We start from the raw sequence: 144,179 nt of genomic DNA, 5'->3' as shown, positions 1-144,179 counted from the left end.
CTAAGCAAAACACTCTTTATTGGAGCACAAAAAGGGTAATCCTAAATATCCATCAAGTCCTTTAATGACACATCCACATGGTTATTTTCCTTTCCCTAATTCTACACTAGTTGTTTCTATCTAACAAAATTTTTAGTCATTCTAGGAGATTGGCTCTGAGATTCCTTTGATTTTATTTAGTCATTTACAAAAGAGCAGACTTCTTGCTATTATTCAGTTATTGGAATACTCACTGTAATAAACTAATGAGAGAAAAGTTCCGTTTATCTTTAGTCTTTTGACTGAATGTCTCCTTCCCACCTAAACCCCGGCAGAGCATAGCTGTTACAATCCCATATGCCCATATAACTCCCCCACCAACAGGGCCTCCATGGTATCCAGCACTTGGATATCATTGAATCTTTCCTTTTAAATCAACAAGAGTTGGAAAGTATTTTCTTTTATAACTTACATTAAAATAAGTTCTCCACAGAAATATTTATTACTGGGGCGTCTGGGTGGCTCAGTCAGTTGGGCATCCAACTTTGGGTCAGGTCATGATCTGACAGTCTGTGAGTTTGAACCCCGCATCGGACTCTCTGCTGACAGCTCAGAGCTTGGAGCCTGCTTCAGATTCTGTGTCTCCCTCTCTCTCTGCACCTCTTCCCCTCATACTCTGTCTCTTTCTCGCTCTCAAAAATAAACAAACATTAAAAAAATTTTAAAAAAAGAAATATTACTGAGCAAATTCTCTTTGGGATATATTGAAATTTATCTTTGTTTAGAGAGTGAAACTTTTTTTTTAAATTACTATTAAGAAATCTTTTGCAGAAAATCTCTTGCATCTTATTTATCTATATATCTTTTTATTTATCTGAAATATACTCTCGTTTCTGTCTTTCCTAAGAACCCTTACTCTAGGTGCTAGAGCATAGGAAAATGTGTATTTTTCCTAATATTCTTCTTTAGTTATTTACCCCTGAGATTTTCAGTAAAGAAGACTTGTAAATAAAGAGAAAACAATAGTAATGAAATAAAAATACTCAGAGATCCCACAGCTGGGAGGAATACAAATGTTCTTTTTGACATTTGGTAACAAAATACACTGCTTTCCCTCTTGTAATTACTTTGAGATTCCTTGTGATTTTTAAAGGTCATATTTTATATTTGGATGTTGCTGTTAATTAGTTCTTGGTCAAACGTTAAGCCAAATAATTATTCTTTTTATATAATGAATTGTTTCTTTCAGCCTGGATTTTTTAACTTGCTAAAGATGTATCTGGATTCTGGGGTATGTAGGGACAGAAACTGATAGACTTCATTTCAAAGAGAAGAGGCGAAGATGGAAATATTTACTTAATGCTGTGTAGATAGTTGACAGGACAGCCAAGGCCAGATCCCTGATTCTTATACTTGAAATGTTCTCTGAAGTTTATTAAGATTTGAAGTCTAAAAACAAAAAATAATTGCTTTCTTTCATTTTCATTCCTATAACAAATATCAGTTGAGTATTTTATGTATTCTGGACACTCTTTCAGGCAAGAGAAATAAGAGAGAACTTCTTCCTATTCTGAATATATTACGTGGTTAAAAAATCTGATACTCAGTAATGGTTAACTAATAATAACCAGCACTAACCGGTGATGTCACTGCCACAGAAGTTTCAAAGTACAACTAGAGTATTTTCGTTTGAACTGATCAAGAAAGCTTAATGGAAGAGAAGAAATGAAAATTGTGTACACAAGAATGAGAAGAATCTGGATAGGCAGAGCAGAGAGTGTATTCCAGAGAAATAGAATGAGTAAGGATATATTAGTTATGTGTGTTTAGGGAAATAACCTTGCTCCAGGGATATTACTGAAAGACTAACATTATGGAATCAGAGTGGGGCCAAGTTATGGACAAGGTGAAATGTCAGATGAAGTTTTATAAAATGTTCTGCAGGGAATTGAGAGCCATGTAAGGATTATGAGAAAAGTTGGGGCACAAAGAGTATTGCTATTTTTATGCCTTTTATGATGAAGATTATTACAGGGACTACAGCAGGCATTATAATTTAACAACTTGAGATTTAATACTTTTTAAATATTAGTTGTGTTGTTACTTTTTTTTCTTTTTCTTTTTTCTTCTTTTTTTGTGAAGCAAGTGAGGTAAATGCTCTGAAACATTCAGTTATTAAAAAGGTACAGGGGCGCCTGGGTGTCTCAGTCGGTTAAGGGTCTGACTACTCAGGTCATGATCTTACAGATCGTGAGTTTGAGCCCCACATCAGGCTTTGTGCTGACAGCTCAGAGCCTGGAGCCTGCTTCAGATACTGTGTCTCCCTCTCTGCCCCTCCCCTGCTCTCACTCTGTCTTTCTCTCAAAAATAATAAATAAACATTAAAAAAATTTAAAAAGGAACAATTACAATACTTAAGCACCATTGATAGGAAGGACATGGTTATAAAAATCATCACCACTTGAGAGGATTGTGATGGAAGGATATCCTTATGGTAGAAATAGTTTTCATGTAGGTCGACAAGGGGAAGGGGACTTCAAAAGCTAATGAATTTTTCTATTGTGGGAGGAATAAGCATAGGGAATTTTTTCTATTGTGGGACCAAGTATTCCAGGAGGGTCAGGAGGAAGATTTGGAAAGAGAGGAAGACATAGAAGATGGTTGATATTAGAGGATGCAGAATACAATATTTTACATATATGTAAACATATAAGCAACTTGATCTATACCATTTGTGTTCTGAAAGTCTGTCGGAGAATGGACTGTCTTTTAATAAATAGTGCTGTAACTTTATACCATAGAATCACTTTGTTATAAAATAGAAAGGTAAAACACTAAAAGTTAGGAAAACATTCTCATGACCTTGAGACAGGCAACTAATTCTTAGAATAAGATATAAAAAACTATAGCCTTAAAGAAAAAAAATGATGAAAGGAATTTTACTAAAAATAAAAACCTCTATTCAATGAAAGGTATTATTAAATGAATCAAAAAGTGAGCCGCAAATGAGAAGACAACGAAAATATTTGCAGCCAGAAAACAAAAATGACTACAAGTAGGTAAAAATATGAACAACACATTTAAACAAAATGACAAAATTCTTAAGTATTTCATAATTAAGAAGGTAACTAAGCCCAAACATAGATATTTAGCATTATCAGTTACCAGATGCAAATTACCGCCCTGGTGAGGAGTGCCACGTCCTACATGACAGCAAGCAGGGCTCTGCAGACCCTCTCCCCACTGAAGATTATTTTTTAAAAAATATTTTAGAAATCATTTTTAAAAGTACAATCATCTTGCTTCCCTCCAATGCACATAATCCTTCACGTTCCTTATAAGGAATTATCTGTGAATTAGAGGAATGGGTGTAGAGACCAGAGGAGAGATATGAATAGACCTTTTAAAACAGTGTGGAATTGAATGCAGTAATACATATATATTCCTCAATTTCATTAATTACCATTTTATTATGTTTTTTTTTCTCATTACTCCTTAACATCTGTGTCTTTCATTCCCGCATGTATTTGAAGCTGCTTCTCAAAACTTACAAAGAAAAGTCTCATTTCTGAAAAACGTCTTTTCCCTGTACACTCCCCTCATTGCATTGCTCATGACTGGTTTAGTGGAAAGAACGGTCATTTGTTATATATTGTGATGTAACAAATTACTCCCATGCTTTCCAGCTTCAAACAACATACATTTATTATTTCACTTTTTCTCGTGGTTAGAAGTCCAGCTATGGCTTAGCTGGGTCTTGTACTGCAAAAATTCCTACAAGGCTGTACTCAGGATGTTGACTGGGGTTGCAGACATCTCAAGGCTCTACTAGGGAAGAATCTGTTGTAGGTTCACTTAGTGTGGTTGGCAGGAGTCAGTTCTTCATGGGCTACTGGACTGATGGCCTTGGTTTTTACTGGCTGTTGACCAGAAGCTGTCCTCATTTTTTTTTATCCTCTCCAGCACGGCAGCTTCATCGAAGTCAACAAGTGGGAGAGAGGTTCTGCTAGCAAGGTTAAAGTCACAGTCTTTTGTAACCAAATTTCACAATTACAATACTGCACTGGTTTGGGTTCTCCATCCTGACAATGAAGGGGAAATTGGATTGTGAATACACCATGGGAGTAGGGGGCAGCAAGTCTGGAAGACAAAGCATCCCCTGGAAAACCTCCCAGTTGTTGCTGAGGTTGGAATTGATGAGTAACGGATGCAAGTTCTTGTTGGTACTTATGGATTCCAGTTTGTCTTCAGTGCCCTGCTTTGCTTCTATCTATTCTTCCTGTTAGCTCTATTGATTTATACTGACTTCTGGAACACCAACACTAACGTTCTATGAATACCTTCTCTAGCTTCTGTGATTATATAGTCTCTAATCCCCATAGTGAATTCCTTATTCATGAAACAGATTCTAGTTTTTTTTTCTTTCTTTCTTGATCATATATTAATGGATAGAGAATTAGCAAAAGAAAGATGGTAGGGCAGAAGAAAGAAAAGGAAGGAATGGAGGGAGGGAAGGAGTCATGAAGAGAGAGGCAAGGAGAGAAAGACACAGGAAGAGAGGGAAGAGAAAGGAAAGTAGGAAGGAAGGAGAGAAGAAAGTAAAAAAAAAAAAAATTCCAGTTGCTAAATATGAGAAACAATTAGTAATAGTAAAAGTTGTAACACATATACTGAACCTCTGCTGTATGACTTAAAGTTTTCAATGAAACATCAAATTTAGTCATAAAAATCGCTTTTTAATGTGTGCTCATTGTAATGTTCTGTAGTGTTCTACCTGTGCTTACACACTTGAAACTTATACCTATGAGGTTGGTACTACTATCAGCTCGATTTTACAGATAAGCAAACTGTAGGATAGAGCAGTTACATAGATTGCCCTGGGTCACAGAACTAGAAACTGAAAAGTGTCAGATTCAGACGCTGACAGTCTGGTTCTAGAGTTCACACTTTTAAATAGCTTCCTTCTCCATGTCTACCATCAAGATTGCAACATTGAAGATGATGTTATTAAGGTTCCATATTAAAGTGATCCTCTAAAGAACAAATTGGAAGTAATGGCTGAGCTGGGATTCAGTCCACGTCTGTCTGCCACCAAATCTTGCATTCTTAACCAATATTACATTATAAGCTGTAAGACAATTAGGAGTGCCTAGGTGGCTCATTCGGTTAAGCATCTGACTCTTGGTTTCAGCTCAGTCTTGATCTCATGGTTTGTGAGAAGCCTGTTTGGAATTCTCTCACTCCCACTCTCTCTCTGCCTCTCCCCTGCTTTGTCTGTCTGTCTGTCTCTCTCTCTCTCTCTCAAAATAAAGTAAAAAAGTAAAAGATAAGCTGTAAGACAATTAGATTACTGTATCTCTAAGTGTAAGAAATGTGGCTAAAGCTACATTCAGAGTTTCATCATAATTTGATATTCAGTATATTATCATGTAAGAATGTATGAAAGTTAGTGGGGTATATATTCAACACTATTTTGAAAAAGGACTATAAAACTTGTAAAGTTAGAAGAAATATACAAATAAAACAAAAAAAATAGCTAATTAAAATACAGAAGAGCCACAGATTTAATAAACTCACCCAAAATTATTGTTTTGAAAAGACTAAAATCATGGATTAGCTTTTGTAGTCTGGTCATAAAAAAAAGAGAAAACAAATACATATAAAAATGAATACATAAAGACAAGTACGTATTAAAATAAGTCACAGGAATATAGAGCACAGCATTGGGAATATAGTGAAAAAAATAAATACATGATTGCTAGATTGATAGATAAAGGAGATGTAAAGAAGTCTTCAAAAATCTGTAAGAAATATATAACATTCTGTTAATTGAATTAGCAAGTCTCAATAAAATGTAGATTTAATAGGAAAATGTAAGAGTTTTAAAAGAGAGCTATAGAAATAAGTAGAATGAATTTTCACAAGATGAAATTCAAATACCAGGATTCCAGGAAAAAAAAAAGTGTCATCTGGATGGAGAATAATTTGAGGGATAGTTATATATTGCTAAATTGTATATATTACTCAGGAAAGGGCTTAATATATTTGTCCTGACCTATTGTATCTGGAACCTGATAGTGATTAAGCTTTGGCTGGAAAAGAGGGTACAGAACATTAGAAACAGCATGGGCTAGACAGCATAGAATCTGTGTTCTCATCTCCATGACCTTCAATGATCATCTCAGCTAATTTCAGTTTATCATCTGTGAAATAAAGAGGCGGAACCTCATGATGTCTAAGATTCCTAGTTCTAGTTGTATGATTATGTGGAGTGTCCACTTTCTCTTTTGTAGGATGATAATTTAAATTTTATTGCTAACAAGACATGTTCCTTTGAAGTGTAATTTCACTTTATTATTGTCCTTTACATGAAGAAGACATTTATTTTTCACTGTAAATGCTTCCTTTATATGCAATTAAGTCTTTCAAAAACATGGAGGAAATGGGGCGAGGAAATCACTGTAATATTTTATTTTTTTATTTTTGCCATTTCTTTTTTTATTATTTTTTATTAAATATAATTTTTTGTCAAGTTGGCTTCCATACAATACCCACTGCTCATCCCAACAGGTGCCTTCCTCAGTGCCCATCACCTGCTTTCCCCTCTCCCCCACCCCCCATCAACCCTTAGTTTGTTCTCAGTATTTTAGAATCTATAATGGTTTGCCTCCCTCCCTCTCTGTAACTTTTTTTTTCTCCCCTTCGCCTCCCCCATGGTGTTCTGTTAAGTTTCTCAGGATCCACATATGAGTAAAAACATATGGTATCTGTCTTTCTCTGCCTGACTTACTTCACTTAGCATAATAAGCTCCAGTTCCATCCACATTGCTGCAAATAGCCAGATTTCATTCTTTCTCGTTGACAAGTAGTATTCCATTTTATATATAAACCACAGTTTCTTTATCCATTCATCAGTTGATGGACATTTAAGTTCTTTCCATAATTTGGCTATTGTTGAAAGCACTTATATAAACATTAGGGTATATGTGCCCTATGCATCAGGACTCCTGTATCCCTTGGGTAAATTCCTAGTTATAGGAATAGGTCATAGGGTAGGTCTATTTTTAATTTTTTGAGGAACCTCCACACTGTTTTCCAGAGTGGCTGCACCAGTTTGCATTCCCCCCAACAGTGCAAGAGGTTTCCTATTTCTGCACATCCTCGCCAGCATCTGTAGTCTCTTGATTTGTTCATTTTAGCCACTCTGACTGGTGTGAGGTGCTCAGTGTGATTTTGATTTCACTGTAATATTTAAAATTTTTGTTTTAATGTTTTTATTTTTGAGACAGAGAGAGACAGAGAATGAGCAGGGGAGAGGCAGAGAGAGAGGGAGACATAGAATCTGAAGCAGGCTCCAGGCTCTGAGCTGTCAGCACAGAGGCCGACGCGGGGCTTAAACCCACAGACTGTGAGATCATGACCTGGGCTGAAGTCGCATGCTTAACCAACTGAGCCACCCAGGTGCCCCGATTTCACTGTAATATTTTAAAACAAATATTTAAATGTTCACATTGCCCCTGTCTCCATATTACTGTTTTGGCTCTGGTACAAAAGGTGCAATTTGATCAATTGTCATAAAAATTATACCGTGCCCTAGTTACCCAGAATTACATTCCTTTGTGCATAATGCTATGTTGAGAAGTCATGGCCACTGAAGCAAATGAAGAGCCAAATTGCCTCCATCTTTGTTCATCCAAAGCTCTTAAATTTGAGCTACTTTTCCAGTGCAAGAATTCCTAGAAATGAAGCAATTCCAACAGATCTCATAGAATCATAATTCTGAATCGTGCCTTTACAGTAATTAGCCTTATTTTGGCAGGCATGAAACAAAGGCACAGGAAGATGAAGAGATGTACTGGAAGTCACCCTGTTAGAGCCAAGGATTGATCCAAGGCTTGGGTTTGACAATCACTACTTTGCTTGGTCCTAAACCCAGTTAATCCTCAGTATCCTCCAAAATATGTTATACTACTTATTGCTGTTATTTTCTTTATTAAACATTGTTAAAAATTTAAAAATCTACATTAGGACACCAATCAATAAATGTAGAAGACATAAATGTAGAGGAAATGGTTGAGTTGGAAGGTCAACATTTTGCAATTATTATGGTAACAAAGAATCACCAATGGATTTTAAACTAGTAGGTGAGCATTTAATGAGGAACAGAATGCTTACAAAACATTAAAATATCTCTCCACCCCACTATTAGCTATGAATAAAGGAGAAAATAGTAAGTTTATAGTAGAGAAATCTGTCAGACAGCTGTTTAACCAGGTGATCAGAGCACTCCATATGTGTCACACTGTCATGTTCCTGACAAAAAAGCACACAGCCTGTATTTGTCATGAGAAAACACCAGACAAACCAAAAATTCTAGAAGTTTCTACAAAAATGACCTGTACTCTTCAAAAATACAAGTGTCTTGAAAGACAAAGAGAAACTAGAACTGTTCTATATCATCAGAGACTGTAGAGATAATGACATTTGATGTAAATTTGAGATCCTGGGTCAGATTGTGGATAGAGAAGCATTCTGTGAAAGAGAAGGTTGGAGAAATTGGTGAATTTTGACTATGAACCATGTGTTGATAATCACATTGTCTCAATGTTAAATATTCTGATTTTGATCATTGTAGTTCTATAAGGAAACAAAGTATTCCTAGGAAATACATGTGTGTGCATGCACATGTGCATTTATGTGTATCGACAAAGCATACATACTCTCAAAATATTAATAATTGTTTAATCATCATAAAAGGAGTGATCTGTGCTTTTCTTGAAAATTCACTAGGAGTTTAAAATTATTTTAAGATAAACAAAATTAATAAAAAATTTCAAATTGGAATAGTAATAAGCTCTTTCTGTGACAAATGAAATCTTCCAAAAATTTATAAAGAGAAATTTATTAAATTCTTCTACACTGTCCCCTGCCATTCTTTTTCTCCTTAGCTAATAGATATAAGCAGAAAAGCTTTATCACTCCACACCTCACTACAACATGTCCATCCTAATTTATACTTAGGTATTTATGTGACCTACATGTGTAAGGTTTTTGTTGTTTATTTTCACAAATAATTTATTGTTTACACATTACTTTGTAACGTGGATCACCACAGCAAGAACATCTGCTAGTTTTTTTTTTTTTTTGGCCCCTAATGTTTATTTTATTTTATTTTTTTTTAATATGAAATTTATTGTCAAATTGGTTTCCATACAACACCCAGTGCTCATCCCAAAAGGTGCCCTCCTCAATACCCATCACCCACCATCCCCTCCCTCCCACCCCCCATCAACCCTCAGTTTGTTCTCAATTTTTTAAGAGTCTCTTATGCTTTGGCTCTCTCCCTCTCTAACCTCTTTTTTTTTCTTCTTCCCCTCCCCCTTGGACTTCTGTTAAGTTTCTCAGGATCCACGTAAGAGTGAAAACATATGGTATCTGTCTTTCTCTGTATGACTTATTTCACTTAGCATAACACTCTCCAGTTCCATCCACGTTGCTACAAAAGGCCATATTTCATTCTTTCTCCTGCTAGGTTTAATACATACAGAATTATCACGTTTCCCCCCCTAGTTTCTCCACTGTTTCTTTAGCTATATTTTCAGTTCCAAGTTTAGGTTGCTATCTTTTTCCACTACAAACAACGCTGCAATAAATTCCATTATATATGTGTAATATATATCATTATACACTGTATATATTATAAAGGTATGTTAAATATGTAAGTATAAAGTATGTAAATACCTGATGTTTCTTTATTTCAAATAACAGAAATCCCCAAATGTGTGATGGCTTGGGGAAAATGCATATGTTTACAAGTATTACTGTATTACTTTCCAAAATTATTCTAGGAGTTCACAAATTCCATCTAAAATATATGAGAGTTTGAATTCTTGCACCCTTAAAAATACTAGAGCTTTTCAGATTTTTTACTTTTCCCATATATTACTTTACAAAACAGGGATTCCTTCCCCCCCACCTTTGTGTGTGTTATCCTGATTTGTATTTTTAAATACTTTTTAAAAATTACAGAATAATACATACCTCATATAGAAAAAAGCATAAAAGTTATATGCAATATGACAAATAATTTATACCTGTCATATAATTTTATATGACTTATATATAAAGTCATACTTTTAATTTTATTATAATTTTAGAGGATGTATTTTCAGTAGTTATTAATATAATAATGTATTTCATTTAAAGGGTTTATGTGTCTACTATTCCAAGATCTACAAGCTGCCCTAAAGAAATAAATTTAGGATAGAACAGTCTTTCTCTGCTTTTTCTTTTGCTTTTTCTTTTCCATAATTTGCCTTCCCTTTGTCACTTGGCCAGTCCATCTTAGTTCCATTGTAAACTTCTGCACTCATAATTTGTCAATACTTCCCAGCACCTAGGAAACTAGGCTGGCCTCTGGAACTCAATTCCAGTACTGATCCTCATAACAGGATTTTACAGTTCAGCCTGAGCTAAATTCGCACTGCATCTCAGGAGTATAAGCAGAGGGGTGTTTCTTGTCATTTATTGTCTGTTTTAATTACACAGGTAAGACCTACTTCATAAACTTGAAACAAAAGCTTTAGGGATAGGACCCAGGCTTACTTTTGAAAATATTTTGTCATGAGGTTGAAAGAAACACAACTGGTTTGACATTTGAGGGACCAGAATTCATTACCCAAAATGATTTATGCTTTGTTATGCCTTACACTTACAGCTACTATTATATACTTAATTTATTAATTCACGAACACATTCTTATGGGTCATCTATTTAAAACTAAAAGGAATCTTTGTTTTCTTAGGTTAACCCTTATACTCTAAGGCTTCACAAGCTCTGTGTGCTGAAAGATAAGTTTTGTTTCTCTTTAATTTTTAAGTTTATAACTCATCATAGACCAATATATGCTATTCACACTACATGTGATTTAACACGTAATTTCAACCTCAACAGAACAGACCTAGAACCGTCCTCTAATAAGATTCATTTGAATGTTGCTGCCATGTGTTTCTGAAGGCCCACTTTCAATTTCTCTGTTTTCTTCTTGTTGACATTTAGCAATTTGAGTGCCCTCACTGGGGCCACAGGCCACACTGGGGGTCAAAGACTGGGAAGGATGATAAACTCAAGCATTTGCTAACATAAAACCCTCTGCTCACTCTCAAAGCCTTTGCTTCCTACCCTGCTTCTTGTCATCATCTATAATATCTTTTCCTCTCCTTATTATATCTCTGCACACATAATGGAACTACGAACAGTTATATTTAAAGTGGAAAATGGAGCACCTTTTGGGATGAGCACTGGGTGTTGTATGGAAACCAATTTGTCAATAAATTTCATATTAAAAAAAATAAAAAATAAAAAAAAATAAAGTGGAAAATGGTAAGGTAATACAGAAAATCAGAGTAGAAACAAATAGCAGCTACCTAGCCCTGGAAATCATGCTCCAAATCGATCCCCTTTGACTGGTGTTTTTAAAGTGTTGAGTATTCTCTAGCTAGATATATGAATGAAGCACCATTCTAAAAGCTGAAAATATTTAATAATTAATGCATATAATTGATTTGTCAGGACTATAGGGACCAAGGATAATTGAAAGGGATTCATGTCTGCCAGCTTTTACATCTAGCTTTTAGAATTACATTTTTTTTTTAATAAAAGCTGATTCTCTTGGTAAGACACTTGTATGACAAAGACACTCAAGGGGAAAATAGAGAATGCTGAAGCAATGTAGGACATTACCCTTTCTCCACGAGAGTTATAAAATCTAGCTGTGCAAAGTACCTGGCTTAAACCATGATGTTCTCAGTACAGGCATTATGTTTTTTTTTTTTTCTTTCACTCCTTTATTTTAAAATCTCATATAAATGCTTACATTGTTCTTAGTTTATTGTGGACTGCTGGTACATGGATGGCTGACTGAATATCTATATTAGACAACAAATATTTACTAAATTTGTAGCAGATACCCATGGTTGCCTGTAGAAACATTCTGCCCAAACCCTTGTTACCAATGCCCTAATTGTGTTGAGATATTCACCTGTCAGAGAAATGTAAATCATTCATGGAAATTTTTTATTAATGCTTATTTTAAGAGAGAGCATGTGACCCATGAAATGTGGAAAAAGAGAAATTGTTTGAGGGAATTCCTAAGAAATATTTACTCACATTTTAAAAGGGACATCTGGAAAGAACCAGGTTATTTTTCCACTTAATATTGTCATGTCTGCAAGTGATGCCTAGAAATGAAATAGCAATTTTTACTCACGAGAAAATCCAACACACAAACGAAGTGCGACAGAGCAAACAGGTAGGAAAAACTGGATTCTCGATGACTTCATTTTGCCAATGCACTAACCACCCCTAGAGCTGCTTTATCTCTGGAGTTTAGCTAAGTGAATCAATTTTCCACATTGTTTTGGTCATTTTTAGTTAGGTTGCAGCTGAACTCATTTACACTCATCACTGTGGTAGGTGCCAGTGATAACTTTTTGAGGTGGAATTGATCTGGCTCTTCTGCAGCTCGCATTTCTGTGCTGTGTCTCGGTACCTTCAGAATTAGAAAAGATTCATCCTTCTAGATGTTAATCCTGGATTGAAAATTAGAATCTAGCTATGATTAGTAACAAAGTAAGTTGTATGAAAAAGGTTTATATTTTCAAACTAGAAGTTTAGGCTTGTTCATTCTTTCCTACGTTCATAGCTTGGTCATGAAGTTTCAGGAGATGTCTTTTTTCATATTTCCTTAAACTGTTGCCCAAAGAGAGGAACCTGGGAACAGATTTAGGCTCTTGTTTCTGATGGATGTTGGCTATGTGAAGTGATAACATTTTGCATCCATACAAAATACCTTAGGACTTTAATGGATTTGGAAATAGTCCCAGGTAATAAGTACTGTTGTAAGTCTTTTAGAAATGCCCAGTAGGCTAGAGGGAAGATGCGGTTTGGTACAGGGTTACTTAAAATACCCTATGAAGTGAGGGCATAAGTTAAAATAAATAGAATGGGTCTCATGTGCAATTAGCATCAATCAAATGTAACATTACAGAAGGCATAATTCACTCTACACATTGGGGAATAATTTGAGGATTCTAAATATCTAAAACCATGCATGGAAAGATAAGTTAAAAAAAAAAGTTTAGTGGTTTTTATGTGGTTTTTAGACATATATAAATGGTGGGTGCCAAGCCTGAGTGACATTAATGGTGAATGTGTTGTGTTGGGAGTTTGTGGTTACAAATATTTTAGATCACTGATTAGAAAGTTTGCCAGTAATTCACAATATAAAACATCAGGGTAGGTAGGAAGGTTGATACTGCATTTTGCTTTTTAAAAAGAACATAACTTTTTTTAAATATGAAACACTGTAAGCATTAAACAGATGTGATATGAAATAAAATTTTTGATGAGATTCCTCCCAGGTAATTAGAATCATGGAATGTTGTCAGGTGATCAGCTTCCCTGGCCTCAAAACACTTAGAAAAATCTGTTATTTCAGATAAGCTACCTAAGCAAAATTATATCATAGTGTTTAATTAACATAAAGTATGCTTTGATACACATACGGTTTCAAACCAAGAGAGCCAATTTGGAATGCACAATTATTGTATACTTTTGGTAAATAGAAGTGGTAAATAATATTTGCCAGAGTGTGAGCACTAGTTCCTCCCATAAGCTTCTTTCTACATTATTACAGAAGCAAGTGTCAGACAAAACTCTACTTACACATACACTTAAACACTTTTTAATACAGGCAAAAACCAGCGTTTTTGTTTGTTTGTGTTTTTTCATACAGCGTTTATACAAAAAATCTTTTGTGTGAACTGTAAGGTGCCACGTTGGCTGTCATTTATGTTTGTGATACATATCATAAGTATCTGCTAAAGCTTTAGTAGGTGCATCCAATTTAAAACCTGAGTGGCATTATTTGTAAATAAAACTAGTTGTGAAGCACACATACCTTTATTCATGGGACAGATTTCTGAAAAGTACAGGCAAAACCCAATCTTACAACCTCTATATAAGTTCAGTGATTTCCAGTCTCAGTCTCTTTGGAGCTCCAAAACACCCTGCATATAAGAATGACCTTACACAATTATGACAGTATTCTAAGAACAGCCCTAGAATGACTGCTAGTCAGGTGGAGACAAGTAAGAGGTTCTCCAAGTGGGTGGCTCAACACAGGGTCATTTATAGTTCAAGCCAAGTAGGCAGTATTGAAAAGGCCATAGGAATCACGTGTCCTGTTCATTTAAAGTCGGAATGTCTACCAACTCTTAGATAGTTACCACGTCTGCAATGTTACTTACTTACCAAATGAGAGCCAAATTCTAACAGTGTCTAGCTATTTAAAAAGACACATATTCTCTAATTAAAACTTGTTTTCACTAGGGGGAGCCTGGGTGGCTCAGTTGGTTAAGCACCCAACTTCAGCTCAGGTCATGATTTCACAATTCCTGAATTTGAGCTCCTCATCTGGCTCTGCACAGACCATGTGGAGCCTGTTGGGACTCTCTCTCTTCCTCCTCTCTCTGTCGCTCCCTGGGTTGTACACTCTCTCTCTCTCAAAATAAATAAATGAACTTAAACAAAGAAAGGAAACAAAGAAACAAACAAAAAACACGTGCTTTTCCTAATTTTTTTTGCATTAATTAGAAAGGCTTCTGGTATTGATATGGGTATAAGAAGAAAAGATATCCCAAACATGGTCTAGAAACTTCCTGGGGTCATGACTCACAACTTTCTTCTGAAAAGAAATTAGCATTCTTGATAAAATAAGTGGTTTTTTGAAGAAGATAAGATTGTTTTAAAAATAATGGAGTAACTGTGTATACTCCTGCCTAGCTGACTGTTAGTCAAAATATAGTGACTTTCACCAGGTTTTCTTTCTTCCTTTCTGTCTAAAATGATTATATTTCCTATAAAAATGTCCTAACAAAAATGAATCTTTCTGGTAGCCTATTAGGGTCTTTTCTCTTTCCAAGTAATATTGTAATAAAAATCTAACACATACTCGTAAATAAATTGTCTAAGAAATTTTCTTTCTCAGGGATAATGATGGCTACAGCAACATCATTATAGTATATAGTATAGTAGAATAGTATAGTATAGTATGGCATAGTATAGTATAATATAGCATAGTAGATGCCATTAAAGAGGGGCCTTTTCATTAAAATACTAATACTGGATTATATGTTACTGATTAGAACAACTGATTATCTTGAGCATGTTGTTTAATATAGCTAATAAGTAGATACTATTCCAATGTCTATGTTAAAATAGGAAAATATTAATATAGACTTCTGCTTCCAGAGAAATAGAACAGTCACAATTTTCTCCATATCTTCAGATAAGCACAACTAGAAACCTGAGACATTATGTATAGTCCAATATAAGAAAAGTCTAAGAGGTAGAGAGCAGAAACAAACTAATTAGGGATCCCAAAATGGAAAGAATGATGGTGGTGAGTTTGCTTCTTCTCTTTACCTGATATAACCCAAATTTGGTGCTGAAAAAGCCAAAAACCTAGAAACACCAGTAAGCTGTAACCAAAAACAGTGCCAACACAAGCCTGCTCTCTAGCCAAAGGGCTGAGAAAGGTATAGTTTACACGGACACAGAACATTCAGAAAATATTGACTCTAATGCAACAAATCCTACACACACACACACACACACACACACACACACACACACACACAATCAGTGGCTTCACTAATACCTCACTAGCAAAAACTGGATGGAGAATGTAAATTTCTACTCTTACCACACTGTAGCAAGGCACATGGTAAATCAGTGAAAAATGAGTAGGGAGCATGAACTTTCATCCCTGATGAACAGTGATGAGGCCCTATCCTGTGGTGTCAGTGGAGACGAGGTTGGAAACAGAATTCCCACATCCATCCAGAAGCAAAAAGGAATCCAAGACCTTGATAACAATGAGGATCAAATGGGGAACTTGGACTTCTACTTCTATTTGGCAGTAGTGAGGTGACATACTCCCTTTCTCTGTCAGAATGATGACAGAGAAAGTGTCTAAAACAGAATGTTTACATAAGATCCAGAGTCTAATAGTACACACAATGTTCAGGTTTCTATTAAAATTCTTTGTCACATTAAGAACTAGGAGCATAAAAAATAATCAAAATGTGCCAACATTGAGATGATATTATCTGATAAAGAATCTATAGTAGTCATCGTAAGGAAAACACTATAGACATATAAAATAGAATTATTAAAAAAATTTCAGGTAAACCAAAGAAAGGAGCCATTGCCATGCTGGTTCTGTGCTTAGAATTAGAGCATTCTGAAGCATTTTTAGATGATGGTCCAATTTGTAAGGAATCATCATTTGGATATCTTAATTCACTAATAGTACTACACTTTAATTTCCAAGGGAAATAAAGCAGTATGTCTTCACAAGTAACAAAAACACAAGTCCTGAGCAACAGGGCTTTGAGAGGTGTTCACAGAGTGACTAAAGGAAAGTTATCAGAAGAGGAATATAGAGGATATATGCACATTTCTTATGTGAGATATGCAAGAGTTGCTTAATGTCTTTGTGCCATGATTTCCTCCTTTATAATTTAGGGTATATTTTGAGGATGAAATCAGTTAATCACAAAAATATCAATCATGATCACGATGACAACAATGATGATGATGATGTTTTTACTATCATAATTTGTGTGTAGTATTTTGAAGTGTTAGAAAATATACACTCTTTATTTCCTTTTTCTATTTTAGATTGCAACATATTGGCAAAGTGAGACATTCACAGGATGAAAGGAAATGGATGAGAAGAGTTAGAAGAGCTTAGTTTTAAATCTACCGTCCATGGTTTCATTCTGTCCTTTTATCCTCTCATATCCCCACACATGTCTATCCATCCATTCATTCTTCCATAGCTCCTTAGGGACCAATTCTGAATGCCGGATTTATGATGAGATGGATACTTAGAATCCTATGGACCTCCTAGAATGTTTTTAATGATGAATGAAAGGTAGCATAATAGAGTAGATAAAAACTCTTTTTTGACTGATGGTTGGACAGAGACATTGAGAGATGGATAGAACATGTGATAAAGCAAATATAACAAAAATTTTATTATAAAATTAGTTGGTAGCTATAAGGCTATACACTATACAATAGCTCTTTGCATGATATTAACTCTAAACTTACCCATTGCTCAAAGATCATTGTAGGGTAGCTTTCTTCCAGGGTAAAAAAAAAAAGTAAAAGAAGAAACAAGAGTCTATTGGGAATTAGACATTACGATAGGCTGAGTGAACAAGTTGTTCTCTTTTTACTTGAAGCAAACGACAGATTTGTCATATGTCCCTAATTAAATTAATCCTAAATTTTGCACTTTTCACTAACTGGAATATTAATGGAGTTGAATTACAAGACTCAATTCATTAAACTCTCTAGTTTTCCCTCTTTTATTGTTATGTCATGTCTTCAGATATTTAAGGTTAAGATGAAGGGGAAAAAAGAGTTTGTGTGAATAATAGATCAAAATGGAGTCATAAAAAATGTTCAGGTAACTCATAGGAAGATGAGCGAGAGAGCAGAAAGAAACATAAAGGTCAAAATAAAATGGCAAACTTAGAGGCACCTGGGTGGCTCAGTCATTTAAGCATCTGACTTGATTTCGGCTCAGGTCGTGATCTCACCATTTGTGGGTTTGAGTCCCACGTCGAGTTCTGTGCTGACAGCACAGAGCCAGGTTGGGATTCTTTGTCTCCCTCTCTCTCTGCCCCTGCCCCACTCACTCTCTATCTTTCTGTCTCAAAGTGAATAGTTTTTTCAAATGGTAAGCTTAAGCCTTAACATATCAATAATTTTATTAAATGTAAATTGTTTAAATGAGCCAATTAGAAGACAAAGATGGAGAGAGTAAACTAAAAAATATGACCGAACTTTATAGTATCTGAATCTCACTTCAAATACAAGACGTATGCATGTTGAAGGATACAAAAGATATGTTTTGCCAAAATTAATCGAAGGCAAACAAGAGTAGCTATATTAACATCATATAAAGAAGACTATAGGACAAAATCTATTATTAGAGAATTATTAGAGAAAGGATGACCAAAAAAAAATCAATCTACCAAGAACATACAACAATTGTAAAAGTGTTATGCAGTAAACAACAGAGTTGTGAAATATTTGCAGCAAAAACCGATGGAATTAAAAGGAAAATAGATATATTCACCAAGTAGTTGGAAACTTTAGCACCCCTCTCTCAACAGTTGATAGACCTATTTAATCAGAAAATCAGTCAGGATATTAAAAAAAAAGTGAAAAACACCATCAACTGAGGGGATCTAACAAACGTACAGAATATTCACCAAAAATGTCAGAATATGCTTTATTTTTTAATTTTTTATTTATTTTTGAGAGAGGGAGAGAGAGAGAAACAGCATGAGTGGGGGAAAGGCAGAGAGAGAGAGGGAGACACAGAATCCAAAGCAGGCTCCAGGTTCTGAGCTGTCAGCACAGAGCCTGATGCAGGGCTTGAACCCATGAACTGTGAGATCATGACCTGAGCCGACATCTGACGTTTAACCGACCGAGCCACCCAGGCACCCCAAGAATATGCTTTATTTTTAAGTGTTTACAGAACATACACCAACATAGGCCATACAGTGGATCATAAAACACATTCCAGCAAATTTAAAGGAATTCCAATCATACCAAGTACATACTCTGACTACAAAGGAATAAAACTAGAAATCAGTAATAGAAAAATAACAAGAAAATCTCCAAATACTTGGACACTAAACAACACATTCCTAAATGATCCATGCATGAGTCAAAGGGGAACACAGAGGGGCCCCTGAGTGGTTCAGTCAGTTAAGTGGCCAATTTTGGCTCAGGTCTTGATCTAAGGCTCCATGAGTTTGAGCCCTGCATAGGGCTCTATGCTGACAGCTCAGAGCCTGGAACCTGCTTTGGATTCTGTGTCTCTCTCTCTCTCTCTACCTCCCCTGCTTGCATTCTGTCTCTCTTTTTCTCTCTCAAAAATAAATAAACATTAAAAAATAAAAGAGGAATACAGAAAAGAAATAAAAGTATTACACTGAACTTAATGAACATGGAAATATATCGAAATATCTGGAAACAGTAAGGCAGTGCTGCTGACAGAGATACTTACAGCACTAAATGCATGCTTTAGATTAAGAGCAAAGACCCAAATCAACAATCTAACCAACCATCTTAAGAACCTAGAAAAAGAAGTGACAAATAAATCCAAAGCAAGTGGAAGGAAAGGAATAACAAAGAGCAGAAAAATAAAATTGAAAACAGGAAAAGAATAGATAAAATGAGTGAAATAGTGCTATTTTCTCAAAAAGATAAAATGCAGTTTAACCAAAAACAGGCCCACACAAATATATTTGGGTGATTTTTGACAAGGGTGCAAGAAAAAAAAATGTAGAGAAGATAGCCTTTTCAACAAATGAAGGAAAAATAAAGACAAATCCTAAAATATTTGAAAAAAAAAAGTATGGGAACACCTGGGTGGTTCAGTCAGTTAAGCGTCTGACTCTTGGTTTCAGCTCAGGTCATGATCTCACAGTTTGTGGGTTTGGGCCTACATCGGGCTCCACACTGGCAACACAGAGCCTGTTGGGATTCTCTCTCTCCCTCTCTCTCTGCCCCTTCCCTGCTCACTATGTCTGTCTCTCTCTCTCTCTCAAAATAAATAAATAAACTTAAAAAATGTATAATAAAATCTTCAGAACTAGGGCTAGACACAGAATTCTTAGACTTGTAACCAAAGCATGATCCTTAAAAGGAAAACTTGTTACACTAGACTTCATTAAATTAAATCTTTACTCTGCCTGAAACGTCATTAAGTGGATAGAAAGGCAAGCTACAGATTTTTATTAAATAGTTGTAATTCAGATGTCTTAGTAGAGCTAGTCCCTAGAACATATTACAAACTTTAATTTCAATAGTAAAACAACAATCCAATTAGAACATAGACAAAAAACATGAAGAGACATTTCACAGAAGACACACAGATGGCAAATAAACCCATAAAAAGTTGTTCAACATCACAACCATTAGGGAAATACAAACTAAAACCACAGCATATCCTCAGAATTGCTAAAGTAAAAAATAGTGACATCACCAAATTCTGGTGACTATACAGAGAAGTCTGATCATGCATATATGCTAGTGGGAACATCAAATAATATAGTTACTCTGGAAAACACTTTGGCAGGTTTTTAAAAGTGTGAGTTTTCACTTACCATATTTACATATTTAGTTTTATCCCTGGGCTTTTATTCCAGAGAAATGAGAAATTATGTTGACACAAAAACCTGTATACAAATATTTATAGCAGCTTAATTTGTAATAGCTAAGATATAGAAAGATCTCAGATGTTTTTCAACAAGTTAATTGTTAAACAAACTATGGTACATTCACACCATAAATACTACTAAGGAAAAAAAAGGAATTACTACTAATTCATGCAACAACTTGGATGGGTATCCAGAGAATTATGCTAAATGAAGAAAAGCCAATCCCAAAATATTATATACTGTATAATTTTATTTACATAATATTGATGGAAAATTATAGAAATGATGAATATATAAGTGGTTGTCTGCAGTTAATTAGGACGTAAGATTGAAATGCTTGTTCCTGTAAAAGGGCAACATGAGGGGTCCTTGTGGTGGAAATGCTCTGCATATGTTTGTGTTTTTGTAATAGAATTTTAGAAGATGTTATCATTGCAAGAAATTGGGTAAAGTGTACGTGGTATCACTCCTTATTTTTTCTACAAAGGCACGTGAATCTACACTTATTTCAAAATAAATAATATAATTTAAAAACATTTAAATCCCGTAACAAATACCAAATATTAAGTGTCTAAACTGGTATAGACTCAGATAAATCACAACTGACTTCAGTCTAAAAACACACTCACTGCATGCATGAATAATGATAGCTTTGTCTTCTTCCTTCAGGCTTCTTTGGGACATTGTCTTTTTATGCAATTACATTGAATAATTAGCAACATAATCAGCTACGTTCATTTTTTGACATATTTGAAATAGTGACACAACTTACTTTGATGTTTGTCTTTCTACCTACCTCTGGTCAATGTCAGGAATGAATTGGGATTCCTCACTAGCTCAATCTCTGGAATGTAGCAGGCAGTATCTCTTCACATGTGAGAAAAACAGAATTATTTATTCTTCTTTTTAAGACTTTCTTTTTCTTTAAAGAGCAGTTTTAGGTTTACAACAATTGAGAGGAAATTGAGAGGAAAGGACAGAGATTTCCCATATGTTCTCTATCCCCACATATTCAGGAACCCCCCTCTGCCCCCCGCCAATTATCATTAACACCACTCACCAAAATAACACATATTTTTACCAAGTTTTATTTATTTATTTTTTCATTTTTATTTACTTATTATTATTTTTTTAATATGAAATTTATTGTCAAATTGGTTTCCATACAACACCCAGTGCTCATCCCAACAGGTGCCCTCCTCAATACCTATCACCCACCCACCTCTCCCACCCCCCATAAACCCTCAGTTCGCAGTTTTTAGCAGTCTCTTATGTTTTGGCTCCCTCCCTCTCTAACCATTTTTACCAAGTTTTAATTAATCTACAGCTGACAGGATGTAGTCACCCAAAGTCTATAGTTTACCTTAGAGTTCACTGTTAATGTTGTATATTCTATGGGTTTTGACAAATGTATGACATATCCATCATTGTAATATAATACAGAATATTTTTTTAATTTTTTTTAACATTTATTTATTTTTGAGACAGAGAGAGACAGAGCATGAACGGGGGAGGGTCAGAGAGAGGGAGACACAGAATCCGAAACAGGCTCCAGGCTCCAAGCCGTTAGCACAGAGCCCGACGTGGGGCTCGAACTCACGGACCGCAAGATCATGACCTGAGCCGAAGTTGGCTGCTCAACCGACTGAGCCACCCAGGTGCCCCAATACAGAATATTTTTAATGCCCTAAAAATTCTCTGTGCTTCACCTGTTCAACTCTCCACATCTATTGACTACTGATTTTATAGTCTATAGTTTTGCCTTTTCCAGAATGCCATATGGTTGGAAACATACAGTATGTAGCTTTTTCAGATTGGGCTATTTTCATTTAGTAATGTGCATTTTATGTTTTTCCATGTCTTTTCATAGCTTTAACAGCTTCTTTTTAGTGCTAAATATAATATTCCATTATTTAGATGCACCAGTTTGTCCATTTACTTACTGAAGGACATCTTGGTTGCTTCCAAGTTTAGGCATATATGAATAAATCTATCAACATCCTTGTGCAGGTTTTTATGTGGACATAGGTTTTCAGCTCTTTGGGGTAAATAAGAAGGTTCATATGCTGCTTCATATGTTAATGATATGTTTAATTTTATAAGAAACTGCCAGATTGTTTTTCAAATTGGCTGTATCATTTTGCATTCCCATAAGAAATATATGAGAGTTTCTGTGGCTCCATATTCTTGTCGGCACTTGTTGGTATCAGTGTTCCGCATTTTGGCCATTCTAATAGGCATATAGTGGATTTCATTGTTCTTTAGTTTGCATTTCTGTGATGACATATGATATGGGACATCTTTTCATATACTTATTTGCCATCTATATAGCTTCTTTTTCTGTTAAATTCATTGGCCCCATTTTTTAATCTAGTTTCTTTTCTTACAGAGTTTTAAGTGTTCTTTGTATATTTTGTGTAACAGCCCTTTATCAGATATGTCTTTTGCAAATATTTTCTCCCAGTCTGTGATTTGTCTTATTCTCTTGACAGTGTCTTTCACAGAGCGTAAGTTTTTAATTTTCCTGAAGTCCAGCTTCTCAGTTATTTTATTCATGTATCAAGTCCTTGGTGTTATATCTAAGAAAGCATTCCCATACCCAAGTTCATCCAGGTTTTCTTTTATGTTGTTTTCTAAAAGTTTTATGCTTTTGCCTTTTACATTTAAGCCTGTGATCTATTTTAATTTAATTTTTGTGAAGACTGTGAGTTCTGTGTTTAGATTATTATTATTTACTTACTTTTGTATGTGGATGCCCAGTTGTTCCAGCACCGTTTGTCAAAGAGGCTATCTTTGCTCCATTGGATTGCCTTTGTTCCTTTACCATATTTATGGAAATTTATTTCTTGGCTTTCTATTCTGCTCCATTGATATATTGGTCTGTTCTCTCATCAGCACCACAGTATCCCATTTACTATAGCTTAAAATAAGTCGTGAAGTTGAGCAGTATCAGTCCTCCAACTTTGTTCTCCTTTAATATTAATGTTGGCTATTCAGAGTCTTTTGCCCCACCAGATAAAATTTGTTGTAAATATCCACAAAATAACTAGCTGGAATTTTGATTGAGATTGCTTTGAATCTATATATCAATTTGGGAAGAGCTGACAACTTGACAATATTGAGTCTTTCTATCTATGAACATGGAAAATCTCTGCATTTATTTATTTATTTTCTTTGATTTTGTTTATCAGAGTTTTGTAGTATACTGCATACAGATCTTGTACATTTTTTTAGGTTTATATTTCAGTATTTAATTTTGGGGCTGCTAACATAAGTGGTATTGTTATTTGTTCTTGTTCATTGTTGTTACATAGGAAAGCACTGACTTTTGTATATTAACTTTGGAATTGGCAACCTTGGTATTCTCGATTATTAGTTTCAGGAGATTTTTGTCAGTGCCTTTGAATTTTCTACATAGATGATCATGTCATTTTTTTAACAAGGAGAGTTTTATATTTTCCTTCTCAATCGTTATACCTTTTCTCCTTTTCTTGACTTATTGTATTAACAAGGACTTCAAGCATGATGTTGAAAAGGAGTGGTTGGAGGGAACACCCTTGCCTTGTAAGCGATCTTAGTGAGAAAGCTTCAAGTTTCTCACCAGTACGTATAATGTTAACTGATTTTTTTAGAGGTATCCTTCATTGTGTGGAAACATTTTTTCTGTATGTCTAGTTTACTGAGGGTTTTTATTGTGAATGGGTATTAGATTTTGCAAAATGCTTTTTCTGCTCTATTGACATGATCATGTGATTTTTCTTTTTTACCCTACTGATTTGGTGAGTTACATATCAATTTATTTTTAAATGTTGAACCAGCTTTGCATACCTGAGATGAATTCTACTTAGTCAGGGTATATATATTTTTTTCAATTCTTTTATATATTGTTGAATTAAATTTGTTAGTATTTTGTAAAGGATTTTACATCTATGATTATAAGAGATATTGATCTGCAGTTTTCTTGTGATGTTTATGTCTGGTTTTGGTATTAGAATAATGCTAGTCCATGGAAGTATTTCTTACGCTTTTATCCTCTGAAAGAAATTAGAGATTTAGTACAATTTCTACCTTAAAAATCTGGTAGAATTAATCAGTAGCCCACCTGGGCATGATGTTTTTTTTTTTTTTTTGTCTTGGAAGTTTGTTAATGATAGATTCAATTTATTTAATACATACGGGCCTATTCAGCTTGTATTTTTCTTCTCATGTGAATTTTTGCAGATTGTCTTTCAGGGAATTGGTCCATTTTATCTAGATTATCAGATTTGTGGGGGCAGAGTTGTTCATAGTGTTCCTTATTATCCTTTGATTTACATGGGATATGTAGTGATGTCTGCTCTTCCATTTCTGATATTAATAATTTATGTCTTTTCTTTTTTTCTTAGCCTGCCTAGAGACTAATTAATTTTCTTGGTCTTTTTTAAAAATTGTTTTTTTTAATGTTTGTTTATGTTTGAGAGAGAGAGAAAGAGAGAGAGCACGCACACATGTGTGCGAGTGGGGGAGGGACAAAGAGAGAGGGAGACACAGAATCCCAAGCAGGCTCCAGGCTCTGAGCTGTCAGCACAGAGCCTGATGGGGGCTCACACTCATGAACTATGAGATCATCACCTGAGCCAAAGTCAGATGCTCAACTGACTGAGCCACCCAGGAGCACCAATTCTTGATTTTTTTGAAGAATCAGCATTTGGTTTCATTGATTTTCTCCATTGATTTTCTGCATTCAGTTTTACTGATTTCTTCTCTAATTCTTATTATTTATTTTCTTCTCCTTTCTTTGGATTTAATTTGCTTTTCTTTTTCAAGTTTCTTTAGGTAGAAACTTGGATTACTTATGTTAGATCTTTCTTCTTTCCTAATATATGCATTCAGTGCTATAAATTTCCCTCTAACTCCTACTATTACTGATTCTCACACATTTCTATGTTGTGTTTTTATTTTTATTTAGTTAAAAATATTTTAAAATTTTTCTTCAGATTTCTTCCTTGACCTCTGTGTCATTTCAAAGTACACTTTTAATCTTCACATTTTCCAGTTAACTTCCTGTTATTGGTTTCTAGTTTAACTCAATTGTGGTATGATTTTGGTATGACACTGTATGATTTTGTTTCTTTTAAATTCCTTAAGATGTGTTTTATGGCACAGAATGTGATCCATGTAAGCTTGGGAAAAATGTGGATCCTCTGTTGTTGGGTGATGTATGCTGTAGGGACAATTCTCCAGGAAGACAATCCTTAATGTATACACACCAAATAACAGAGCATCAAACTACCTAAGGTAAAACCTGATAGAAGTACAAGGAGGAATAGATGAGTCTACTATCAGTTGGAGACTTTACTTCCCCTCTTTCAGAAATGGACAGATCTTGAAGGCAGAAAATCATTAAAAATGTAGTTGAGCTCAACAACACCATCAATCATATGGACATAATTGACATCTATAGAATACGTTATCCAGCACTTTCTCAGAAAAATTAAAATTGAGGCACTGTGTTGCTAGTAGACCTGACTTGCAAGAAATATTAAATTCTTAGAGAGAATAAAAATGATACAGGTCAGAAAACTGAGCATACATAAATAATGGAAGAGCATCAAAGGAGGAATAAATAGGGAAAAAAAACTTGTATTTATCGTAGTCTTAATTGATCTAACAAATATATGCTTATGTATATATCTTATGCAAAATGTATGCTTATATATAAGTGAAATAAATGACAGTAAAAATTCAAGGGACAAAAAGGAAGAAATAGGATTACTTTCATTTTTTTCTGGTACTCACACAACCTGTGGAGTGATACAGTGTTATTAAAAAGATGTTTTGGTTAGTTATAAATGTGTATGCAAACTCTCTAAGGCAACCATTATTTTAAAAAAAAGTCTTATAATTGATATAAGACAGAACTAAAAATAGAATCATACAAAATGTTCAGTTAAACCACAAAAGACAGAAAAGGCAAAGACAACAAAAATAGGAACCAAGAATAAGTTCACCAAACAGAAAATAGTAACAAATATAATAGATATTAATCCAACTATATCAATAATAACTTTGAAGTTAATGGTCTAAATGTGCCATCAAAAAACACCACCCAACTTCATGTTATCTATAAGAAACCATTAAAAAATTGTTTTAATCTCTATTTATTTTTGAGAGAGAGACAGGGTGTGAGTGGGCGAGGGACAGAGAAAGAGGAAGATACAGAATTCAAAGCAGGCGCCAGGCTCTGAGCTGTCAGCACACATCCTGATGCTGGGCTCAAACTCAGGAACCATGAGATCATGACCTGAGTCAAAGTCAGACACTTAACTGACTGAGCCCCCCAGGGGCCTGTAAGAAACTATTTAAATATAAAAGCACATTTAGATTATAAATAAATTGAAGGAAAAAAATATGTCATGTTAACACTAATCAAAAGAAAGCAGGATTAGTTTTATTAATTTCAGGAAGAGCAGACTTGAAAATGAGGAAGTTAGATTAATTAAGAATAAGAGACTATTTGGGTTTTCCAAATATCTGACATTAATTTGGGGACATTCTCAGCCATTACTGTTTCAAATATTTCTTCTGCTTCTTTCTCTCTTTTTTCTTCTAGTATTCTCATAACGTTTACATTACATATTTTGTAGTTGTTCCATGGTCCTTGGACATTCTGTTATGTACTGAATAAAAATGCCTTTTACTGCTGTAAATAGGCCCTTAGTAATGTGTGATGGGGGAAGCATTCTATAGCCAGTGAGTAGGTCTCAGTATCTTGGTGAGCTTTTGCCTCTGACCTGGGAACTTTACAAGTATTTTTCAGTTTCTTTTTCTTCTCTCTGTAGGTTGGACAGCACAGGTAGAGTGGACTGGAATTGGTTATTTCCCTTCCTAGGTCCATTAGGCTCAGATAATACTTCAGTAGGTCGGGCTCTGGTTAACTAGATTTCTCTGAGGGCAGATCTTGTGGAAATGAACAGAGTGCTCTGGTGTGTTTCAGAAATGGCTGGGGTGCCTGGGTGGCCAGGTCAGTTAAGTGTCCGACCCTTGGTTTCGCCTCGGGTCATGATCTTGATTCATGAGTTCGAACCCCGCATAAGGCTCTGCACTGACAGTGCTCACAGACAGTGCAGAGTCTGCTTGGGATTCTCTCTCTCCCTCTCTCTCTGCCAGTCCCCTGCCCACATTCCCTTTTCTCTCTCAAAATAAATAAATGAACATTTGTTTTAATGGCTGCTTTCCCTCCCCCCGCGGCAAGCCTGAAGGAATTTTTCTCCCACATTTACTATGAGGACCTGGCTGATCTGGCGGTATAATATTGTGGGTAAAGAGGCTTTTAACTTAGACTGGTCCACACTGAGCCTTGAGCAATTTGTCAGTTACAGTTTGGGCTCCTGCCCCAGCTCTGGTTCCTGCATGGTTTCATCTTGTGAGTCTTTCCTCTGATAAGCCACAACTCCCTGTATTCACCTTGTCTCTCCAGTACTGGGGGCAGTGGTTTGTACTGTATCCCTTTCTCTTAGGAGTCCAAAAAGAATTGTTGATTTTTCAATCTGTTCGGCTTTTTATTTGTTAAGACACAGTGGTGACTTCCAACCTCATTATATGTAGGACCAGAAACCATTTAACGTAAATTCTTGTCTGAGAAGGCAGCTAGGAGTGTAAGTATGAACACCAAAGCTAATTCATCTCAATATTTTCAGTCTACCTGAAGGAAGAGCTGAAAGTTTCACTCTTCGTTTGCTGTGAGTTCATTGTTCAGAGTTCAGTTGTCACAGTTAAGAATGCTAAATATCAGGGCGACTGGGTGCTCAGTCGCTTGAGTGTCAGACCGGCTCTGGTCATGATTTCCTGGTTCCAGTCCCACATTGTGCCAACAGCAATGAACCCACTTCAGATCCTCTGTCCCGCTCCCTCTCTCTGCCCTTTCCCTGCCTGCACTCTCTCTCTCTCTCTCTCTCAGAAAGTAAAATAAACATAAAACTGAATATCTATTCAAAGAGAGGCTGCAAAGCAGAATTATTTCCTTATATATTTAACTGGGTCCTATTAGAAGTATGTAAAATACATGCATTGTTTCTTACTACATAGCAAACTAGTTTGTGAGTCCCCAAATCTACTGACTTAACCTAACAATTTAATGTCTTCTTTCACAGTTCTAGAGGCTGACAGCCTCAGCTAGTTAGGGTTGTTTGTTGAATGACTGATTGAATGACCTTAATCAATCCAATAAATCACCTACTGATTATTTCTAACATTGTGTTTAGAGAGTGATTTGGCAAGTATTTTTTGAATGAATAGATACATGAATGAATGAATCTGAAGATAAATGTCTGATGAAGTCAACAATCTTTCTATCACAAACTATCTCTGTGTTAGTCATAGTTGAAAGTAAAGTAGTGATATAAACCTTGAAGTTCCCTGCTGGTGTAAAGAAAAGTCCATGAGTTTTGCCTAACAACAACTTCTGGGCTATAATTAGATTGAATTGGCTGTACTATCCAAAGGAAAAATAGAAATTTCATAATATTATCTTTGTCTGTAACTGTTAGCAAGAAAATAGAGAAACGAGACTGATTTTCTAAATTTAAGGTAATAAGTATCTTTTAAAAAAATTTTTAACGTTTATTTATTATTGAGAGACAGAGAGAGACAGAGCATGAGCAGGGGAGGGGCAGAGAGAGGAGGAGACACAGAATCCCAAGCCGGCTCCAGGCTCTGAGTGGTCAGCACAGAGCCCGACGTGGGGCTCGAACTTACGAACTGTGAGATCATGACCTGAGCTGAAGTCGGACGCTCAACCGACTGAGCAACCCAGGTGCCCCTAGGTGATAAGTATCTTTAATAAAATAGTATACAAAATTGCCAGTTATTCTTATTTATTTTGCTGTAGAGCACCAGCTAATCTTTTCACCCTCAGTATAAAACAGGTAGGAATTGCCACAAAATCACAAATCCTGATAAAATTATACCAAACAAAAACCATAAAAAATCCATCATCAAAATACAATAGAAATGTTGTTTGAGTTTCAAGGGCATGGTCAGATATTCTCCAATTACTTTTATCTTCACATGAAACATTTGTTAATTTAAAATTTGAATTTAAACATGAAGGACATTGTTTCCTCCAGGCTTTCTAAACCAAATTAGTATGTGCGATTTAAATCTTTCTTCACTTTCTAATCTTTTAAAATCTAATCAGGCAAATGTTTTTGTCCCAATATTGTATTATCACATCAAATATATCTTATTGCCAGTTCTTCTACTGTTCTAAGTTCAGTGACTCTTACATAAAACTCACACAAAATGTTATTTGCATGAGCAAGTTTTACTTTCTAGTATCCCAAAAGTACACTTACGATCTGCTTTATAAAATGAAGTAAATTATGAGGTCTCATTCCCTGAAATTACATTCAAGTATATTAATTGCAAATTGATTCATTAAGAAAATGTTTAATGTACAATGTCTCTTCCCTGATTTTCAGGATCTCCTGAGAAATCACTTGTTACTTACACACACTTCATTATCTTAGAAAGATTTATTTTAAAGTTAGCAAAAAAAAAAAAAATGAACGATTCAGCAAGGACCGTCCTTTCATTTGCAGTAAGGGAAGCCATGGGAAATGATTTCCAAATATAATATAGTAAGTTACCAATTTGTAGAAAGTGTATCTTAGTGGAAACCTTATGGAAATTATCTATTTATATTTAAAAAATGAATAAATGTTATTTATAACTCTGTGTTTTTATCTAAATGATACTACAAAAGAAGCAAGGACAATATAAATGTAAATGTGTATGAATTCACAAATAATTGTAAGAAGTGTAGACAGATTTGATGAGTAAAGTAATAATGACATTTGAATGTCAGAGAAGTTTATTTTCCCATTAACACAATTTTTTTTATTATTTTTCTTAATGTTTATGTATTTTTGAGAGAGAGAGAGAGAGAGAGAGAGAGAGAGAGAGAGAGAGAGAGAGAGACAGAATCTGAAGCAGGCTCTGGGCTCTGACTATCAACACAAAGCCCAACACAGGGCTTGAACTCACGGAACATGAGACCATGATCTGAGCCGGAGTTGGACACTCAACTGACTGAGTCACACAGACCCCCATTATTGGTTTTAAATGTGATGGGACCTAGTAACAATCATAAATTAGGAACAAAAGCTATAAATGAAGATCTGATTTCATTTCCTCCTATTTCATTGACATCTTTCCCCTGTATTTGATTTAAATCTCACCCAATGTTCACTACTCTATCCTGCTGTCTTCAATTAAAACCACCTTATATCTATCCCTTTCCCAAAGATTTGCTTCCATATCTCATCAGTTTCTTACTGCATTCTTTCTCTTCCTCTCAGAATTATTTTTAAGATAATCCCAGCTCTCTGGCCCTCAGTCCTATCTCATTCTGCTCAAGAAAACATGACAGTGCTCTCAGTGTGCTATAGGATGATAGATACTCACCACTCAAGATGCATTTAAGATAAAAAAAATTATAGAACAGTTCCTCATTTTTAATCTGAAATCAGTGCTGAAATGCATCATCTGCTACATTACTGAATTAAGCTTCTTTTCCTCAGTATTTCTATGAAAACTCTTGACAGCTTTGGTGTCTAATTTACATTCCACATTTTATTTATATTAAATCATTAGTACATTAATTTGACATGTAAAGTGATGTGGCATTTAGATTAAGCATTTGACTCATTACCTGCTCTTTGAACATGGGCCAGTTATTCCAAATGACTTGAAAATAACTGATTCTTTACTTCAAAAGTTTATCTTAATGATCAGATAAGTGTATGAAATACTTATTTATTCATTTATTTATTTTAAAGTTTATTTATTTATTTTGAGAGAGAGAGAGAAAGAGAGCCAGCGCAAGAGGGGTAGAGACAGAGAGAGAGGGAGAGGGAGAGAGAGAGAGAGAGAGAGAGAGAGAGAGAGAGAGAGAGAGAGAATCCCAAGCAGACTCCATGCTCAACACATAGCGTGATGCGGGGTTTGATCTCACAACTGTAAGATCATGACCTGAGCCAGTATCAAGAGTCAGATGCTTGGCCAACCGAGCCACCCAGGTGCCCCTGAAATATGTAAAGTTGCATCATTCTCAAGTTGAAACAGTTTAAAGTAATTACTGAAAAGTAATCCCAATTCCAGTTATCAGTTAATTTATATTTAAGATGAAAGATGAGACAAAAAGGTATTTTATAAAGTACCTTTGTATTTCTTCTATATTTCCCTTTTCCTTATACACTATGTATTTATAGACATGCGGCATGCTGTAAACTGCAATTCCTATCATTAGGAAGAGTTTTTTTTAATTTATTTTATTATTATTGTTAAGTAAAGGAAATACTTTGCTTGACCAGTCCATACCTTGACAGGTATTTACACATGGAAATTATACCCAGAGAAAGTAGAAATATAAACTGAAAGAAAACATGTAAAGAAAAAACTAGTCAGGCTATATGAACTAAAGCTGAATTTTGGAATAAATATTAAGATAAAATTAAGAAATCTAATAGTTCTATAACTGTAACTATCTATTAGGTATTTATATATAATAGGTAAGTGAGATATTATGTAATATATAAAAGTTATCTTCCATAACTCATAACGAGCCTGATTAAAATATTGCTGCCTAGGGACACCTGGGTGGCTCAGTTGGCTAAGTGTCTGACTCGATTTTGGCTCAAGTCCTGATCTTGCAGTTTGTGGGTTTGAACCCTTCCCCCACTGTCAGTGCAGAGCCTGCTTAGGGTTCTCTCTTTCCCTCTCTTTCTGCTCCTCCCATGCTCATGCTCTCTCTCTCTCTCTCTTTCTCTCTCTCTCAAAATAATAAATAAACTTAAAAAAAATAAGGAGGAGTAAGCACCCACTGAGACCCTTGCTACACCAAAATTAGAATTGCTGTTCAATATGTTCTTGTCTGCAAATTTGAGGTATTTTTATAGCAAGAAGAAATGATTAAGTGCTTGTAATAGTTTGCTAAAAGCTATGATTATAGTAAGAAACTACCTTTGTTTAATTTGGTGTGATTCTGTTTAAAAATAGTTACTTTCATTGTCTCTTAAAAGTGAACAAAAGCACCTCCTTAACAAGCACCTTTATTTGTCTCAAATAGAAGACAATAATCATTAAACTAGACTTGCAATACAGAGTGGAGAAAAAGCCCTCAGACTTCGAGCGCTCAATCTGCAAAGGGTTGCATTAACTACTATTTAATTTGTATTTGAGTTTCATTTTTTGACTTTAATATTCATTTTGGTGATAATAATATAAATTGTGAATCACTTTATGGAAAAATTTGCAATAATTAAAATTCTAGAAGAGAGACTCTAGATTTTAACTTCAGCTATGACCCACAAATCTCAGAGATTCACATTCTGGAAACCTACGTGTATGGGTTGGGGTCTTCAACTTGTTTTATATTAGATAAAATTACACAATTTGTGAAATGATAATCATAATACCTGGCACCAAAAATATTTAAACTTCAGAATATAATTGTTAAGTTTCAAAATTATACCTTGAACAGTTCGTGATTTAACATGACATCACAAAATTTCTCAATTAAAATAATTCGAAAAATTCCAAACTCTCAAGCATAGAATTCTTATTACAATTAAAAAGATCCTTCAGGATATGACCCATGTTTCCTGTCCAGCCTGATGTTCTTGGTGTCTCTAATCCAGCTATACACACTTAATTAAATTACATGAACTATTAAGCACTTTTTGCCTCAAAGTCCTTGTGCATATAATTTCTCTGATTCAAGTTTTCTTTACTATGCATGTGACTAACCCCTACTTAGCCCAAATCCCCAACCTCAACGTAACTTTGTCTTATATAATATCTGGATGTTTCCTCATTCATATCACAATTATGTACAAGTTCAGAGCCCGATAGGAGCCAAATACTGTCAATAGGCTGGAGATACAGCAGGGAAAGCAACTATGCAAAATCCCTTTTCCTAGGCCCGGTTCTGCTTCCTTGTAGTTACTGCATTCATTCAGAGCAGCAGGTGCTGGGAATGAGGAGGTGCTAGGCTGCTTTTGTTTTCATGGGATTTCCCCCACGAGTTTTGTTTACTAAACATCTCAGGTATAATGCAAGAATTTTCCTCAGTGTAATTTACTTTTGTATAATTTATTGTATTATTAATAATCTTCAAAGCAAAGACATTTTCATCTTAGAGGAGCTCTTTGATCAATGTTACGATTCCTGAGACCTGGAGAAAATGGTAAAATCTATGGAATTCCACACCTCCCTACCCCCACCTCCCCCCTTTTTTTTTCCACTTTTGGTCATACCTTCACACCTGTGCAGTTTAGGTTTCCAAACACTCATTCTATGAACTTTCATGTTGTGAACTTCCTTTTGCTATTGTACTTAAAGTAGTTATCTTCACAATTAGTCTTATAATTCGTTCGTAAAAACTATTTTTATGATTGCACTTATAAATTACTGTTAACAGTTACTGTTACAATATTGTTCATAGTATCACAGAAGAGTCATTACATTTTATAACCTCTTATTAAAACTACTTGCATATCATCCTGTGAAGCTCTTGGGATAATTAGTTCTGTAAACTCATTGACAACTTTATCTGTCTTAAAATAATCTTCTTCATACTTCTTTCTTTTTTAAGTTTATTATTTATTTTTGAGAGAGAGAGAGAGAGAGAGAGAGAGAGAGAGAGAGAGAGAGAGAGAGAACACAAGCAGGGGAGGGGCAGAGAGAGAAGGAGACACAGAATCTGAAGCAGGCTGCAGGCTCTGAACTCCTGAACCACGAAATCAAGACCTGAGCCAAAGTCAGACGCTAAACTGACTGAGCCACCCAGGCGCCCCTCTTCTTCATACTTCTTAAGTATGCATGTATGGGTGTTGATGGAGATTGGTGCAAGCAGAGATTAGACTTCTAATTGTGTTCTGACATTTGATTAACAAATTTAGGTTCACACTCTACCTATTCCATGAAATGATAGATTGTATGCTGATCCTATTTAAATTTTTCTAATTATTAATCTACAGAAGATAACATTTTTAGTCTATATGCTTGTAAATTCTTCACTTTGCTCATATATACCTTTATTCAGGTGTGTTAAGTACATGCTAATTCAGTCCCAAGTGCAGATTAATTAATTAAGCCATTGATTTATTGAACAAGCATTAATTGAATATCAATTATGTGCTTGGCCCTAGGGATCCAAATTCCTAGACAATGCCTTCAAAGAGATTATGTCTAGTGGAGTAATCAGAGAAGTAAACCAGCAAATGAGATCTAAAAATGCCTCATGGGAATCCAGTGTGTTATGAAAACATGCTGATATGACAAAATGAAGCTTTGCCCAGGAGTATTAGAAAGGTTTTCTGCAACAGGGGACACTTGAGTTTTAAATAATGAACAAGAGTTGACCATATGAAGACCCAAGGAAGTGTTTTAGGCAGAAGGGAAAGCATGGTTACAGAAGATGTTTCCACCTGCTCTACTTAACATAAAATATATGTTGTAACTGGATCAGAGAATGTGTTAATGGGGGACAGGGGGACTGAATAGGAAGGATGAGTACAAATTATGGGCTTGTTAAACTACCATAAGGAATTTGGACTTAATACATTCTGTGATAAAATTCCACGAATATATACCTTAATTCTGGGGTTTAATCCCTGTTCTCTGTAAAACTAGCAGTCATTTCTCAGGAACACTAACCTGTCACCAAAAACAACTAATAACTGTGTCCAGTGCCACTTTGTGCTATTTCATTTTTTTTACAATGAGAAATGTCCTAGCCACTGCTCAGGTTAATCCTCTTATTGGGTTCTGATTTACACTCCTTCATAATTCCTCAGCAGTTTGTTTCCCTAATTTTTCCTTGCTTCTATATCTCCATCCCTTTGCAACTACTGGATCATTCCCATCTCATCAAATTCACTTATTAAGATAAGCAAGCAAACAAGTAAATAAATATTAGAGAGCAGTCACCCTTGACAAAGAGATCTGGGAAGGAAATGTGAATGGACTTACTGGAATGCGTGCCTATGAAAATATTTATGTGACCCTCTTTTCTGCTTTTGGCACTATGAAGACAAAGAAAGTTCTTAATAAATCTCGAAAGGCAGAAACTGTATATAGTCCAGATAAGAGAAATATAGAAATTATAACAAAAGTTGATGTCAAACTGAGATAATTAATAAAACTTCATCCTAGCTGAATTGAACCAAAAATCTGATTTATCTCTTTTAGAGCACTTGAAAATTTTCAGCATTACATATCACACCATAGGGTGGTGCCTAAAACCACACTTGGAATACAATTCATTGGTGTAATTATTAAATAAGAAAAAGTACAGTTTCCACTCACTGTTAGAAAATTAGGAAAAACGGGATATGTAAATTAACTAAGGATTAAGTAGAATGCTAGTGAGTTAGAAAGCCACAATGAATAAAACGTAAAATTGCTTTAAAGTGCAAATGTTTTCAAAAAAGATGGGGGAGGAAAAAAATTTTCCTCATTTCTTCTAGAGTCCCTGGCTGGAGCTGAAAATTAAGCTGACAAAGACAGTTAGCTGGAGAAAAGCATACACATTTTATTGAGTGTTTGTTTGTTTGTTTTAGAGAGAGAGCAGGGGAGAGGGGCAAAGAGAAGGAGAGAGAGTGAAAATTTTAAGCAGACTCCACGCTCAGCACAGAGCCTGATTTGGGGCTCAAATCCACGACCCTGGGATTATGACTCGAGCCTAAATCAAGAGTTGAACATTCAACCGACTGAGCTACCTAGGCACCCCCTGTTAAGTTTTTACCTGTACATGGGAGCCTTCACAGGAGAAGGAAGACCCAAAGAAGTGGGCAGAAATAGGAAGTTATACCTTTTAGACAAAGACAAAATAATATTGTTTAGAATTGACAAGAGAAAGAGGATGGGGCTAGGGTTAGTAAGTGATGAGGAATTAACTAAGACCATAAAGTGTTAGTTTAATAAGGTTTGTTTGTGTAGGTTTATCATCCCTAAATTCCCCATCTCTGGTTTTAAGAATGTCTTTCTTCCTCCTGGTACAGGGAAGGTACACTTCACAGGATAGTTTTATGACCTGTTTCAGAGAAAAAGTGCGAGGCAGGTGAGGTCAGAGTGGCCTCTGCACTTCTGCCATTTTCTCAAACTCCTTCAGCTTAAGATATGCAGTATATCAAGGTGCCATTTTTGGAGGGTAGCAATTCCTGAACCCAGTCAGAAACATTTAGTCAAAATAAATGGAAGAGTGTCTGGATCTGTGCAACATAAATAAACAAACCAACAACATCAACAAAACTAAAAAAATAAAATGTTTGAAATTTGAAAAGGCACAAAGTCAAAATAAAGAAAAATATAATAGAAGACAATGTTAGGTGCAAATCTCTCTTAATGTGTGTGAAATAAAATCCATTCTGTGCTTCTAGGATGGTAAAGATTACTAAAACCAGTGAAGAAGCAATGTAAATTTAAGTAACTCTCACCCATGAGATACCTACATTTTTCAAAAAACTGTATCGACAAACAACAGTGGATTCAGATGGCTTTTAAAGAGACTAATTCTAAAAGTTCTCTTTGTGATTTTCCTCAACTTTCAGTTATGATAAAAAATGCAAAGCTGGTTTGAGCTCAGGTGTGAAGAAATTTTTCAGAACATATGGTTTTTCTCCCTTAGGAAATGGAACCAAAAAGTCCGAGAATTAAATTGTTTGTAAGTACTCAATATGTTTCACAGCTAAGAGAACTTGATAATAGCCATAAAAGGCCCAGCTCAGAAGAACATTTTAATATCAGACTCACCTCTCTTACTATGATTAAGAATATGAGTGAGTAGTGGTTAAATACCTACATTTCTGTCATGGTTTCAAAGAAAATAAACAAGTAAGGAGGCACCTGGGTGGCTCAGTCAGTAAAGCATCCGACTTCATCTCATGATCTTGCGGTTCGTGAGTTCAAGCCCCACATGGGGCTCTGTGCTGACAACTCAGAGCCTGAAATCTGCTTCAGATTCTGTGTCTCCCCCTTTCTCTGCCCCTCCCATGCTCATGCTCTGTCTCTGTCTCTCAATAATAAATAAAGGTTAAAAAAATTAAAAAAAAAGAAAATAAGCAAGTAAAATACAGGGAAATTACATTATGGAATTTTTTAAATTTAAAAAGTAACAGTTTAAGATCTTTGATACTCCTGTAACATTTTTAGCCTTGAGAGAAAAATTCAATCTAAATGGAGGTAACAAAGAGAAACATAGTATGTCCATTTGAAAAAATATGTAAAAAGTAAATCTTATAATGGTTTTCTTATAATGAAATTTATGATGGTAATTACTAATAGGTATGCATATATAAAGTATTGTGTTAAAAAACGTAAGTTTACCCTATTAACAATTTATAAGTGTGCTTTGCGGTATTGTTAATTATATATGCAATGTTATATAACAGATCTCTAAAAGCCTTTTATCTTGAACGTCTTGAATGCCTAAACCTTCATACTCTTTGAACAAGGATACCCTTTTCTCCTTCCACCTAATCCCTGGCAACTACCATTCTATTTCTATTTCTGTGAGCTTGCTTACTTTATTCGCCTCATGTAAATGGGACCATTAAATATTGACGTTTTTGTGACTTGCTTATTTCACATAGTATAACCTCTTCAAGTTTTATCCAAGTTGTAGTATGTGCCAGGATTTCTTTCTTTTTAAGAACTGAATAATATTCCACTGTGCATATATACCACACCTTCTTTTTCTTTTTTTATTGAAGTATAATTAATACACAGTGTTATATTAGTTTCAAGTGTATAATGTAATGATTCAGCAATTGTTTTCATTACTCAGTGGTCACTACAATCTGTATAGTCACCATCTGTCACGAAACAACGTTATTACCATTATTGACTTTATTCCCTATGCTATATCTTTACCCATTCATTTGTCAGCGGACATTTAGCTTGCTTCCATTTCTTGGCTTTTGTGGATAATTCTATGAGAAACATAGGTGTGCACATAGCTCCTTGAAAAACCCTGTTTTCAATTCTTTGGGCTGTATACCCAGAAGTGGACTGCAGAATCATACATTAGTCCTATTTTTCATTTTTTGAAGAGAAACACTATTTCTTTATTGTTTAATGCAGTTTCCATACTGTTTTCTACAATTGCTATACCATATTACAATCTCAACAACAGTGCACATGACTTCCAATTTCTTAGGGTGCCTTGGTGGCTCAGTCAGTTAAGCCTACAACTCTTTTTAATTTATTGTATTTTTAAAAACTTTTATTCATTTTTGAGAGACAGAGACAGAGCGTGAGCAGGGGAAGGGCAGAGAGAGAGAGAGAGAGAGAGAGAGAGAGAGAGGGACAAAATGTGAAACAGGCTTCAAGCTCTGAGCTGTCACCATAGAGTCTGATGCGGGTCTCAACCTAGGAACCATGAGATCATGACCTGAGCTGAAATCAGACACTAAACTGACTGACTGAGCTGCCCAGCCCTCCCCTACCCCCTTTTTAATTTTTTTTTAATATTTATAAACTTCCCACCCTTGATTTGGGCTCAGGTCATGATCTCCTGGTTGGTGGGTTTGAACCCCATAACAGGCTTTGTACTGATGCCACGGGGCCTGCCTGGGATCCTTGGTCTCCCTCTCTCCCTCCCCTTCATGCGCTCGCTCTCTCTCTCTCTCTCTCTCTCTCTCTCTCAAAAATAAATTAATAAACATTTAAAAAAAAGAATTCCAATTTCTCTTCATCCTTGACACATTCATTAGTTTTTAAATAAAAGGAATTATAGTGGTTATTTTAATGGACATGAGTTGATTTTTCATGGTGATTTTGATTTACATTTCTGTGATGAATAGTGATGTTGAGCATCTTTTCATATGCTTGTTGGACATTTGTCTTTTTTTTTTAAGAAATACTTATTCTTAATTGGGTTTTTTATTTTGTTTTATAGTGAGCTGTATACACTCCTTATATATTCTACATATTAACCCCATATCCAATATATGGTTTTCAAATATTTTCTCTCATTCTATAGGTTGCCTCTTGATTCTGTTAATTTGTTTTCTTTGTTACACAGAAGTGTTTAAGTTTGTTGTAGATCTGTTGGTCTTAATTTGCCCTTATTGCCTATGTTTTGGTGTCATACCCAAGAAATTATTGCGCATTCCAAGATCATTCAGATATCCCCCTATGTTTTCTTCTGGGTCTTTTATAGTTTAAGGACTTATATTAGGTATCTAATCAATTTTGAGTTAGTTTTTTATACATGAGGTAAGATAAGGGTCCATATTTATTTTTTCCCTGTGGATATCAAGTTTTCCAAACTCAGTTTATTGAAGATACCAGTCATTCTCCGTTCCATTGCCTTGGCACCTTTAGATCATTTGACCATGTACCTAAAGGTGTATTTTGAGCTTTTGATTCTGTTTCATTACCCTATATATCTGTCTCCATGCCACTACCATACTATATTGCTTACTGTAGTTTTATAATGTGTTTCAAAGTCAAGAAGTACGAAGCCTACAGCTTTGTTCTTCTTTCATAGGATTGTTTTGGCTATTTGAGGTCCATTTGGAGCTGACTCTAGTTGAACTCCAACTTTGAGCTTGAATTAAGATATCCATTTTCTTCCTTAGATTTGGGATGTTTTTGGCCATTATTTCTTCAAACAAGCAATCTGTCCTGTTTTGTTTGTTTGTTTTTTTCCTCTTCCCTGTTTGGAATTTCATAATGCATGTATTGGTCCAATTTATGTTGCCACATTAGTCCCTTATGCTTTTTTCACTTTTCTTCATTATTTTATTTTTACTCTCCTGGTTCAATAATTTTAGATGACCTATCTTTGAGTTCTGATTCTTTCTTCTGCTGGATTAGGTCTGCTATTGAACTTCTCTAGTAATGTTTTCAGTTCAGTTGTTACATTCTTCAGCTCCAATATTTCTGTTTTTCTTAATTTTTTTATAACTTCTCTTTGTTGATATTCTCTTTTTGTTTGTACATTGTTTTCTTGATTTTGTTTAGTTGTCTGTGTTCTCTTGTAGATCATTAAGCTTCTTTAAGACAATTATCTTGAATATTTTGTTAGGTGATTTCGTAGATATCTGTTTTGGGGAGATGATTTCTGTAGATTTATTTTATACTTTTGATTGAATATGTGTTCCTGTTTCTTTATATACCTTCCAAATTTTTGCTAAGTTTTATGCATTTGAAAAAGAAGCCACCATTCCAGTCTTTACAGGCTGCCTTTGTACATGGCAAAAATTTCACCAGTCAGCCTACCTACTGATTCTGAGACCTCTGAATCATCTTTTGGGGGATAATAATTTTCTGGGTTTGTGTATGTAATTTCCCAATTAAAGAGGTTTGCAGATTTCTTTTTCAGGAGTTCATAATTTCTTGCTCCCCCTGGTGTCTGTCATTAGTACAACAGGTTTTGTGGAGGCTGCAGCCAAGCTCTTTTGCCTCCCCCCACCAACCCCAAATGGCCCCAGGCATTCTGTTAGTACCTTGAGTCAGATGAGACAAAAATGAGTCTCTTGAGCAGCCCTGTGAAAAGCCAGAATCTCAAGTGCATACTCTACTCATCTCCCTCCCTCCCAAGGGAAAAACCATGAGCAGGGCCTCTCTCCAATGGCACTGAGCTGTGTCAACTTAGGGATGGGGTGCTAAAGAGTAAAGTAAAATGGCTCTTCTTACCTGTTTCAACGTACCTGTTTTTAGGTTTGCACACAACTGGAACACTATGACTTCTTATATAGTTTCTGCAGTTCTCATAGAGATATTTTTGTCCATACAGACGTATCTCATTTTGTTGTCTTGCTTTGTTGCACTTTGCCAATATTATTGGCAATTTTTACAAATTGAAGGTTTGTTGCAACCCTGCATTGAGCAAGTATATTGGTGCTATTTTTTTTTCAACAGCATTTTCCCCCATTTCATGTCTCTATCACATTGTGGAATATTGCACATTCTTACAATATTGCAAACTTTTTTGTCATCATTATTTTTGTTATGGTGATCAGTGATCAGTGATCTTTGATGTTACTATTATAATTGTTTTGGGGTGCCATTGACCATGCCCATGTAAGACAGCAAATTTAACAGATAAATGTTGCATATTCTGACTGCAGCTATGGTGGAAATAGCAAGAGAACTAGAATGAGAAGTGGAGCCTGAAGATGTGACTGAAGGGCTGCAATCTCATGATAAAACTTGAATGGATGAGGAGTTGCTCTTTAGGGATGAGCAAAGAAAATGGTTCCCTGAGATGGAATCTCCTCCTGGTGAAGTTGCTGTGAAATTGTTGAAATAACAACAAAGGACTTAGGATGGTACATAAACTTAGTTGATAAAGCAATGATAGGGTTTGAGAGGACTGACGCCAAATTTGAGGAAGTTCTGTGGGAAAAAATGCTATCAAACAGCATGGCATGCTACAGAGAAGTCGTTAATGAAAGGAATACTCAAAGCGGTAAACCTCACCTTGTCTTGTTTTAAGAAATTGGTGCAGCCACCCCAACCTTCAGCAACCTCCATTCTAATCAATCAGCAGCCATCAGCATCAAGGCAGGACCCTCCACCAGCCAAAAGATACTGATTTACTGAAAGCTCAGATGATGGTTAACAGTTTTTAGCAAGAAAATATTTCGTAATGAAGGTATATGGAAAGTTTTTTTTTAGATATAACACTATTGCACACTTAACAGACTATGGTATATGTAAAATATTTTTATATGCACCAGGAAACACAAGGAATTTATTTGACTTGCTTTAGTATGATATTTGCTTTATGCAGTGGTCTGGAACTGAACCCACAATATCTCTGAAGTATGATTGTATATTGTTAAGTTGATGTCTCCGTGGGGGAAGGAAGCCTGAGATGTCCTATTCTACCACATATCTGATTCATATACTTCCTTAGCAACATCTGTACTGATACAGAAAATTATTGAATGTTTTAGTGTTTAAGTTAGGAAAAATAAATATCTATACAGTAAAAAAAAAAAAAAACAGAAATGAGTTAATCCTGAATTTGAACATTTTCGGTCTGTAAACTTGGTCATGCCAAGATGCCTCAGGTGTGCTTTGGCTTAGCAGAGCAGAGATAATTATCAGTGGAGTTTATGCCTCCCAAAGTTCCTGCACATCCCTTTCTATGTTTAGAAAATGTTAATGTAAGAATAACCAAGAGATAAAAATTTTGGTTTTGCCCTTAAAAAACAATGATGATAAAGACTTGTGAGATTCTTTGGACATGGCTGTAGAACTCCCAAGAAATCTGGAAATCTATGTTAAGCACCAAAATTGCCTTTTCAGATTTGCAAGTATGAACATTCAGCTGAATTTTTAGTTTCCTATGTATCATTTTGATTAAGATATACATTAATCATATACCTGGATGCAAAGATATTATTAGATGATGATTGTTCAATCAAATCCACAAGGTATGATATTCTTGTACCCAAAAAATTCCTTTTAGTAACATGAGTAGATCTGACTATAAAGCTGATTCTTTTTGTATAATTAATATATCAGACTTTATATACTAGGTCCTGTTAAAAATAGTCATGAAAGAACAGGACACCTGTTGCTACAGTAGGAGGAGCAGAGGTTTGAGAGTCACACTGGCCTGGGTTTGGAACTTTGACAAGCCAATGCAATTCTTTTTGGCCTCAGTTTCTACGTATGCTAAAAAGAATAATGTTTCTATCACAATATTATGAGAATTAAAATCAGATAAAGTGGCCTTTGTAAAATAGGGAGTAGAATGCTCTACATTTAGTACATTTCAGCTATTATAATGACAAAAATTTTCCTTGAACTTATCATTTGAAAGTAATACCTTCCATGGAATGTTCTTCAGAGCCTATGGAATGTGCCAGAGAAAATGATAAAGATTCACTAAGGCACACAAACTACAATGGAGACTTGTTAAAAAAAAGAAATGCAAACATTTTCTGAATGTTGTTTAAAACAGAGTTTTATCCCTTTGTCTTTTTTTTTTTAACTTACGAATATACTATTAAGAGCATAATGCAAACACTTGGGTGACTCGGTTAATTGTCCGACTCTTGATTTCGGCTTAGGTCATAATCTCATAGTCGGAGCCCCGTGTGGGGCTCAGTATGGAACCTGCCTGGGATTCTCTCTTTTCCTCTTTTCCTACCCCTCCCCCACTTAAGCGCATGCTTATTCTCTCTCAAAATAAGTAAACAAACGTTTAAAAAAAGCATAATACTATTTCAAATTATCAAATATTTTTAAAGAAACCCTTTTATTCCCAACAATCTTAATATATTAGTTATTTGGTGAATTCTTTTTTATATTGGATTTCCTTAGCATCTTCATGGTTACTAGAAATATTTTTTGGTATCCATGAATTCTCCATATTTTTAATTGTATACTGCTGTACTAAAATAGATATTAATAAAAGCATAGCATAATCACTAGCCTATCAACTATATTGATAATTACTGTGAGGAAGTTTCAGTATCAGTGTTGATACTTCTGTTTTAAATTTTGTTGATACAGAAAAATATTACTTTGTGACAGACTAATAAATACACACAGAAGCCGTCCTATTGTATAACAATCCACTAAAGCTAATTGAAAGATAAATAATATCCAGGAACACTATAAAGACTGAACTATAGATCAAACAGAAGAAAATGGTGGGAGAATTGAACCATAACCTGGTGGCCAATAACTGTACTGGAATGCCAAATGCAATAGAACATGAGTGTCAGCAATCAGGGCTCTGCGTGTATTCCTGTGTATATTCATAAAATATTATTGTGCTCCTATTAGCAGTTTCATTTCAGCAAAATAATAGATGGGTTTTATTGAACTATTCTTAGTAATTTAAATTTAAGGGCTGATAGTTTTATTTGTAGGGTTTTTTAGTTGCATAAGAGTTATAAAGAATATAAAGAGAAGGAGTTCACATTTAGATGAATTCAAGTAATATTAAAATAAAAATGATTTAAAGCAATATGTTTTTTTTCTCTTCCTTAAAAAATGTCCTGGACATATACAAATTTGGGAAACACTGATGAAGTGCATGATGCTACCAAGGTTGTGGTTCCATTTCTGATGAGCCTACAGGCTTTTCACTTCCAAAGACACAGACTATACTTCAGCTCTTTCTAAGGATATAACATGAGAAAGGAGTTAAGAGGATACGGTTGTTGACTCATGATATATACGTCTTGAAGTAATGATCACTTTTGGAAGGCAGATTTTATTATCATTTTACTTATGTAGAAACAGGGACTGAGATTAGTTTATGATGGGCATTACATAAACAATAAGGTGGGGAATGAAAAACATGGTGTGTCTGATTTCAACGTCTCTGTGATAGCAACTGAAAATAAAAATACTGAAAACTGAAAATACTGAAATACTGAAAACTGAAAATAAATAGTAAAATATTTCCATCGTAACTGAAGTTTCGTACTCAAGATTTCTATTTGATGAACAAAAGAATTTATTTATTTTTTCCTTTTGGAAGGAGGAAAATAGGCTAATATGCATTAACATTAAGATAACAACATTATTATCAAAGGGGAATTTTTAAATTCCACAAAGAATGATGCGGAAAATGTCAATTCGTACTGTCAGTACTAGCAAAGCATATTTACTCGTATATTTTTACTTGTCCACTGAAATCATTGACACTAACTGGGCTAGAAAGTATATGAATCCATATTCTAGCTTTATGATCCCATCATGTTCTTGAGGCAACAATTTAGAGAAACTCACACTTTCGGTACTTGGAATACATTCTGTTTTCTACTGCCATAAAATTTCCTATCTACCAAGCCAGCCAGTTTCTGAGCAAGGCATAAGATTTGCTTCACTATCTGGCTCCCACCTCGCTTCCCAGTGTTGTTTCCTAACACTTCCCCTGGGTGCCATATGGACTGGCCATGCCCTTCTTGTTATTATTCCCTGAAGACAGCAGGCACTTTCATGTTGCCACTTCGCTGCATGTGCTATTTCTTTTGCCAGGACTCTATTCTCCACGCACTTTATCCTTGATGAATTCTTACTCTTTCTTCAAGACTCTGCTCAATTTTAAATTCTTCTGGAAGCTGAGTACACTAATCCCAGTCTTTATGTATTCACAAGAATAGCTCACAACTTTGCCTCATGCTTCAAATCACATCTGGTATTATGTTCTATTAGTAGTTACTCCAATGTGATTTTTAAAATCATAATTCTTATTCTAATCATATATCTGTGGCAAGGAACATGTCTTTCTCTCCTTTATGTCTATAGTACCCAGTTTGATCATCACACAGTAGGTCCTAAAGAAGTCAGTACAAATGGGTTGATGTGGTTTATGTGAAGTAACAATAATCAGGTCATCAATATAGAGGACTAATCACAATTTTCTTGCTTTCAAGAGAAGAAACAAAGTTTTATTCAAAAATACCAATTTATAGATGGAGCACTTGCCAAAGGAATGGAATTGTATCTTAAAATGAAGAAAAGCAAACTCCTTGTGAAACAAGTAGTTTAAACTTGAATTAAATTTAATTTGAATTTTGTTAGTATGATGGTAAATAATTGATGTGGATGTCTATATTTGATATCTTTACTTTTAAGATATGTTGTTTTTATTATAAAATTGGCAGAATGTATATTTTAGAAAACATGTAAACATCAGACAGTTATTAAAAGTACATCAAATAACACACCATATAGACTAGCTAATGTTAACTTCGGGGTGAATTTCTTTTCACATATGCAGACATGTCAGAATATCATTTAAAAAAATACATTATTTAAGCATTTATTAGCCACCTGATGTATTCCATGGTAGACCCTGGGACACTCAATGGTGAGCAACATTAGACAAAATACTTGTCTTGGTTAAACTAAATCAGTTTTAGATATTATTCAAATCTAAAAAAACACATGTGTAATAACATGTTATAAAGGAAAGATCTAGAGGCATCATGATAGCATATGTCATGGGCTCACGACCCAGATAAGGTTAAGGGAAATTTTTCTGAGGCAGCAACACACAACTTGAGATCCGAATATTAAAAATCAATCATTATAATGATTTGTAAAAATACTGAATATGAAATGTCAAAAAAATACTGAAAATTTAATGTCAAGTAAAATATACATCTGATTATGTCACTTTCCCTGGATAAACAAAATCTTCCAGTGGGTTTTTATTTTATCACAACAGAAGTGGGATACCAGTGGAGGGTTTTGTACATAGAATTCAACAGATATGGTCTAGATTGCTTGATTTTTGTTAAAAATTAGCCACAAAACCTTACTTGCAAAGCAACATACACTTCAGTCATATGAATGGGGGCAAAAAAAAGAAAAAAGAAAATAAGCATGTCTCAGAGACCAATGGATAATTTGGGGAAACAATAGAAAGGTTCACATTCTCACTTAGTTTTGTGGCCCCAAAATAATTATCACTCCTTCCAAAGGATGTTTATTTTACAGGCAGCTAAACACTGGTATGCACTATTTTTACAAGTGTCTCTTCAAATATAATCCCAAGCATGAAAATAATTGGTAAATTTTCTGTTTATGGAGAATTTATCACAGACTTTCCTTACATGAAGAGTTCCTGTCATGCATTCTACATGTGATTTATAGATGTGTATTTATATTCCATTTCTTTCTCAGAAATACTTTCTTGAGAAAAAGCATACACTTTTTTTTTACCTTGAATCTAGCAAGTTGAATTTCAATTCAACTTAGCTTTCTCTGATTCTGATCAAAAAACTAGAAAGGGAAAGAAAATGTAAAAATCTGTCATTTTTATTCTGTATTCCAGTGGTGTAGTAACGTATTATATAGTATCCTGCTTGGGTATGAAAATAAACAAAAGAAGAAGTGATTCATGAAAACAGGGAATGATTTTATAAAGCCTAAAAACGTGTGTTTATCCTTGTCTGCAGTACGTTTCTGCAGTGATCATCACATATCCCAACCCAGTGCAAAGAGAGGTCACTTGTCACTACCTGTCATTACTTGTATGAGGAGGACACAGGCGAGTTTAGGACCAGCGGGCTTCAAACCACAAACACTAATGAATACTAGGGAGTCTGAAATTCTCATTCCATACTTTCTGCATGCTGAGCCCACCATTTTAACAGTAGACAGACACAGTTTTGCGTCTTGTTTTCGATACCTATTTGATGTGTGAATTCAGACAATTACTTAACCTCTCTGATCTGCAAAATGAGAATAACACCATACACCTGACAGGTCCAGGGTTAGGAGAAGATAAGGCAGTGCGGATAAAATGCTTGGCATAGCAAGGTTTGGAAGGACTGTGTCTAGTAAGGAGACAGATTATAAATCAAAGGATACAATACGAGTTTGCCTAAATGTATATGAATTACTTTTGTATATATTTATATAGCTAATATGTGTACATGTGTTAAACATGTACATACATACATATATGTTCAACACATGCATATATATATATAAAACTAGACTGCCTTAGTAATGGCACTCTGGAATCACAGATTTATTTTGAAGAACTGTTGTGTCAAAAGGTATTTAGGCATTAGTATCACAGATGCTTGAGCAGATGGACAATAGTATCTGAAAAGCATGTATCATAAAAAAAATGTGAAATAGCGTAGAGAAATAAGTCTTGATGGTCTGACAGGAAACTATAGATGAAATACAAGACATTTGTGTCTCTGTTCTTAAGTGTAGAAAATATATGACTCTTCTCAGTGTTCTATTTCCTTTCATTCCTTCAATTTCCTTCTTTCTGTTCATTCAAATTCCGTCATCTGGTTTCACCTCGATCCTTTACTGTGCTTGAAATTATTTTCCTTCATGGGGCACCTGGGTGACTGTCAGTTAAGCATCTGAGTTGATTTTGGCTTTGATCATGATCTCATGGTCCGTGAGTTCAAGCCCCATGTTGGGCTCTGCGCTGACAGCGTGAAGCCTACTTGGATTCTCTCTCTGTCTCGCTCTCTGCCCCTCCCCCACTCATGCTCTTTCTCTCACTCTCAAAATAAACAAGTAAATATTAAAACAAATATTTCTTCCTTTGTCTTTTGGACAATAGACTGAACGTGTTTTTTGTTTTGTTTTGTTTTGTTTCTTTGCCCCCTGAAATAAGCCAACGTTAGTATAGAAACCTACCTTTTTATTCCTAAATAATTGTCTGAAGCATAGTTCAATCTATGTCCACTAGTACAACTTAGAAGTGAGCACAGGTAGGGACTGTTCTCAAGTAGGATCCATTTTCTCTTCACACACACTGACACACAGACACACACACAGACACATGTGCACACTTAGAAGAGTAATATTTACTTTCCAGGTGTGAAATTAAGGATGTCCTTTTTTGCTTCTCTATATTTCTGACAGTGAGCATTTTCAATAATCTTTTTGTTGGCATGATCTAAAGTATGTTTTAGTGTGCACACTCAAGTGGGTAGGAATGTGATAAATCAAACTCAGAAAATGTATTGAATAAAACAATAGTGAGGGTGAGGATGGTATCTATGGATGAAACCCCATGAATGCAGGCTTGTAAGTTCTTGTGCATAATGAGGATTCGCGTCTTTCCATTCTCTCGTTACCGTGAAATATGCTCATTTTAAAGTTTATAATTTAAAGACAGCAGATAGGGAAGGCAAAGATAAAAGGAATAGGCCACTGAAATGACTGAGTATCCTTCTCTCGAAATTCCAGTAAAAATATGTATTCCTACATTATTTCACAAGATACACCCCAGAATAAAATACATAAAACAAACACATTTATTCTGATTCAAAAATATTTCATGCTATTTGTGTCAATCTGAATTCCCACTGTTTTCCATAAGTCATTGCTAGTTTTTTAAGATTATGTAAGATGTCATTTATATTAAAAAGTAATATTCTAATAATTAAAATTTTACTGCTCTTATGAATTATATATTTTATATTTATCTATTTTTTCTACCCTTACATTAATCATACTTAGAAAACTCTTAGTATTGATATTAATTTTAATTTTAAAATTAATATTAAAACACATTATGAATATCTTAATATAAAAGCTTTATCAAATAAACAAAAGAGAAGAATTTTTTTTGCTAGCATCTTTTGAAAGTTATTCATGAAACAGTTCTTATATTGATTTTGCCAAGATCAATATTTTCTTTTTTTTTAATTAAAAAAAAATTTATGTTTATTTATTTCTGAGACAGAGACAGCGCATGAACGGGGGAGGGGCAGAGAGAAAGGGAGACACAGAATCCAAAGCAGGTTCCAGGCTCCAAGCTGTCTGCACAGAGCCGGACGCCGGGCTTGAACTCACAAACCATGAGATCATGACCTGAGCTGAAGTTGGTCGCTCAACCGACTGAGCTACCCAGGTGCCCCTCTTTTTTTTATTTTTTTTTATTTTTTTAATGTTTGTTTATTTTTGAGAGAGGGAGACAGAGTGCTAGTTGGGGAGGGACAACGAGGGAGGGAGGCACGGAATCTGAAGCAGGCTTCAGGCTCTGAGCTGTCAGCACAGAGCCCAATGCACAGCTTGAAATCATGAACTGTGAGATCATGACCTGAGCTAAAATCGTATGCTTAACCAACTGACCCACCCATGTGCCCCTAAAATATATTTTCTGATTACAGCAATAGCTGACTTCAAAATACTTAAGAATACCAGTATATTTCCCTCTAAATTTTTAGTATATTTATATCAACAGCAGTGGATAATTATTTAAAGCAAAAAATCTATTTGAATCTTAGTATAACATTAAAAACGAATGTCTTTCCTCAGAATTTAATTACCAACATTGCTAAATCTTTTTTTTCAATGGTGACAGTCTTTGCTTTATGATATAGTGGCAGTTGGTTTTCTCTTTTTTTCTCTCCCTTTTTTTTCTTTCTTCTTTCTTTTCATTCTTTCCAAGTGTGTGAATTACATAGTTTCTTAAAGCTTGCAGTTCCAACTATGATCCCTGAAATGACTATAATTTCTATAGATTCTATGGCTTAAGTTAACATTTTAAGCTAAGAAAATATTGAGTACCCAAACAACTTCTCTTTGATCATATCAATGACTTTGTTTTGAGGAATTGCATAATCAATAATTTTCTTAACAGTTCAGCCCACTGTTTTTATCAGCCCGCTGAATTTTATTGACAACAAAACTCTTGAAAATGCAAAACAAAATACTAGCAGTAAACAAACTAATGAAATTTGGTTGCAAAGTATTTCTGTATAATATAGAGACTAGACTCATGCCCTTCAGGATAATTATTTTATTTTGTTCCTATAGGTAATTCAGTTCAAGGTCTCCTGATTTTTGAATAAATGTGTAGACTTGAGAAACATTGCAGTACAACACAAGGTACCCACCTGGGTCGAAAAAGAGATGTCTAGATATTGGTTGAAAAACTGAAAGTTAAGTACTTTGTGTTCAGGGAAAAACAATAGCAAACCTTGGAAGTTTAATTAAAGTCCATTGTTTCAAGTAAAATTCAAGCACAACCATTGTCTTATCTAAACAAAATAGAACCTGAAATGATTCTTCATTTACTCCTGATGACAGGAGGGGTGCTTCGGTGGCCCAGTTGGTTAACCTTGGGCTCTTGATTTCCCATCAGGTCATGATCTCACAGTTTTGTGAGTTTGAGACTTGCTTTGGCTCTGCACTGACAGTGCGGAGCCTGCTTGGGATTCTTTATCTCTCCCTCTCTCTGTGCCCCTCCCTTGCTCACACCCTTTCTCTCTTAAATAAGTGAAACATTAAAAAAATACCAACGACAGGAAAGAACAGTATATTCGGCAACCACAGTTTAAAAGTTGATGAACTGCTGTGTCTTTAAAAACTTCTCTTCCAGCCCATTATTTGACATACACATAGTATTCACATACTATTTAATTTGGGAATGTTGCAATAAAATGTATGCAGCTCTGTGTTGGGAACCATGAGATCTCCCAGCTTTACCATAATAGTGAAATATTTAACTTTTTTCAGCCTTATTATTTTTAGTTGAAAGTTGGAATTATAGAACTCGAGTTGTCTTTCTTGGTGATTATCAGATGTAATGTGGTTAAGAGCACAGATTTAAAACCAGCTTGCCTGGATTCAAATCTAAGCTCCGTTACTTATGAGCTATGTGACTATGGAGAAGTAATGTAACATCTGCTATTCCTCACAGCAAATGAATTGTTATCAGGACAAAATGATCTAATATTTGCAAAGTGCTTAGGATAGTGTCTGACACATAATAAGCATGCTATAAATGTTTGACATAAAATAATAATAATAATATAATAATAATAATAATAATAATAATAGCAATAATAATAATATGACTTCCAATTTAGAAGTTCTGATTTAGAAGTTTTCCCTGAGACACCACCTTTTTAGGGAAAACACGACTAGATTTCTGAAGCTTCAAGTCTGAAGACCACTATCAGGACTGTGATACACTCTCCAAAATAATTAATGCCAACATAGGAACATTCTTGGTGTAGTGCTAGCTAACTTGCCTTCTGGAATTGAAACTCCAGTCATATGTATCCGTTAGAGATGTGGAAAGCACAAAGGTAAAAGCCGTGTTTTGAGAGAGCCGGGTTGAATAATCTGGGATTCAACAATAGCTCTGTGACTCCACAGTCTGAGTTATGTCTGTCTAGCCTTTTTAACAATTTATTATGGGTTATGAATTGTAAACATATGTAATAAAAGATATTATAATGTACTGAACCCCCACATACCCATCATTCAGCATCAACAGCTATCAGTTCACGTCCAACTTTGTCTCATTTAATCCTCATCTACCACCCCTTGTTTTGTAATATTTTGAAGCACATTCCTACATTTTACTGTATCCGTAGATATGAGGATTTTTTAAACACACATACTTAAAGTAACACACCTAAATAATTAACAATAATTTATTTAAAAATCAGTATTCAGTTTGTGTTTACATTCCCAAGCATCTTATAAATGTCATAGTGACAGGTTTTAATTTTCTCTATTTGAAATTACTAATATGACTTTAAAATCTTTTTTTAAGTTTTTTTTTTTAATGATTATTTACTTTTGAGAAAGAGAGAGAGAGGCATGAGTATAGGAGGGACAGAGAGAGGGAGAGACACAGAATCCTAAACAGGCTCCAGTCTCTGAGCTGTCAACACAGAGCCCAAAACAGGGCTTGAACTCACAGACCACACGATCATGACCTGAGCTGAAGTCGGACACTTAACTGACTGAGCCTCCCAGGTACCCCATAATTTTTTTAAGAGTTTCCTACACCCTCTCTTTTTCCTCCATCCTGTAGCTTCCCATAGACTGGATTTTAGCACAGTGTAGTTGAACATGTTACTCTGTCTTTTGATTTCCTAAAAACTCGTAATTAGATCCAGATTTAGTGTTTTATTTTTTTCAGAACTTCATAAAAATTTGATTTTTACAGTTTTTCCTCCATCAGGAAGTAGTAATGTCTGATTGAATCTCTCTTTTATTAGTTATCTATGATATTATCTAGATCATTCTAAAAGAGTGAGAAATGTTAATATACTCATTATATTGTATATATTTCTTCTTCACCTTTTCTTGAAATAATTCTTTAATGATAAACTTCACCTCATCTACTATTCAACAATTCAGGGGTTCAGTTTGCATAGAAAAGATAGGATAAATGTTTGATTTTCCCTTTATTTACTAGTTTTCAAATAAGCCATTGGTTCCCAAGTCTCTTGCAATAAATACAAATTATTTTTATTATTTCTATTTCAACATGAATTAATAAAAGTAAGCATTTCTGTTTTGTTTCTTAACACATTTTAGTATTATAATGTTATAACACATTTAGTATTATATTTATGGGATACACAGGGTTCTTTGTATCCTTAACCTCATAAATGTAGCATTCAAGTTGGTCCTTAAATAGTTATACAAGATGGATGGATAGGTAGATAGATGGGTAGATGAATGGATACCTGAAAAGGTGCAAGTACAGAATGCAACTGAGAGGGTTGGAATTAAAACAAAGCCATCTGTCTCTTTGTACCCTTTTGCCTTCATCCTGTGAATTTGTTTACCTTGCCAATTTGTTGCAGTTCTAAAATGGAAAAAAAAAACTGTCTATTTTTCAATACTTCAAAATGCTATTCATAGGCAAAGTATGATAATAAAACATTACCATGTTCATGATTATCATTGATAAGATTGAGCAATTAACTTACTTAATCATCACAAATATTCCCCAAATTTTACAGGAGGAAGTTAAAGTACAAAGACTTTAAATAATTTGTGTATCTCACATAAGAAATGTGTATAGACTCCTCTTCTGACAACCTCCCTCTAGTCCCTTCATGACAACCTCAGAAATCACTACTGCTCAGGAATTACACTCCCCAGGTTGTTATGTCCATATCCTTTTCATTGACACAAGTGGCACCATGGCTTTTTGTTGTTGTTTTCTCCCTTGTGAAGACACACTACTTTGTTTCTCTTGGAAATTAAACTTAAGTAGTATTACTGAGTTAAGATGTCCAATGATGATTCCTTGCAAATTGGCTCATCTAAAAATACTGCTGATTTCAGTGTGCTCAAGCACAAATTTTCATGCGGCATGGCAACAGCTCCTGGCATAGATTATTTAACCCTAAACTTCACCTATAGCTCAACACTCATTGTGGGGTAGTTTTCTTCCAAGAAAAAAAAATTGAAAAGAAGTAGAGAGTATGTTGGGAATAAGAAATTATAATGTGCTGCATGAAGAAGTTGTTCTCTTTTCACTCGAATCAAAGAACAGATTTGTCATGTTTCCCTGAGGAAATTAGTCTTAAATTTTGTACCTTTCACTTGCCAGAATATTAATGGAGCTGAATTATAATAAAAGACTCAATTCCTTGAACTCAGTAGTTCTTACTCTTCGCATTTCCTGTCTTCAGATATTTAAGGATAAAATGGAGGGAGAAAAGAGTTTATGTTAATAGCAAGCAGTGAGAAAACCCTAAAATGTGAATTAAACAGTCTTTTCAAGACTTTACTATTCATAGACCAGTTTGATCAGTTTTTATTGATGGTTTCCAATATCTGAATAGGTTAAAATACAGAGTAGAGAGTGCTTTATTAATCAAATAACCAGCCTAGAACTCTAGATTTATTACATATCTAACAAAAAGGAGAAAGCAGAAAGTATGAACTAAGTTTGAAGTGTGGTGGGATGAAGTTGGACACATTCATGTTATTTTTGCAACTGAGTATATACATAACATAATGGGGAGGTCGTGTTCAATAATTCCTCCCTAACTTACTGGGAAAGATTGATTTATAATTATCCCCTTAGCTCTTCTTGGCTTTCTATCTATCACTTGCAGTCCTATGGAACACTTTTTCCATATATATTCTTCTAGCTAATAATATTCCCCCCCTAGAATGACTGTATTACTCATGTCAATAGCACCTGCTTATCAAGCACAATTCAGTTAAAAGACTACCTCATCTTGTCAGCAGATCCTAAAAATCTCCACTTTATAGCACTGATTAAGTATCCTGCTTTGGGGCTTCTTTCCTGTGTTCCCATCATACTGGGTGATTGGTAGGGTCAGACTTCTGAATTGTTGCCAATCTGGTGCATGTAAAATGGTATGCTTTAGTTGCTTTTTTTTTTTTCCTGCATTTTTCCTCTTTTGAAGAGTAAGTATATTTCCTACCATGATTATCATTATAATATTAATTGCATTGTAATTTGATGCTTACTTTCTTGTTTATTTCAAACATTGACTGTGTACTCCCTTGAGCCCAAACTCATTCATTCTTATACGTTTATCACTGATATCTGGTGCTGATGTATGCCTTTTTAAGACATTCCATCAACTATCGAAAGATCATCACTAGCTGTCACACTGCAGCCAGTGTATTCAGATTACGGAACATTAATGAAATGCAAATATTTAAAGTGTTTCAAGGGACTTTTATTTCCCATATTTAGATGCAGGTCATGTTAGTCTGTAAACTCTGCTGTTATTTTGTGCTATTTTGTGCATATTGGCATGTTGTGCTCTACCAAATACAAGTACAGGCTGGCTAGTGCCACTTTCATTAGCACTTGGTCATACTACCAGCCTGTCAAGCAAAATGCTTTTGATTTCTTAAACTACGCTAAGGAGAGAGGGTCTGTTTTGGGGGTTTTGTTTGTTTCTTTGTTTATATTCTTGTTTTCCCTTTGGCAAAACCGTCCATATGAACCAGGATCCTTGTGTTCTAAACAGCTGAAATTACAGAGAACATATTTCAATTCCTGCTGGCCCATTTATCTGATTTAAAACTCTAACATTTGGTAATAGAAATATTTTTAATGTCCATTTTAGTTAACAAGGAAATAATTAAACTACTCAGTGTTCTCCCATTAGTCAATCTCTATTCCTGAAAGAGAGGATTTTTACAATCTGGGTATCTTAACTCATAATGAATATGGTTATTTTAAGACGTAGTGTAAATTTCCCTCTCTCCCTCCTTGCTCCTTAGATTGAGGATTGGCTTCCCCTTAGCTTCAGGTTTTGATTGTTCCATTTATTCACATGGGGGAAGATGATAAGGATTAGGTTGAAGTCCAAAGTCATGAACAAATGGAACATGAGAGGCCTCACCCCCTGCTGAGTCTCAGCTTTAGCCCTACCTCCAGCGGTTTGAGATGGAGATGAGTTTGAGATTTTCTGACCCTTGTTCTCTAAAAGTATTATAAGTGGGGAGATTTTCCTTCACTTGATTTGCTACCCTAAGAATAATTTAGAGAAATTAACTACAATTGTCTTAATATTTTTTTTTAATTAGGGAGACAGGATATGTTAAAGTAAGAATAAAAATATTTCACAGGCCAGTGCATGCCAGCCAACAGAAAGTTATCTCTAATTCATTGTATTATTTTTAACAAAGACACGTAGAGTATGAACCTTGAAGATAAATCTACTCTCCTATTTTTCAAGGTGAAAACATACCAGCGGAGGAAATTTCTCAGCACACAGCCAGACTCCTTTTTGTTTGTTTGTTTGTTTGTTTGTTTGTTTATCTCAGAAAAGTATAGAAATGCTAAATTTATAAAATGCACTCTGTATCTTGGTGGATAGAGAATGCTTCAAAGAGGTTGTAGCCTACACATTTAGAAAGGGAGCTCAGCCTTACATTTCTGTGTAATTGATATTTATAAAATAAATGGTGAATATGATCACACACTTGGTAAAAGGGAAAAAGGGGGAATAGGAAAAGATAGTGGGCAACTCATGGTTGATGCTATAATTGAGAATGATAGAAAGAATTAGAGCAATAGTATCTTTTGGAAAAATACTGGTCAGGGATAATTTGGTCTAAGAATCTGTATTTTGGAAGTAGGGTTTGTTTTAAAAAAGTCCTTAGGAAAGTGTTACTGAAACATATCCACTCTAGTTATAGAAGTTAAATAATGTAATTGGCCACATCCATTGTCTCATCATAGTAAATATTGAAGATTTTTACTTTGAAAGATGTCTTCCACAAAAGCAAAGATTATGTCTGACTTGTCCTTCATTGTGGACTCTGTTGCCTTTGCAATCTGTCTCAAAGAAGATAATTCAAACATACATTGAATAAATGAATTAGTATAGGAACATAAAAATGTTTAATTATTTCTAAACCACATTCACATATCTCTATACCCATATATTCCATCAACAAATATCTTTTACTTCTCTGTATACAAAGACACACACAGTAGAATGAGTTGCCTTTCATTCATTTAACAAACTTTGTTGAGTATTTCTATATATGTGGTCAGGTACTGGGAGACAAAGATGAACAAAAACAGAAAATCTTCTTTGCTTCATAGAATTTATAATTTCTCAATGATATGTATCAAATAGCTACACAAATGAATATATTATTTTAGGCTGATACAATAGCTCTTGAAGTATGTATTATGCATGGTGCTAGTTATAACATGCGTAACATGTGAACCTGACCTAGAGTCCAAAAAAAAAAAATTCTCTAGCTAAGAAAAAGAAGAATATGGAGTATAAGTTTCCTTTAGAATGTAAGGTCTATGAAGGAAAGTAATGATTCATGTTTGTTTTCTGCTGAGTCCCCACCACTGGGTACAGTGAATTGCATATTGCGAGCATTCCATGAATATTGACTATGAGTGCAAAAATGGAGCAAGACTTGGACTCTGAAGAGTCAACAAAAAAGGGAGAATAGAATTTCATACAAAGTCTTGTGCAAATGCTGTGCGCAACAGTATGTGGCATTACATAACCTGATGCTTTTAGGAATAAAGAACAATGTAGTGTAACTGAAATGTCAAGGGTGAGGAGCTTGCTGTGAGAACTTGCACTAGAAAGGGTCTGGCTACCCAAGACCTGTTGTCCACATTAAAGAATATAGTCAGTATTCTCAGCTCAATGCATATATTACTACAATAGCCTTTTGTAGGGACATCACTCTGGTTAAAATGAATGGATATATGGGAGATAAGAATAGATGTTGTAGGGGTGCCTGGGTGGCTCAGTCAGTTAAGTGTCTGACTTCGGCTCAGGTCATGATCTCACAGTTCATTAGTTTGAGACCCACATAGGGCTTGGGACCTGCTTCAGATTCTGTGTCTCCCTCTCTCTCTGCCCCTTCCCTGCTTGCACTCTGTCTCTCTCTCTCCCTCAAAAACAAATAAACATTAATAAATTGTTTTTAAAAAAGAATAGATGTAGATGAATAGATAAAGGGTATCAGAGATTGGCTTCAATTACACACGCAGAAGAGAACACTGATTTATACTAGACTGGCTCTGGTTGGCTGAATAATGCCCCCCTTCAAAAATGGTCACATCCTACTTCCCCGAACCTGTAAATATGTTATCTTACACATGAAAGGAATTTTTGTAAATATGATTAAATTAAACTAATGATTTTGAAATGAGGAAATTATCCTGGATTGTTTGGGTGGGCCCAATGTAACCACATGAATTTTTTTTTAATATATGAAATTTATTGTCAAATTGGTTTCCATACAACACCCAGTGCTCATCCCAATAGGTGCCCTCCTCAATACCCATTTCCCACCCCCCCCACCCTCCCACCCCCCATCAGCCCTCAGTTTGTTCTCAGTTTTTAAGAGTCTCTTATGCTTTGGCTCTCTCCCACTCTAACCTCTCTCTTTTTTTTTCCCCTTCCCCTCCCCCATGGGTTCCTGTTAAGTTTCTCAGGATCCACATAAGAGTGAACACATATGGTATCTGTCTTTCTCTGTAGGGCTTATTTCACTTAGCATCACACTCTCCAGTTCCGTCCACGTTGCTACAAAGGGCCATATTTCATTCTTTCTCATTGCCATGTAGCACTCCATTGTGTATATAAACCACAGTTTCTTTATCATGAGTTTTTAATAAAGAGGAAGATAGAAGGGTCAGAATCAGAGAGACAAAGATGGAAAGCTACCATGCCAGTGGACACTGAAGATCGAGGGTGGGATCACATAAACCAAAGAATGCAGGCAGCCTCCAGAATCCTGAAAATTAGCATCGGTGCATATGGTGATGATGAGAGGTACAGGTATTCAAGGAAAATTAGTGAAATTAACAAAGATAATTTGGACTTAGTGTGTATGTATATGGTGGATGAGATAAAGGGATTATTAAGAATGACTCCTAAGCAACTTTTGTAGGAGATCCCTTTGTTTGAAGTTGGGAACAGCAGAAGAACACCAGATTTGAAGCAGAAAGATTATGACTTCCTTTTGAGACATACTGATAATGAGTTGTCTCTTAAGATAAGTGAAAGGAAATGTCAAGTAGGCCATGGAGATAATGCTTCTGAATCTCAAAGCTACAGGGCCTATAGGGGATGAAAAAGGATCATGGGCTTCAGTGACAATGAAGTTCTGAATGAGAGGTGTTGAGAATGAGACATGAGGCAGAAACCAGACCGGAGTGGAAGGGAGGAGGGGGTTACAAATGAGGAAGTGGAGAGAGCTGACATAGATGCTTTTCATACTTGTAAAGTGGAGGAGAGAGAATTCTAGAAGGATGGGAGGTCAAAGGAAGTTTGGAAGGTTTTCAGAGTTTTCATTTGTTTAATATCAGAGAGTTTACATTCTCAAGGTAAGGAATTTTTAAAGAGGGAAATGTTAAATGTACAGAAGGAAGCATAATGAACATGGTGGGCCTTTGGTCTAAAAGATGAGAAGAGATAGGAACTAAATCATAGGGGGATGTTGTCCATAGATAAGGGAATGACCAGTATATCTATTATGACAAAAGGGAAGTGAGAAAAAGATTATTATGGATAGAAGTGAGTTAGAGTTTGGGAAGCAAAAGATTAAGAGAATTTGTGATTAATGGAATGTGTGTGTGTGTGCATATACACACATATATATATGAGCTAACATATAAAAGCTAACATACACACACACACACACACACACACACACACACACACAAATCTACAAATGGTATATACTTATATGTGTGAATACCGTTGGTCAATTTTAGCATTAGAGAGAGAGGGTGAGACAGATTTTGAGAAAGAGAGAGGGAGAGATGGAGAGGACATTTTATTCATCCTCTAGGAGTGAGGCTGTGTGGAAGGAGTGTGGTGAGAGAAGGAAGGTGGCTTGGATTTTGAGTGATAGAATTTTATAGTGTTTATCTCTGCATCCTCAGTATCTTACAAATGCCTGACAAGTAAAGAGCAGCAAGTTCGACTACTTTCCTCTTTATTTCTCTATAAATTTTCTTACCATAATCACTGCTCATACATTATTGTTTACTATCACTACTGTTTAAGTAAATAAACTTTCCTGTGGATAGATAATTTTTTGAGATTTTCATTAAAAATGAGTCACCAAGCCCTACCTATGTTCTTGTTTATCCATTAATATTATTAATGACTGTCCCTGTATTTCATAAAATGAGGGCCATGCATCAGGCACTTTGTTTCCCACAATCTGTGTGAAACAGAAACAAGGTAAGTAAAGGAGAGAAATTGAGTGGGGAAGATAAATTTTCTTGGGATTAGATATGAAAGCATTGAATTGATAAAAATGTACAAAGGTAACTCGAATAGACAGACACAGTAATGACTGGTGGGGACAGAACATAAAAGTGAATGTTTAAGTCAATAAAAACTGATAAAAGTAGATGACACGATGATGATAAAAATGGAGGGAAGAGTCCTTCCCCTCGTGTCCCCTTCCCATTATCTTTAACTCAATAGCTGCAGCTCGTCTGGAATTTCAAGAGTGAAATAGGTAAAAAAGGGTGGAAATGAAGGAAAATTATTATACATGAATAGCTCCTTTGTGGTGTGCATTATTCTTGGTATTTTCAGGAAAAGAAAAAAAAATGAGAGGAACAGTTTGATTAAGGTGACTGCAGAGGGTGTCCACCTGCACAATATTCAAGGTCTTTATTGCCTCCTTTAGTTAATTTTAACTGCATATTTTAAAATTTAAGTGACAGTTAACAATACTATTTAGCATTCATCCATGACTGTCATCCTTTTTATGTGTGCTGAATCTATACTTATTCTTTGTTTAAGCAAGTAAGAGAAGGTACCAAAAATGGCATATAATATTCTTTAAAATATGCAGGCTAGGCTAACATGTTACATATTTATAGGTCTAGCTACACTTGATTATATTGCATTCAGTTTCTTGGAAGAGAGCAAGGTAATTGATTATGTTATTGTTTAAATAAAATGCCAGTGAAAATAATATTTTAAAAACCAGTTTGAACCACCCCTACAATGTTGTACATAAAAAGACAATCCAAGAAGAAATCAATATAATTGAGTAAAAAGAAAAATCTCTGTTGCCAACAACCATATAAATCACACCCATTGCAAGCCGCTTGCCATTATTAACTACAGTTGTATTTGCTCACTATAGCCAAGTATGGAAGCAGGTGTGCATACATATATTTAGTTAATAGGGCAACTGCTTTTCTCTATTTCCTAAGGTAAAATGGCTTATATGTTGCTTTCTATCAGAGTTATGTTCTTAAAAGCAAATGAATTTTGAACTAAGTATTGAAAGAAGTGCTGACCTTAAGAAGAGAATGAATTCTATTCTAAGAGAGAGTAGATTGAGCAATAGCCTTGAAAAGTAGTGAGTGGGAACTGAGGGAAAAATTTAGGATGTTGAATAGAACAAAGAGGATGTGCTACAACGGCACTCAACCAAAAATAAAATCAGAAAGGTGTTTGGCTTGGAAGAATAGAGAGGAGAAATAGGATAGGACTGCTTCAAAGAGATTTTCAGCTGACAGTGTGATAGATTTGTAGAGGGAGATGCCATTTTCTCATCCGTAATCAGGAAGTTGTATTGGTGATGCTGAGTCTACTCATTGGCTTGTCTACTTCATTGGCTTGTGTTTAAGTCCCTAAGGAATTTGCTTTAAAGTTTAGCATCCTGAAAATGTAAAACTGTGAAGCCATGAATGATTGAGGTATTGTCTCTTATTTAAACCATCAAGTTCTAATGCACACTGTTGAAATAGTGTAGCATCCAGTTATATTCATACTAATATTATAGTATCAGGACAAAATTACAAAATAGTCATGTGATTGAGAATGGCTGAAGAACAATAACCACGGCCATTTAGAAGATAATAAGACAAAGTTTGTTGATTACAAAAGCTAACATAACCACATTCCTCTGGTAGGATTGGCTTAAAACTAAATAAGACTGTTTACATTAGGGAGAAAAATTGGGCAACTAAACATGAAGTTTGCTGAATGTATTATCGGGAATGGAGTACAAAGTATTGCCGAAGTTTAACTTGTGAAAGGAATAAAGATTTTCTGCAACTACACTTAGTGAACCTTTCTCATGGGATTTTACGTAAGTGTCTAAGGTAATACACACATAAATGCTGTGTCGTTATGCATCAAATATCTCAATGGAATCAAAAAATTAGTTAGATTTATGTATATGGCCTTGAGATATAAAATATGTGGGTAAAATAGTTGAAAATTTTCACTTAATTTTCAGATTCTTCTGGTGACAGATAGTTACAAACTTCAGAGGAATATTTATAACTGAACAGCTCTCAAGGAAATTCATATTTCAAAATCTTTTATTCTAGTTCCTAATCCTATTTTCTACTGTATCTAAAATATCAAACATAAGTATGTTCTAGGAACAAATTCCTAACTCTGGGAACTAAGTGGAACTACTAATTTTTCATTGAACCATTCATATAATTGTATACGTACAAATAAACTTTGGGTGTAATATTAGTTTTCTCCTTTTCATATTAACTAAAATGCAGATTACAGGAGAATAAAATATGTGTTTTACATGTGTGCACCTGCTATGATATTTGGGAATGGAGAGTATGAGGGGCAAATAAAATAGCCATAATAGAGCTGAGGACCACAGAAGAGTATTAATCTATCCCATCCATTTGACCCATCTAGTCAATGTTGTAGACTGATAGTGGAGAGATATTAATGTATTTCATTTACCCAAGGAGAATATATTCTATCATATTTGTTCAATTCTTTCCTTAATTCATGCAGTTTGACAGAAATAGCAATATATGTAATGATAGGAAGTAAATATCTGTGTTGTTGGGAGGATGAATTTGATAATCTAGTTTGGAGAAAGAGAAAGCCCAGAAGGGGAAATTTACTTCATTTTTATTCACTGTGCTGCTTTCTAATAACTTTGATTTTTGGACCACTGAATGTGTCATGCATGACATCAAGAGAGAGCTCAGTAGCTGTGGTCAGTATAGGGAATATTTGAGGCAATGAGGAGAAATAGGAGAAAGAAATGAAGGGGCTGACTCATGTAAAGGGAATTGGGTCCGGATGAAAATTGAGTTAAACATACAGATTTAAAATCGATTTGTACAAATGGTTTGTACGTCTCCTGTGTCACCCCAATATACTCAATACATTACTAGTTCACTGTAGATTTGTTTCCTTTTATCTATTACCTACCAAATTCTATTTGATTTTTAATTTGTCTTTAAAATCCAATGAGGTGAGGGGCGCCTGGGTGGCGCAGTCGGTTAAGCGTCCGACTTCAGCCAGGTCACAATCTCGCGGTCCGTGAGTTCGAGCCCCGTGTCAGGCTCTGGGCTGATGGCTCAGAGCCTGGAGCCTGTTTCCGATTCTGTGTCTCCCTCTCTCTCAGCCCCTCCCCCGTTCATGCTCCGTCTCTCTCTGTCCCAAAAATAAATAAACGTTGAAAAAAAAATTAAAAAAAAAAAAATCCAATGAGGTGAGCTCTCAGAATTCGACATGGACACAGTTAGAGCTAAAATAATAGAATGATAACTATAACATGTTTATATTAAGTCCTTTTTTAATGGCATGTGAACAGAATTCTAGTCGCATTTAAGTTTAGGATCTACTAAATAATACAGGCACTAATATAAGGTGTTAATTGGGGTTAGGGGACAAAAATACCCTCCAAAAACAAAAACAAACAAACAAAAAAAACATCAAAAACAGAAGTCACTCTCTGAATTCCAGGTAGAATGAGTATAGTATAGGAACCATTGGTATAAGAGAAGTCACCATTGAAGATCAGGATTATCAGTCAAGGCTTAACCAGAAAGGCAGAATCACCAGCAGTGATATAGAATAAGGACTTTATTATTGGGATTTGACCTTCTACAATGGGGGAGCTGGCTAACCAGTTTATGTCAGCTATTGCTTCTGTGTTGGGCGCTAGGCTGGCATCAGAAGTTCAGGCAGTCAAGAAAAGATGAATGTGGAGTGGAGAAGAGCAAGGATAAACTCAATTCTTATGGGAAAGCTGGAACCTGTGAGGAGGAGCTGGAAACCATGTGGGCTTCTCATGACTTCTAACCTTGCTTTCTATGACAAGAGTAACTGCAGCGGAAGCTGGTGACCTTCGCTACAGAGCTAAAAATGCATCTGTTTGGCCAGGGAAGCTAAAGGGGAGCTACTGAAGAAAATGCATCCCTGTTTAGCCAGAGAAGCTAAAGTAGGAGAGCTACTGAAGAAGCTGTAAGACCTATAACCTGGGCTGATGCTTCATGCCCCCAGAGTGAAATGGTGGACCCATCCCAACACAAGCCGATCCAGAGCCTGAGTTAACCCTGACTGGCCCAGAATATCCATGAGTGCTGCTTCGCTTTTACCTTATGAATCCCGCTAAATGTCTCTTAAATCCAGCTTCATCCCGGAACCCAACAGAGGAGAGAGTTCTGTGAAATGCAGTTCCAGGTGAGCTGACACAGAAACAGACCGTTACAGGGAGATTGCACAAAGGCTGCTGGAGACCAACCCAAGAGCACAAGCAGGTTACCCTCAAATGTTCACTGCCCAGCTGCTATGGAATGTCTAAGAAACTCTCGTCAACACCCTGTCTGCGCACAGCAAATGGCCGGTCCTCAACAGCTCATTGGGAAGCCACTGAGCCGTTTCTTCCTCATCATATGACTACAGCTATACGAAGAGAATAAGGACTCTTCCTTCCTTTTGATCCTCCAAATTTCCAAAGAGTTCCTGTTAATGGAACAACTTAAAGCCAGAACCATAAAGAAAAGAAGATTCTGGGAAGTTCCTGGCCTCTCTCTTGGAGTGCAGTAAAGCCCTTGAAAGAGGAAGTCCTGGGGATGCTGAATTGGCAAGAGACAATCCAGAAAATATAAATATTTACTGTGTGTTCTTACCTAGAAGAGGATCAGGTAACATGGTCCTAAAAGGATCAGGAAACAGTTATCAAAGGAGATGGTATTAAGATGACTCAAGGAGAAATAGAAATGTCCAAACAGTGAATATAGAAGGAGAAACATAGGAAAGGTGGCTAGAGCAGAGCAGAAAGCTTGAGCACATGCGTGGCTACGTGAGAGCCCATGGGACACACCAAGAACTGTCATAGCTGAGGAGGCCTGAGATGCAGGATATGAGAGGGCCGGAGGGAGAGGAGTCTGGAAAAGTGGCCTGAGAAGCTTAAAGGCAATGGTGTGCCTCATGAGAGAATAGCATGGGTTCATTTGCCTTTTAAGCAACTGGCAATAGTCAGGCAACAATGAAGTAGAACAACTCAGAATGCAAGACTGGAAACCGTGCAACCATGTGCCCCTTTCAGAAAGTGTAAGTGAGAAATGATAGAAAGTGACCAAAATCTGGAAAGTTGGACTAAACATATGACCGAATTAATGAGTTTTATAAATTGGAAAGATCTCCTGGAGTCCTCACTTCAGTGGCTGGTGTTCTGTCTGTTGCACTTGAGGAGACAGGAACCTAGAAAAATCGAGGGAAATTATATATTTGGTTTTAAAGCATTTGGAGTTGGTATCCTGCAAACTATTCACGTAACATTGTTCAGCATATAGTTGTGAATATGAGTGTCAAACTCAAAGAAGCAGACATGGGGCTCCTGAGTGGTTCAGTTGGTTAAATGTCCAACTACAGCTCAGGTCATGATCTCACAGTTTGTGAGTTCAAGCCCTGCATCAGGCTCTGTGCTGACAGGTCAGAGCCTGGAACCTGCTTCAGATTCTTTGTCTCCCTCGCTCTCTCTGCCCCTCCCCTGCTCTCTCTCTCTGTCTCTCTCTCAAAAGTTAAATAAACATTAAAAACATTTTTAAAGAAGCAACCTCGGTGGAATCATGTATTTGTGAGTAATTATTGAAGCATAGTTGAGATACAGGCATGAATGGATGTTTGTTCAAAAAACAAGCCATGTCATGAATAAGAAACCTCTTAAGTAGTTAACAAGAGCTTGGCACTATGCTTCAACTGAGGGTGAAAAAACAAGTAGATAATAAATTGTTCCTGCCCTCATAGCAATAAGTAAATATCTGTGTGTGTGTGTGTGTGTGTGTGTGTGTGTACATGTGTGTGTGTGTGTGTGTGTAGTTCATATTTTTTTAAACTTAAGAAAGTATAAGTAATATACTCATAAGCAACTGGACATAAATAGTAAAAATAGTGCATATTTTACAACTAGATTTTTTTGTTGGGCTCTCAGTGACAAATCTCACTATCTTTGTGCGTTTAGCATCATTTTCTTCGTCTGGGTACTGCTGTGGGGAAGATGAAACTAGGAAAGCATATAAAGTAAGTCTTTACCATAGAATTGAAATTCCATAGAAGTGTCATAAGAGTAGCTATGATTATATGTATCAAAGTTAAAAGTTTAAAAGAAACATTCAGATACTCAGTCATTTAAATATTTGTGAATGTCCTGGAGTGGGTTAGACCAGACATCCTCGTAATGAACTCTGTGTTCCCGTTTTGATGCAGGTTATAGTTTTATGTGATAACAATGTCTAACTATACAAAATAAGCATGTATTCTGTCCATGCTTAATTGTGCATTATTTCCAGTAATAGAAATACTTATTAATTGGTAGGCATAATCACAGATGAAATTTCATATTGTAATAATAAACAAGTTAAAATTTAAGTACTACTTTTTATGACCCTCTGTTTGAAACCACTGATTGATTTAGAGGCACATTAGTTTTTCCCAAGGCCTGAGCCACTGATAATGAATTTCAGGGGAAGAAATGCATAATTGAGACATTTAGACGTATATTCTACATGTTAAAAGGTCTCTGAGTACCACACTTTCCTCTTCCATGCTTTGCATTTAATCTTAAAGAGAAAAGTTTGGACATAAATCATGGACAAAATCTTCTCATGGACACATAATCAGCTAAGTTTACTGTTGGGAAAGAGGCAGCTTTTTCTAGAAGATAAGTGGAGATAAAAGTCCTATTTCCTTCTGGTTCTCTTCCTTTGTTCCTTCCTTTCTTCATGTAGCTAGATCGTATTTGGAATACTGAGGAACATCACTGTTTTGTGGGGAGCCTAACTGAAATGACACATACATCAAAACTGCCCTAGGACTTGTCACTTGACTTACAAATTAAGAAACTTGTTCTTATTTACAAATGTGCCAATCCTGAAGATAGGGAATGTGGATAACTAGATCCTTTTATGTTTTTCAGAGTGTAAGTCAGGGATGAAAAAATTTTCCCTGTGAATGATCAGGTAGCAAAGATTTTAGGCTTTGAAAGCTAGGAGGTCTCTGTTGAGGCTGTTCATCAGTACTGTTGCATATGAAAGCAGCCATTGACAAATTGGAAAGCAGTGAGGAGACAACATTAAAGAAATAGAACAATACCTCTAAGGAATGCTGAGTAAAAATATTTAAACAGCATTTTCAAAGTTAAAAAAAGTCCTTGATAATGTCCTTAAGCTGGCCAATGAGCCAACCACAACACCACCCTTCCTCTTGACTTTTGCTAGGTAAGGCAATACGTTTCCTCTTCTGTAAGCCATTTGTAGCTGTTTTATTTCTGTTGTTACTTGCAGCCTAATTTGTCTTGAATTAATTCCCTTCAGCCAAATAATTAATAAAATATTCAGCCTCAGCACATCATGCCTCAATACACCGGTCATTTGTGGATATTCAGTGCAATGTTATTGGAGTGGTTAGTCATAATTGACCTGAACTGTAGGTTTGATGCTCATAGGGTCAGTACAATTGTTCTATTTTATAATTATGGTCTTCCATTTTCTACAGTTCAATAAGTTGAAAGAGGACCGTTGAGTATCGTTTTATTCATTCTGTAATATTTATTTACCAACTTCCATGTACAGGCACTGAACTTGCTACTAGGGATTTAATGCTAAGTAAAATAGGTTTGGATTCTGATTACAGGCAGCATGCATCCTTGTAGGTGAGAAAGACATTAATCAGATAATCACAAAATTATGTCTTTACAAACTGTGATAAGTGCTACAAAGGGCAAGTACAGAGAGTCTGTTGAGTCATAACAGTGAGATAAGGTCTAATCTGGGGATTAGGAAAGATTTTCATGAAAAACAATGCTTGAGTTGAGAGCTGAAGGGTGTTTAGGAAAGGGAGAGGAGAGTTTAAGGTAAGGGGAGAACATTCCCAGCAGGGCCAGGAAGTCCTAAGGCATTCATTCACAAACTAAAAGAAAGACAATGTGAGAGAACCTCCCAGAGCCTTGGGGATCTTTGTGTGAGTTAAGGCTGGGAAGCAAGAAGTGGTTGAACCTTCAGGGCTATGTAGCTTTTGTTATGGGCCCAGTCAAAGAAAAGCAAGTGGACCCCTTACCATCCCTTTTCACAGATAAAGACTTTAAACCATTTAATCTAAAAAGCGACAGTAGTTCTCAAACTTTAAGTTGCAGTGGAATGTTTTGCAGAATATCTGGGCCCCATGCACAATCTCAGACTCAGTAACTGTGGGCTGGGGCCCAAGCATCTGCACTTTAAACAGTTGCAGGGGAAGCTGATGTGCTGGTTCAGGGACCACACCTGAGAACCACTCTTACATATTTAGTGAAGCCAAAATTTTTATTTCTATATTTATACCATGAAAAGCTGAAATATGAAAAGCACTCTAGAATGAGAATCAAGAAACATGCCATATCGATTCTCAACTATGCAGGATTCAAGGTCCTTATCCAAAATTCAGTGTTTTACATCAACACGTTTGCTCAGAGTAACTGATTTGGTCTTTCAAACACATTTTTGAATAAGGTAGACTTGAAATGGTTATAACTTTCTGCTGATCATTGAACCATCATTAAATGGCTTCTCCACAGACACGGGATTAAAATGGGGCTGAAGCCACGGCTTCATCAGGTCTTCCTCCACACGCCCTCCCCTTTCCATTCTACAGCATTTAAATGAACGTTATGTTTTCTTCCAACACTAACATTTACTGTTTCTATTAAGTGCCTGATAAATTGCCTTAATAGTCATAACCCCACACTATTAACTGAAAATTAAAACTCAAGTGGTTTGTTATCATGTCATTATTCTGAAAAATAAGTCAAGTTTATACCACTTGATGTTCTCAGCAAATGACTTCAGTGTGGTTCTCTTCAACACAGAGACTGGACTCTATTATATATAAATATGATTCCACAGGAAACAACAGAAAACAAACCAAGAAAAGCTGATAATACTATTTTTTTTTCAAAATATGACAATTTTGGGGGGGTAAGCTGTCAAGCATTTATTTCAACAAGGATAGCAATCCAAATGAGTGTGAGTGGGTGTGTGTGTGTGTGTGTGATGAATTTTAAAGCAAGAAAGCTTTCTTTGGAAGTACAGTAGACACATCACTGTTTTTATTCATTAATTCATTTATTCTTCCATCCATCCATCCATCCATCCATCCATCCATTCATTCACCGAGGGCCTCCTGTATAGCAAGCAAAGTTCTAGGCATTAGGGATACTTAATAGAACAGATAAAAAGTCTCTGTTGCCAAAGTATTACATCTTAGGGGGAAAATTAAGAAAAAGAGAGAGAGAGAGAGAGAGAGAGAGAGAGAGAGAGAGAGAGATGATAGATAATTAGTTGGCAAACTCTGTGGAGAAAAATAAAGCTAGGAATTCAGAGAGAGGGTAGGAAAGGCTGTTCTAATTTTAAGTAGTGTAGTGAGGTGATATTAACAGAGAAATTGACACTTGAATGAAGACCTAAATAAAATGAGGGAGTGATCCCTGCATTGGTTATCTGGGTAAACAATATCCCAGGCAAAGAGAGCAGAAAGTGCAAGGGCAGATGGAGATGAGTAGAAGCTATTTGGAACCTTGGTTGAAAGTTTACATTAAGGGGCACCTGGGTGGCTCAGTTGGTTAAGCGTCCGGCTTCGGCTCAGGTCATGATCTCATAGTTTGTGAGTTTGAGCCCCATGTAAGGCTCTGTGCTGACAGCTCAGAGCCTGGAGCCTTCTTCAGATTCTGTGTTTCCCTCTCTCTCTCTCTGCCCCTCCCCTGCTCACACTCTGTGTCTGTCTCTCAATAATAAATAAACGTTAAAAAGTTTTTTTAAAGTTTACATTAAAATAAGAGTACAAAAAGTACCACAAATGATTTCAAACTATACAAGTCAGGTATTTCATTTCTAACAAGTCCCCAGGTGATGCTGATGCTGCTGGTCCATGGACCACACTTCAAGTAGCACAGGTGTGAACATATAGAGACCTTCCAAGTCATGAAAGCTAGCAGAAAGGTAGAAGACAAGATCATTCTTGTGAAATAAGAAATTGCGGGGGGGGGGGGGGGGGGGACAAAGAACACTGCAATCACCAGACTTGCTGTATTTGCAAATCCTTGAGAAATCAAAGTGCTATGTCTCTAAAGTATTGAAGGTATTAGGACATTAACAGCCCATGGCCACGTAGATAAGCAGTAACAGTTGAGAGCTGATCTTTTCCTATCCTTCCACCGCTAGAAATGACTGCCAGATCAGCAGTGACAGAACATGCCCAAGTCACTCTTGGAATGGAGATAGTTCCTCTCTCTCACCAGTGTCATGTTGAAGGGGGCCCTCTGCTGGACTTACTGAAATTTATCAGTTTTTGCCAAATGTTGCATTGAATAAACTTTGAGGTTCTTTGGACTTAACAAAAGAAAGAGGGACTAATGGATTAATGACAAATCTCCTTTTTCAGCAGGACTGGGGCAAGATGTGGGATTTCAGATCATACCATGAAGAAGTAGGACATGTTGACTACATATAATTATTTGCATTTATATGTTTGCATCTTTGTCCCATCTATAAACTGGAAGCTCCTAGAGGCACAGGATAAGGGAGGCAGGGACTTGGGCTTTTGTATTTCCACATAGCACAATCCCAGGCGCAGAGCAAATATCCAGTGTGTTTTGTACTCAGATGCTCAAATAAAGATAACTAATTATAGATGTGTACTCATACATTTTTGCCTAATGTCACAAAATTGTGATAATGATCATGTGTCCAGGGTTCTTGCAGGTAACGTTTTTACCTCTTGCCACTGCACAATTTATGCCAGTTATCTCAAAGTCATTCTTTGTTGATTTTCACTACTTTTGATTCTTTAAGGATCATTTTATCCTGTACCTTCAGATCAACCTTCAGGACTGAGAGAATCTCAGTGTCTCCACCTGTACTACTCAAAGTGCGGTCCATTGACCAGCAGCATCAGCATCAACTGGGAATTTGCTAAAAATGAATTTGGGGACCTACCCTAGACCTGCTGATTCCAAGCCCAGCAATTTGTTTTGAGTACCACTGGTGCACATTGATTTCTTAGCTGGTACTATCATAACTATCATACTGTTTTGTTTTATTGTGGGCTTTTCCCCCCTCCTTTTCTATATTCGTGGCATGCTCTCAGGCATTCATCTTTCATAAATCCCACTAGGTTATTCTTTTTTTTCTTCCTTTACTTTAGCTCTCACACCTTCTGAAAAAGGGAAAAATATTCCCTAGGCCCTTGTACAGGGTCATGTCAGTGAATGTGTACAAAGTATGTTGTTACAAGAAGCCCTCATTGAGATGAGCACAGAGAACTACAAATGATTTTAGTGACACTGATTTTCAGAGCAATAAAGAAGGATAACTAGATTTAAGAATGTGCTTACTGCTTTCATGGGAAATCCTATGTCTCTTGTCCCAGTGTTTTGTTCTCTTGTCCTTCTTGATTAAAACCAAGGAACATTAGAAAAGACAAAGTTTATAAACATATACAACATATATCATATATATATTTATATGTTAGACAAATAATATATATAATTTTATCATGTTAAAACAATGCGCAATTGAGAGACAAGGGGCACTTGTGAAGGTATACTTGTTTACCAGATTTCTCATTGCTTATTATTCTTATATAGTCATAATTTAATGATAACACAGGTTAGGGAAATAAGTAATTGAATAGTATATTGACACCATGTTCACCTATGAGAATAAGAAGACACTGTAGGGTTCTAAGTATGGGAAAATTTCATGAAAAGCCAGCATGGTGCTGTAGAAAGAACACTAAATTAGAAATCAAGCCACCTAATTCCTCTTCAGGTTTCGATAATATGTGATGTTGGAACAATAATTTCATGTATTACTTTTTCTTATCTGTTGGAATATATTATATATAAGCTTTTCTCGAACATATGATTTAATTTTGTAGTCTTACCTAAAATACCTGATTTTATTGTATCTTAGTTGTACCCAACAGACATGGTAGTGTAATAACGATGACCACATTTAGGAAATACGATCAAATATATTATGTAGACACGGTATAATAATGAACTTACCATCAGACTTTGGGTAACCTTTTTGTTCGATGTGGTCACACCATTTTGCCTTTGTGTGGACTTCCTGACTTTATTACCTTTCCTCCCTCTTTTCTACATCTACCATCTGGGGAAAAAAATCATCTTAGCGATGACATCCCCTTAGCCAACAGTGATAAATATATCAGTAATCACGTATTAAAATGAGTAATAACTCATGACAGCCTTTATTTGTCTGAAAGCTTGGGTTCGAAGGACCAAACATTAAGAAATGAAGCTCTGATAGCATTATCCCATTACTCTTAATAACATCTCATCTAGTAGACAGACTAATGTGATTTTCATTGCATTTAATTTGAAGTCCATCAGATTACATGCACCAAATAAAAAGACCTGGCATCAGAGTCTGCACAAGCTTGAGAGAAACAGAATCTCTGTAATGAAATCCCATGCAAGGCTTATCAGTTACTAACACCAGGTGAAATGCTAAGTAACACCCAGTCAGGAAATCAATACCTATTCATGTAGAATTTTTTCTGCTGCAATAGAAAGATAACATTAACATTCTGACATATTAAAACATTGTGTTTGTACAGCTTCTGGTATGGGACTACATAATAAAGATGTTTCCATCTCTAAAGATTTACAGGATCTTTCTGATTCATTGAAGCCACATGAAGTCAGAATACTTATCTGAATGTACACAGCACAGACTGTTGGAGATTTGTTCCTTTCACTTGCTGTTTGTTCCAGTCCCTTCTCTCCCTCCCTCTCCTTTGATGCCATGCTGTGATATTTTGGGAAACATTAAGCCTTTGTGTGGCTATTGCCTTTCCAATACTCAGGCAGAAAAGAGATTCCCCTACCAAGAATTATTTTTCTTGGCTTGGACCTGATATTCACACATTTGGATTTGTTTGGTTTATAATAACCGAGGAGGCCTTGTTGAAACAAAAATATATTATTTGAGAAGAGATGCCTTATTAAGTTATGCCCATGCACAATTAATCACATATTGGGGTTATTAGATTAGGCAGTATCTTGTCAAGGCCTTATGCCAACAGATTTAAGCACTATTTGGTTATATAGTAACTTGGTCCAGGTAAAATACGTGTCTTTGTAGATCCTGGCCCGAAAAGCTACAACCCAGAAGTTTCTGTTTCTCTTGTTAGCCTTTTTTATGACCTTCAGCAGTAACAAGAAGTACCCCTATTAATGTATCTTCTCCAGGAAAAATGTTTTCCAGTCATCCTAGAAGATAAACTCAACCTCAACATATTCATCCTGAAGTTACTTATCTGGTAGGCTCACCATCCCAGAAGACGACTAAAAAGTGTATGTGTGTGTGTGTGTGTGTGTGTGTGTGTGTGTGTGTACTCCTGGATGCATTTGTTCACCCATGCAGAGGAGGAATCCTTAAGCAAGACAATAGAAAATTGAACTTTTTCATTGCATAATGTGCATAGAAACTTCTCATACTGAGATAGTAAAAACAAATCTATATTGACTGTGTTCACTATCACATTGCTCAAAAAACACTAAGAACTACAAAAATATATTACTATTGACATATAACTTCTGGCAGAATATTGACTGTGCTTCTTAACTGACAGACACTGCAGAGGAAGCACTCTCAGGTGGAGAAGTCTGTTACAGAGAGAGGGTGGGCGCCATGATTTATCCTGGTTAGGCCTAGAAGTTGAATGGGGATAGGGGACTAAAGGGACTGTACACATCATTTAGGGAGTTGTTAAAGATGCTAAAAAGTATCAGTGGCATAGAAATATATCTCCACATTGTTTTTTTTTTTACTGTAACTACCTCTAACTTCTCTTGTAAGGCTGTGACAATAGTACAAGCTATCTGATAACTTGAACAGATTTAACATTTAACTGTATTCCCTTCTGCCAGACAATTTTCAAGTAATCTCTAAATCCATCCTGGTTGTCATTCATCTTTTGTACCATTTGGTTCTGGAGCACACTTCACTTTACAGTCTTGCCATACTGTAATCAGTGTTGTCAAGTGGCGGGTGCTGTCATTCCTAGCGTCTAGGCTCCACCAGTCCATGAGCAGCCATTTTGCTGCTCCTTATACCATAATATTCTTGTAGTCTCCACAACTCAGCGTATTCCCCCACACAATAGAAGTGTCATTAATCATGCTTTCCCAGTCCCAAGTACAAACTGGCTAACCCTCTTTTTCACTTAAATTTTAGTCTTACTTTCTCTTCAGCAACATGATTTCCAAGAATGTAACCCTTCTCAGTGAAGAGATACTTACATACTATTATGAAGAGCATTTTACTGCTTGATTCTTTACAATTTATCAATTCCAGAAGACAGTTTCCCCTTTATATTTAAATAGCTAAAAAGCATATTAAGATATTTGTTTCCAAGGCAGGAAGATATGTGCTCCAAGTAGTATATTCTATTCTCCTGTTAGAAAAATAAAAACCAATAGTAGCAGCAGCGGCAAAACCCACAAAATAACTCACAAATACTGACAAATATCTTCTATGTGTCAATATTAGAGTTTGTCCTCAGAGCACCCCATTAAAGTCAATCTGTTGACTGAAGTTGGTTGATATATGATTAAGAATGAAGGTTTTTTGTTTATTGGTTTTGTTTGTTTGTTTGTTTTTCTTGCTAGAAAAACAGCAAGAGGCTGCCATTGTGGAGGGAATGGAAAGAATAGAGAACAGATGGAGATGGGACATAGGGTGGGAGTTTCTTGGAAACTTGTTCGAAAGTTAACATTAAAATAAGAGTATAGGGGCACCTGGGTGGCACAGTCAGTTAAGTGTCCGACTTCGGCCCGGGTCATGATCTCAGGGTTGGTGAGTTCAAGCCCCACATCAGGATCTATGCTGACAGCACAGAGCCTGCAGCCTGCTTTGGATTCTGTGTCTCGTTCTCTCTCTGCTCCTCCCCCACTTGTGCTCTTTCTCTGTCTCTCAAAAATAAATACATATAAAAAAATAAAAAATTTAAAAATTTAAACTTAAAATACGAGTATAGAGGGGCACCGGGGTGGCTCAGCCAAGTTAAGCTTCCAATTCTTGGATTCAGCTCAGGTCATGATCTTATGTTTTGTGAGTTTGAGCCCCTCAATGTGGCCCATGCTGGCAGTGCAGAACCTGCTTGGGATTCTCTCTCTCCCTTTCTCTCTGCCCCTCTCCCACTCACATTCTCTTTCTCTCAAATAGATAAATAAAAACTTAAAAAAAGTAAAATAAGATAAAATAAGATTAAAATAAAATAATAAAAGAGGAGTATAGAAAGTACCACAAATGATTTCAAAATGTACAAGTCAGGTAGAAGGGGAAAAAATAGAGGAACTATTTCTGTTTGCTTTGCTCTGGCAGAATGCTGTTTTGTAGAGCCCAAATTGTGTATCCCTACATAAAGGTCAGGGCAGGCATGGAAGTCTTTTCTGACATTACTAAAGTCATTCCAAATATCCCAAGGAAATCACAGATTCGTGAGGGGTACACCTACTCATCCCTTTGGAATGATTCCATCTTAGCAGCTCTCTTTTCCTGTCCCAAGAGTGACAGGAAATACTGGGGCTAGATTGTGGAAATTTAAGCTGATAAAGATTAAGTGACTTACTCAAAGTCACCTAGCTGTTGTTCAGAGACAGAATTCATACCTAGGTAATCTGAGCTACACTGGTAATTGTAACTTAATGTAGATTAAAAAGTACAGCAAATTTTGCTAAACCAGCAGGTAGGTAGGGTCTACCTATTTGGCCAGGGGTAATGTCAAAAGCAACAAGAATGGTAATCATAAAAATAATAAGGAGGAGGCAAAGAGGATGTAGAAATGGCTATTCATTGTGAGGTCCCAGACTACTATTGCAGTTGTCTTACATACTTTATGAGATTAAATCATCACAGTAATTTTAAAGTTTAAATATTTGTAGGAATGAAGACATTGTAGTTCAGAGGTTAAAGTTCCTGCTACAGGGTCACATACTGATTTGCTGACCTAGAATTTGAATCCAGAAAAGTTATGAGCCACCATGAAAGACTCGTATGCTACTCATAGTGAGATCCCTGCAATGGTATATGTGTAAGTTAAATACCTTCTACTTAATATTAGTTTTTTTTGGTATTACTCAGCTAAGAAGTTATCTTTCCATATGGAACTGAGAAGATCCATTAAGTCTATGTAGCTGCTCAGTTTGTCATTGCACTCCATCTTCCGTGGTAGACTGTTTCTACCCTTTTGTTTTATCAGGCATGCCACCAGTTATAAGATTTCATAGTCATATGATGCTTTGCCTATTAGATAACTTCAGCATATGTCTTCTAGATATCAAATGCCATATGTACAAAATGAACTCACTCTCACCACCCTTGTCCTGCCTGTAGCATCATCACCTCAAACTGATTTCTGTCATTGTATTTCCCAGCTTGGTTGATGATGCCAAACTCTATTATTTCCACCAAGCCAAAAACCAGGGAGAACATGTGGCCCACTTGTCTTTCTCATCTTTCTTATCCTATCCCTGTAGACGCCGCCTCAAATACCCTTGTTTCCTCATTAGTTAGTTTAGACTAGACTTTTTATTTCTTACCTGGATGAGCGAATAATTGTATGACTTTCTGCACATACAGAGTAGATGTCTTTCCCTATGGCTACAGAGCTGGCTGTATTGTAAATATACTACAGTAGTTTAATCTCCAGTAGAGCTACTTTTATCTAGTGAAGATCTGTAATGACCCTGAATGCAATCAGTTCTGGATACAGTCAGGTCTGCCGCAGATTCCCCTCTTCTCTTCTTGGAAAGATTTCAGTGTACTGAGTAAGTATCAGTTCATGGAATATGGACTAAATTCTGAAATGCCCAGAAGTTCCTTAGACTTTCTCCAGTCAGAAGCCTAACCCAAAGATGTGTACCTCTGCTGCTTCATTCTACACATCCAGCTACTTATTTTTATTTATCTCAAAGTCTGTATTTTAATTGGTAGAGTGTATCACACAATTTCTATTACTTTTAAGGTAGATTTAAAGAAACACTATGACTTATTTAGAGTTGTCCTCTACTCCTTTGCACCTTAAACCCATTAACAATGTGGTTGTGTTAAAAAGGTGTTATTGATGCAGTAAACCTAGCTAATGCACGTCAAATCTATGTATTGATCCCCAAAGGGATACAAGAGTGTGTGACCTTTAGTCCACTTACTCAAAAAGTAAAACTTGAAAATATAGACCGATTATTTAAAATATATATGTGTGTATAAAGAGATAAAGGAACATGCTGAAAAAATTCTTAAAAATGTTCTTTAAAGTCTTTATCTTCATATAAGTGCTCACATAATCTTCCTCTTTTACCCTGGATTCTATGCTTTTCCACTCTTCTGCTGTTTGTTGTCATATCAGAAGTGTCTAACATCTATAGTTGACCTTTGAACAGTGCAGGGGTTATTGGCACCAAGCCTCCATGCATTTGAAAAACCCATGTACGACTTTGGACTCTCCAAAAATTACTTATAGCCTACTACTGACTGGAAGTCTTACTGATAACCTAAATGGTCAATTCACACATATTTTGTATATGTATTATATATATTGTATTCTCATAATACAGTAAGCTAGACAAATAAAATGTTTTTAAGAAAATCAGAAGGAAGAGAAAATATATTTACTATACTGTATTTATTGAAAAAATTCACATATGATTGGACCTACATAGTTCAAACCCATGTTGTTCAAGGGTCAACTATATATTCACATGAAACAACTATGTTGGCTCTCATTCTCTGCCTTTCTACATTTCTCACATAATAAAGAAGGCTGGATAGGTTGCTCAATGAGAAAAGAATTATTTTTTAGAAGATGGAGGGAAAGGGGCAGCTGATAAATACTTATGTAACTGTTTTTTCTTTTTTTTTTTTTTGGCTTGTTTAAGCTTATTGAACAATATATACTTCAAGTGAAAATAATTTCCCTTTTATTTGTAGAGAAAAAGTCCAATACTTTTCAGTGCAACTGGAAATCAGAATTCTGAAAGCTAAAAGAAACATTTACAAAATTATCCTAGAGAGACTGCTTTTGTTTTGGAAGGCCACCCCAAAGCACAGTGTACATATTTGAGGTTGAAAGGGGAATGGAAAAATCATTTTTCACAGTGACATCACAAATGCAGACTTTTGACAACATCTGGTTAATTGAATGATTTTTAAATTGGTTAAATGAATGCCTGGAATCTCTCCTTTTCCATTTCCATAGTCCTTTATTCAGATGGAAACACAGCTGTGTGTATCTGGCCTATTCATTGTTTCAGTTTTTGGAAACTATCAAGATAAAGCACATATATAAATCTACCTTCTAGGCTTGAAAGAGCCTGTAGTGCATTTTCTTGGGTAAAATTAATGGTTTTAGTATGGTCTTGTGTTTAGCTAATTCTGACAAATATAATTAGGACTCCCTTTTTATGAATTCTAAGACAGGGAAAGACATGTTTCAACCTGCTGGTAATTGCATTGTCCATTTCACAATATATATTTTATAATTCCACGTATGTATGATGATATAAAAGAGAATACATCCTAGAAAATGGAAGGGAATCAAACTAACTTCACTTTGTATCCTAGATTTGTAGTTAAGCATGGGGTCTTGAATTAGTTATTTAAAATGTTTGCACTTCACTTTCTGCGTTTAAATGGAAATCATGATACTAATTTTCAGACTTACTGATAATACAGTGTATGCAAAGTTCATGAAATATTTATTTTTCTATGCAATTCAGATAATTATATAATCAAGACAATATTTCTTTAAATGAAGGCCATCTTTGTAATTGAACAAAATGGGGAATTTATCAAAATAAGAGGTGAAATGTGTGCCATATATGATATTATTTTTAACTAGAAAAGGGGAGAAATTATCAAGAAATCACTAAATGATTTCCAAAATTCAATCAACAATTCAGATTATTTTCTCACTTCTAAAATTGTACACTCTCTTTCACAACGTAGGCTAACATTTTGCCCTCTCAGCCCACTGTTTCAGCATTGTGGGGCTGTATATTAACTTCAGATGATCAACAACAAACCAACAAAATGTTACAATTCTAGGAGAGCTAGTTTGTTTATTAACAAGACAATCAAATATTCAAACTCTCTAACACCATCTGTGTTTTATTTATTGTTATCTCACTGACACCATTGGAAACTAAAACGGAAGCATAATTGCTCACAGAAACAATCTGTCATTAAGAGTATCTGTATCTACTTCTGCAGTGTTTCAGGAACAGTGTGATATCGACCAGAGTAGATATAGATTTGCCATTACCCTTCTAAACGTGAAATGGATGCAAAAGGCCTAATGGTCAAAGGGTCAATGAGCACTCATTTCTACCTGGACAGAGGCCATTCAGATGATTTATTCTGGGATGTCACTATTTTTCCATCAATTCAATTCAAGAAAATGCAGTTGAGGGATTACCAGGTGCCCAGCAATGTGCAACATACAAGGGATACGAAAAAAGCAATATGTCAGTCATGCTCTGAAGAGCATCTCAGTTTAATTGGAAAACTGAGATTGTAAACAACCTTTATTTTGATAGCTGCTATAATAGATCAAGGCAAAGTGGCAACACAAGGACAGGAGAAATAACTAACCTGGGGCTGTTTGGGGGTTCATAGCATAAGTGAGACATTACCTCACAAGATTATTTAATCCATTAGTAATTAAACCTATTAGGTAAGACTAAATCCTGCCCCTCTACATATTGTATTTTTCCTTAATATGACCTTGTTGCATTGAGACCCATTCTATTTTGAATCAGACACAATAAAAGGATAAAATAAAAATTCCATCACTTGAAGTAAGTGGTTCAAAAAATTGACAAATTCGAGAAATAACCAAGACATTCTCTGCTTATTTTGCCACTACAGTGAAATAAAATCTTAGATTTTAACTTAAGCAAAATGCATACCATTGTATATGGAAGCAATCCAGATTTTACTGGTCACGTTTGTACTATTAAACCATAAGAATGATGATAAAATTCTAAATACATCAAGGAGTATGGCATGTTAATTGCTTTATGCTAACATTGCTGAAGTTGATGGCCATAGTTTAATCCAGTCTGCAGAATGGTTGATGAGTTCTTGAGTTGTCTATGTATATAATCTAGAGTTCTATAGAGATATCTTTATTAGTTTTATTTGTTGCTATATCCTCTCATTTGAAGCAAAGCCCTACTGTGTTGACAGTGCCTCAGAGGGATTGGATATTACTAAACATTTCTATTTTTAAGTTTAGTATGATAAGGTAATCTCCTAAACCAAAGAACCCAATCTTATTTCTGGGACCAGCACTCCTTTACTTTAGTTCTTACCAAAATCTACGAAAAACCTTCTTAATATAAAGGCAAAGTCTCTTGGGAGCAATACAGCCCCTGCATATATAAAAATGGTAGAATTGTAACATTCATTTTCAGGTTTCTGAGATGCTATGCCAGAGCCATGTTCATTTTGATCAGGTACATTTTTTTCCCCAAAGTCCATTTGAGTATGAACACTTTAGTTTCGCCTTTTCTTGTATCCTGCTTCTGGCTTGGAGGTATGGATATGATCACATTACTATCTGTTGTCTGCTTGATCCCTTTAAAAAGTCTGAGTGTTAATCAGGCTTTTACAAAAAATGACATTTTATGTTCTCCCCATCTAGTTTTGTTCTCTTGGTATTTATTTTAAATTACTCATTGAGATTCCAAACCCTACTTCTCTTATTTTTGTTTTTCACTTAACACACAGAATTTATTCCTCTACATCTTTGGTTTGGGGGTTATATCAATGTTAAAAGAGAAATGACCACCTGCAGTAAGAAGAAGTCAGTAAGGAAAAGATGGCCCAAATGGGAAACTTGCATGAAGAGGCAGTTCACATATACATACCAAAAAAAAAAAAAATCAGTAAGTGTATGTACACTTCCAAAGTGCATATTTTGGCAAGCTTGAGGGAAATAGGCACTCATACTGTAGATGGGAATAAAACTGGTCGATTTTTGGAGAGTATGTTGTCAATAACCATCCAGATTAAAAAAGACATACTTTCTCCACCCAATTTTATTGATATATTACTGACCTACAGCACTGTACAAGTTTAAGGTGTACAGCACAATGATTTGACTGACATATATTGCAAAATGATTAATAGGTCTTGGTAACATGCATCATTTCATATAGATAGGAAGTAAAAAAAGACAAAAGAATGTGTTTTTTTTTCCTTATGATGAGAGCTCTTAGGATTTACTCTCTCAACAACTTTCATACACATACCATACAGCAGTGTGAACTGGAGTCATCATGTTAAACATTACTTTTGGTACTCATTTGTCTTATAACTCGAAGCTTATAACCTCTGACCACCTTTATCCAATTCCCTCTCCCCCATCCTTCTGCTTTCAGTAGGCACAAATCTCTTTTTCTGTGAGTTTTTTGTTGTTGTTTGTTTGTTTGCTTGTTTGTTTTCATTTTAGATTCCACATATATATGAGATTATACACTATTTGTCTTTCTGTCACTGACTTATCTGACTTAGCATAATGCTTTCGAGGTCCATCCCTGTTGTCCCAAATGTCAGGATTTCCTACTTTTTTTATGGCTGAATAACATTTAATATATACATTTTACAGCTTCTTTATTCATTCATCTGTCAGTAGACATTTAGGCTGTTTCCATGTCTTGGCTATTGTCAATAATACTGCAAAACAAGAGGGTGCAGATATCTCTTTAGCATAATGTTTTTGTTGCTTTTGGGTATATATCCCTGCAAGTGAAATTGTTAGATTATATGGTAATTCTATTTTTAATATTTTGAGGAGCCTTCATACTGTTTTCCACAATGTCTGTAGCGCTTTTTGTCTCATTGACTTGGATTTTTGACCACTGGCCTCAGTTTCAAATTTGAGATTAATAGGAAGAGTGATGTTGGCTCTCATAAAGGGGTGCTATTTTGTTCTCTTAATTTGCAAGCTAATTTTCAGTGAGTTCATTATTTTTGGGGATATCTGATGAGAATAATGTAAATAAATAACCACAATGAAAAGAGGAAGATGGGTTCATTTATTTCTTTGACTTGTTTCCCATAAGGATAATACTGTGCCTCAAGGCACTATGCTAGACTTGGATAACAAAATAAATATGAAAGTACTATTCAAGTTGAAAATCTAACTAAAATTATAGAATTCTAGAATTAGATGAAAATAAATTCAGGAATATTCTACATTTAAATAGCCCTAGAAACTACAGCCCAATTATTTTGCAAGGGTGGGAGTACTTCACATCTGCTTCAGTGAAGAACTTCAGAGTTCCCATTTTTAATAGTCAGGAAGTTTTTTTACAATTTGCTGTATTAAAATGCAAATGAATTTTCTTTCATTCTATTGAATATACTCCAGTCCATAATCCACGTTTATGGCAGAATGTACAAATACATATTTTCCTAGATTCAATTTAAAATGTATGAATGCCTAATGTGTGCTCAGAGCTTTTATTCATTGTAAAAGACATAATTTTTAGTTTCTGAAGGAAATTAGGATATTTATTTAAACACACAAAGCAATTATCAGTTGCATTTCCTAATACTTATTTTATATAAGTATATACAAGCATTTCTCTGTGATTCAATGTTTCTCTGTATGGTTATAGTATGGGGTAGGGGCAGTCCCTTCTCAACCAATATTCCCCGTGTTTGCCTCCATTTCCTTGCAGTCTTTTTGGGTTCTGTAGCCAATTCTGATCACAGCACTATGAATCAGTGTGTTCTTTATCCTTTCTCTTCTCCACCCTGCTCACATGGAGGCCAAGTGTTTAATGTTTGTTTGTTTGTTTGTTTGTTTGTTTGTTTGTTTGTTTTAATTTTGTTAATTTTTATTTATTAGAGAGAGAGGGAGAGAGCAGGGGATGGACAATGAGTGAGAGAGACGGGGGGAGACACAGAATCCACAGCAGGCTCCAGTCTCCGAACTATCAGCACAGAGCCCAACTTGGGGCTCAAACCCATGAACCCTGAGATCATGACCTGAGTCAAAGTTGGACGCTTAACCCACTGAGCCCCCCAGGTGCCCTAATATTTATTTATTTTTAAGAGAGAGAAAGAGTGTGTGTGTGCAAGTTGGGGAGGGACAGAGAAAGAGGGGGACAGAAGATCCTAAGCAGGCTCCTTGTTGACAGCAAAGAGCCCAATGCAGGGCTGGATCAGGAACCTTGAGATCATGACCTAAAATAAGTTAGATGCTTAACTGCCTGAGCCACCTAGGCACCCGAAGGCCAAGTGTTTAGATGAAGTAACTAAGGACTAGAGAATGGTCATCTGGCTTGTATCAGATATTATTTCATCATAAAAAGACCTTTACTGCATTAAGTCACTCAGACTTTGAGGTTTCAGTCTTACAACAAACAATTATCTTAACTAATACTACGTTTGTATAATATTTAGGTCCTTTAATAGGTGGACTTTTCCAAACAATTGCTCTATATATCATAGGGAAAGGATACTGTAAGGGTCCTTACATATTGTTTCACAGCTGAGTAAACTGATAAATGATAATTTATAGGGCTAGGTTTTAATCTGATTTCTGTTTCTATATATATCCTAGTCTGGGGTGGGATTATATGATATCCTGAGACATGATATTTTTGTGTGATTGGAAAAAGCATCTGCCTTCCTAGATTATTATGAAGATAAAATATTATAATGTAGATGAAGTATATAGTACAGACATTGACACATATCAAAGGGTAAATAGACCTCTAATTATTAGGTTAATCTCTGTTTCATTTTTCCATTTAGCCACATACTGAACATTTCCAAGTGAGAAAAATCCACTAAGATTTTATAATTTTGCTTGTGTTTGGTATGTTCTCTTAGACTTTTTGTGAAACCTTACAATGTAAGAATAGCCCTTTGATAATGGCAGTGATGGAGAGAAAGACATTGAGGCAAATGTGCATAGTATTCTCAGGATAAAACACCAATGTTTAAATCAAAACAGGTAGATATGGGATGCAAATTATCAGCCTTATACATGTAAATACACCACATTCAGCTGGGTCATTGGGTGTTGGAATGTGTAATAAAAATTTATTACTGTTCTCATTTGTCATTGCCTTCCCACTGAAGAGATTAAACACCCTTGCCCATTGACATCAGTCTTGGTCATGTGACCTACTCATATACTTAAACGTGAGTAGAAATGAAGTGTGGTACTTCTGCATGGGAGCTTTAAGAGTCAGGTGTGGTTCCAGTATTTCCCTTTCCCTCCCTCATATGGAGAGTGATGTCTCAGTTGGGGATATTACCTCATACTGGAACAGAGCCATAGATAACCTTCAATTTATATGCATCATGAATGAGAAATCTTTGTTGTGGTAAGCCATTGAGAATTTGGAAGTTGTTTGATACTATGGCACAATCTAGTAAAAATTGAATAAGTAAATACCCAAAATGGAATTTTTAGCTGTATATCTTTTTCTACTCAATGAAGGAAAATTCATAAGCTAAGCAATTTATCTCTTTCCTGGTTCCAAATGGACCAGATGAATAAGTGTATTCAGACCTGTTCTCAGCACTTCCATCTATAGGGCATCACAATACATTGTGAATTATTTTTGTTTTAATAGTCACTTTGATTTCAAAGTAATTAATTTTTTTAAATGCATTTATATTTAACCTTATAGTTACCAATTCCATTGCTCAGCTTTTCAATTTGTAGATCCAGATTTTTCTTCTATTTTATTATCCTTCAGACTCATGGACTTTCTTTTAGTTTAGGTCTGATGCTAAGGAGTTCTTTCAGCTTTGTATGTCTCAAAACATCTTCATTCACCCTTCCTTTTTGAAAGATTTTTTTTTTCTAGTTATAGAATTTTAGGTTGACATTTAGTTTCCTCTTGTACTTTAAAGATGTTGCTCTATTATTTTTTTGCCTTGAATTGTGTCTAAAGAGAAATACACTATTCTCTTGATTTCTCAGCACTTAATTTTTACTTTGAGTGCCTGCTTTAAAGATTTATTTGTTTAAAAACTAGATTATGATGTGCCATGGTGTAATTTTCCTTGTGTCTTTTGTGCTTTGTGTTAATTGGTTTTTTTGGAACTGTGGGTTTAGAATTGTCATCAAATTTGAAAAAAAAATGACTTAAAAAATATTTTTCTGTCCTGCTTTCCTTTATGGTCTTTCATTACATATTTAAAATATTCTAGAAGTTGTTTTTATTTTTAGCTACCATAAGTTGAAGTTGTGTCCGCTTTATTTCAGATTTTTTTTTCCTCTCTCTTGCTGTTTAATCTTTCCTTTATCTGAACACATAGGTTGTAGTATAATAATATGTCCTTGTTTGTTAGTTCTGTCATCTGTGCTGTTCTGGGTCTGTTTTGATTTATTTATCTCTCATATGAATTGTACTTTATTTCTTAATTGTATGCCTCATAATTTTGGATTAAATGCCAGACATTCTGAATTTTATTTTATTCAGTTTGGGATATTTTTAAACTTCTATATATTTTTGAGACCTGTTTCATGGTACAGTTAAATCCTGGGAAACAATTTGATCTATTTTGTGTTGCTAGTAAACATTTTTTTTTCTTAGGTGGACTCATATCAGCATGTTGTCTAAGGTTAATTTTTTTATCCATTAGTGAGGTATAATCTTTTAGTCCTTCTGATTACTCTACCCAATATCCCATGAATTATGAGATTTTCTACCATGACTGATAAGAACAGGAACTATTCACAGCCCATGTCAGCATGAGATAATCCTTTCAGGTGGTTCTTTCCCACTTTAGCTAGTTTTAGCATATACTGGTAAATATTCTGCATAAGACTGGAGGAGGACCCTATGCATATCTCTAGAGTTCTATCCATGTACAACTGTCCCCTCTGTGTTTGCTCCTGTCACCTTGGCCTCCCTGGGATCTCAACATCATCTCATCAACTCACATTCCTGCCAGGCTCCACCTGGGTTCTCCATCACTGAGCCATGATCTAAGAACTGTCAGGTTTTTAGGTTGGTCTGTCATAGGACTCACTTCATTTGTTTTACACTTTTCAGGGATCATTACCATTCATATCCTAATTTCCAATATCTTAGAAATCATTTTCTTATATATTTTGCATAATTTTGTAGTTATTTCATACAGGAGGGTATACATCCCATTTCTGTTGTTTGATGGTAGCCTAAAGAAAAAAAATCCCCATGACAATGGATTCCATTTTTAAAAAAGCCATTTCTCTATGAGGTATTTCCTACATACATTTCTCTTTTTCCTAACATGTGTATATAAATCAGTCTTTTTCTTAGGATAGGTTTTCTCTTAGGTTTTTATTGTTTTGTTCATTATAATATTTGAAGACTAAAAATTTCTCCAACTCCATAAAGTCACTGGAAACTAAATATCTCCTCTTCTCTCCCTCTTTTGTCCTTTTATTTTTTTTAACGTTTTATTTATTTATTTATTTATTTATTTATTTATTTATTTATTTATGAGACAGGGAGAGACTGAGCATGAACAGGGGAGGGTCAGAGAGAGAGGGAGACACAGAATCTGAAGCAGGCTCGAGGCTCTGAGCCATCAGCCCAGAGCCTGACGCAGGGCTCGAACTCACGGACTGTGAGATCGTGACCTGGCTGAAGTCAGACGCTTAACTGACTGCGCCACCCAGGCGCCCCAACTCTTTTGTCCTTTTAAAGACCACACATGGCATGAGAATTTCTTCCATAGACACCAAACAAATATTCAGTCATTCTTTGCTATGACACTTTTATTTTCAGTGATACAGTCTCCTCTATATTGGAGAAGATTCGGTAAAAAAGACTCTTGCTATTGTAAACTGAAGCATGTTACCCAGTGACATTCAGACACTGGTTTTAGTTTTGCCCTTTAGAGTTACAAAAAAACAAAAAAACAAAAAACTCTTATTTCCTCTTCTAGGTGACAGCCAGTCCACAATATGAAGACACTTACATGTGTCCCTCACACTCTCTCATTTGCTTTAATGGTTTTTTTCTGAAATATCTTTCTAAATGCCTTATCATCTTAGTTATTTTTCATTGTTTTCAAGCTTTTCAGTAGCACTTTATAATGTGGTTTCCAGAAATGAATGAGACAGCAAGTGAAATCTGAACAGCACAGAATACAGAGAGCTTTTGTTTTCTGTGATCCATTCCCAACAAATCCGTTAATATATAAACCATATAATGATCAAATTAGGTTTTGAAAACACTGTCACTTCAGTGTGAAACTCACATTTGGCCTATGCAAAACTGAAATTGTCAGATAATTTTATATAACTTTAAGGATACATTTGATACATTTATTTTGATATGCCTTCAACAGTCAGTGAGTTTTAGAAATTTCATTTTAAATTTTTAAACCATGCCAAATTTCCATAAAATAAAAAAAATATATATTTTAAGTTGAATGGATGCACCAAAAAAATAATAATAATTAACAAAACTCCCCAATTAGGAGATTTTCTATAACAACTGTCATCTAATGTATGTTTACATTTTTATACTTTAAAAAAATGACCTAATATGAGAGCATACTAATGTTGGCCTTAGGTTAATAATTATTTTCAGGTACCTGAGAAGTTGTCACAAGACTAATCTCCTCTGGGGTGTGAATCCGATCTTATTTATTTTTGTTTCTTCCTGAGATCTGATCCTATACTTGTAACAAAACAAGCACTGAATCCCTAGCCGCTAAAAGAGCAGGCAGACTTTAGCTTTCCCAGTGAAACTGTGGGCATATTACAGGGAAGCAGACATTGAATCTATATAACAAAGGATTTTATAAAATTGAAACTACCCTGAAGACCTCTGCTTTGAAAAGTTGGCGCTCTTCACCTGGACTATTCGAGCAGATAGCTGGTGACAAGCTGTGAATGTATGTATTGTACAGTAATGTATGGGAGTGCATGTTTGGATTCAGCAGAAACTCCATCTAGACAAGCCTTTATTTTCCTAGGGAAGTATTACAGCATAGAGGCCTTGGTTGTTTTATATACCAATTATAGTAAGACAAAAATAAAAAAAAAATAAGAAGGTAATGTCTATTTTGACTTTTCTTTTTCTTTTTTCTTTTTTTTTTTTTTTTTGGTCTAAAATCTAACGGGGGCATAGTGTATGTGCAATGCTCTCTCTCTGTAAATAGCATCAAATAAAATAGCCAGTAATTTATCGTGGATATGATGGAGTTAGCCGTCACATTGAAAATTAGTTATTTTGTATATCCTTTGAAAATGGGCTCCTCAGCTTAGCTCTGTTTTTAAGCATAGCTTTCAACATATGCAGAAACTGAATCCTGAAGGATGATTGGAAGATAGCTACTCAGAGTTAGGTGTGGAAAAGCAGTGTGTGCAGTAGTAGCATGAGTGAACACATGAAAAGGCAAAAGGAAAACCACAGCCACGTTGTATTAACCAAATGATGAAGTGGGGGGTGATTTTATGGTTATCAAAATCTTTCTATGACAAGGTGTTCAGCTTCTTGGTTCTGAGCAATGGTATTTTTACTCCTTTCATACAAGTGTGTAGAAAAGTCGTTTCTGAGATATCCCTAAGAGGCTGAAGAACACTACTTTCAAATGAAAGGAATATTCTCTAAAAACACAAGAGGAAAAAAAAAGGTGAAATGTGAAAGAAACTGGTCAAAGATGGCAGAACTTTATCATGAAAACAAATATAACAAGGTGATTATAAAGTGTGGTTAAATTGAGTTCAACTGTATTTTTGATTGTTTAGATGAGGTTCAAATTAACCTAAGTGAATAAAAATGTATAGAGGACTTATTCCTCTGAGAAATGACAGTGTATTCTAGAAAATCAGGGGACCACAGTCTAAAATCAAAGAGTACTTTATAACAGTGACTTCAGTGAACTTTCACATTCAAGTTTCTGCAGTGCAGTATTTTTGTGTATTTGGATGTTAAAATGGGACTCATTCCTTCTCAGTTTAGCTGAGGCTCAAAGATAAAAGAGAACTAGAATAGGTACTTAGAAACCTCTCATCCTAAAACAAGCTGCTGGACAATATAGAGAGTATAAGCAGAAGCTGTGGAAACTGCTCCTGCCAGCTTCAGGGATCACTTATCTCACCTGTGAAGGAGCAAGTCTTCAGAGTCCATAGAGAGAATCACTCTGGATGGTGTTATTGGAACTGTATGCCTTCTCCAAGCTCCCTATCACCTCATACTCAGGAGAGGACCTTTCCATCCCACTTAGGAAAACTGTTTGGAGAACTGACCACCTGCTAGGGTAGTCAGTTAATTCTCACCACACTCTCTAAAGAAAAAATCTTTCTGAGCTGCCCCTATGTGACATACTGAGAAAAAAGTTTGTACTGAGAAGGAACTACGATGCTTAGGTAAAAGTGAAGAAAATGTTCTCCAAAGATCAGCATTATCGCTGGGAGATGGTCAGACCGAGTTTTCAATCAATCAGTCAATCAATCAATACAAAGATGGCCAGGAAAAACAAAGGGGGTGCATGCATTGAAGATAGTAGGAGTGGGGGGTAACTGCTGGAAGCCTAGATGCTGGCTGAAAAAGGGATCTTAAATGCCTATCCAGAAAAGAGAAGAGCAAGCATTAGGATAAGATCTGAAAACAAACCAATAAAAAGGGAAAGCAACACAAAAGCAGAGGAGAGAAAGAGCAGCAATTTTGTGCTTCTACCTTGTGCAAGGGGAAGCACTGTCAGATTATAATGTCACCACACATACCAGGGCATCCTCTCATCGGGGTGTTAGGGGGAGGAAAAGGCACAGAGTGAGGTCATAGGATGAAAGCAGACCACGCCCTTCCCAGGGTTTATCTGTACAAGCCTGCACAACTCCAAGCTATGGGAGATAAAAAAAAAAAAAAAAAATGGTAGACATTATTGAAGCTGAGAGAACTGATTGTTACAGTAGACACACATATTAATCTTTGAAGTAAGAATGTACTTGGGACAGGAAAGGACAGAGAAACTATAAGCCATGCATGAAGTATCTTCCATCATCAGAAAAAGACCAAATCTAGGATGGTCTTTGAAGGGACCTTGGCAAAAATAGCAATGCTTTATACAGATAAAATAGCTAGGAATAAACCTAACTAGAAATGTACCATATATAAATAAATAAAACTAAAATCCTTTAAAATTTTTTTAATGTTTATTTAGTTTTGAGAAAGAGACAGAACACAAATGGGGGAGGGGCAGAGAGAGGGGGAGACAGAGAATCCAAAGCAGGCTCCAGGCTCCAAGCTGTCAGCACAGAGCCCGACAGGGGGCCCGAACCCATGAACCTTGAGATCATGATCTGAAATGAAGTTGGATGCTTAACCGACTGAGCCACCCAGGCACCCCAAGGAAACTAACATCCTGTTAAAGGATACAAAGAAAGATTGAACAAATGTTCTTGAAGAGAAAGTATGAGTAATATAAAGATGTCAGCTCTAACTTGTTTTAAATTTAGTATGATACAAATAATAATACCAATAGTTTTTTCACATTCTTTGGAGTTGGGACAGAACTAGATAAAGTGATTTGTAACTTCACTTGGAAAAACATATAAACAGATACAAATACCCAAGAAATTTCAGAAAAAAAGAAAAAAGCAACAACCAGCCTTAATAGATATTAAACCTTAAAACCCGGTAATAACTATGCTTCACTGACATATAATACAATAAAATTGTGTTTAGCTAGACAGATCAATAAGTAGAATGGAAAGTTAAAAAATAAACCCAAATGTAAATAAACCCAATTTACTATATGTTATGTGTGTCATCTCAAGTCAGTGGATAATTATGTTGATCACTCAATTAATGGTATTGAGAAAACAAACCAGGGGCCGTTTGGAATAATCTAAAGGTAGATCTATTCTTTTTCATACTGAATATCACAATGGATTTCTAGTGTCTCATACATTTAAGTACAAAAATAAAATGACATCATAAAAATACAGGACAAAAATATGAAAAACTATTTTATAGCCTCTTAGGGGCTGAGACCTTTCTAACACTGATTCAAAATACAAAGCTATAAAAAAAATTTAGGGATAAATTTCACAACATAAAAATATCATATGCATGGCCAAATATCATAACCTAAATCCAAAAACAAATAACAAACTGAAAAAAAAATTCGCAATTTAGATTACAAAGGATTAGATGTTTCCAGAAATAAGAAAAGGATTAATGAATCAGTAGAAAAATGAACCAAGGTTATGAATAGAAAATTCAAATAAACAGAATTATAAATACTTTTTAAATATGACATGTTTCAACCTCAATAAGGAAATAAAGACTGTAATATCTTTTTTCTTTTATGCACATGACCAAAATACGTAAGTCTGGTAACACTGTGTTGTTGAGCCATAGGAGAATATTGCCACTGAGAAAATAAAGTTGTAAAATTTCCCAAAGGAAATTTGAATAAATTCCTTAGATTTAAAATTCAAAGCACCTTTTGTCCCACAATTCAAATTTCTGGATTTTATCCTACACATACATTTTCACACATGTGAAATATTGCCTGTGTGTTTGCCCAACTGGAAACAGTGGGTGGAAGAGTTGTATCATATATCCATATATTTTCATTGATGGGAGAGAAAAAACCTCTGCTTTATTTCACTATGAAGAGTATGTCTTCAAAAGCCAGCAGGAGTTTCAATCAAGGCCAAAACTTCAAAACTGAGCATATAGACATTTGTGCCACCCAGATAATCTACCTTTGTGTCCAACCCATGTCTCATTTCATCCCTCTTGCCATTTGGCAAAGGGCCTTTGCATAATAGGTGTCTGATGATTTCCAATTCGTCATAAATAGATACAAAGTGTATTCTCAATATAGCTGTATTTATCACTCTTTATCACTGATGCTGTACTTAGATTGAAAATTAGATTGTTGTTGGGAATTGTCTACTCCCAGTGGATTGTAAGTTCCATGAGGGCAGGGATCTTTATAGATTTATTATTGATGTATTGTTATCAGGCCCAAGTTTGGCTGCCCTTCACTCAAAAGGCCATTACTCAAGAGATGAGTTTTTGATTGGAAAGGAATTTGAGCTTTATTTAAGAGGCCAGCAACCTGGGGTAAAGGTGGACTCCTGTCCAAAAGCCAGTCCAGGTCTCTGCCCGGCACAGGTATTATTAAAGGGATTTAGGGTAGTTAATAAGCCAAGGGAGTGCAGTGGCTTGCAATGTGTCTTTTGTTTGTTTGTTTTTGTTGTTTTTTTTTTTGTTTAGTTAGAGTTTTTGTGCTCATACAAGCAGTGGAGGGAGAGAGAGAGAATCTTAAGGAGGCTCCACGCCCAGTGCGCAGACTGATGCAGGGCTCGATCTCAAGACCCTGAGATCATAACCTGAGCTGAAATCAAGAGTCAGACACAGCAGACAGCCACCCAGGAGCCCCCAACATATCTTGATTACATGCAGACTCGATGATGCCAGCTACAAACGTTATCTTAGTGTTCTGGGGCTTTGTGAGGGGGTCAGTTCTTACTTCATGTTGTGCAGGAGAAGTACTCTGTTCTTTTGACAAAGGAGGGCCGAGTCTACAGATACACAAAGGGAGGTCAGTAAAATCATTTGTGTGAACTAATAAAAAGAAAAACATTTTGCTAAGGCTAATCAGAAAGCTGCGGTGTCTTCAAACACACTTGCTGGCTTCTTTGGCCTGGGAAAGTTCTGGTCCTTCACTCCTCAAGGCCAGTGGTCTGCAAATCTCAGAGAAAATTAGCTCTGTTACAGATCAAGGGATTTAGGTCAGCAATTAAGGAGTGTGTTAACTTGAAGCAAGTTAACGCTTAAGACTGGTTGGAGCACAGTTACAGTGTTCCAGACACCTAGAACATAGTAGGCAATAAATATTTAAATGAATAAATGAAGCAACTATTATGTCATGGACTCTTTGACACTGTGTTTTCTTTTACTTGATGGACCTTTTTAAATTTAATTAAATATAATTAAATTATTTTATTTTATTTTATTTTATTTTATTTTATTTATCATTATTTAGAGAAAGAGCTGGAGCAGGAAAGGGGGGGAGAGGGAGGGAGGGAGGGAGAAGGAGAGGGAGAGAGAGGGAATCTGATGCGGGGCTCCATCCCACGACCCTGGGATCATGACTTAGCCGAAATTAAGAGTTGCATGCTCAGTCAACTGACCCATCCAGGCTGCACAGTGGACTTGTCTTCTTAATTTCTGTTTACTTGCTGGTTACTAGCACCCTAAACAGCCACTCTCTGATACCTGGGTCTTATTCAGGTCAGTTTTACATGGGTAAGTTTATTTTGAATATTTTATTATATTTCATATAAACTATATAAGACTATATAAGTCTCCCTTAAATGAACTTCTGAAAGCCTTTTTCCACAAGTAAAATATCCTATTACGTTTTGTCTTTTGTCTTTTAATCAATTCATGGACATTTGTTAAAGCCCCAGATGTGTATAGAAGAGGTTTAGCAACTATGTAGGATTTGTACAAACACTGCTTCTCAATTAATGCTAGTGAAGGCACAAAGATAAAAATTCTGATTTTTGCTGATTAGGACAGTAATTGAGGGCATGAAAAGTTCCCATGGACTAAAAAAATATATATATAAACAAAAATGTACTCTCTGGAACAGTAATAGCTCCCTCCATGCCCCTGTGCTCTACATTGTAAATGTCTTTCTCCTAGTACACTCATTTATGGCTTCGGAGTTACTTGATCTCTTAGTAAATTATTTAAATAGCCCACCAAGTAGAACATGGGTTCTGTTAACAGTAAAGATTTAGAGGCAGATGAGATCAATACAAGGTCAAGCCTTTTGTACTGGAGTTAACTTGATCTCATATCTAGACAGTGTTATTGTCTTGAAGCCATTTAAGTAATAATTTCCTGTCTTCATGGAGACCTTGTTTGTTAGGAGGACTCTATTTTAATGGCCACATTAAGTTTGCTCTCCCTGTTTTTCAAGGATCTGTGGCATTTCATCTTTCAAAAAATGGCAGCTTTCAGTGATTAAAGATTAGTCCAACTTCATCCCTTCAAGTCTTTTACTGAAGGATGGGTACTAAATAAGTAATAATTAATAGAATAAACTCAATGATGAAAGTGCCTTTGGGCATGCCCTGCTTCATTCTCTAACCACAATTTGTCAGTCAGAAAGCCTCTCTGCCTTGTTCTGATCCACCCCTTCCTTCTGGGCTAGAGGCCACTCTTCCTTACTTCCATAATGTACTCAGAATTACTCTATCCTAGCAGATAGATTGCACTGCGTTATAATAACCACTTAACTTCTCCATAACGTTCTACACTGAAAACTCCTTAAATACAGCATCTCCATCTTTCATTTCTACATCTTTGTGCCTAGCACAAAATGTCACAAGTAATAGAGGCTCCAAAAGAGGGAATTGCTGAAAAAGGGATAAATCAATGAGTAAGACTTGTAATTAATTCTGGACATTTAAAATAAAATGTGTATAAATCACTGAACACAAGAAGAAATAATGATAATTAGAGTCTCATATTTCTGCTCACATTTAACACCAAGCACGATTTTATTCATAGAAGTACATTGTATTTAAATATCAATTTCTTTATTTACCAAATAACTGTAGTAAAACTGCATTTGTATTTTATTTATTTGTGAAGACGTTAATTCTCTTTGGTTTACATCATGAAATTCCTTTAGCAGCCTGGAGTTCTTTCTGTGTGGGTGTATGCTGTCAGATTCTGGGTGACAGTCTGTCCACACTGCATCCCAGCCTCAGGTACAGTTGCTGCAGTATTGCCATTGAAGGAAAAGTAAGTTCTGCTGAGAACCTCCTGTGTTTTTCACAAGAGATGAACTGTCATTTAAACACACTTCATTAGTGCTTTTAGCTTGTTGCAATTCAACTTTATATAATAAAACAGATAAAAAGGACTTACCATTTTTATTGAAGGAAGACATCCAAGCACAGTAGTGTGCAAACCACAATTATAAATATCTACACATCCTCAAAGCGTACACTTGTATGGAAAATTACCAGCATCCCAGAAGCTCTTTGTGACCATTCCCAACCTGTACCCCTTCTGCCTGCCAAAGGAACCACTATCCCGATGTTTGACATCTTGGATTAATTTTTCTATTATTTGCAAAGTATTGACATGGTAGTATACTAATGTAGTATTTTATGTCTTACCTTTCTGCAAATTATAAACATGGAATTATACATTATGCATTCTTTTGCTTTTTTTTTTCTTCATGATGTTCACCCATGTTATTATGTGTTGTGGATACCAGGAGTTTGTTCATTAACATTTCTGTAGAAGATCCTGTTATCCAAATATTCCACAGTACATTTATCCATTCTATAGTTTATATGGACATTACTATTCTTTACAGTTTGAGTCTGTTATAAATACTACTTCTAAATACATTCTTGTTCATGTTTTTTTCTTTTTAATAATTTTTTTAATGTTTATTCATTTTTGAGAGACAGAGAGAGAGCATGAGCAGGGAAGGGGCAGAGAGATGGAGACACAGAATCTGAAACAGGCTTCAGGCTCTGAGCTGTCAGCACAGAGCCTGATGCAGGGCTCGAACTCACAAACTGCAAGATCCTGACCTGAACCAAAGTCGGACACTCAACTGACTGAGCCATCCAGGTCCCCCTCATGTATTTTTTCTTTTTAACGTGTGCAAATACATCTTTTAGCTCTATACCAAGGAGTGTGTGTGTGTGTGTGTTTGTGTGTGTGTGTGTGTGTATGTGTGATTATATTTATTTCATTCCTAAAATGAATTGAAGTTAACAGGTAAATGAAATGATGAAACATGAAATAGTCTTTCATATTGATTAAACTTGTGGAACAAATGTGTGAAAGATCCTAAGACTTTCCATTTGTTGACAAATAACTGAAAATCTGGCTAGATGAGTGGATGGTTATCTGTCATGGCATCCTGGATGAAAAATAAATATTAATTTAAGAAATACCAAGGAACAGATAAAAATATCTGTAGAAGACTCTGTTTTAGTGGTTCAGTGCTTAATTTATAACTTACTCTAAGACAAGATGTTCCTACTGTATTCATTATGAAGTTTGAATCATCCACATATATTTTTTAATTTAAAAAGTTGTCCAAATTTTACAAATATGAAACCAAATCACAATGAACTTAGATAAATTACTCAAAGTAGAAAAAACCTATTAAATAGAAGATGAAATATTTTATATGTCTATCTATTATAATAATAATTAGAACATCAGAACAATAACAATACACACATATGTCAACATTTTATTAAAAATATGATTGAATAAATGACAAAAGTGTTTAATAGACAACGTGAACTACCTGAGTTGGAAGAGAGGATAGAAAATTACTATTGCCTTATAAAATTAAGTGATACTATATAGATTCGTACATTGGAAGTGGGCTTTTTGGCAAAGGTGGTGTTTTCCTAAAGTCAGAGATAATTCAACAAGGAATAGGCATTCCTTTATTCTGGAGATATACCAAAGTGTACCACTCTCAATAAATACAAATCTGCTAATAAAGAAACCTCTTAGTCATTGTCTTTGAGCTTGTAAGTCTTCTTCCACTTTCCACTCCCATGAGCTACAAAAAGACTTAACAGTCTTTAAACACTTCTAGGCATTAGGAGAGATTGAAATTGCCTAAGAATTTTACTTCTATGAATGATTCTCCACGATGTTTGAAAATGAAAAAGGAAAAAAAGGAAGATTTTTTTAAAATATATTTAAAAAATGGAGATTTTATTTCTGATTTTTTTCAAGGAGACATAAAAGTTAAAAAGTAAATGAAGAAAAAATAAAAATTATGGATACTTGAATAACTCTCGGAAGTTCTGTTGTTTCCTTGTCTTAAGAATTAGTATTGGGGAAACATGCTCTGAAATATCCACTTTTTATTCTAATTTGAAGGATGAATCCTAGATGATGTCTCCTTATGTGTGTCTCCCCAGATACTATGGTCCTGGACCAGCTGACCTGGTAGGAGAATCGGTTAGCAAGGACAAAAGAACAAATAGTAAGCCAGAATTGTGATAGATATATACCCCAAGGCTTTTAGAAATAATGTTTTAGGGTGCCTGGGTGGCTCAGCCAGTTAAGCATCTAACTCTTGATTTCTGCTCAGGTCATGATCCCATAGTTCGTGGGATCAAGCCCCTCACTGGGCTCTGTGTTGACAGTGTGGAGCCTGGTTGGGATTCTGTCTCTCCTTCTCTCTCTGCCCCTCCCCATCTCTCTCTCTCTCTCTCTCTCTCTCTCTCTCTCTCAAAATAAATAAACTTAAAATAAAAATAAATAATGTTTTGTTGAGTTCAGAGGGTGAGGAGGGACTAGAAACCCAGGGAAAAGATGAATAACATGGCAGAGTAGAATGTTGTGTTCTTACCACATGTACACACTCAAACAAAAATCAAAAACAAAGAGGCACAAGGAGACACAAGGAAATATTGGGAGAGATTGGATATGTCTATTACTCTGATTGTGGTGATGGTATCATGGATGTTTGCATATGTCCAAACCCATCACATTGTATACATTAAGTGCGTGCCGTTCACTGTATATTATACCTCAGTAGAGCTGTTTTTTTTTTTTAAGAAGTATTAGGAGTTTTTTTTGTTTTTGTTTTTGTTTTTGTTTTTTATTACTGATTGAATTTCATTGCTAATAACTGGCATATTAAAATTTTCTATTTCTTTGCAATTCAGTTTTGGAAGGTTATATGTTTCTAGGAATTTGTCTTTCTCTTCTAAGTTGTCCAATTTTTTGGCATATGGATTTTCATAATATTATCTTTGAATCCTTTGTATTTTTGTGGTGTCAGTTATTTCTCTTCCTTAATTTCTTTTTTTTTTTTAATTTATTTATTTATGGGGTACCTGAGTGGCTCAGTCGGTTAAGCATCCTACTGTTGAAATTGGCTCAGGTCATGATCTCACAGATCTGTTCATGAGATCGAGCCTAGCGTTGGGCTATGTGCTGGCAGTGGGGAGCCTGCTTAGAATTTCTCTCTCTCTCTCTCTCTCTCTCTCTCTCTCTCTCTCTCCCTCTCCCTCTCCCTCTCCCCCTCTCTCCCTCTCTCCCTCTCTCCCTCTCTCCCTCCCTCCCCATGCTCTGTCTCTCAAAAAAAATTTTTACTTTGAAAGAGGGAGCAGGGGGAGTTTCAGAGATAGAGGGAGAAGGAGAGAAAATCCCAAGCAGAATCCAAGTTCAGCTTAGAGCCCAACACGGGGCTCAAATTCACAAACCATGAGATCATAACCTGAGCCGAAATCAAAAGTCAGAGGCTTATTGGACTGTGCCACCCAGGCATCCACTCCACCTTCATTTCTGATTTCATTTATTTGAGTCCTCTCCCTTCTGCTTCTAAATGGTCTGGGTAAAGGTTTATCAATTTTGTTGAGCTTTTCACAAAATCAGCTCCTGGTTTCATTGGTCTATTTCTTTTTAATTCTCTATTCCACTTATATCTGTCTAATCTTTATTATTTCCTTCCATCTACCATCTTTGGCATTTGTTCTTTGACTAGCTCTTTTAGGTGTAAGGTTAGGATGTTTATTTGAGTTTTGGTTTTGTTTTTCTTTTTCCTTTTGCTTCTTTAGGTAGCCTTGTTTAGTATAGTCTTCCCCTATAGAATAGCTTTTGCTGCACCCCAAAGATTTTTGGACTATTATGTTTTCATTTTCATTTGTCTCCATGTATTTTTTGATTTTCTCTTTGATTTCTTGGCTGACCCATTCATTGTTTAATAACATGTTATTAAGTCTCCATATATTTATAGTCTTTCAAGATTTTTTCTTGTGATTGATTTCTACTTTTACATTGTTGTGTCAGAAAAGATGTGTGATATGATTTTAATCTCTTGGAATTTATTGAGACCTGTTTTGTGACCTATTATGTGATCTATTCTGGAGGATGTTTTCTGCACACTTGAAAAGAATACATATTCTGCTGTTTTTGGATGGAATATTCTGAATATATCTGTTAGGTTCATCCGGCCCAATATGTAATTCAAAGGCACTGTTTCCTTGTTGATTATCTGCCTGAATGATCTATTGATGTAAGCTGGATGTTAAAGTTTCCTACTATTATTGTATTACTCTCAATTTCTTCCTTTATGTCTATTAATAATTGCTTTATGTATTCATGTGTTCCTACGTTGGGTGCTTAAATATTTACAATTGTTTTACCCTCTTGTTGGACTGTTCCCTTTAGCGTTATGTAGTGCCCTTCTTTGTCTCCTGTTACAGTCTTTGTTTTAAAGTCTATTTGTCCTATGTAAGTATTGCTACCCCCTCTTTCTTTCACTTCCATTTGCATGACAAATGTTTTTCTACTTCTTCACTTTTATTTATTTTTTTTTAATTTTTTTTCAACATTTATTTATTTTTGGGACAGAGAGAGACAGAGCATGAACAGGGGAGGGGCAGAGAGAGAGGGAGACACAGAATCAGAAACAGGCTCCAGGCTCTGAGCCATCAGCCCAGAGCCCGACGCGGGGCTCGAACTCACGGAGCGCGAGATCGTGACCTGGCTGAAGTCGGACGCTTAACCGACTGCGCCACCCAGGCGCCCCTCTACTTCTTCACTTTTAATCTGCATGTATCTTTACATCTGATGTGAGTCTCTTGTAAGCAGTATATAGATGAGTCTTGCTTTTTTATCCATTTAGTCACCTTTACATTCAAAGTAATTATTGATAGGTATGTACTAATTGTCATTTTGTTACTTGTTTTGTAGTTGTTTTTGTAATTCTTCTCTGTTCCTTTCTTTTCTTGCTCTCTTCAACAGCTTTCTTTAATGATACACTTGTATTCCTTTCTCTATTTTTTGTATATCTATTATGGGTTTTTTATTAGTGGTTACCAGTAAGCTCAAATAATAACATTTTTTTGCATATAACACTCTATGTTAATTTGATGGCTACTTAAGTTTGAACCCATTCTAAAAAGCACTAAAATTTTACTTCCTCCACCTAACTTTTACAGGTATGCAGTCTTACCCTAGACCTTTTTGTTTTGTCAGTCCCTTAACTGATTTTTACAGATAGAATTGATTTTATAGCTTTTGTACTTTAACCTCTGAACTGATTTATAAGTGAATACTCTACAACTCCTATTGTGTTTGTGTTCGCCTATAAAATTATTTCCTTTCATAATGTTCTTATTCCTAATTATAGCTTTTTCTTTCCACTCAAACAATTCCCTGTAACATTTCTTGTAAGGCTGGTTGAGTGGTGATGAATTCTTTTAACTTCTGTTACCTGGGAAACTCTTCATCTATCCTTCTATTCTGAATGATAGCCTTATTGAATACAGTATTCATGGCTGCAGATTTATTCCTTTCAGCGCTTTGAATACATCATGCCACTCTCTTCTGGCCTGCAGAGTTTCTTCTTAAAAATCAGTTGGTAGCCTTATGGGTTACCGTTGTAGATAACAGCTTTTTTTTCTTTTGCTGCTTTTAAAATTATCTCTTACTACTTTTTGCCATTTTATTATGTGTCTTGGTATGGACCTCCTTGGGTTGATTTTGTTGGGGCTCTCTGTGTCTCCTGGATCTGGATATCTGTTTCCTTCCCTAGATTTGGGAAGTTTTCACCTATTATTTCTTCAGATAAATTTTCTGTACCCTTTTCTCTCTATTCTCCTGGAATCCCTACAGTGTAAATATTATCACACTTGATGGTTTGTCTATTCTCATTTCACATTTTTTTTTTACTTTCACCTGCTCAGCCTGATTGCTTTCAATTGCTCTGTCTTCTAGGTCGCTTTTAATTGCTATGTCTTCTAGGTCACTGATCCATTCTTTTCCTTCCTCTAGTCTATTATTTATTCCATCTGGTGTATTTTTTTTATGTTTATTTACTTATCTTGAGAGAGAGAGAGAGAACACACACAATTTTGTGGGGGAAGGGAGAGAGGGAGAGAGAGAGATTCCCAAGCAGTATCCACACTGTCAACACAGGGCCTGATGAGGGGCTCGAACCCACAAGTCACGTGATCATGACCTGAGTCAAAGTCTCGCACTTAACCAACTGAGCCATCCAGGTAGACCCTGGTGCGTTTTTTTTTAAATTTTTTTTTAACGTTTATTTATTTTTGAGACAGAGAGAGACAGAGCATGAACAGGGGAGGGGCAGAGAGAGAGGGAGACAGAATCTGAAACAGGCTCCAGGCTCCGAGCAGTCAGCACAGAGCCCAACGTGGGGCTCGAACTCACAGACCGTGAGATCATGACCTGAGCCAAAGTCAGACACTTAACCGACTGAGCCACCCAGGCGCCCCACCCTGGTGCATTTTTAAAATCACTTATTGAGTTCTTCATATCTGATTGTATTTTTTTTCTTTGTTTTCTCCTTAAGTGTCTTCACTGATGTCCTCCACTCTTTTCCCTAATGCAGTATTTTTTTTCATTACTTTAAATTCTCTATCAGGCATATTGCTTGTTTCTATCAGGCTATGTCTCTATCGGGCATATTGCTTGTCTCAGGTCACTTGCTGTGATTTTGTTCTTGTTCTGGTCTTTCATTTGGGACATATTCTTCTCATTTTGTCTAGATCTTTGCATCTGTTTCTCTGTGTTAGGAAAGTCAGCTACATCTCCTGCTCTTGAAAGTAGTGCCTTATGAAGACGAGGTCCTGTAGCACCCTGCAGTGCAGTGTCCCCTGTTCACCAGAACTGGCACTTCAGGGGTGATTCCTATGTGAGTTGCATGTGCCCTGCTGTTGTGGCTGAGCCACTTTTTCCATTAGTCCAGTCCTCTGCAATGCCTCTTTTTCTCTGTTGTGGGCAGTGCTTGGTCCCTTTTGTGTTGGTGGGCCAGTATTGGGCTGCCTTGGTCTTGAGTTGTGTCAGACCAGGCATTTGCCAGAGATGCAGTAGCACCTGACTAGAGGATTTGTCTCCTGAGAAGCTTTTGGTGGTAGGTGAGGCCTGTAGCAGAGCAGCTGTCTGTCCCCTCTCCACTGCTGGGGCCACAATTGGAGTGGTGTGTGTGATTTTCCATCCCTGTCCCTGGGACTGGAGTCCCTTCAGAGTAGTGCTGGCCCCTGTCGGGGCTGCTTGCGCACTGCCAGGCTTGTGGCACCTCTTTGGATGGGTCCCAGTCAAGAACATGTTGGGGGGTGGTCAGGTCTGCCAAGAGCAAGGATCTGCAAAATGCATGGTGGTGGGGTGGTTCTGTTAGTAAGGTTTGCACTTGTCCTCTGGGGGAGGAGACCTAAATTTGCTAGGACTAAGTCCAGCCTAGCTAGAGGGGCAGATCTGCTAAAGTGTGGGGTAGGGGTGTAGGGTGTGTGGTGTTAGCAAGTAGCAGGTGTCTGGGCCTCGCTGGTTCCTTCAGGTGGCTGGGCGTTTATGCTGGTGGATGGAGGTGGGAAATGATGCCCACCAACTCCTTTGTTTCTGGAGAAGTCTCTCAGGGATCTCTGCCCCTTCAGCACACTCATGAGATTAGTAAAGAAATCTCCCTTCTGTATGCCGCTCACATTTTCCCTACTGCTACTTCTGTGCTGTATCTCCGTGGCCTGCTTCTATGCCTCCTGGATCTGGATGTCTGTTTCCTTCCCCAGATTTGGGAATTTGTCAGCTATTATTTGTTCAAATAAATTTCTGCCTTCTATTCTCTGTCTTCTCTTTCGAAGATCTCTGTAATACAAAACAAAAGTCTAAGACCACATGACTTTACAAGTAAATTCTAACAAATATTTAAAGAGTTAATGCCTATTCTTCTTAAACTATTCCCCCCCACAAATAAAAGAAGGAAAGAAAGAAAGAAGAAGAAGAGAAAGGAGAGCTTCGAAATTCGTTCTGTGAGACAAGCATTGCCCTGATACCAAAACTAGATAAAGACACTATGAAAAAAAAATTATAGGTCAATATCCCTGATTAACATAGATGCAAAATTCTCAACAAAATATTAGTACACTGAATCAATAATACATTAAAAAATCATTCACCATGATAAAGGGGGATTTATTCCAGGGATACCACAGTGGTTCAGTATTTGCAAGCCAGTCACTGTGATAGACCACATCAAAAAGAGAAAGGATATAAACCTTATGATCATTTCAGTAGATGTAGAAAAAGCATTTGATAATGTACAACATCCATTCATGATGAAACCTTCAACAAAGTAGATTTAGAGCAAACATACCTCAACATAATAAAAGCCATTTATGAAAAACCCGTAGCTAACATCATTCTCAATAATGAAAAACTGGTAACTTTTCTCATAAGGTCAGGAACAAGTCAGGGATGTCCACTCTCACTAGTTTTATTCAACATAGTACTGGAAGTCCTAGCCATAGCAATCAGACAAGAGAAGGACATGAAAGTCATCCAAATAAGTAAAGAAGAAGTAAAACTGTCACTATTTGCAGATGACATGATATTATATATAGAAAATTCTAGGAGTGCCTGGGTGGCTCAGTTGGTTAAGCGTCCTACTTTAGCTCAGGTCATGATCTGACATTTCATGGGTTTGAGCCCGGTGTAGGGCTCTGTACTGACAGCTCAGAGCCTGGAGCCTGCTTTGGATTCTGTGTCTCCCTCTCTATCTCTGCTCCTCCCCTCTTGTGTTCTGTCTCTCTCCCCCTCTCTCTCAAAACATTAAAAAAAAATTGTAAAGACTCCACCAAAAAAACTCTTTGGTAAATGAATTCAGTAAAGTTGCAGGATACAAAACTAACATACAGAAACCTGTTGAATCTCTATACACTAATAATGAAACAGCAGAAAGAGAAATTAAGAAAACAATCCTATTTACAATTGTACCTGAAGCATGACTGACACTGTTTCTGTTGACATTTACATTGGGTCATACACAGACCCTGAAATCTGTTCCTGGATTCTCTGTCTACCTTAGCATTCTAGATTCTACACTGAGAAGCTTAAAAAAATAAAATTAGAATAAAGAGGGAAAACAACGAGAATTGCAAAAAGTGGTAACTCATAGACTGTCAAAGGGACTATAAAAAATAAGACACAGTGTTCAAAAATTCATATAATCATGTGGTCTTTATATAAGTATGTGAATGCATGAGTTATTGACATAAGTAGGACTCAACTAGGTAAGATATACAAAAAGTGATGCTTTAAGCAGTAATTCCCAAATATGTGGCAAATTCCCTTTTTGTGGACCACCCTCCTTCAATAGTATAATTGAGTTATAGCTGAAGTGAATCAGATTTTTATGTTGCTTCCTCATTAGACAACCTTGGGCACATTTTTTAACCTCTTTGAGACTCAATTTCAGTATCTTTAAAATGACACTAAAATATGAATTACTGGTTTAAAAAAATTTAATAAAATACCATGTATAACATATGTATATCTACATTTAAATATGTAACATAGGCTTGATGTTCCATCGATGAAAGCTAAAATTGTAGTTTTAAACAAAAAGTTAAAAAGAAAGATAAAGATTCCATTTTGAGCTAAGTCTGATTACAAATGCCAACTCCTGGACCTTTTCATCTTTCCCATTACTAATTGAATGAGTCCAGATTTGATTGCTATATGGTGACCAACATTCAAAATGAAAATTTTGAAGTATAGTAAGAAATAAAGCCCCTTCTATGCTCAAGCTTACATCCCAACATACATAATCACACAGTCAAATGTAAGCCGTTTATAATGATAAATGTGGGTGGCATTATCAGTGACAGCATTTCTTTTTTTCCCTAAAGAAAACAAGGCTTGCACATTCAATCCCAGCACAGACAGAAAGCTGACAACATCTAAGGCTAATTAAATACTTGTTTAACATAGTTTTCTTTAACCAATATTTCATTGCTATGATCTTAATTCTATTCCCTGAAGTCATGAGGCGCTTTCTTGAGTCTCTCTCCTCTCCTACCATGCCATGTAAGAGTGGGAGTAGCATGTGCAAAGATGTCTATCTGATGTCAATAATTTCATTTTAATGAGAAGTTTCTTGTCTTCCCATTTTTATTTGACAGGTGTGACTGTATATTGCTGGAATTGAAATTAACCTTTACTTGTTTTTTCTTTTATTAATAAAGATATTTATGGGAACAGAGTATAAAGGATTTTATACATAGTAAAAACAAGGCATCACATCAATTAACTACTTGGACAAAGCGTCCATTTATTATACAAATTAAAATTCAGTGCAGAAGGCACATTTATTCTATTTATTGGGAGCTTTGTGCCAATGAGAGGAAAAACAAATCATCCTCCACAATAAATAGAAGTTTGACTTCTTGAAAAGTTAACATCTCAAGTGACAAAGAGGTACTTACATTTTACTTCCCAGAACAAATACAGCAACCCCACTATATATCTTCATGTTTTACTCTGCTAGACAAATAAACCTGGGGCTTCTTCGCAGATCCTAAATCTCTTATAGTAATATGTTTTCTTTTAAATGCATGGTATCGATATCTTTTAAAGAGTCATTGTTTTCTACTTTTGTCTGCAAGATATACCTCCCTCGGTTAAGGATATTGCGGTCTTCTCTTTTCTCTCAATATCCCAAAGTCTCTTTTTCCATGTTCACTGACAAAATTCTTTGAGAGGATCTTAGGTTTTGCTCGTGTGTAACTTGCAAGTTTGCAGTGTTAGGGATTATAGACATCATAGTCATCCAGTGGTTGACTGGTATGTTTTCCCCATATTTCTTCCTGAAATACTGTTCTTATGGAGGACGAGGACCTTTTAAAAAATTCTCACTCATGGTCTTATTTCACTCAACATAAAACATATCCCAAGTGCTTTCCAAATATTATTAAATCCTACAGTAAACATAACAAGGTGTGTTATGATACTATCAATTTTTAAAATGAGAAAACTAAGATTTAGGAAAGATAAATAGTTTACCAAATATGACACAAATAAGTGATAAAACTAGAACTTTAATGAAGCTCTGATTCTTAGAAAACATGGTGGTTCTCCCTCTTTATCAAAATATTCACTACTTAGAGTAGAGAGCCCAGAAATACAACCACACTCATATGGTCAACTAATCTTTGACAAAGGAGACAAGAATATGCAATAGGAAAAAGTCTCTTCAACAAATGGTGTTGAAAAACTGAACAGCTATATGCAAAAGAATGAAATCGGGCCACTTTCTAACACCAGACACAAAAATAAACTCAAAATGGATTAAAGATCCAAATGTGAGGCCTGAAGCCATAAAAATCCTACAAAAGAGTACAGGCAATAATTTCTTTGACATTGGCCACAGCAACATTTTTCTAGGTGGGTCCCCTGCGGCAATGGAAACAAAAGCAAAAATAAACTATTGGGACTGCATCAAAATAAAAAGCCTTTGTAAGGCAGAGGAAACAATCAGCAAAACTAAAAGACAACCTACTGAATGAGAGAAGATATTTGCAAATAACATATCTGATAAGGGGTTGGTATCCAAAATACATAAAGAAATTATACAACTCAACAACAAAAAAGTAAATACTCCAATTTAAAAAAAATCTCAAATTCACATGGTTCAAATTTGCATGAAGTGCTGTTGGACTGTTTAAGAAGCACTTTTACTTCAGTAGAATCATAGAGCAAAGCTACTCACAGGAAAGAAGGCAAATGGAAGCTACATGTCTAGTTACAGATGCCAGGCTTGTTCAGATTAGGAATAAATGGGTCTTAGCCATGAAAAAAAAAAAAGGACAGGACACATGAACAGACACATCTCCGAAGAAGACATACAGATGGTGAACAGACACATGAAAAAATGCTCAACATCACTAATCATTGGGGAAATCCAAATCAAAACCACAACAAGATATCATGCCACACCTGTCATAATGGCTAAAATTAAAAAAAAATTAAAAACAAACAAACAAACCTGAGAAACAACTTGGGAGCAAGGGTGTAGAGAAAAGAAACCCTTGCACACTACTGGTGGGAATGCAGTCACTGTGGAAAATAGTATTGGTGTTCCTCAAAAAATTAACAAAAGAACTACCATATGATCCAGTAATCCACAACCGGGTAGTTACCAAAAAATCCAAAACACGAATTCAAAAAGATCTATACACCCTATGTTTATTGCAGCATTACTTACAATAGCCAAATTATGGAAGCAGCCTAAGTGTCCATTGATAGATGAATGGGTAAAGAAGATGTGGCATATATACAGCAGAATATTACTCAGCCATAAAAAAGAATAAAATCTTGCCATTTGCAACAGCCTCGATGGACCTAGAGTGTATAATGCTAAGTAAAATAAGTCAGAAAAAGACAAACACCATATGATTTCACTCATGTGTGGAATTGAAGAAGCAAAACAAACGAGTAAAGAAATAAGACAAACCAAGAAATAGATTCTTACCTACAGAGAGCAAACAGATGTTTACCTGAGGGGAGGTGTGTGGGGGAATGGGGTGAAGTAGGTGAAGAGGGTTAAGAGTACACTTATGATGAGCACTGAGTAATGTATAGAATTGTTGAATCACTATATTGTCCACCTGAGACTAATATAACACTATATATTATACTGGAAATAAAATTTTAAGAAATAATAAACACATAAGTGTCAAACAGGAAAAGTACCCACTATTTATTTGTAAGACATAGAGAAAATATTATCTTCCAAGCAACTGGTGTGAAAGGGCCTTTTTGGCAGAGAAAATGACTTTGATAACTCTGTTGAAGGACAAAAAAACTGCAAGAATTTTAAAGCAGAAGAAAAAAGCCATCAACCTCAATAAAGAAAAGGCAGGGCAAGCTAAAAAGCTGAGCAATGCTCAAGGGTGTGGGGGGTGGGAAGGAAGCTCCTGGCTGACAGAAGGGCTGAACAGGGGTTTTGAGGGAAATATGAAGGACTCCTGAGTTTTTGGTGGTGTGTGTATACTTTATATCATCTTTAGTAAGTCTGCAGTGATTATTAGAGTGTACTCTGATGAAGAGAATTTTTTTATGAAAGCATGTGGAGAGCCGCCAAGTCCTGTGCAAGCATGGAATAGGACAACAGATGCTGTCCACGGGGGCAGCCAACTAGTGGGTAAGGTATCGACTGCAGAAAGATGCTGAAAAGAAGCTAAAAGAGGAAAAGCATAACTTCTCCCACTGATGGCTTAAAAGGTAGTTGGAAATTGGGGGGCGCCTGGGTGGCGCAGTTGGTTAAGCGTCCGACTTCAGCCAGGTCACGATCTCGCGGTCCGTGAGTTCGAGCCCCACGTCGGGCTCTGGGCTGATGGCTCAGAGCCTGGAGCCTGTTTCCGATTCTGTGTCTCCCTCTCTCTCTGCCCCTCCCCCGTTCATGCTCTGTCTCTCTCTGTCCCAAAAATAAATAAACGTTGAAAAAAAAAAAAATTTAAAAAAAAAAAAAAAAAGGTAGTTGGAAATTGGAATGAAGTTTAGCATAAGCATTTAATACTTTAACTAGCTGGATTGGCTAGTTATATTAGTAAAGGAGATGGATCTCTCGGGATACTTGAAGTGAATTAAAACCATGTCAATAATATTTAAATAGCATTTATAACATTTAAAAAATTTTAAATACTTTAAATGATTATAGTAAGAAGAAAGATGTATAGTTATGTATTTAGAAAAGATTTAAACACTGTTTATATGGGGGCACCTGGGTGGCTCAGTCGGTTAAGCATCTGACTTCGGCTCAGGTTGTGATCTCATGGTTCATGGGTTTGAGCCCCCGTTGAGTTCTCTGTTGACACCTCAGAGCCTGGAGACTGCTCCAGATTCTGTGTCTTCTCCTCTCTCTACCTCTCCCTGCTCATGCTCTGTCTCTCTCTCTCTCTCTCTCTCTCAAAAATAAATAAAAATAAAAAAAATTGTTTCTATATTGTCCTTATATTACCAGAAACTGAGATACATGTGGATCCCATTGATTTGGGGACATAAGATTTGTTTTCCTATGAGAATAGCATCAGCTAGGATTGTTACACAAGGCCAAAATGGCCAAAATTTTACCATAAGAGCGTAACAGAAATCTCAAGTGACGTCCAACTCGAATTCTCTTTTACTTAATAGATTTATTCTGTTCTCAGATTCAATGCTAGCAAATGCCTGAACACCTGCTATCTGTAGCTTACTCTGTTAGATACCACAGGAACAAAGGAGGTAAATGGGAAAGCTCTTCATTCTACCAGTTGCCACAAAAGAAGCAAGGCTCCTGAAAGTGCTTCCTGGAGTCCTCTAAATGCACAGCGTCTTCAATCCGAGCCCTCCTTGATACCATTCGAAGAATAGGTATGACGTGCGACAGACCTGCCGTCTGCCTAGATATAAAGAATCTAAACAAAAAGGAATCTAAAGAAAAACTAAAACACAAAGTAATTGTGACAGGGGCTGACTTTTTTTTAAAGCCAAGATGCTCTAACATTTACCAAGGTAATAGGAGTATTTTTGTGTTATTGTTGTGCCCTTTTATATTCTGTCATGAGAACACTTTTTCAGGGAATTATATCTAAAAATATATGATTATATTTTTCTTTATCACTCTAATGGCACATTTTGCACCAGAACAGAATATTTTTCCAAAAAAAAAGTAATAATAGATAATAATTTCCTTTGACAAGGACTATAATGAGAGCATAAAATGGAAGGGAGGAGTATACATTTATTCTTGTGACAGATATTTCAATGCACAGAAAATTGTGGACCATTAATCTATTTGTATGTCAGGCTGCGGTTGGACTATCATGGAGCTCAGAGCGTGCCATATCCTCTATCAGTTTCTCTCTCTAGGAGGAAAATTATTTATCTGGTAGGATATGGAAGAATACAAATTGAAAGTGCACACGTAGGCTGCCGAACTTAGATGAAGACACATTTCTCTCAGCAATTCTGGAAGCACCCATTTTCAAGCATCATATGACACAATTACCATAATTAATTAGCTTTATGGGGCTGTGCTCAGCAGTCACCTGCTTTCAGAAGGAAATTAAAGTCAATGTTTCTGATAAGTTAAAGAATCATTATGAAAGTGGCTGAAATTATAAACCCTAGTGTTCTGATCATGTCAGGTTTTCCACAGAGAGGAAAAGAAATAAATATTTCTAGGAGTCACTAAACTTTCTATGGAAAAAAAAAAGTTAAATGAACTGTGTAAGTACTTACCAGTCAACAAGATGACCGCAGATCAAGGATAACAATGTAGTTGAGGTCAGAACTTCCCTCAAACCTTTATGTGTATGCATTTTCTATTTTTGTCATCACATTAATAGTAGATCTCTTTCCTATATCAGGTAGAAAAGAACTCTAGAACAACGTAAATAGATTAGATCTCATTTTTACTAACCTGTATGTTTGCGAGTAACTTTAAATTTTGAAAAAAAAAATATTTAAACAGTAAACCTACTTGGGGTGCCTGGGTGACTCAGTTGGTTGAGCGTCTGACTTCGGCTCAGGCCATAATCTCGCTGTCCATGAGTTCAAGCCCTGTGTCGGGCTCTGTGCTGACAGCTCAGAGCCTGGAGCCTGTTTCAGATTCTGTGTCTCCCTCTCTCTCTGCCCCTCTCCCACTCATGCTCTCTCTCTCTCTCTCTCTCTCTCTCTCTCTCTCTCTGCCAAAGATAAATAAACATTAAAAAATTAAAAAAAAATAAACCTACTTGATTAGACTTGTTTTGATATAAGGCAGAATCTTGAGGGGAAAAAAAACAGTATGTTTCAGGATTGAGTATAGCTATAGATAAGTAAAGGCATTTGCTTAAAAGAGTAACAATGTTGCACATTGTCTGAGTCAGGAAGGAGAGACACTAACCAGGACTAACCAGGAACTGGGGTGGTTAGAGTTTGTGTTATACTCCATCACATGTGCGATGTTGAGCTTACCATATTTAGAAGCTTGAATTGGTGGCCCCCTAGAAATTGTTAATGTTAGTTTATCCACAAATAGGAACTTTGCCGATATGATCTAGAGATGTGGTCATCTTGGATTACTGGATGGGCCTGAGATAATGATAAATATCCTTACAGTAGAGAAAAGGAGAATGCAAAGACAACAGAGAGAAGGTGGCAATGTGAACACAGAAGCAGAGATTGGGCGGTGGCTGGGTGGCTCAGTTGGTTAAGCGTCTGACTTAGGTTCAGGTCATGATCTCATGGTTCATGAGTTCGAGCCCCGTCGGGCCCCGTGCTGACAGCTCAGAGCCTAGAGCCTGCTTCAGATTCTGTTTCCCTCTCTCTCTGCCCCTCCCCCACTTGTGTGTGCGCTCGCTCGCTCTCTCTCTCTCTCTGTCTCTCAAAAATAAAATAAACATTAAAAAATTGTTTTTAAAAAAAGCAGAGATTGAAATAACATAGCTATAAGCTAAGGAAGGGTAAGGATTGTCAGCAGCTACCAGCAGAAGGGCATGGATTGGGTTCTGTCCAGAGCCGTGGATCAGAATACAGGCCTGCTGACACCTTGATTTCAGACTTCTGGCCTCTAGAATTGTGAGAGAATACATCTGTCTTGCTTTAAGCCTCTCAGTTTATGGTGATTTGTTACGGCAGCCCTAGGAAAGTAACACACTATACCATATCCAAGATGAAATGGTAGATAAAAACATGTAAAAGGATAAAGGAAAGAGGGACATTCCCATTTCCTTAACCATCCGAAACTGTTTGGGAAGAGTTAGGTGTGAAATATGCAGACATATCAGAAGCCTGGCCAAGAGAGAGGAAGGGGAAGCCTGCTTCTGGCAAGATGAGGGAGATGCTCCAGATGGGAATGGCCCACGGTGAGATGGTCTCCTTTATATACCTACTAAATACAACATCTGATGAGAAAAACAAGCTCCGCTCTGGTTCATAAAAATAATACAATTAAAGAAAACCAATCTGGTGAGAAGGCAGGCACAGCAGCGGGAGGCTGGGCAGACTTGAGTAGAGGAAATCTGTTGGCAGAAAACCTGGCAGATACCTGGGGAAGACCAGAGGAAGGGAAAAGAGGCAGATGCCGGCAAATGTCATTTGTGGTTGGAGCCAACACTGTTGAACCATTGACTATCAATTTAGTCCCCATGCAGTGTGAACAGCATAGACCTGGGGTCGTCTGACCGAGGAGTCTGAGAGGACCTGATGGAATGTACGAACTGCACCACTTTCTGTTTTTTAATATAGCTCCTTCCAGAACTCTTGATGAACTCTTTAGAACTCTGGTTTATTGTAGAAGAATGTGAAAGTCCTTGAGAAGGCAAAATGGTTTCAGTTTTCCTAAATATTTGTGTGCTATTTCAACAGCTTGGCTGACAGGGGTAAATAGTAAGATATAGTGTTTTAAATTCTTTGCACAATGTTCAGCCTGGTTTAACAGTTGACAACCACTCTAATATATCAGGAAGATTACGCTGTGTAAAATATTCTTTCATTTGATAATGACAATTTCATTGCTATTTTATAGTGTAGGTGCCATGGCGGTGGGGGGGGGGGGGGTCACGGTGATGAATTGACATCATTTAGATCTTCCTAATATGATAATTTTCCAGGAATCCTAAAACCTGTGCCCCAATTCATATCAGGTTTTAGCTACAGGACTCTGACTAATCCTCTGGCTACAGTTTTCTGCCTGTAAGTCAGCAGGAAGCATAGAAAGGGGAGAGAACATTCAGCGAGATATAGTGAGTAAAATGAAACATTTTGGCGTAGTGACAGGTCTCAAGTCAACTTTATCTTCACTTGCTGTGTAATGTAAGAGAAGCTTTTAACCTGCACAGGGCCTCAGTGTCTATGTCAGTCAGGAACGATAATCTGTGCCCATAATTAATTTATCCATTTGTCTGTCAATAGGCATTTCAGTAGCTTCCAGTTTTGGAATACCATGAATAACACTGCAATAAAATCCATATCTATTATTTTCAGTGGATATACATACTGTTTCTGCTAAGCATTTACTTAGGAGAAGAATTACTGGAGTGTATTTTACATGCATATTTGTGCTTTGAAGATTCTGCTAAACAGTTTTCTGAAGTCGATATATAAAGTTTACTCTTCATTACAGGAGAGTTCTCATAGGTCCGCATCCTCACTAACACACGGTGTTGAACATTATCACATCACAACTACTGATTTTCTCCCTGAAATCTCCTCCTTCCATGGTCTTGCACATTATAGTAAATGACATAGCTGCATTCTACACCTGTGTGCCTGCATTGATTTCTCTCTGTAAATCCAATGAAGCACAAGGCCTTATAATTCTATTTCTAAACATCTTTCTAATGTGTTGGCTTCCCTCTCTCTTCATTGCCAACTTCCTTGCCTGAACAAACACTATTTCTCACTTGGTCTACTGCAATAGCTCCCTATCTATCATAGGTCCTTATTTTCCCTACTTCTCTTGTTCCCTCTGGGGGAACATTCATTCATTTGGTCGCCAATGAGATGTTCTCTAAAGTAAACGGGATTCTTTTATATCTCTGTTTAAAAACTCTTCATGTAAAATATTCTATAATTATAATGTTTTCAAGATTCATTCTTTAGAACACAATTCCTTTTTATGACTCAATAATATTCCATTGTGTAGATATACCAGATTCTGTTCATCCATTCATCTGTTGATGGGCATGTTTACATATTTTGGATATTATAAATAGAGGTGGTTATGAACATTTGTGTGCATTATGCTAAGTGAAAGAAGCCAGACACAAAAGACCATGCACTGTATGATTCCATTTATAGAAGATATCCAGAATAGTTAAATCTATTGAGAAGGAAAGTAGGTTAATAGGTTCCAGGGGCCTGGAGGATGAGGAACAGAGAGTGACTGCTTAATGTGTGTGAGGTTTCCATTCCGAGTGATGAAAAATTCTGAAACTAGGTAGTGAGATAGTTGCTGCACAACATAGGGAATGCACATAAACTACTGAATTATACACTTTAAAATAGTTAAAAATGGTGGATTTCATGTTACATACATTTTTCCACAATGAATTCAGTTATGGTGCTGGTTGAAGAACTCCATAATTGTACTGAAAACCATTGAACTGTGCACTTTAAATGCATGGAGTTTATAATGTGTCAATTATATCTCAATAACACTTTAAAATAATAGGAGAGGTCATCTAGAGGCCGTGACTGCCAGTTGACTTGTGAGTTGGACCCTGGCAATCAGAGGCTCCTCACTTGTCCTTGGAATGTGGCCTCTACTTGCTTTTCCCACTCCCCGAGGCTGCTCCAAGGACACAGTCTGGAGATGGTTATGTGGTGCTAAGACCATCTGGACTGAATACATAACTGAACCCAGTTGAGGCCTCTATATGAATTTTTACGGTTTAGTGGGCAAGTGTGGAGATCTACTTGTCTTGCAGTTGCACAAGACAAGTCCTGTAAGTTCCATTGCGTCTTAAACCTGCCGTCTACCAATGTAGAGTGATCTGCCTCTTTCTTCAGTCTCTCCTTGCCCTCCATGTATGGGGACTGGTTTCAGATTGCACCCGCTATGCCCCCAAGGAGCCTGCGAACCAATGAAGCCTGTCATGTAATATGCATTTTACTCCAACCAACTTCCACATTTCTCCTCTTGGATAATCTGATTCCTTTTGAGCTGTCATTGTCATATGGAGCCATTCTCTTCAAATTAAGTAACATTTAGCCATTTGTATCTTCTTTTAGTTCCTAAAGCACACCATTGTTTCCTTAACTCAGGCCCTTTGTATTTGCCATTCACTCTGCATGGAATACCGTCCTCTTATTCTCCCCCATTGCTGAATTCTCATCCTTTAAGCTTTACTTTAAATCTTTTTTCCATAGACAGACTTCCCGTTGCCCTATACAAGTAGCCCTCAGGTTCTGCCTTCTGTGCTCACAGTCATTCAGTGTATTCTATCCTGACTCCTAGTTCATCGCTTTTATACTTCATTCCCAATTTGAAACAACTGATTTATTTGTTTACACATTTAACGTCTGTTGCTACCCCCACTAGAATGTAAGCCCGTTGCTACCCCCGACAGTGTCTGGCACATAATGAGTGCTTGGAAAACTTGTATTGAACAAATATTAAATTATTAATGCATGTCTCTCAGTGGTCTACATTGGAAGTTCACATTTCTATAGATCCTCTGAATAAAGGCACTGGAGACCCTTATGTGGAGAATTCTTATTCTGCCTGATCCATATGCAACTCCAGCAATATTTTTGAATAGATGAATGAGTGAATACATTAACATTGAAATGTAAGCTGAGTCTCTTAGATTCTTAAATGTAAAGGATTTCTTATCTAAAGAGTAATATACTTTTTATTTTAGTTTAGTTGCCTTAATATTTGAAAATTTTATTCTATATACATATTCACTATGTATTATGTATAATCATATATATAATCAGTCTATTTTCAATCTGAATCAAGTTCCACGTGGCCAAGCTTTGGAATTACTTAAATTATGGAGACAAAGTAAATTTCAATTTTGCTATTTTGACAATTAGACTAATTTACAGTTAGACTAGTGATAATTTGTCTAATTGTAAAAATGGATAAATATAAAGATAAATGTACCATAATCACTATCAGCCACTTTCTAGGTGTGTGGCAGATGCCTTAGTCTTTCTGTGACTCACTGTTTTCATCTCTTTAAAGCAAAGATTGGGTGAAACTGAATGTTACAGCCTCTTTGAGTTCCACTATGAAGACTTTTTCATACAGAAATTCCTTATCCAGATCTGCTGACTGGTTGTCATTCACTCTATTTCATTCTGCCACTTCCATAAAAATAAATTTCAACATGAGCCAGCAGACCAGATTTCAATTCTGTTGGGAGTTACACTTTTGTTTGTACAATTCTTTATTTATTACTAGTTAAAATTATTTTTAAAAAGTCATATACCAAGTCAGAATTATATCTTAATATAGATGGTTGTCTAGCAGCCTCTGCCATTTCATTTTGCAAGGAGATACAGTTCAAATTGAGCCTGGGAATTTATACACACCGGTAATTAGTTGAGCCTTGTAAATTGCAGACTTTCTCTCCTTGTAACGCATCTCAGAGATTTTGTGTCAAGACATGAAACAATATAATATGTCAAGATTTGGGAAAGTATATGCCAAACTGTGATGGCTTAGTTGAAAACACAGCTGGCGGGGGGGGGGGGGAAGCAGGAAAATTGTAAGATGCGAGGAACACATTTAGTGCATTTGGAATGCCTCTAAAGAGATGCATACAGTCTGCAGATTCTCTTTACTGTGGGAGTGTAAGGAAAGTTTAAGATGAAGCAGTCTAGGCATATTTGGTGGTATTGTACCCTTTTACTTTGAGAACTAATGACAGAAAAAAAAGAAAGAAATAAAAAGGAGAACTTGGAAGTGGCAAATCAGTTGTGAGTAAATTATCCCGAATAGATTGAAACCATTGACCAAAAGAATTCCCATAGGTGCTACACCTCCAATAGGCATTGCCTTTTTTCCCTTTCTAAGCCTTAGTATTCTAGCCATCCTGCCTTTAGAGAATACTTTTGGTCTCAGTTGGCAGAGTTCCTGTTTTTCTCCAAACAGAGCATTACTTGTGTAAAGCCTGTGAAGCCAAGTGGAACTTGGTTGTCTGTTTCATGCTTGTGAGACATTCACCCATGTCTTCACTGCAAGCTCTCTGTGGGCAGAAATAGGCTTACAGTTCTTCTGTGTGCCTGTGACACAGTGGTGGTAGCCAAGTGCAAAGACGAGGCCTTACTGCTTCTAGTCTGGTTAACTCAATCCCACAAGTATTTATTCTGTTCCCAACACAGGCCGATACAAAAATTAGGCATAGCCACAGATGCTTCTGTCTCAAAACGGTACCTCAGTGCTCTTCCACATGGAAAACACTTGCCCATTTTTAAATCTTGTCATATAAAGTGGAAACATTAGGTTTTGAAGATAGATGAAGCAGTGCTGGAATTCATCTGTGAGAGACAGCCAGGTCCTGTTATAACTTCTTGGAGAGGAGGCATAATAGGGTGATCTGGGATGGGTCAGGGGCAGGGGCAGGGCTTTAACGAAATGAAAACCTATCTGAGCCTCAGGGAGAACTGAAAAATCAGTGGCATACTTTAGTGTCGTCCTTAATGAGGACATAGATTTTATTACAACGCGCTAAAAGCCATAGTAACAAAAACTGTATTCCTAGTCCATTAATGATGAAAGCTAAGCAAAGTTGAGAAATCTTTATCCTGGGTAGGCAGAAAGTAAAAATATTGATCATTATTATATTTTGGATCCTGTGTAAAGCACATCACATAAACATTGTCATTTTGCTCCTGTAACACACTTAAGAGTTATAAGCTTTATTCCCTCATTTTACCTAAGGTGGAGCTTGGTAAAGACATGAAGTGGCTGTTTGAATTTCATGGAACTAAAAAGAAGCTGAGCCCTCAGCAAAGGATGTTCTGTGGGACCTTCTCCCCAGCTCCCTTTGCTATCACGTACAGTAGTTTGGAATGGAGTGGTGTGTTAATACTCCTGCAACAAATTGTTAAATATAGCTTAGAAAAATGTATAGTATTTCACATTTTTAGCGAGTGTGCTTATTGAAATGTTAACAGTCGCTGCATAAAAATGGCGAATGCCATTATGTTTTCCTCCAGCAGAAAAACAATGAAGAAAAACTATACAATTGAATTTTACATTTGAAGTAAAGGCTAATCACAGTAGCCCATAAAGTTATTCTCTGGAAAGTTGTTCTGTAAAACAAATGTTACTGATTTTAATTAGAGTACATGTATGCACAATTTCACATTTAATGCTGAAACGGGAAATTAAAGAATTCAATCTCATTGGCCTTAAGTCAATTCAGAATGAAAAAATAACTTCTCACTTCAGAGCTGAAGCAATAAACACAGCTTTAAAGTTCTGTCTTTGAATATCAGGCTAGTCATTTTTTAAAAAAATCATTTAGAAGTTTCCATTTTTAACCAAGGTACCTCTTCTCTATACTCCTTCCCCCCTGCCATTATGTTTCCTGCCAGGAAGCCATGCCAATGTGAAAATTAAAAAAAAAAGTTTTCAAAGGGTCCAACACAAAGGCAATAAGAGGAAAGAAACTCTCTAGAGATTTTCCTTGTCAAGATGTTTTTGAGTAATTTTAATTTCTCAACAGCTCCATCGCCTCACTTGTAATGCATAGTGCATCTACCTAGAATTCTTTTCCTCTCTAGTAACCACTGTAGAGCACACTCCTGCTTCGCTTTCATCAGCAATGGATCGGGTTACCTAGGAGAACTGCTTGTACCCAAATGACCTAAAATAAAATGTAGCGGAAATAATAATTAAAAGTTAGTGAAGGATTCCAATGACCAGGTCTTTCATTTTGGTATATGTTGGATAAACGGATCCATTAAAGAACAGAAAGAAGCCATAGCACCTCTTTGCGGAGAAACATTTAATTACTCTGCACGGCCTGCAAGGAAAAGGACTCTATTTAGAGCCCTCCGTTACTCATACTGAACCCGCTTCTCTGTGGGGTTTGTACACCCACAGTTGACAAGCGAGGACTAGAGACTGGGCAAGAGTGGGTCAGGAGTGTTAATGGTGGAGCACAGGTTCAAGGGTTTTTTTGTTATTGTTGTGTTGTCTGTTGGTTTGCTTGTTTTTCAAACTAGAGGCTGAACACAGGACAAAGAAAGTTGTGAAGCAACCTTTCTCAGAAGGCTGTGGGGTGGAAACCCAGGAGGAGAGGGTGAACAAAAAAGTACTCATGAGCTTGAAAATGAAGCTGAGGTCGGAAACCGATTGCTAAGTAGTCAGTTGGTATATCAAATGTTAGGATTTAGAACAGGAATTAAACTTGTTTTGTATTTCGTAATTCTGTTTTCTCTCTCTCATTCATGAAAGATACTGTCCACTGATGATACAGTTATCCTTCACGGAGGTCGGAGACTGCAACACACCTCTCTGCTGTGAACACCAACGGCGTAGACTTGTCAGGAAAATGGAAACTGAGCTAGTAGAGCTAGAAAGGGGGAGGCGGATAAAACAAAGCACTTAAAAGTGGAGGCTGGCAGCCTGAGTACTGAAAACTCATATGTGTTCTTTTGTTCTGAGGGGCAAGATTGCTTATGGTTAAGAAACCAGCCTCCAGGGGCGCCTGGGTGGCTTGGTCGGTTAAGCGTCCAACTTCGGCTCAGGTCACGATCTCACGGTCCGTGAGTTCAGGCCCCGCGTCAGGCTCTGTGCTGACAGCTCAGAGCCTGGAGCCTGTTTCAGATTCTGTGTCTCCCTCTCTCTCTGCCCCTCCCCTGTTCATGCTCTGTCTCTCTCTGTCTCAAAAATAAATAAACGTTAAAGAAACCAGACTCCAGAGCCAGACTGAGTTTGCATCCCACCGCTGCCACCAACCACCTGTGTGACTTTGCCGTAATTACACCTCTGTGCTGAAAATGAGATGATAATACAAGTTGTATTATTGTAGTCCATGGTGTGGATGTGGAATAAACTTACAGCAATGGAAAGACACTATCAATGGCAGAGGTCTGAGTTGCTTCAGATCTGAAGAAGAAGAGGAAGCTTTAGCCCTAGCCAGAAATTAAGTCTTAAAGTAAAAAAAAAAAGGGTCAAATTGTTTCCAGCTTCATTAACGTCCCTTTCTTTTTCAAACCTCTCCTCTCATCGATAGTTTTTTATAGAATCCGTCACATGCCTTTAAGTATTTTCTCAGATGGTGTGATGGTTAGTGTTATGTGTCCACGTGGTTGGGCTGTTAATACCCAGGTATTTAATCAAACACCATTGCAGGTCTGTCTGTGAAGGTGTGTTTAGATGTGGCTAATATCTACAATCAGTTGACTGAAGATGAAAAAACTTAGGCCTGGTTTCCAGATGGTTCTATATGACATCGAGGGCTGTGAGAAATGATCTCACTGGATGGTCAGATACTTGAACACAATTAGAAAATTCTGACAAGGAAGCCTGGTGGGGGAAGGGGATTATGTGGTTATACATGTTTCTGAATGAGCAGAAAATGTGAAGATCCCCATTCCAACAATCTATGTGTCTATCTCTCCACTGATTCTGTGCACTCTTGATTACTTTAGCTTTTTCTTCATAAGTCTTGAAATAGGTTGGACTAATTTCTCCTGCTTTATTCTTTTTACACATTGTTTTAGTTGTTTTAGTTCCTTTGCCTTTCCATATAAATCTTAGAATAATTATGTTTATAACTAGAAAAATCTTCCTGAGATCTGGGGGTGCTCAGTTGGTTGAGCACCCAACTCTTGATTTCAGCTCAGGTCACAATCTCATGGTTCATGGGATCAAGCCCCACGTGGGGCTCCGGGCTGACAGAGTGGAGCCTCCTTGGGATTCTCTCTCTCCTCTCTTTCTGCCCTCCGCATGCCCCCCTCGACTCGTGCACATGCATTCTCTCTCTCTCTCTCTCTCTCTCTCTCTCTCTCTCAAAATAAATAAATAAACTTAAAAAAATCTTACTAAGGTTTTCATAGGAATTGTGCTAAACCTGTATGTCCGTTTGGGGGGAATAAAAAAATTTTTGTATATTTTCTTCGTTTCTTAAGATCTTCATCTATTTTTTTAATTGTCCAAATATAGATCATATACACATTTTGTTAGAATTATGTCTAAGCATTTCATTACATTTTATTATTTTTTAAAGATTTTTTTTTCATATTTCAGTTGTTCATTACTGGTATATAGGGAAGCAATTGACTTTTTAAAAAAAGTTTTTATTTAAATTCCAGTTAACATACAGTGTAATATTAGTTTCAGATGTACAATTTAGTGATTTAACACTTCTATACAACACCTTGTGCTCATCTTTTCTGTATTAACCTTGTATTATATGATCTGAACTATAATCACTCTTGGTTTAAAGACTTTTGTTTTGTTTTTTGATTCATTGGGATTTTTGACATAGGCAAACATGTTATCTGTGAATAACGACAGCTTTATATTTTCTTTCCTAATGCGAATAACTTATAATTCCTTTTCTAGTTTTATTGAATTATCTAGAATTTCCAGTACAGTGTTGAATAGGGGTGCTGAGAGACACCACTCTTCCCCAAATCTCAGGGGAAAGCATTCAGTTTTTACCCATTAAAAATGATGCTGCCTGTAGGATTTCAGTAGATGTTCATTATCAAGTTGAGAAAGTTGCCCCTTTACTTGTAATTTTGTGAGTGTTTTTTTTTTTATCATGAATGGAAGTCGGATTTTTTCAGATATATTTCCTTCCTCAATTGATATGATCACTTTTTTCTTTAGCCTTAATTGATTAATTAATTGATTAATTGATTTTCAAATGTTGAACCAGGCTTGCATGCTTTGAATTATTCTTAGGCTGTCAATTTGCTAATATTTTGTTGAGGATGTTTGCAGCTCTGTTCATGACAGATATTGGCCTATAATTTTATAACCTTGTAATGTTCTTGTATGGTTCTGGCAATAAGGTAATGCTGGCCACATGGAATGAGTTAGAAAGTACTCCCCTTGCTTCTGTGTACTGGTATATTGCAGAACATTGATGCCACTTCCGTCCTAAGTATTTTGCATAATATACCAGTGGAATCATCTGGCTTGGTGATTTTGTTTTGAAATGTTATTAGTTATTGATTCAAAAATATAGGACTATTTAGATTATCTATTTTTCCTTGTGTGGGCCTTGTAGTTAACTATATAATTAGATTAGTATCTACCATGTTCATACCTGTTTATTGCATCGATTCTTTGTTTCTCCTTCTCCTTACACTCCCATCTTTTTATGCTTTGTCTGATTATAATTGATCATTTTATATGGCGTCACTTTATTTCCTTTCGTAGCATATCAACTATATATTTTTAAAACTCGTTTTACTGGTTGCCCTAGAGTTTCCAACACACATTTTTAACTCATCTAAATCTACCTTCAAATAACACTATGCTGCTTCACTTGTGGTGTGGGTACTTCATAGCACATTGTCCCAAATCCTCCTTCCTTGTGACCTTTGCTGTCATTCGTTCTACTTATTCACATGCTGTAATCACCCAGCAATACATCAATACTGTTACTACTTTATACAGTTATCTTTTAAGCCCATTAAGAATGAGAAAACTAAAACATTTTATTTGGCCTTTATTTTTTCTCTGACACTTTCTTTAAAAAAAAAACTTTAACAATTATTCATCTTTGAGAGACAGAGAGAGACAGCGTGAGTGGGGGAGGAACAGAGAGAAAGGGAGACATAGAATCTGAAGCAGGCTCCAGGCTCTGAGCTGTGTCAGCACAGAGCCTGATGTGGGACTCGAACTCACTGACTGTGAGATCATGACCTGAGCTGAAGTAGGACGCTTAACCCACTGAGCCACCCAGGCACCCTCTTTTTTTTTTTTAATGCAGATCTCAGTTCCTGTTCTATATCTTTTTTTTTTTTTTTCTGCCTAAAGCATTACTTTTTAACATTTCTTGCAAGGAAGTTCTGGTGTTGATTAATCCTCCCGGTGTGTGGGTGTGTGTGTGTGGGTATGCACACACATGTACTCACATCAGATAATGACTATGTTTCCTTCACTTTTGAAGGATAATTTTGCTAAATATAGAAGTCCAGGTTTTTGTTTTGTTTTGTATTTATACTGTTTCCTGTTTTCTGAGAATACTAGTCCTGTGGTTGGTGTCTGTAATTAATTTTGGAAAGCTCTTGGCCATTCATTATTCCTTCAAGTATTGCCACTGCTTGATTCTTTCTTCTTCCCTCCTCATATTTTAATTGTGTGTATATTGCACCTTTTGAAATTCTCTCACAGTTCTTGGGAAGTTCTGTCTATTGAACTATCTTTAAGATATCTCATACTTGTTTCCAGTGGAGCCAATATACTGGTGAGCTCTCAAAGGCATTCTTCAGTTGTGTTTCACATTTTTCCCTAACATTTTGATTCTTTATAATTTCTAAATGTATGCTTATATTTTTTGAAAGTTGTCTACTTTTTTTTCCTTTAGAGTTCTCAATGGGTTAGTCATAGTTATTTAAAATTTTCTGTCTCATAATTTAAAAATCAGAATCATATCTGAGTGTAGTTCTGATGTTGACTTTATCTTTCATTCCATAGTAGTTTTTTTTCCCTTTTTTAAATTATTATTATTTGGCATGCTTTGTAATTTTTTGTTGTAAGTCAGACATCTTGTATGGAGCAATAGGAACTGAGATAAACAGGCTTTAGGGTGAGGCTACATTAATCTGGGTAAATATTGGGCTGCGTTTAATATTTTACGTAGTTATAGGTGCCAGAAGTTTCAAATTCTTCTGATATCTTGGTTTTTATGTCTGCCATTGACTTTGGGATTTCTAAGAATGCCTCCTCAGATAGTCTGTGTCTTGCAGCTCTTTTGGCTATAAAGTAGTGTTATACTGGAGTCATGTTGGTTTGGAGGTAATGTGTATGCATGCACGCACATGTCAGGCTGAGTGCTCTCTACTCTTAATGAACTCTTAGTTTTTCAGGTCTGTATCAGGACTGTGACCTCCACCAGTGGTGTAGCTTCCTCCACTCCCTTAATTAGAAAGGAAAGCTAGAGGGACTGGCAGGGTTGGGTACAGGGAGGTGGGGGTGGTTCTTTCTCACCTAGGAGAAGACTCTGATAAAGGCTTTGTTATGGAGAATGCTCTGGGCATTTTAAAAGTTCTGGCTCTCCCTCAGCCAGAGCCAAGAAGGTATCTTTCTACCATCTGCATCATAAAAACCTGGTGGGATCCATGAATGAGGACCAACAAAGTATAGGGGCCCATAAGATAGCACCTCTGGAGTTTCTCACTCCCACTAGACCACTCTCGACCTCCAGCAGTCATTCAAAATTACAAGGTTTTTTACAAGTTTTTCTCTCTAGCAGCTCCTGTTCCAGTTAAGCAGATCTTGGGTATGACTGGATTCACCTATCTCTAGATTTCAGAGTGGAAGTTTGCTCTGCAAATTCAGCTCTCTGATTGATCCAGGAAAGCTCCTTACGTTTCAAATTTGTCTGCTGTTTTCTTAGAAAAATGGTAGTAACAACTTCTGAAGTCTTTACCTATCAGAACTAAGATTGAAAGACTCCTCATTTTCTATCAGTAATTCGGCAGTACATTTTGTATCATAAAACAAAGTATAAAAATTTAAAACTGATAAGAGCAGAAGGATTGCCACCCATCTACTTGAAGGGATGAAAGGAAGAAGATCCTACAAAGTTTTATAGTGAAGCTTTTTAATAGGAGCCATGATTTTCCATGGAGGGCGAAGCCCAAGTGATACAACCCAGTAAGAAAGTTAGGTAAATAAAAACTCTCATTCACTGTAGTTTCCCATTAGCTACTTTTTATTGTCAGACAGCAAACTGGAGAAAGACAAAGAATGGTCTAAGAAATGGAAGGTATCCAGCATGTTATCATTATTACCAACCCCATTTGGTAATAGTGGCAGTAATCATCTATAGCAAGGTGATGATGACGGGAACAGTCTTCAGAAGGAAAACCCTGGCCATGGCGGGGAATTCTCAGAAGAGAGGAATCTCTGTATGCTGAAGACTACCTTGTTCGTGTCCAGGAAATGTTCAGAGTTTTGAAGAAGTGAAGAGATGCTAACTAGATTGGAGAAGAAAGACAAATCTGGGAGATAGATTCCAATACCAAACCCTTGCAAGCAGGAACATGCTTGAGTTCTTCCATTTGCAGGGATTTGTGCTTGTAGTTGTTCCTTTCCTTGCAGTGCCTTCACATAGTATCTCCTGTGCTACCTTTTCCCCATGCTTTGTGGTTTCTTTGAGGTACTATTTTTTTTCCTCTAAGAATTATTTCTAATAGAAATTACTCTCTTATTTTTCTGAATTTCCAAAGCATACTTTGATTCTCTCATGTACATTCCAATACATTCCACTAGATATTATTGGATTTTATGTGTGGTTTTCTTCATTCATGAGTATATTAAGAAATCAATAATTAAAGTCAAGGCATGGAAAAGTGAAACCACATAAAACATTAATATCAATTGATAAAAATTTGGCATAGTTTGTGGTAAAAGACGAAAATCACAAAAATTAATAATGGCCTATTAACAAAAGGCCATGAGAGACATACAAAGCCAAAGAGTTTAGATTTTTTTCTGCAATCTTAAGTGTCTCTAAAATAAAAACTAACTGTATGTGCTAATTTGACCTAATAGATTATAGGTCAATATATAGGTCAATATATAGAGACTATATATTGTTTGTCTTCATTCTTACATTTCTCAAAATATTCTGTATACTGATAAATTACTGTTAGATTGAGAAATATGCAAAACATTTTCCATGTGAAAACAAAACTGAAACCCTGAAGACTAAATGGGTTGTCCATGCTAACATAGCTAGATGGTGGTAGAAATCACGCTCTCATTCCTGTGTTACAATACGATGTGGCTTCCCCATGCTCTTCCTGTCTCTGTTCTGCATCCATGTTTGGGCCCATGGTATCATCAACTAGTATAATTTCGCAGTACAATGCTTAACACCTGCTTTCTGCTAGATGATGCACGTTAGCATATTTTCCCTGCCATATGAGTCACAAGTGATTAAGATGATGATAATCTTCATAAATGAAGGGAACAAAGCATTAGTTCTCCCTATTTACATTCAATGATAAGTCCTGGAACATTCCCTCTAGTACACATTCATGAAAGAGGAAACTGTAAATTACCCCCCCCCCATAACAAAATATAGTAAAAGAGTGAAATGTTACTTGGTAGTCTGGAATAGATGAAGGATAAATTTAGAGTTAGGAGAGTAATGTAAGGCCTGTACTTAGAAATTTTGTGTCTGGAACCTTAGTAATTTGGCTCTCTCAGGTATAATTTTAATACTTTAGAGGTTTCCAAACTTCCTCCATTCAAGGTAACTTTAGTATCTCAGTAATTTTTCATAGGATCCCTAGGCCAAAAGAAATACTAAGAGCACTTAGGCCAAACAACTTAATAAGTATTTATGCCCTAAGAAATTAGCAGACTTTTGAAAAAAAATAATACAAATAAAATAGAAGACATTAACCACAATTAAATAAATACTATTAGCTAACTAAAGGCATATATGTGCCTGTTTATCACTGCACAACCTCTCAAGCCTCAGAATCAGATTAGCTAAAGTCACCCCCATTTCCTGTTTCTGGTTAATTTCTCATGCAGTACTTGCTTATTATCACAGTCACCAACAAAACTTGGCTTTGAAAACTATGACATAATTGAAATGTATGCAACACTATCTAATATAAACCCTTCATTATTTAAAATTAGTAGTTTAGTGGGTGCTGTCAAATGTCTAGTATCACTATGCTTTCCATGCAAATTTAACATTTTAGCATCCTTTAGCATCCCTCTGAGTTCACCATGATATCCTAGGGAAACTTGTCACGTATCTTGGAAACTCTAAGCTTGGATTATTGTAGAATTTATCATTTATTGCAGAATTTCCTATAGAAACAAAACCAGTTTGGGTTTTTGTTTGTTTGTTTTTCGTTTTTTTTTTCTCTTATCTAGAAGTTAGGATTATATTCTAAAGTAATAAAGCCATGAATATGGAATCGATGCATAACTTTTCCATATAGAAAAACACCCTAATTGTCAGGTGACATAAAGTTTGCTAGGCAAGAACTTGGGGAAAATGTGTTCTATTTTATGTCCTGTTAATAACTTAACTGTAAATATTTGGAGAAATATTGGTGAAAATTGTTGGTGCTTCTATAGCTCAATTTTTATCTTCCATTGGTAAGACAGAGAAAGTTATTTCTGCTTACCACCAGAAAGTGTCATTTCTTAATGTTTTTGTTTAGGGTTTTTTTTGTTTCTTTTTTGTTTTTGTTTTTGTTTTTTGCTAGAGAGAGAGAGTACAAGCAGGAGAGAGGGGCAGGGGGAGAGAGACAGAGAGAGAGAGAGAGAGGGAGAGAGAGAGAGGAAGAGAGGGAGATAGGGAGACAGGGAGAGAGGGAGAGAGGGAGAGAGGGAGAGAGGGAAGAGGGAGAGGGAGAATCTCAAGCAGGCTCCATGCTGAGTATGGAGCCCAACATAGGACTCAGTCCCATGACCCTAGGATCATGACCTGAACTGAAATCAAGAGTCAGATGTGATTCTATATGCTGTGTATTATAGAAGATAAATTAATGTATATCAAATAAATATCTTGCTCCTACTCCTCCCTTGATCAATTTCTTGATAGACTTTTAGAACTTATTCACTTAAAATTTTTACATTTTAATTAAATAAATTTGATGCCTAAATACATGTTTATTCTAAAATTTAATAGAAAAATAGAAACAAGAGGATATATATAGACATAAGAAAAAGATTTATTGGGGAATTTAAATATTGATATATATTTTTGAAACTCCCTCCAGAAAGGGAACACCAATGTATTCTTTCTCCAAAGGTAAATGAAAGTATATATTTTTCTACCTCATTACTGTCACTGAGGTTTATATGTTACAAAGAACATTATCCTTTCCGTATGTGAATTTGTGTTTCACTGCATTACTAATGAGAGTAAACTTACAATATGTTTATTAGCCTTTTATGCTTTTTCTTGAATTAATGCAAATTTTCTGCCATTACAGTGAGAACCAGGGAGTGACAGCTGGAGTACTGCTAGAAACACATGGAGCAAATGGTTATTACTTTAAACTCTAAGATTTAATTTCTTCAGGGGCACCTGGGTGGCTCAGTCTGTTAAGTGTCTGACCTCAACTCAGGTCATGATCTCCTGGTTTGTGGGTGAGAGCCCCACATCAGGCTCTGCACTGATTGCGCAGAGCCTGCTTGGGATTCCCTCTCCCTCCCTCCCTCTCTCTGTCCCTCCCACACTCCTGCTCTCTCTTGATCTCAAAATAAATAAATTGAAGAAAAAAAAAAGATTTCATTTCTTCAGCAGAAACAATTGATTCAATCACCCAAATCACTTCAAAGCATTTCCTTTTTTTAAGTTTTATTTATTTATTTTGGGAGAGAGAGAGAGAGAGAGAAAACACAGAGAGAAAGCACATGTGTGTGCATGTGCATGCATGGGCAGGGGAGGGGCAGAGAGAGAAGGAGAGAGAATCCCAAGCAGGCTATATGCTGTCAGTGCAGAGCCATCTGTGGGGCTCTAACCCACAAACCAGGAGATCATGACCTGAACTGAAACCAAGAGTCAGATGCTTAACCGACTGAGTCACCCAGGTGCCCCAAATATTTACTGGCTTTTGTGTACCTCTGCTGCTGCTCAGCATCTGTGTTATATTTGTCCATTCTCTGTTCACTCTTGCCATCCTTCTAGATGATCATCTGAGATCTTACCCACTCTTGTCGGATCTCCAGCAACTACACCTTAGCTGAAGATCTCGCATCCTGTTCTACTGAAGAAATTGTAGCAGTTAAAAGGGACCTTCCACAGAATGCATTATTTCAACCCACGTAATCGTATTTGTGGTGATCTAAAACTTTCTGGTTCACAACACATAGATGGTCCACACTTCCACCCAAAGGCAACACCTTCGGTTGTGCAGTGGATCCTACTCCCACTAGGTTCCTGAAGTGTATCACTCCATCAAGTTTTGCCTTTCTTTCATTTTCAGGCATGCATGTGATCTTTGTATTCAAAACTGCTGCTTTTGTCCAATCTTAAAGCAACAAAAGTAACCAAATATCCATATCCATATCATGTTTCTCCTCTTTATATACAAAGCATCTTTTTTCCCCCTTTACTACAAAACTCCTTGGAATACTCATCTAAACTCATTGATTCTAATTCTTCTCTTCATATTGTTCTTTGAGCCCATTCTACTCAGACCTATTGCTCCTGTCACTGTACTCAAATTGCTTCTTCAAGAACAACAGTGAATTCTTACTTACTAAATACACCAGTCACCTTTTATTCTTCATCTTGCTTAATCTATCTGTAGCACTTTCCTCTCACCCTAGAACACATTTTTAACTTGTATTCCAGACTCTCCTGGATTTCCTTGTATATTCTGACCATTCATATTCAGTTTTCTCATTTCCTGGGCTCAGTTAACCAGCGCTGTCTTGTCCTTGGATTTCTTGTGATTTTTTTTGTTGTTTGTTTGTTTGTTTATTTAATTTTGTTTTCTTTTTTTATATATATACACACACTTACCAAACATCATTCAATCACATTTTGTTACGTGCAGTTTCTACTCTAAAGACTTTAATATGTGTATCTCTAAAGTGGATTTCATCCTCACCCAAAGACTTATAAAATCCACTTTCTACTTGACATCAGTACCTGGTCTTCTACCAGGCAACTCAAAAGAAACATGCCCCAAGCTGAGCTTTCAGACTCTAACATGTCACTGCTACATCCTTTCTTCTTATAGTCTTTGCCATCTCAGTTTAAAGAAACTCCATTCCTTATTTCACAATTCTGTGGAATTGGATCTGTTACCTCCTTTCTTTCTAGAAGCCAAAATATTCCTGATACAACATAAGTTCTCAATATGAGAGATTGAATGAATGAATGGATCTTTCGAAGGATTATAGATCTTATTAAGTATAAATGCCCCTCTTTGTCCTTGTCCTCTTAAATGTATTTAACTGATGTTCCCTCTGCTCTACCAATGATACTAACATACCTGCTTGTGTGTGTGTGTGTGTGTGTGTGTGTGTGTGTGTGTGTGTGTGTGTTTACATGAATCTCTTATACACTTTTTTCCTTCTTTACTACTAATATTTATGAGTCATTTTTAGGTATAACTCTTTTAAATAGGAAACAAGATCACATTTGTAAAGCCCCATCTGAGACTAAGCACTTAAATCATTAATTTTTAGATATTTATTTCATTGTGATTACTGAGATGTTGAAGCTATTTCCTAACAATATATTTTAGGTTTTCTACTTTCTCTGCTTTAAAAAAAATGGTATTCTTATATTTTGATTAACTCATGCAGTTTTCTTAGTTCCATTTTTTTCTTTAGTGTTTTAAAAGTTTAACATCTCAATACTTTGAAGTGTTTGCACTTGAAATTTAACATCTGTATTTAACATTTGCTATTTCTATGTAATGCTTTATGTTAATCATTTTCTTTGTATTTTTATCATATAAATCAAGAATCCTAGCATTTATTTTATTTTTTTCTTCCTCCTACCTCTTGCCGTCTCTTACACCAGTAGGCTGAAAACCTATTCTACATTGAGATCATCAATAAATTAAATTTACTTTAAAGTTGTCATTTTTTAAAATGACTCTTATTTAAGCCTAAGTATAAATTACACTATTTTTATTGTTCTTCACTATTTCTTGTAAAGTATTTTATTTAGAGTCATTGTTCCTTTTTTTCAAAACATCCTCTAGTAAATTGTCCAGATGGGTGATGGGTAAGAAATGTTTTGTATTTGGGCATGCTTTATTTATTTATTTATTTATTTTTTAGCTCCCATAGTTCAATGTTAGTTTGATTTAATACAAAGTTATAGTTAAATCTTTTTACTTCAGAAATATAAAGACATTCCTTCAGAATCTTATATCAAAAGTTATTAATGAGGATTCAGTTGACTCTCTGTTGGTTATGAATTTTTTTTTAATTTTTTTTTTCAACGTTTATTTATTTTTGGGACAGAGAGAGACAGAGCATGAACGGGGGAGGGGCAGAGAGAGAGGGAGACACAGAATCAGAAACAGGCTCCAGGCTCCGAGCCATCAGCCCAGAGCCCGACGCGGGGCTCGAACTCACAGACCGCGAGATCGTGACCTGGCTGAAGTCGGACGCTTAACCGACTGCGCCACCCAGGCGCCCCTGTTGGTTATGAATTTAATAGTGGTTTCTAATCCCATACCATCCAATGGAACTTCCAGTGAAAAAACTTTTAAATTCTAAAATTTCATTCGTATATGAAAGGCATGGATTATTTTAAATGTCCTTTTCTTATCTCGGCTTGGCAATGAAAATGTAAGGACTTATGTTTCCTCTTCCATTCTAGAGATTTTTTTTTCTTTTGAGAGAGAGAGAGAGAGAGAGAGAGAGAGAGAGAGAGAGAGAGAGAGAGAACGAACATCAGAGCGAGGTAGAGAGGAAGAAGGAGAGAGTATATCTGCAGTAGCTTCCATGCTCAGTGCAGATCTCGATGCTGGACTTGATCCCATGACCCTGGGATCATGATCTGAGTAGAAATCAAGAGTCTGACACACAACCAACTGCGCCACCCAGGCATCCCTAATTCAAGAGAATTTTTTAAAGTATTTCTTTGTATATCTTCCCACCTACTCTCCTTATTGTCTGCTGTCCCATTTGTACATAATAGGTACTGCTGGATGATGGAAATGTATCCTCTGTGTGTATTAAATTTAATTTTATTCTTTTTCTCTTTCTCTTACACACACACACACACACACACACACACACACGTGGGATTCCTTGTATAATCTCCCAGCTCATCAACTGACTGTTTAGCAGGGTCCTTTTTAGCTTATCTTCTGTTGTACCACTCCCCCTTACCCAATTTTGATTTTTATTTTATGAATTTCATATTTTTCACTTCAAAGATGTTCTCTCAGATCCTTTCATATCAATATCTGTATCAATATTTCCATAGTACTTTTTGTCTGACCTCATGTTTTGATCTTAACAACACAAAGTTGATTATATACAATTAATTTTATTCTCTGTTTCATGCATACATATCCTGTTTGTTCAGTCAGCTTATAAATCATTCAGAGACACTTAATATAATTTTGTTCTTTTTGTTTTCACTTTCTTAGTTCTTCTTACTTTAATACAAGATATACATAAGGATTCATTTCTTCAAAAGCAGGAGCCTCATCCTCTATTTGCTTCCTTGGGTCCTCTATTTGTACTCCTGAACATAAACCTTCCTTCCCCATCCTAGAAGCACATGAATCTCTTATTTTTGTCTTCCCCTCTGAGCTCCTAAACCTCTTGAGGTCTGTCTTGTCTGTTTTGGCCTGAGTTTTCCAGCATCATTCAAATAATTTGAAAGAATTGGAAAGATTGATTACAAATAACATTCAGCACAAGAAATAGTGCTCAGTAAACTCAAAGCCTCACTTGTCCAAATAGGATTTAATTTTCACTCACAGTCATACATTGACAGCAACACTATTTTCCAGGAAGAACAGGGTTATAACACAAGTCAGAATCATTATCTTGGGAGAAAATACAGAGCTTATAGTCTCTAAGGAAACATCTTTGTTACTCAGTTATTTTATTTATATTTTAAAAACTGTTTGTCGAGATAGCATATGACTTATTCATATAAATTGCTCTAACAATAATGAGTATAGCAATTTATATCATTGAAATACCATTGTGAACTAAACAGAACCAGATGATGAGCAATAACTTTTGTTATATATGTAATATATATATTATATATATATAATAAATATATTATATAAATATAATATAATATATATATTATATAAATATTATATATATTATATAAAGATAATATAATATATATTATATAAATATAATATATATTATATAAATATAATATATATTATATAAATATAATATAATATATATTATATAAATATAATATAATATATATTATATAAATATAATATAATATAATATAACATAATATAATATAATATAATATAATATATATATTATATTTAAGTATTCTCTAACCCAATATGGGGCTTGAACGTACAACCTCAAGATCAAGAGTTGCATGCTCTACTGACAACCAACCAGGAACCCCTAATGAGCAATAATTTTAAATAAGGACATTCAAAAGAATGTCATTCAGATAGAATCCATTTTGGTAGGATGTCAAAGAGACTGCCAGACCCACAAAGGATGATAAAAAGAACCTGAATTTACCCATTTATGTTGCAATTATTAAACATTTGTATGCAAGGAGAACTTAAAGCTCTGACAGAGATATTTGATTTTGCAAGATTATTATATGTCTATCAAATGGCCAAGCACAATCCCAACAGCCAATTTAAATCTAATGGTTGAACTAATCATTCCTAAGTGAAGATTTTATTTTAAGTATGAAAAGCTAAAAATAGGTTACAACAAAAAGAAAAATAAATTACACAGAATAGCCATTATAGAAATGTGTGCAATTTCTCCCTTTAAAAAATAGCACCTTAAAAATTTTTATAAAGTTTTAAAAAACAGTTAAAATGCATTTTCAATTATTGTTATGCATTGACTTTATCTTTGCCAAATCAACTGAAACATTGTTCAAGTATGAGATTCACAATTAATTATAAAATACAAATTCAGTTTTACTCCTTTGAAGTAACCATTTATTTTTAGAAAGAAGCTTATGGATCTGGAATGTAAAACATGGTAGAAGATGTCAAACAGCTTAAGATTTAGTGCTGGTATCAAAGAGACAAAAGTGAAATTACAATAGTGTTCCTGTGTCATTAGCTATAATCAAAGGTGAAGGTGTATAACAATGGATAGCAAGTATAGTGAATTAGAAACTCTTAAGGATGATACTTAGTATTCTCTTGAACTTTTATGTAGGTATTATAAAATGGAAGAAAGCTTACACAAGGAATATATACACATTCTCGTATCTGTAATTCTGAATTTCAATGTCTGAGAAAAATTTTTTTTCATTTTGTTTGTTTTGTTTTTGTTTGTCTGTTTTATAACCTGCTTGGCAGGGAAGCCTGACCTAAACAGAGGAAGGCAACCTAAAATCATTATGTATGTCACTTTCTAGCGTGGTCATTCACATGTTCTGTTGAGGAAAGGTCAAATATACCCTTGCCCCTACTGTCAGTGTTACTTGTATATTATGTATCTTTCTAATTCTGAGAAACTTTGAAATTTGAACCATATCCTATCCCAAGTGTTTTAAGAAGGGAGGGTAGATCTATATTCGAGTAATTAATAAGGAGGCAAGTTATCTAAAGCAAAAGTTGTATCACCTTAAATCAAAAGAATATGCTATTTTGATATGTTAAAAATACAGCTATACTTATTCTGTTTATATATCCAATTGAAGTATGTCCTTTTAAAGAAGCCAGTTATTCCAACAGTCTTACCACTGATATCATTAGAAATTTTTCTTGTTTTTTGTTTGTTCATTTGTGTGTTTGATGAGTTTATTTTGCGCCTGGGTATACTGATGTGATTGTCTTTGATAAGGAGTAATTTCTATCCAGGAAGAGAGGATATAAACTGGGAAATTAGCTAAAATATATTTAGATGACATTTCAATGAAAAATGAAAGTTATCAATTTGGCTAATGGTTTTGGAGCTTAAAAAAGAGTTAAATTGGGGAGCCTGGGTGGCACAGTCGGGTAAGCGTCCGACTTCAGCCAGGTCACGATCTCGCGGTCGTGAGTTCGAGCCCCGCGTCAGGCTCTGGGCTGATGGCTCAGAGCCTGGAGCCTGTTTCCGATTCTGTGTCTCCCTCTCTCTCTGCCCCTCCCCTGTTCATGCTCTGTCTCTCTCTGTCCCAAAAATAAATAAACGTTGAAAAAAAAATTAAAAAAAAAGAGCTAAAGGAAGACATAAGACTGATTTTTACATTTAATGTGTAAAATGTTTTTTTATCTATGTATCATAACAAAGCTAAAATGTTTCCAAAATGTTTAGTCACTAACTATTGAACTTTATCATGTCAGACACAATCGTTTCATTGCAAGCATTCATACAGATATGTTTAAATATTTATTTTTCTAATTGGAAAGTAAGAACCTATATTTGCTGATGTTGAGTAAGAAGCCAGAATTCATCGGTATATTATTTTTATTATTTTGAAAATGATTATTTGCTAACAGTCCTTCTCCATGGTAATTCCAATGACTCTTCATCCTAAATATTTGAAATTCGGGATTAATACTTTACCTTTCATATAGGCACAATTATATATAATTATATATATTTGTGTGTGTTTAAGATGACCTATGCCAATATCTTTGTTCAGCAATTATTAGATTCTTTTGGTAAACATCTGTCTGTAAACCCTGATGCTTAAATGTAGAAAGAACCACATGATTCTTGTGGAGTGCATTAGCTCTGTATCTCTTGACTACCATTACTTTTAAGATTTAAAATTAAGTTTTACAATCAAATACTCAGTCTCCATTACTTTGAGTACTCATATATCCACTTCTGAATTGTGGGCTTCTGATTACATTATGTCAAATGCTTATGTCCTCATCTTAAAAGTCTAGAACAGTGGTTTTTCAGCAACGGGCATACAACCCTATTAGGATGCATTTTGAAATCTATCTTGGAGTTTCAGATGTCATAATGACTTGGAAGAACTCTTGACATTTTGTGCAGGGGAAAAAGCAGAGAGAGATTTTGCTTTCTCTAGTTCTTGAAAATTCAAAAATGCTGTTTCTATACTGACTATACCACATTGTTTCCATTCACTTCTTCTGGGACTCCAAATTATAGACTTTCTAATTCTATTCTTTTCATCTCTTTTTGTCTCCTTTCTGTTTTCCATCGCCTTTGCCTTGCTACTTTATTTTAGGCAATTTATTTTTCTTTATCTTCCTGTATTTTATTTTTCTCTTGAGCAGTGTTTAATCTCATACTTCCTTTTTGAAATAAATTTGTGTAAATTTATAGGCTTACTGTTTAGTAGTTCCATTTACTTTTTAAAAAAATGTTTGTTTATTTTTAAGAGAGAGAGAGTGAGCATGCACAAGCAAGGGAAGGGCAGAGAGAGACTAGGAGACCCAGAACCTGAAGCAGGCCCTAGGCTCCAAGCTGTCAGTGTGGAGCCCGACACAGGCTTGAAACCATGAACCGTGAGATCATGACCTGAGCTGAACCTTAAGCTGATGCTTAACCAACTGAGCCACCGAGGTGTCCCTATTTGCTCTTATATTTCTGATTCATATATTAAGATCTCTTTTTAAATTGTCCGCTTTTGTGCCTTTACCCCTTATGTTTTTAAACATTTCATAAATGCTGTTTTACATTCCTTATCCAACAATTATTATACCTTAAGTCTTTGGTAATCTAAGTTTTATTATTGTTATTATTATTATTATTATTTTATTATTATTATTAATGTTAACACCTAGTCATGGTGGCTTGTTTTTTGTGTGTGTGTACTCCTGATCTTTAATTGTGCCTTCATTTTTTTTTTTTTTGCTGTTGTTTTAGTTTTTGTGTTAGCATTATCTCTTTGTAACTGTTAGAACTGTTGTAGTTCTGATGCCTAAATGGAAAATTTGAAAAGCATTCCTGCAGACTGGATTTGCTTTTGCTTCTTTCAAAAAGTAGCAGGTGGCAGGTAGCACTGATCTGGGACCACGTCAGCTCTCTTCCATAGTTTGGATTTTGCTGTAGGAGCTTTCTTCTCTCAGTGTTGCTTAAGAATTAGTACTTCCAGTAATATCTATTCTCAGACTAATTTCCCTTAATGTGTAGGTCTTGGCTAATCATTTTTATTGCAGTACAGCCCTTCCAGTGTTTACCTAAATTATTTCAAATGATCAGTCTCACACAAAGAACATCTCGTGCATGATGTGATTGTTCTACACTGTCAGAAACTCAGAGACCATGCAGACCATGGAGCCATGGTCTCCAGTTCTGTGATTCCTCTCTGAGTGGCCAAAGGACGCAAATTATTTTTGCTGTAATTTTAAGAATTCTGTTGGGCTAATAAGCATTATTATAATACCTCATAAATTATGACTCGGGAAAAGCTTCTTTGAAATAGAGAAAAGTAGTGAAGACAGGAGCTCCTTGAGTTTCTTTTTTAATGAAATTTTAAATGAAAAAAACATTAATTATAAAGGAACTCTAGGCTAAAGTACAGACGCATATATTGTAAAGAAATACTATATAAATCTGCACAGATGGTCTAAGAACTCTCAAACTGTAAACTGTATTTATATACATCATCTTCAAGAAGACACTGTGTTCCCTATATCTTAATTTAGTTTATGTTACATTTTCAGTATGTTTCTCACTTGCAGAGGTCTCTGGGGATATAACTGTATACAGCCATTCAGATTTCATGGTGATCGCAAACTATTTTTCCCATCCCTACTCCACCATATATTATGTTACCTATCTCAAACTGTAATTAAGATATATAGCATAAAGTATTTCAATTTTATATTTCTACTACTATATCAATATATGTCTTCTTAAATATTATTTTCACATCAAGTTTCTAGCTCATATTCTAAGACTAAAGTGGACAAAGGCAGCTAGCCAATATAGGTTTCCACAAATTCACTTTATCTTCATCAGCAGGAATAGCAATGGAAAATAAAAGATGAAGTGTTATTCCAAAACCTGAGGGCAATTATAAAATCAACAAAATTTATCAGAATATTTGTGTTTATAGATTTTAAAGACTGTTAATTCACCCTTGCCTATTGGTGAGTAGAATATATGATACTGGAATTACAAGAACCATAATAGGGTAAAAAACGTAGGAACTAATAGGGTAAATTATATTTTTAATTAGGGCTGTACCTGCCTGTTAAAACCATTCTCTAATAAATTAGCATGTTCAATATTCCCATTACAAATGGCATTTGCACTTATACATCATAACGTGACGTAAAAGTATCTTCATTTCACTCACCATGTGCTTATAGCAAAATGACATGGGACTATGTTATGGACCATTCTGTGTGAGAGTTTGCCTGAAAACTGTTTTATACCTTAGCTTATATAACAAGTATAGCATTCCATAATTAAAGTTTTATTCTTATATTTATTTTTTGCCACTAAAATATTTTTTCATAAAATAAATAAAGGTCCAAAAATTATACAGAAGATATCTAGGCATTTCACTGAAGTAAGTAGACTGTAACCTATTGAATGGTGTATAGTGCATCTAAAATTCTTTGTAATTATTTCTCCTTCCCTTTTTTGTTTGCTAATGGATTTACTGGGGTTGAAATGATAGAGTGAATAGATTATAATATTCATAATTCCTACATCAATGTACTAGTCTCCCTCCACTAATCATCTCATCTTACTGTGTTTCTTGGCTCTAGATATCACTCCCTTAAAACACGTGAAAAAGTAATGTATTATATTATCATAATTACCCCAACTTTAATCATTCTTTCGTTCTGGGAATTTCCTTGTGGGAAAGAATTAGTTGTCATGAATGAGATGGTATATATATAAATGTAGGATAATCTGCTCCTACTTTTCAGACTGAAAAATAGGAGAGAATATAGCCCTTTCTTTAGATGATCAGTCTGAGAAGTCTTCTGAAATATAAGGCTAAAGTCTTTGGGCTTTAAGTGGAACAGCCAAAATTGGTTATTATTTTTTTCAACATAGTTTACTTCATCCCAATCAGTAAACACTGTGATAGGCATTGGAAATATATTGATATAGGTAGGTAGATATAGATAGATACGGATATAGATAGATATATAGATAAATACACAAACACACACACACATACACATAAACATATATAATCTTCCTTCAGAATTAAAAAGGGGAACTTCTGTGTCCTTTGATATTTGACATTGTTTGGGTTTTGGTAGTTTGTGTCTTTCAAGGAATAAGTCTTATTCATCTCAGTTATCAAATACAGATTTGAGGGCCTGAAACTGTTCATCTTATTCTCTTATTATCATGATAATACCCATGGACTCAGTAGTGATTTTCTGTCTTTCCTTTCTGAAATTGGCAATTTGTGTCTTCCCTTTTTTATCTTGGTTACTCTGGCTAGATTTTTATTAATTTTATTGATGTTTTCAAAGAATCAGCCTTTGATTTTATTGATTTTTTTTCTATTTCCTGCTTTTCAATCTCATTCATTGGGCTCTAATTTTAATTATTTCTTTTAGTCTTCTAGCTTCAGGATTAAATTATGTTTTTTTCCTTCTAGTTACTTAAGGTAAAAGCATAGAGTGTTTTTTATTAATTTTAGAGTGTTTTTCTTTTCCAATATATGAATTGAATGCTATGATGGAGGGAGCACCCAAATATATAAACCAATTAATAACAAACACAAAGAAACTTATTGATAATAATACAATAATAGTAGGGGATATTAATACCCCACTTACATCAATGGGCATATTATTTAAGCAGAAAATCAACAAGGAAACAATGGCTTTGAATGACACACTGGACTGGATGGACTTAACAGACGTATTCAGAACATTTCATCCTAAAGCAGTAGAACATACATTCTTTTCAAGTGCACATGGAGCATTCTCCAGAATAAACCACAAACTGGGTCACAAATCAACCCTCAATAAGTACAAAAAGATTGAAATCAGAAAATGCATATTTTCTGACCACAACACTATGAAACTTGAAGTCAACAACAAGAAAAAAAATTGGAAAGATCACAAATACATGGAGGTTAAGAACATCCTACTGAAAAATGGATAGGTTAATTAGTAAATTGAAGAAGAAAAAAATGTGGAAGCAAATGAAAATGAAAACCTGACAGTCCAAAATCTTTGGGATGCAGCAAAATCGGTCCTAAGAGGGAAGTATATTGCAATACAGGCTACCTCAAGAAGCAAGAAGCAAGTCTTAAATACACAACCTAACTTTGCATGTAAAAGAGCTAGAAAAGGAACAGCAAATAAAGTCAAAAGACAGCAGAAGATGGGAAATAATAAAGATTACAGCAGAAATAAATGATATAAAAACAAAAAAAATGAAACAGTTATCAAAAATATCCCAAAAACACAAGTACAAGGCCAGATGGCTTCCCAGGGGAATTCTACCAGACATTTAAGGAAAAGTTAATACATATTCTTCTCAAACTGTTCCAAAAAAAAAAAAAAATAGAAATGGAAGGAGAACTGCCAAATTCATTCCACAAGGCCAGCATTACCTCTATTCCCAAGACACAGACCCCACTTAAAAGGAGAATTATGGGCCAACATCCCTGGTGAAGATGGATGCAAAATATCTCAACAAGATACTAGAAAGTCAGTCCACAGTACATTAAAAGAATTATTCACCATGATCAAGTGGGATTTTCCGGGCTGTAGGGGTGGTTTAATATTCACAAATCAATCAACATGATACACTACATTAATAAAAGAAAGGATAAGAATCATATGATCCTCTCAATAGATGCAGAAAAAGCATTTGACAAAATACAGCATCCATTCTTAATAAAAACCATCAACAAAGTAGGAATAGATGGAATATACCACAACATCATAAAGCCCATATACAAAAGACCCACAGATAGTATCATCCTCAATGGGGAAAGAATGAGAGCTATTCCCCTATGGTCAGGAACAAAACAGGGATGTCCACTCTCACCATTACTATTTAACATAGTCCTGAAAGTCTTAGTCTCAGCAGTCAGATGACAAAAAGAAATAAAACGCATCCAGCTCAGCAACAAACAAGTCTAACTTTCACTATTTAGAGATGATACGATACTCTCTGTAGAAAACCCAAAAGACTCCGCCAAAAAAATTTCTAGAATACATGAATTCTGCAGACTCACAGAATATAAGATCATTGTATGGAAATCTGTTGTGTTTCTATACACAAATAGTGAATCAACAGAAAAATATATCAAAGAATCAATTCCATTTACAACTGCACCAAAAACTGTAAGATACCTAGGAATAAACCTTACAAAAGAGATGAAAGGTCTGTTCTTTGAAAACTATAGAAAAGTTATGAAAGAAATTGAAGAGGAACACAAAAATAAATGGAAAAGCATTCCATTCTCATGGATTGGAAGAAACAAAAATTGTTAAAATATCTATACTACCCAAAGCAATTGACACATTTACTGAAATCCCTATCAAAATACCACCAGCATTTTTCACAGAGCGAGAGCAAACAATTCTAAAACTTTTATGGAGCCACAAAAGACCCTGAGTAGCCAAAGAAATCCTGAAAAAGAAAAGCAAAGCTGGAGGCATCATGATTCTGGACTTCAAGCTATATTACAAAGCTATAGTCATCAAGACAGTATTGTACTCCCACAAGAACAGATACATAGATCAATGGAACAGAGTAGAAAACCCAGAAATGTCCCCACAACTATATGGTCAACTAATCTTTGACAAAGGAGGAAAGAATATCCAATGGAAAAAAGACAGTCTTTTCAACAAATGGTGTTGGGAAAACTGGACAGCAACATACAGAAGAATGAAACTGGACTACTCCCTTAAATTCAAAATGGATGAAAGTTCTAAATATGAGGCAGGAAGCCATCAAAATCCTAGAGGATAATACATGCAGCAACCTCTTTGACCTCAGCCATAGTAACTTCTTATTACACATGTCTCTGGAGGCAAAGAAAGCAAAAGCAAAAATGAAGTATTTGGACCTCATCAATATAAAAAGCTTCTACACAGTGAAGGAACCAATCAACAAAAATAAAAGGCAGCCTACAGAATGGGAGAAGATATTTGCAAATGACATATCTGATAAGGGGTTACTATCCAAAATCTATGAAGAACTTATCAAACTCAGCACCCAAAACATAAATAATCCGGTTAAGAAATGGACAAAAAACATGAATAGACGTTTTCCAAAGAAACATACAAATGGCTAATAGACATATGAAAAAGATGTTCAGCATCACTCATCATCAGGGAAATACATATCAAAACCACAGTGAAATACCACCTCAGCCATGTCAAAATGGCTAAAATTAACAGTATAGGAAACAACAGATGTTGGCAAGAATGAGGAGAAACGGTAACCCTCTTACACCATTGATGGGAATGCAAACTTGTGCAGCCACTTCGGAGAACAGTATGAAAGTTCCCCAAAAAGTTAAAAATAGAACTACCCTATGATCCAGCATTTGTACTACTAGGTATTTACCCAAAGGATACAAAAATACAAAGGGGTGTATGCACCCTGATATTTATAGCAGCATTATCAACAATAGCCAAACCAGATGTCCATCAGGCTGATGAATGCATAAAGAAGATGTGGGGTGTGTGTGTGTGTGTGTGTGTGTGTGTGTGTGTGTGTGTGTGTGTAGAATATGACTCAGCCATCAAAAAGAATGAAATTTTGCCATTTGCGATGATGTGGATGGAGCCAAGGGAAATAAATCAGAGAAAGACAAATACCATGTGATTTCACTTTTATGTGGAACTTAAGAAATAAAACAGATGAACATACTGTAGGGAGACAAAAAGAGGGAGACAAACCATAAGAACATTTAACCATAGAGAAGAAACTAAGGGTTGATAGATGGAGGTGGGTGGGAGATGGGCTAAATGGGTGATGGGTGTTAAGGAGGGCACTTGTGATGAGCACTGGCTGTTATATGTAAGTGATGAATTACTAAATTCTACACCTGAAACCAATATTACAATATATGTTAACTAACTCGAAGTTAAATAGAAATTTGAAAAAGAAAAAAAGGAATGCTAACAAAAGCCTTTTTTTATGGAGAACATTTTGGATGTATTTTGCAGTGGTTATCTTTCCTCTCTCTGTTCCAGAGCCATGAGGGAATCTTTCTCGATTCTTTATCATCAGAACCTAGTAGAGTTCTTAGGGGTAAAATCCACGAAATTGTGAGGGTTGACTATGGCTGCAGCCCCCAGGAGGTTTTTAGCCTCATGTTGGTCCATAGTCCTCTAGCAATTCACTCAGATTAAGGTATGCATCCCTCTAGTTCATGGCTCCAAGAAAGCATATCTTGACTGTAACTCTGGATTCGCCTGCTTCCAGATTTCCCAGTGACAATTTACCTTGAGATCTCGGTTTTTTGACTAATCAAAGAAAAGTCATTAATTGTTTTCAATCAGCAGTTTTCTTGTAAGGATGGGAGTGACAGATTCAAAGCTCTTTTACATGTTGTAGCTCCTTCTATTCAATTTTAACCTATTTGTTAATTATTTTGTTAATACCATATTTGTAGGAACACAATGTATGACCTGTCAATATAGAGACTGGAAAGAAGTGTATCCTCCTACAAGGAGATGATACTACTTAATAATTATAGGGGCGCCTGGGTGGCTTGGTCGGTTAAGCGTCCGACTTCAGCCAGGTCACGATCTCGCGGTCCGTGAGTTTGAGCCCCGCGTCGGGCTCTGGGCTGATGGCTCAGAGCCTGGAGCCTGTTTCCGATTCTGTGTCTCCCTCTCTCTCTGCCCCTCCCCCGTTCATGCTTTGTCTCTCTCTGTCCCAAAAATAAATAAACGTTGAAAAAAAAATTAAAAAAAAATAATTATGAACTGAAAATGGTCTTAATGGGCAATGTTCTTGGAATTAAATACAATCAGATACAAGTAGCCATGTTTTAAGGCTTATTACTCAGAAATTCACCTTTCTGTTCATTAGAGAAAATCTAAAATCACGTCCTTAAAATAGTATTCTGATAAATATCTTAATATTTTAATTTTAAAACCAAACGTATACATGTGTGTGGTAATAAATCAAATAATGAAGGAGAGATTTCTTCCCTGTTGACTCCTTGTCTTCTATTTCACTTCTTAGTTTTACAGCTCTGCTTTATTTTGACTCCCTAATTTCACAAGAGAACGTCAAATGTATCCTCAGTTTGATCAATTGCTAAACATAGCTCTACATTTGAAGGCAATGTAGTCTCACATTGTCTTGAATAGTGTACAAAAGCTCAGCTGAAAGAAACAAAATTTATGAAGGATTTTCTAAAGAGTATCAATTCATCTTTTTGTCTCCATGTCTGTAACATTGATCTCTTGCTTAACCCAAACTATCATGAGTGCAATATGTAAACAATGTTAGATAGGTATCCAGGAGAACTTCTTTCACTGGTTTGTATTTTGGTGAGATGTCATTAACTGTGTTGGGGGTTAGTGACCAGAAATAATACAACAAATCACATGGCTGTGGTCCTAAAATGATGCTTTTGAGGATGACCATTATGTTGCCTAATATCTTCTTCCTGAGGGCCAGATGAGAAATTATTTTTATCAGGACATTTTTTGAATCTCAAAAATTTGGTTTGGTTTCATCATATTTATACAGAGCCTATTCTGATGGCCTTTTCCACCTGGCTCCCATTACTGTGAAGATTGAAGTCAAATTTATACATTTCAAATCTATCAAGTATGTACACTCATAATTTCCAGTTCATTACCAGTCTCAATCAAGTCTTTACCTAT

This window comes from Felis catus, chromosome C1, assembly GCF_018350175.1.
Source record: "Felis catus isolate Fca126 chromosome C1, F.catus_Fca126_mat1.0, whole genome shotgun sequence".
NCBI lineage: Eukaryota > Metazoa > Chordata > Mammalia > Carnivora > Felidae > Felis > Felis catus.
Note: the sequence above shows the minus strand (reverse complement) of the source record.